The 144,179-nt window shown below is 39.2% G+C and overlaps 1 protein-coding gene across 3 annotated transcripts; it reads left to right on the top strand.

Moving 5' to 3' along the window:
- Positions 1-30,281: 30,281 nt before the first annotated feature.
- Positions 30,282-117,565, top strand: mid2 (midline 2). Of its 3 annotated transcripts, none has more exons than XM_053323465.1 (11): positions 30,282-30,393; positions 51,897-52,774; positions 76,203-76,268; positions 77,911-78,006; positions 88,397-88,504; positions 93,638-93,786; positions 94,789-94,916; positions 95,260-95,403; positions 101,621-101,782; positions 116,533-116,740; positions 117,092-117,565. In XM_053323465.1, the coding sequence occupies exons 2-11, from the start codon at positions 51,953-51,955 to the stop codon at positions 117,510-117,512; spliced, it is 2,304 nt and encodes a 767-aa protein (XP_053179440.1). In that variant the 5' UTR covers positions 30,282-30,393; positions 51,897-51,952; the 3' UTR covers positions 117,513-117,565. The 3 variants fall into 3 exon arrangements, with proteins under 3 accessions (XP_053179440.1, XP_053179439.1, XP_053179441.1); XM_053323464.1 differs by lacking the exon at positions 30,282-30,393 and adding an exon at positions 30,540-30,631; XM_053323466.1 differs by lacking the exons at positions 30,282-30,393; positions 76,203-76,268 and adding an exon at positions 30,540-30,631.
- The last annotated feature ends 26,614 nt before the right edge of the window (positions 117,566-144,179 follow it).

Below are 144,179 nucleotides of genomic sequence, written 5' to 3'. Positions count from 1 at the left end.
GGTCATGGACAGTCAGATCAATAGTTGTCACAAACCAACCCAGACAAAGAGAACCAAGATTAGACCCAGTGATCCAATCATTCTGTCTTTGGGATAGAGCTATCTGTGGTCATAAATAGTGATTAGACATATTTAGAATTGAGTAAATTAATTTAATTCCATCTCAGGTAACACACTGGGATTCAGTGTATACCCCTGATTACAGTAACTTAATTGACAGTAGTTTCATGGCTATAGCAATTGTACCTGCAGAAAAGGTTTACTTTCCCATTGCGTGATGCAGATGCCCGGTGAGGCTCTAAGTGAAACATCTGTATAATGAGGAACAATGGCTTCAACGTTTCCAACATGCTACTGTAGCTTGCTGCATTGGCATGTTAAGATTAACAGCCCACTTTTAGCCATTGCTGTGGAGAAAGCAGGCCCTGTGGGGAAGTGAATTGAAAGAACATGTTTATATATTCTTTCATTCATTTTGTAGCCTATACACAATTTAGTCTTTCACTTTAAGCATTTAACTGAAAGTGGGCAGGCGGTTCTTGTAATATATTCATTTTACATTTAGGCATACAAGACAGCACTTATTCAACCGCAGCAGCTTTTAAATCAAATATTAATTTTGTAAAACTTAGATCTTTGGTACTTTTCATTTATTTGCTACAATTTGGATGGAATTAAAAAGAGACTTTTTATGTTGGATCTGACACATTTTTTGTGGATTTCCGCAAATGCATTTACCAAATTATTGTGCAAATACTTGTGGGCTTGGACATGCATGGGGGTAGCTATCGCTTCAAATGTACCATAGTTGTAGCTGTAGCCTTTTTAAAAGGCCCTTTGATAATGGATGTAAGATCTCCTACTTGGGGTGTTTGGCTGCTCTCTTCATGCTGCTATGAAGGACAGTCCATTTATTCATGGCCGTTCCCAGAGCTCCGGCAGCTCCCCAACGCTCCCTCAGAACATGAACAAAGGGCATATTCTGTCGCAAGAGAGTGGAGGGGAGAAAAAACTGTGTGCGCCTGTGTATGTGTGTGTAAGACAGTACATTAAACTTGGAAGTGTAGAGAGTGTCTGCACATGCATCCAGTTGCGTGGCCTTTGTGTGGGTGTCTTTGTGTCCATCTCTGTGCATGTGTGACATTCCCTGACTCAAGGGGAATACCCACTAGATATTATGCCACTGTTCTTTGTAAAACTTTGTTCTGCACAAAGAACCCGTTTCATGCTTGACTCTTTAGAAGCTTATACATCAAAATTGCGACAGGGTAATGGGTCGCATTGTGTCAGAGTCACTTGGGGCTTTTTGTCCTTGGTTTGACTCATGGGAACCAGGTACTGTTTTGACTTGTGAGTTTCGTGTTTCTGGTTTCAGTCATATCATAGTGTTAATTCCCACATTATGAACAGACAGTGTATGTGTGAAGTCATTGCAGGTGAATTTAGCATCAGTTTTGATGGCTGCAGGTCTCAAAAAGGAGATGATTTGCACCTTTCTATACTCTAATTGTATAGTAGTCAGTCCCTTTCCACTCAGTTGATACTCTTGCATACACTGAGACTACTTTGATGTCTTTTATTGAAATCACTACAGCTTCAAGGGTTGAAGCACTGATGCTACTATATCAAAAAGTAAATGAAATAATGTAATCATGATGGCTTTGGAGTGATAAACTACATGTAGTGTTGCATTGGTGCTATGACAGTAAAAAGAGAAATCCTAAGATGAATTATAAATAAGTTTCTACGCTGGGGCATTTTTTCAACCGGACCGACGGACACTTTTTATACTCCGAGGAATCTGCCTCAGCTTTATATTGCCCCATAAAGTTTTTCTCCATCTATTGTTAATAGAGCAACTCCGGGCCTCACCTCTTGAGGACATCACTGAAAAGAGCTTAAACGCTGCATGTGGACTCTGGAGGGACTTGTTCATGTTCTGAAATGTAAACTGAACTGCAAAATTGTAGTGAAAACATGAATGCTGTCTAAGAGGAGGATTTTATCCTTAAACTTCTATCTAACTTCATACTACCCTGCTGGGATACTAACTCTCCTGGGCCAATTCCAACTGCACTTCTGTCAGTGAACACATTTAAAGAAATGGGGCACTAGTTAAAAATAGCTTGTTCCTACAATTTATGACCATTTCAGAGGCAAAATTACATCGCCACTTTTCAATTTCTCAGTCCATTTATTGTATCTGCTCCTTTTTGCCCCCTTTTTAAAGAAATGTCATTTCGGTAACTGCAAAGAGACAACACACCAGAAATGTCTTATCTTTGCCAGGACGCAATGGAAATTTAAGGTTGTTTCGAATTGATATAACAAATCCTATAACCATGACTCACCACAGCTAATTTTAAAGTACAATACTTTTCAATTACAGAAGTTCAGATTCATAAGTTAGAACAATTACCCAAACCATTCTGCAGCACATTATTGTCTGTGCATGCATGCATGCTTCAGCAAACACAGTCTCTCTTTGTGCCAAGGATTAGCAGTAGCCTTTCCAGAACACTGTCACGACTCCTCTCTGCCTTCATGTCTGTACTGCTTAGCCTTCCTCTTTCGTCCACCACAAGGCTCCACACCTAAGTCTGATCCTTCACAGGCTGTGTGCCCATGGATAACATGAGAAAATTACACTAAAATGAACCTGAAAACATACACAAGCATCCCACTACCCCCGTGTAATCTTCTACCTGCCGTTGTTTGGTACTGTTGCGCCTTTCGTTTTCATCTTTTTTTTATTCCTTGTGTTGTTTTTGCAGTAGCACACTGAGTAAATTTAAATGTGTGCCACTTGTAATTCTGTTTCACACAAGTCGATTTGCTGGAGGTTGAAGGAAGTCATTTGAATAGCTGTCATGTTATGGAAGAAGTGCATAAAATGTTCCCATCAGTTGCTCTACCCGAGCAACTGACTGAAAGTTGGGGAATTTTTCAAGGACACACAGAACAGCATTCATATTCATGCATGGTGATCAAATGTAAACGATTACCCATAGGATTATGGCAGCAGCAACGTTCCCCTCACTCCCAGATTTTAGGCCCCGTTTTTAGAACACTTTTTTCCTGGCTGTGTAGGACAGCAGTTTGAACATCAAAGAGGGAGCGACACTGGGTTTTGGCTCAGTAACGCAACAAGAGCTGATATGATTGTGTAGATTACAGTTCATCTTCCCTGACTCAGAAAACTGTCCTCCAATAATTACTACTGAATTTCTTATTTAATTCATAGTATTTCCAAAAAGTACTTTCAATACAATATACAGAGTGCTGTATGGTATTGCACCTAACTGTAAAAGCAGAATATATTTATGGATTTTTTTATTTTTTTTTATTACACAGTAAATATATAGTACATATCTAATGAGAAATCTGATTTGAGACTGGAATACCAAATACAATAGCATGTACACACAAACTGGAGCAACGTTTGTGTCACTGGTAACAGTATGTAGTGGTGGGACTGCATTGTATTGGGCTTTTTAATGATTGATAAAACATCTGAAGACAAGCTGATGATGCATTATTTATTGATTTGTCTTTGCTCAGTCAGCCTGTCTTGATTGCCTCTTCCTCTGTGATGAAACAGTCAATGCCTTACTTTGCTCCAGCAACAAATCAATGACAGTCTGCCTGATCAAAGAGTGGGACAGATCCCTAACACAACACCAGGCTACATATAAAATATTTAGATGGCGCAGAGGAAGACAGTAGAGCGATAACAGAGCAAAACGGGGGCTGCAGGAAGCACTGCAGGAAGAAGGGAGAGGAATGAGATGACTCCCACTCAGCAACCTTCTTCTCCCGGTTGTGTGTTTGATGTGGGCTTCCACATGATGTTTAAATAGGTTTCTTTTCCTGTGTGTTGCGCTTCACTCTTCCCTATTTCCATCTCCTTATATTTAATCCTCATCTCTCTCACTAATCTTAGACATCTGTCCATCCCATAAGTCATCTTGGCCCACATATGACTCTCATGCTCAGAGTCTGGCGTGATGGCTCACTAATCCAAATTTTCATTCCCTTATTTCCCTTTTTAGGTTATATTTTAAATAGCACATTCACAGTGGAATTATCAAAGGATGAGAAACTAGTGGGGTTTTTTTGTTGCACAAAGTCTGGTTTGCACATCAAAAAAGGAACTCTATTAGATGTTCTTTACAAATAAGAAGCTTATTAATAATGTAGCAGAACTGAGCCAATGTTAGTATGTTGCATTCAGGCTATGCTTTCATCTGTGATGAGATACTGTTCACCAAAGCTGTTTGCTCCAATGCTTGGGAAATAAACAATTAATCAAACTAACACTAAATTCAAGTTGAGTTAAAAGTGTTGATCCTGATTATTATCTGTTTTGTTCAATATGGTTGCATGTGGTAAGTAGAGTTCTGTAAATTAAATCTGATTATGAGGTGATTATGAGGTGGCATTTCATCCACCTGAGCCAGAAGCTACAACGTTTAACAATTGTTGACCCGCAAATAGAAGCATGGATTTATATTGGGATAATCCAGCAGTAAAAGGTGAGCCAGTTTCATGTATTTTGCAAAAGATCGTGTTTGAAAAATGCTCTATGGGGATAACATATTGCTGCAACACAAGGCTGTTGCTCTGCTCTGAATAGTGCCTGACCAGTTGAGCACCAGTTTAATGATTATCCAACACGGCAAAAGAGTAGAAAACAGCTCAGATATGCCAGTCCAGCTGAGTTACCTGCTTAATAAAACAGTGTCTTACCCAGCAAGATAATCAGCTAAAAAAATGTTGCATGGCCAGTAACTCCAAACAGAATTTCAGAAATGCTGGGCTCATAGTCATGTAGTTAAAAGCATAGTGAGGACTGAAGACTGACTGGAGAAGGGGAGAGGTTAAATCTATGGTTTTTAATTTACTTTGAAGTTGACTTTTTTATATGTGGATAATAAACATCCATGTAAGTTGCATGTAAACTTAATGATTATGGTCAAATAGAAATTGCAGACTGCTGACAAAATGTGATTTCAGTAATAGATTGTTTTCAGCTCTTCATGTTACTTAAAATTGCATGAAGTCTTAACACATCAAACCACATGTAAAGAAACTACAGTAGATGTCTTTGTTTTAAAATCACAATTCAGGAATAATACTAACACACCAAAAATGTCATGTTATCAGTTGTCAACAGGAACAACAGTGCATCGGTTTTAGCTGCTAGGGGACTAGCCGTTATCTTAGGAATTGTCTTATACCATATAATTTTTTCTTCATTTCTCTTATCGCTAAGTGGATTTTTTCAATGCATCGGGGCATCAGAAAAAAAATCAAATAATGCATTTGATGGGATTTTATTAAGGAATGACAATTTTGTTTTATTTACTAAAGTAGCTGAACAGGATATTTTTGTGCAATATGTCGTATGACAGTTGAAATTAGTCTAATTTGAGAAGCTTTGTTCAAAAGCTGATGAAAGAAAATATGCTCTGCAATAATGACGCCCCAGTGAGAGTTTCAGCAGGGAGAGAGGAACAGCTGCTTGGTAGAAAGCCATTGTTGCTGTGTGTTTAGGTGAACCACAGAAATAGGTAAAATATGCACATTCTGCAGCAGGGTAAACACAATCTGTTTGTGCAGCCTGATTAGGATCCTGTTTGTCCTGAGGAAGCCTACTGCACATGAATGACGCATCAGATTGTGATAAGATCTGTGAGATTGACCATTTTGTCACCATTAATAGGAGTGTTGGAACTTCATGTTTTGTTTTTCATTATGTATCTGTACAGTAACTTCCAAGAGAGTCCATAATGTAACAACAGTATATTTTAGAGGCTGGTGCCGAGAAATGTATGAATTTTAGAATCAGTTTAGAATTAATGCAGCTCTCCCAACAGTCTTTTCAAGGTCAGTGTGCAGTAAGACAGAATAACAAATATGCCAGAGGCTTTCCTCATCAGTATTGAATATGTTTGCACCAAAATCTAACAATATAATAATAATTCTGCACAAATTTAGGTCAGTACTTGTCATATGTAATATGTATTGGTTGTGTTAAGGCACTCAGCTCCTCATAAAATGAAGACTTACTCAGCAGCAGTGCAGGTTATTAGCAGCCAGGTTGATGATGACACTACCATTAAAGGGTTAATGTAGTTCTGCTGTGTGGCTGAATTCAGCAATGCTAACACATTTTCAAGCCTGACTTTGAGCCAACTCTGTAAAGTTGGAGGTTCTTAGTTAAAAGGCAAGCCCTGTCCTCTGAGTACAGATGCTACAGAGAGCCTTGGAGCAGATAGTTAAAAGCGCATCCGAATGAGGAAAAAAGTCGACAGTCATTAAGGTGTGAGGTTCAGCCTTATTGAGCAGTCTACACAGGGACTAAGATCCGGCCGTGGCTGGCGCCCCATTACAGAGATGGTTGGTTAGGAGCCACAAGTGCACACCACAGTCCAAGTTCATTAAATCACTGAGGCTCTCTCATTAATTTCACAATGCTAAACTTGTAATGTAATTTCGTGCAAAGGTCAAACTGAAGTGCCATGTGCAATTTCATTTCACTCACATGGTGCTATATTTGCAAACATGCACAGGATGAGATGCTAAAGCTGATTGATAGATGTTTCTTTTCTGGTTTATTTTTCATCTTTTTTATAGTATAGTATTTTTTCTTCTTTTTCTGACCTGCATTCTCAGACACTTATGAATGACTATTCACTATTAAAGAAAATAAGTTCTAATCTAATCTCTAAAACATCAGTGTACATAAGAACAATCAGATTTCACAAAATTGCATCATGTAAATATTCCCATAAATTCAGTCACCACTGGTCATGCAAAACAGAGCATTCTGAGTATGTAGACAAGACAGGGTATGTACCTCCACTTTCTGCTTCTCTGGTTTCTGCATTTTCTGTCCAACACAAAGCTTTAAACAGTATTTAATTAAGACCCAATTCTTAGTCAAACCAGCAGTCACTTCAGGCTTATTGCTCATGCTATCTGTGGGTGTAAATATACTGTAGTTTGTAAATATAATCTAGTCTTCAGTCCTAAAATGAAATAAAAGAAATGTAAGAAAAGAAAAATTTGTGCAAGAGAAACTGTTGTAATATTTTAATATAACACATTTAGTGGGGGTGGGGGGGGTCATAACAAAATCAGTTTGCATTGTCATACATTATACTTTCTACTTGTAAAAGACTTGACTTTTTGGACTGTAGTGTTGCTTTCTTTTGACTGGTAGTTCTGCCACCCCTCGCCAGACTCTCCCTCTGGTCCCTGACACAGTCACTGTACAGTAAACCTAGCGTTTTGATTCCACAGTCCAGGATGCTTCCTCTTGAAAAGCTAAGGGAAGCAGCTGTGTGCTGCACTTTATTGGAGGTGGAAGTTAACATTTGTGCTGACAGTTAGCCACACAAAGGTGAAATGTATGCCTTATCAGATGTGAAACACTTTGTTTCGATTTTCCAAGAGCAGGAGCGTTAAGAGGCCACTAGCAGATATATTGTGCTGCCTCTCATATCATTAGCATAAAGGCCACCGAGCAGTCATGGCAGCTTTCCAATGTGCTCTAGATTGAGCTTTGTGGAGAAATCCAGGGCCCTACTGTACTTCAGCTGCTTCTTCAAAACACTTCTGATTACTGATTCATGACATCGTAACAACAAGGCTGCATTTTCTATTCATTCAGTTGGCCTATCATAAATGAATATGATAAGCTACTAATTGATGAAATCTGTAACTTCAGGTCATCAAAATCACTTATTTGACATGTTAAAGCTGACTGATGAGCTGCTCCCATCTGTATAGGACAGAATATTAAACTTTACTCTCAAAATATTATGACTTTATTCTAGTAATATTACAATTTCCTATATTGTTTTCCTGTCAGTGGCCCTAATGCTCCATAATATAAAACAGAAAAGAAAAGAAATTGCCTGAAGAATTGGAAACATAATAATCTACACACTTAGAGCACTTGTCTTTTTCTTTTGAAAGCCATGCACATAGACTGTGTGCTTATAAAGACAAACACAATCACAAACTCAGATTAGTTGTGCTTTAAAAAAAGACCTGTTGTTGCTTGCCCTCACGATGGGAAAAACGCTGACAGTAGACACACAATGTTTGTATTCTGCCGCAAGTGAGGTCATAGCAGAGCAGGAAACGCAGCGAGGATGTGTGAGACTTTCCCTGGCGATACAAAGTGGCTCCTGTGTGTTGTGGTGTAGCTGATAATGAACGCAGATGTGTGTTCGCTGAGCTAATTCTGGAAGAGGTGGCCAACGCCCTGCCCATGCTCGTAAAATGGCCACCCAAAGATTTGTGTCTCTCAAAAAGTTCCCACCAAAACTTACTGAACACTTAACATCATGTCAACAAATACAAAGATGAAGCAAACTGGTTTCTTGTAATGTGTGTAATACAGACACTATCTGATATCAACCACAGTTTAAATTGATGTTGAACTGAAGAAATTGATTTATAAAGTGATTATCTTGATGAAGATTGATACTGTCAGTAGTTTTTGGTCTGTTTAGTTCCATCAAAGCCTTGACACCTAATTTACTCTCTTTGAAAAATGCAAGATGCCCAGCAGAGGTTGAATCTACTGAGCACAGCAGCCTCTCTTGAGGGAGGATAATTGAATATCGTGAACTAGTCAACACTCTTGTCCTTTGTGCTTTATTAGAGCCAAACTATGTCAGCGGTGTTCAAAAATCATTAGCCTGTGTACATTGCACCACTGACATTTATCTGTGCACGATACTCCCTTTTGGCATATTAGTAGTTGATTTGTGACCTAGAAAAAGGAGCTGTATTTTAATTTGATCAAGATGTTAGGGTGTTGGTGGAATATATATTCGTATTTGTCAAGTATTAAATGGATTTGTGACCAGATATTGGCCACCTTCAGCCTTTTGACCAGCTAGAATAATGTGATGAGGTAAAGTGAATGGCAGCTAATTACAAGCGGCATTAGTGTAATTTGTGCTGCTGTTCAGTAGACAGGAGTGTGGTTGAACTGGGCAGTTTCCTCTGGCCAACAGCAGGAAACTGTGTCTGTGAGTACTGGAAGAGAGTTCACTCAACTTTTTATGGATACATGAAGCTAAAAATGAAAATATATCACACTGGAGGGCTATAAATCAATACAAATGTTGACGGTACCAGTGGGCTGGCTGAGACAGTAGTCCTGTTCTTTGTTCTGTTTCCTTTGCCTTTGTATTTCTTATTTATAACATGGTTTTCTTTAGTTTTTATTGACTACTTTCTGCAGATGTAGGTTGGTCCTTTGAGATACATGATGGACTTGAATAAACCTGACTTGACTTGATAGAAATGTTGATATCTGCACAATGTCAGGGTCAGAGAGATCTAATACACAAACACGCTTTTGAAATTTTATGCTAACGTCTTAAACCGGTTTTTGGTCAGAAAGGCCTTTCATCCACATCAAAGGCTTGTTACTGCTCAACACCTGTGGCTCACAGAGGCTTCACTTTATTTTCTCACAATAATCACTGGCTAATGTGAGAAAGAAACATCAATTTTCTGATCATACTTTGGAGTTGTACTTTTGAAGCAGTGCCTGTGCCCGACTGCAATTTCATTTGGAGAATGTCAAGTATAACCCGTGAGAGCACTAAACAAGATGGAGAAGAGGCAAATTATTGTTATCAGCTCAAATATTGCACCATTTAAATTGAATGTAAGGTCACATGAATCCCTTCCCTTTTTCTCTAATACTATGCTTGTAGAACGCTTGTAGGAGCAGAAAACGTGACAGAAGCAAATATATCAACAAGCCAAACTGTGATGTCTGGATTCTAACAGGATGCTCTCATTAAAGAAAAATCACTGTCTGTGAGGCAGGGACCAAATTCCTGAAATATTTATACTCACAGGTTGAATATTTTTCTCCAAGGGGCCTCTCGGTTGCCTTCCGTTTCTGGCTTCCACAGGAAGAGAACTGTGGAGTGATACCATCATTTTTGTCAGTGGTGGATGAAAACTAAATAGGAGGAGGAAGAGAAAGGAAAGAGGAAAAAGGGAGTGGTGAGGGAGAGAGGCAGCCATGCTATGTTGTGTGCTGGTTGATGACAAGCCTGTTTCCAAGTTACACACAGTGTTTCCCTATCAAGCGAGACAGACCTGTTTAGCCTTACCAGGTTTTCATTGCCACACCTGTTTCTATTCTTAGGGCCCAAATGTTCCACTCAGAATTTCCTTTTGTAAAAACATTGTGAAGATTAGATTATAGACTATTCCTGTGTAACGCTATTAGTTGTCATATACAGTAGCTGTCAATACTGCATTCTAAATTATCATATATATTTCACAGTAGAAATGGCATGTAATAAATCATTTAGTCAAATGTATTTAAACTGCAAAATGACCCCAGCATGATCCCAATAAATCTAATAATTAAAGAGACAAAGGACAGAAACTATAGCAGCTGTTAAAATAATAAAAATCAATGAATAAAACAACCACATTAAAAACAACAATGTTCAAATTATGTTGAAAGGCAGCAGACTAGACTACAGTAACTTCGAGGGTAAGCTGTAATTAAGTGTTTCTTTAACAGGTAATTGGAGATTAGGGGAATGGTAGGCAAATAGTCTGATGCCAACTGATTTTTTTGTTGACTGAAGGAATGTCCAGACTGCCAGCATCAAGAGACCATAGAGGGTGTACCGGTGTATATGGTGTAATTAGCTCAGATAGGTAAAGCTGTGCAAGTCCACGCAAGGCCTTATAAATTACAAAAAAATCTGCATTAGCTTTCACTGGTAACCAGTGAAATAATTCCTATCAATATCAGTCAATGGTCAGAAACATTTAATCTGGGTCAAGTATTGAAGTTGCTGTCATGGGAACCTTTAATAAATATGGTGTGCACCTTTTGTTCATCCGGTTTAGTATATTTCTATATCTCCCTAAATTCCTTTACAGATCCTAAATAATGAAAGTTAATTTGTTGCTTTCATCAATAGTTGGTGTGCGGACATGTTGATAGGTTTATATAGTTCCATAGCCATATATATTAGTGACTGTTCTGGTGTTTCAGTGAACACATATTACGTTCCCCTCTCTAAAACACAAAATGTCTTATAACTGGATATCATTCAAGTCTATTGAGGAAGGATTAGAGTTAGGGTTATGGATGGGATAGAGATGATGGCGATCCTTCATATGAGAGTAGCTGCAAATAGGCTGCTCTGCAAAGGTGGCCTCCAAACTTGAGATTCAACAGTTAGGTTTAGATTAAAAGTATTCCAGTAAAAAAATAAATATGACACAATACCACATCAAACATAAGTTGTTGGGAATGTGAAAAATATGTCACTAAACAGCAAATTGTGGTTAGAAATTGAATAACAGAAGAGAACAGCAACGTATCCCGCTGTCCCGGTGGGATGCCGGAGACTTACCAGGGGTGCGAATAGCCTTTGCCTAATTATTACCAATTTACGGATTTTTGCTATAAACCAAATTTTAATATCCCTGAATTTTTCATCTGATTTATATTGCTGTATATTTGAATGCATTTCAGAGGTTTGAGTGCCCTTCGTTCCTAGTCAGATTGTGCTTAGAATTTTTGTTGTGAATTCAGAAGGGTCTGTCTTTGTATTTCTCTCTTGTATGTGATGAAGCTACTTCTTACTTGGCATTCAGAGGAGAAGAAAACTTGTTGCACCACTTTGTAATCCTGTTCTCCTCTTATTGACTCTTATTAGGCCATCATTATGGTGAATCATGGCACATTGATGCGCACCAGTGATTAAGAGAGAGAGATTGTGGACGACAGAGGGAGGCGAGACTGGCACCATGCAGCCTCTTTGTTCATAATTAAGCATGGTTTTGTTAGCACACCTTACTTTGCTGCATGTTAATTAGCTAATATGGAAAATAATTAGCTGTATTGAAAATTAATGAATGCTTTGAGAGTGATTTATAAGCATAATTTATTATTCAGTGTGCAGCAAATAAACATAATTGAAAAATCTGAATAAAGTGATCATATGAAAAGGATCCAGTATAAAAACTCTCATTATTTTGGTGCCAGAGACCATACAATTAATTCAAAACTCAACATAAGATTCAAGAAATCATGAGTCATAAATAACAATAAATCATATATTTTAATAAGGTTACATATTGTGATAAAACTGACTGCTGACTGTATTATAATTTCTCATCAGTATTCAGCCCACTGAGTTGTGTAATAAAAAAAAAAAAAAAAAAAAAACTCGGATGGCATCAACAGTCACCGACATCCAACAGACGTCAAAGCAACAAACAAATGTAAGAGCATCAAAAACCTTGAGCAGAGTGAAAAATGATTTTTTTAAAGTAAAGACTTCTGTATCCCCATTATCCAGGTATAAGATTTGGTGTCTGAATGCATTTTCAATACAGCTGCTCGACACCGTCTGCCTTGCCAAATCCTCCTCTCTGTCAGTCGTGGATGACTCACTGGCATCCCTCCTGAACCGGGTGGGAACAATAGCTTCTTAGGAACCAAATGACAGGCCATGTGCTTCATTTCCTCAGATTAGTTCACACTGATAAAAAAGTAACACTGCACCTGGCTGGCCTTCATGTAAACAATTCACTGATTGTCCATGATGGGATGTCTTCTGTTGACTACCTCTTGTTGCATCTGTTTGAAAGCCTTCTGCTGTTAATATTAAATGAAGCTTTTCTTTGATGCCATATTGTTGTTTATGCGAGAGATTCTGTCAAGTGTGGCTCACCAGAAGCAGTGATTTTTAGTGATTTTCAGTGCTGCAAAATATTCATGTGGTTTTCAATCTGTGTGTGTGTGTGTGTGTGTGTGTGTGTGTGTGTGTATGTATGACTTCCAGTTATCTTTTAGACATGGTGTTTTGAAGGATTCTGTTCTAGCTCTCGACTTAACAATTGGGCAATAACAGATAGCCGAATTATCTGTTTTAGATAAACTATACATTTCTTTTTTTTTCATGTCACCCTTGCAAACAAAGACAAAAAACAAGGAAGCAATTAGCTGTCACAATTAATTTTTCACAACGATTCTCTCCTTTTGATTCTCTCTGTTTTTTTAATAATAACAATGTATGAAATGACAATGTTTAATATCAGAGGAGTTTCAGCTCATTGTTAAGCTGTCCAGCTGCAATTTTACTGTTTTGATTCACTCTCATTGCTCACATAGTGCATTTTTAGATGCAGCAGGCAGCTGTTTTCAGTGAAAAAGCTCTGTGCACTACACGCTCAGCGCCAAGCTGGCATAGTTTACAAATAGCTGGTAAATACAGTGGAGCATTTACTGTCTAAAGAGCAAATTATTTCCCTTAGGAGTTGATAGAGACAAAAAACAGAGGTAATGGAGAGTGAATATTGGATTATATTAGGTGGACAGAAACACAACTCTAAATGAATGATAATATTCTCCTCTAACTGCTGGATGTGTAAGCAACTGTTCATCATCATCAACTTAAAAGGTTACAATATGTCAGTGCTGTGTTCACAACTTGTTTCTGCTGCCCCCAAGTGGCAAAAAATCTGTTAATGCAGGTTTAAATTCAGTTGAAGCAAAACCATGACGTGGGTCATTCCGAATGAATAGTTGTTATTGGTGGCAACAATTTTATTATGGACATGAATGGAAGAAATGTTGTGTATTAGTCGACTTATGAAACTTTACTGCTTGATCCCAGGTGGACTGGAGAGAGCAGGGATACAAGGGTAGAAAATGTATATTGTATTCTATAGCATTGCAGTTGGCTGCTTTTTAGGGGGACATTATGTGCTGCTGTTCATTTTGCACTCAACCTCGCACTTCACTCTTGTGCATTTGGACTGAAAATACCATTAGTAAGCAACATGATATAATGCGTTACTTGCTTTATTTTCTCTATATTAGGCTTAGTTGTTGGAAGGGTGAATCATGGAATCTACACCTACACTAAAACTCAACAAGAGTGTGTATCATTTGTACATTCAGCGTGTGCATCTGTTGTGGACTATTGTTAGTAATTGCTGCCATCCGCAGCCTACTGTGAAATTATTGTCTGTTTTTGACTCAAACACTTGGTTTCATGCTAATCTGACTTGTTTTCTCATTATTTCCCTCTTCAACCCTACCTGCTTCTCTCTCTTTCTGCCCATTATCCGTCTGGTTTTCACCTTATTTTATCCTTATTCTTCTTTCTCCATTTGTCTCTATCCTGCTATCTCTCTCTTCCAGTCTCGCTCTCTCTGTCTCCCTCTCCAGCTCATCGTCGTCCACAGTGGTGCCGCTCATCACTAACTAGGCTGCCTCCAAGCCCACAGGTACGTCCCCTCCCCCTCCTCCTCTTTCCCCTTCCTCCCCTTCCTCCACTTCATGCTCTATTTTTAACTCCACTCTGCAGGATCCTTCCCCATGATTCTCCCTCTCCAACCCCAACTCACATCTCTGTCAGCACCTCTCTGCCGTTCCAGCCAAGTGGATAGATTCTGTAGACCAATACCTCTTTACTCATTTATGCCCATGCTTGCTTTTCAACTTTTTTTTGTTGACGACGTGCTATCTCAAATTGTTTGTCCATCTATGAAAAGTGAGTGGGGTGACATACCATAACAAAATCACTTCAACTGCTGTCCAGAATATACAGTAGATCTGAAATAGATGAAAGGCATGTGTAAAATAACATGAGTGGTAGGGTGATTTGGGGAAAGGAGACTGTGACCGATAGCATGATTAGGTAATGCACATGTAATGCACCAAAACCTGCTGAGAGACACTCTGGCTTACATTATTGGCTAAAGCCGGTGTCTGTTATCAGAGGATACATTAATTCAGGTCTTAAATAGTTTGCTTTGTTAAGCTGCCACCTTGCACTGCACGCAGCCTGGCAGCCATCTCAGCCCCCACACTGAGTGGAAACATAATGCACTTGTTGGACTGTATAGCTAAATTCCAGGGCCCGTCAGCTTTCCTCCTCAGCCTCTTGTCTTTTTAAGACCGCTCGACTGGCTTTTCCCGGTGCATATCCTCCTGACAAGAGCTTACAGCACATAACCTCCTCCAGCGGATAAGTGCTGTGCTCTCCAAGCTCTCTGTGTTTGTATGGAAGAAGAACATTGGCTTTATTTTATACAGGTTGAGAGGGTGTGCAGTTCTCTCATGTAAACAGCTGCTGAGGTTATTTATTCTCCTCTGAGGGTAAAGCATAGATTAAAGCAGACTGTACTGTTACTACAACTTTGGTAGCTGGACTTTTGCTTTTTGTTTTATTTCTGTCTTACTGCAGAGGCTCTTGTACAGAACTTAGAAATTAATTTGCAAAAAATGAGCCAAAAAAAATTACTTTATTCCCACTACAAACAAAATGGCCTCATTAGGATGATGCAGTTTGCAGATGCAGCTCAGTCTGTAATAGTACATTTTCCAGGTGGCACAGGTCTTTGTATTCATGTCTTATCCCATCAGCAGTAATCCTGTAATTGTCATAATGTTAGTTGATTCATGCCACATTGATTTTCAGTGATATACTCTCTATTTATTGGCTGCCACCCTTAAGTTGTGAGGCTTAATGGAGGGCTATAAACAGAAAAAACAATCTATTTTTCTTATGAACCTGGGGTTTGGTTCCCATGGTAACACTGTTTGTCTTTGATGTGGAGCATTTACATTTGATATGGACTTCATCAAGGTTGTCTTTGATACAAAAGGGAGGAGGGACAAAGAGAACAGTATAAAAAAGGCTAGACTGGGGCTCATTTAAAAGTCATTGAAGCCGGGCGTTTGCCTAAGCATTGTTTGCTTTTAATAATGGCCTCTCAGGAACAGATTACACTTTAAATACCTGCTGACTTATAAGACAAATTTCCATTTTCAGTTGTGTGATACAGACACCTGAGAGGTCTGGTCATGTCTGAGGTAAACAACATTTTGTCAGCCTTAACCACATGGTCTGACTCGGTAATGATCCTCATCTGTGTCCCCAGACGTGGCATTTAGGACTAAGGACAGACATGCCTTGCAGCATTTCTGCCTGATTTTCCCATGCAGAACCTACACAGGTAGATGTCTTTTGAGAGAATCCATTTGTCAAGCTCACAGTCCTTCACGGCTTTAGACAGCCACTGTCATTGGGAGGCTTTTGAGTTATTATGTGCCTTACCAAAAGAAGCATGTAGCCTGTTTTTAGAAAGAGGTTTCAGAAGCATTTTACGCATAGGCACTCTAAAATATATACACACAAACCCCCACACACATTAACTTTCCCTCTGCCCCGCCTGCCACCTGTCTCAGTCTTTGCCTCTCAATGAGACACACTCAACAGCAGATGCAATAGGCCAAGTAGTGGCATGCTGAGATAACGTACACAGAGGCGTTGCCAAAGATGTTTCATGCAGCAATGAGTCTTGGCTTTGAATGAACAGTGGACTCCCATACTTTGGAATAGATTTTGTCGCCCTTTAAAAATGTTAAAATCACTCCGTTGAGTATGTGTATGTCATGTGGCCATGATATCCTGGTTTAATAATCCAGTTTAGAATGTGTGTTGCATGTCAACCCTCTGTCTTTTCCTATCCAGTTTCTCAGTGGTCAATAAAAATGCCTTGACTGAAGCAAAACTATCTTTAATGATTCTTGCATTAAGATTTCTGATTTTGTCTAGTGTAGCAATATTTTAGGTGAAAGGAAGAGACCCAAGTAGCTGCATTAGCAGGAGCTTTGTAAATTGGCTTTCCTCTATGAGCCACAAGGGTCTCCGTGTCTCTCATCATTCTGCTCCACTTTTGCTTCCCCATTCCCAGCTCTCCCTCTTTTTCCTCTGATGTCTGTTTCTCACTCATCTTCATTTACTCCCTCATTTTTGAGTCTGGCAAAAGCATTAATAGATTAATATGAGAGAGACATGTTCTTTTCCTTTTTTCCCCGCCCCTTTTCTCCTTCCTGCTCATTGCATTTCATTTCCCTTCCTCTCTTCTTGTCTCCTCCCTCCTCCCTCCTCTGGTGTATGCCGTCTGACAGCCCAGGTACCCTGCAGCCTGCCTTGGCCAGGTATAGCACTAGATGAAAGGTTTGCAGCAGGAGCTCTCTTTCAAAGATGCCTTCTGCTGCCTCCCTGCTCTTCATGGGCACTCACTTGTCCCTGCCAGGCAGATGGAAAGAAAGAGGGCAAGGGAAGGAGTGGTAGGATGGAAGGAAGGAGGGGGGGGGGGAGTCAAGGAAAGATTACTAGAGACAAAAAGCAATAGAAAGTAGTGAAAGAAAAAGCAAGAGCTTGAGGATTGCGGAAGTTGTACCTGGCCTCTGTAGATGATCAAAGGGGCTTGACATCCCGATGAGTACAGCTAAGGCAAGCAATGCGCCCCTTCATTCACTTTGCTCCCAGTTTGAAGCCCCTCTTATATTTCCTTACTGAGGCTGGAGGCCACCATGGGACATGAAGGAGTTTTTGAAAGTGTTGCTGACATGTTTTCATCATCTGATGTCTTGGAGTCATGCTGAGGTATCAGTTCAATTGTCGCAGTAATATCTTGTGCCTTTGACAAAATCCTTCTGTGTGAAACTTCCTTGCTGGCTCCGCTTCAGTTCCCACTGAAGTCAAAATTGAGGCCTCATATGTTAATTCTGGATTTGTTTTTTACTACAATGTAAGCAAGCTCCTTTCTCTCACAGGAACATATGGATCACAAGAAATATTCATCTCTGTGGCTTCAGCTTCTAAACTGTTTTACAAGCCGTTACTAGAACAAAACGAAACCCAGCATCGTGCTTGCAAATCCAAACAGACATTTATTAGCTTATGTCAAAAAGGTAATTACCTTGGAAGTAATGAAAACGTTGAGTGTAAAAGAGATATTGTTTTTTCCCTGTCAGAACGATTTGTGTCTTTAAAATAACCACCCTTGAAAAACATTCCCCACTGCAAATGGAGGGAGGACAGGCTGACTCTGTGGTATGCCTACATAAATTCTGATCTGAAGACAAGCTAGATAATGCACTGTAGGTCTGAGCTGAGAGATTTAGCCTCTGGACGCTACAGTGACAGGTGATACTGAGGGGAGGCAGTGCAGGCAGTAAAACAACTGACAGTTGGTCATTATGACAGACGCAGGTGGGCCAAAAATCAATCACACTGAGACTGGCTTGGACTCTGACAGATGCCCGACGTCTACTTGATGAAGAGCTCTGCTGTTCCTCAGAGTGAGGACAAGGAGAGGGGGATAGAAAGGGGAAAGAGGAATGAGTGGATTAGGATGAGTATGGTGATAGGCAAGAGGCATTTAGGAAGAGCAGTTAAGAAGTGACTGAATCAGCAGGGAAGAAACAGAAGGGTTGATGTATACATGGCCGTAACTACCATTGAGGACACCGAGGTCATTGTGAAGTGAAAATAGCCGACGAGACAATTATCCTTGCATCACGGACCGTCACGTAACACGTACTTGCAGATACCGCTGCCATGTCAAAACGAAAGTAGTCTGCTATAGCCAGCGGCGGAGTGAGGCCTTGAAATACACCGGGATTTTTTTCACTGGCCCCGGCCCCAGTATTCCAGCTGTGTTGCGCTTCCGTCAACAGATTCGTCACAAATTCACAAATATACACAGAATATTACTGGAGATTTTTAAGTCGCAGTTATATAGTGATCACATCCAGAAAAAATATTTGCTGCAGTAAATGTGAACTGCAACTTGAAAATCGCCAGAAATATGTTGTCTACTTTTGTGAATTGGACTTGACCCGATTTTGCAAACTGTTCATTCATTGGATGAGCCCTTTTCTCCCTTTCCCAGCAGGCTGTGCTCCATTCCACATTTTAAGACCAAACAAAGAAAATAATATATTGCTGTTATAATTTTTAAATATACAACCATGGAAGTTGTATAATACTGAAATAGGAGTTGATTTAATTAGCAAAATTAGAAATGATAAGAAAGAACTGGACCACAAGAGTGACCATGACTGAGAAATGCACAGCAAGGAAGCTGTATAAATACATCATGGATTACCTTATACTAATATATAAGTTAAGGTCTTCTTTTTGACCTCAGTATTTGAAAAATCCTGGACATGGCCTTGACTGTATATGTTAATGAACAAAAATGGTGGGGGTCTAGAGGAGAAAAAATGAGGAAGGGCAGGCCAGGACAACAAGGCTCAAAACATTTTTGCCAATACCTGAAGTCAAACTGTTATTTGATGCGGCCGCAGATAACGTAACAGCACTTTAAAATTGCATGCAGGAGCAGGCCGTAGTCCATGTTTTGACAACACCTTTATAGGCTATTTCATGGTGTCTGCACTAACAGTATGAGAAAGTGCTTCAAGTGTGAAATGCCACTGCATTATTGGCCCACACTCAATAACTGGGAGCACTTTATTTAATTTTTTTTTCTAGTAATTTAAAAGATGCACATATCAAGGGAACTTTTCTACTCAGGATAATGTCTGGGTTGTAGATGTGGTTTTAAAGGTCACTCAAAGTCCAATGAGATTCATTTCCAAGCAAGAAACTATATCAGCAAATTAACTGAGAAATAACTGGAATCAAAAAAGGTTTATTTTATTTCATTCATTTGTTTTACCATACTGTACATACAACTTGGCCTGCTTCACATGACTACATTTTGGGTGAAATGAAGGGTAAGCAATTACTAGCGCACACCTGTATTTGCTGTCTTTTTACTATTTCTGAGTCAGTGGGTAGCTCAACATAAAACATGGTCTTGCTTTTCAGTAGTTTAATGAAATGAAATTGCAGTACAAGACAAAAATAGAGGGGAGTGAAGTGTCACAGCAAGCACCGATCCTGAGGCAAATGAGTAAATATATTTGCAAAGCATTCAGAGTACTTATTTATTGTATCAATACCAGCCTGCCATTATATGAGGGAAAAAAACACCATTGTACAAAGCAAACTTAAACACATAAAATGTAATACATTAGCTGTTAATTTACAAATTTATTGATTTTGATAGTCATCTGAATACAATCTTTGTTCACACACATGCTACCTTCAGAGTATCTGCAAGTCACTGCAACATATCCTCCTTTCAAATCAAATTAAGATCAAGTGATAAGAATGACCTAAAGAGGTACCTAGTGTACTATATTAGAACGATATGGAATGTTATTAATGTGAGTTGACTGTTGTCCATGCATGTTGTTAATGATTTGCAATTGAGACTAAAGGTTACACTCTCCTGACCTGCTCTTTATTGGATTTGGGGAATTTTACACTCCAGCAACACCAGCTAGCAGTATCTTCCAGAGATTTTGTGCAACCATTGCATTTGGAACACATCAGTTTGTCAGTATCCTCTAAGCCTTTTCTTTTGAAATGTTAAAATAGAAACATGGTGTTTGAAAGTTGTTTGAGTATGTACACTAAACATCCAATCCGAGACATGTTAGAGCAAAACAAATAGCAAATAAAATAGAAAACACCAATAATAGCACAGATAAGGTCACAAGCAAATAGGAGCTAATGTCAACTGTATTAGCTAGCTAGCTACATAAAAGCTATAGCTAGTCTAGCTATACAAAATTTTACAGCTGTAATTTCAAAATTGATGGTATCATTGCTTCAAGACAAATACCAATTATTCTAAGTAGACTGCATCTTTTGTGATTGTTAAACATGCATGTGTGGCCAGAATGGAAAGTTTGACATGCGCTAAGGGGTCAGGGCTTTGTGAGGTCAAATCTAAGGCTGTGTCCAAAATCATCCACCTTTACTATATAGTGCACTACATGTACCCTCCACCATTTTTATTTGAATGTCCAAATGTTGAGTGTGTAAATATAACCATTCTATAGTGCCCTCAAATATTCTGCAATGGAACAAATAAAGTGTCCATTGCATGTACACTACTTTCTGCCAACAATACCATGATGATATACACATTTCAAGGATGTGAAAACTACCATCACACAACTCTATACAGCTAATGGTGATGACACAAAATAACAACCATTAGGTAGTGTCCAAAATCTTTTGCTGAATTTGCTGAATGGGTGTGAGACTCAGATCCTGTCCAGAGCGAGTGGATGTAATGTTGGCCTCTCACATAACACTCAGGAACACTCAGTACATACAGGGTGATGTACATGTCAACAGAAACTGCCTCAAACCCAGAGATACTTGATATCTCTTTAAAAAGTCATGAAGTCATTTGCTGCGGAAACCAAGAATTATGCAATTTAAAGAAAGTGAGTAGGACATGTAATCAGTGCTTGGTAAATTCAGTATTCAATGAATAATAAATTGAGGGAACATTTGTGGGTGTTTTCAGTTATTCAGTTACTCATCCACATTTTTCTGATTTATCTGTACTACTACTACTACAACAACTACTACTACTACTACTTTGTTATTTTACAGTATCTACATTCTTATTGTTATCTCTCACTGGACTGTTGAGAGATGTACAGACTGGGAGTAAAAAAAAGGTAAAAATTGTTCCATCAGCAGACTTTAGCAAATGAGACATCATTACAAACATTGTTGATTATAGTCTGCTTAAATATACATTGTCATGTCTTACCATGTGTTACCTTACCATTACATCAAAAATCTGTACCATCTGTTTTGCACATCACTCACAAATATTCCCTTATTGTTGCTCATACCCACATGATTAGCATACATAATTTTCAGTGTCATGACCCTCTTATTCAGATATGATGTTATGATATCACATATCATGCAATATGATAAAAGCTTTTCTATATATTTGTTTGAATACTCAACAGATATTACAGTGTTTCTTTAATATTTTCCATCTCTATCTTTATCTTAATGACAATTGTCCCACAGAGCTCTCAGACTTCATTATTCTGTCAAGTCTTATCTGCTCATGTAGAGAATCTCTGTTTATTTCCCCTCTATAGGATACTCAGTCTATGTTTTGGACCTGCTTGCATCTCCTATCCCACCCTCTTACCTCTGTCTCTCTCCTCTACCTCTCTCCTTTCATCTCCTTCTTTAATCAAGCATCTGATCAGAGGCCCAGGAGGATGAGGGATAATGAGATTAGGCCTGTACATGTTTACACATTCTGATTTACACTGAGCTTTCGCTGTCTTTCTCTGTCTGACCCATATTTCTATGTATCCCTACTCCATGTTTTTGCTTTTTATGTCTCCGGTCTCCCTCTCAGGCTTTCTCTCTTCTCCACTTCTGTTGCCTTGCTTTCGCTGCAGCAGCAGCACACGCTTTGTTAACCAATTGTCAGGAATGTTATATACACCACACAAGAAAGGTTTTAATTCTAATTCTTTCAGTACAGTTGATGGTCTCATACATAATCTGTCAATGTTTTATGAAGTATTACAGTTGTGCTGTGGGTTATGTCATGAGCATTTGCAGTGGAATTTTTCATGGTGAAGACAGTGCCATTAGTGAGGTGTGTGAGTGTATCTGTACATGTGCTATGTACAGTGACTGATCACCATGTTGAGCTCTTCTCCTCCAGTCATCTGTTACTGCAACTGTCCTTAGTGTTTGCCTCACCTCATGTCACTGGATAGTCTGAGCACTACAAAACAACACAGTTCTTACTCTGTAGAGCTATCCAAACAAAAAATAAACTTTTATTGAGATTACAACTAATGCAATGTGCAGAATCTCAGATTTTAACAGCATCCCTTGAGAGGAAGGTCTTTGCCATAGGGGAAAAATTATAATGAAATTATATATTACATTATTATTATTATATTAAGTGCTTAGCAGGAGAGCTCTATTGATCCACTGTGGCTAAGTTTTTGTAATACAAAACGACATCCACAGTTCCCAGGGGATGAGGAGTACTCATTTAATATAACTGACCATATTTTCTTTGTCAGTTCTGTCTTCATATAGATGACACGTCTGAGCTTGTTGACCAAATACATTTTGTAATGTTATCTTATTTTGTGTGTTTTAGATGGAAGAATGAATGAAACTAATGGTATGTTGAAGAAAGTCATAATATGTTTTTTTAAATGTATTTATTATTATTTTATTTTCTGTTATACTGTTACAATGTCATATGTCCATCTTAAACATGATCAAGGGTCCAACTTGAGGTGCTCCCTGTAAATCAAAAGCTAGGGGTTCAGCTCTACACACTTTGTTTACTTTTGTTGTACCTTTACTTCCTTGTAATGACATCAGATTGCTGTCCATTCAGTACCCTTTGTTGCTACGGTTGTTACGGGTTGTTCACATATTTCAGATTGGATTTGGGTTTAAATATGAACGGATATGTCTGAGACGTTTACTTTTTGAGTTAAGAAATAAAAAAGAAGTGAAATTGTCTACATAGCCTCCCAAAGTGTTGGAAGATGACCAAGCCACAGCTTCTATAAGCGAACCATTCAGAACAGAGTGGGTTCATTAAGAGGGGGTTCTAAAAAGACAGGAGCTAAAATGAACCATTTCAGACAGAGGCTGAACTGAGGAGCTGCATAAAGGATCAGTACAATTACAATCATTCAACTGTAAATCATGCCCAGAATATAAATATTGGGCTGGAAATGAGCATGATATGTTCCCTTTAAAGTTTGCAGGCTGCCATCAGACCATCTAGTATCATGCCTATCTCATCTGTGAAGACTCATTCAGATGCAGAAACAGTTTTTCATTGGTCTCTTGCTGAACACTACCATTTCTGTAAACATTTTTAAATCCATGTTGCCATTCATAAGGTCACTATAAAAGCACAATACATACTATTAATGGCTTTGTGAAAGGCGCTAGCACCAAAGTAACGTAATAGCAGTGTGGGACCCATTAACTGCTAGAGTAATGTCTATGTGTCCCAGTTAGGCTGTATTGTTTACTAACTGCAACACACACAAATAGTCCTCTTCTAGCCTCTAGCCTGTGCAAACAAACCACTGATACAGTCTGGTGCTACCAGGCCATCAGTATTACGGTAAACCAAACCAACTTGTTGCATCATTAGAGAAGAAAGCAGCTACCGTGATCCTACAGATTCTGACAGCTGACGACGAGCTGAGTGCTCCCAAGCCAGGCATTAACTCAAGCATAAAACACGAACATGACATTATGGAAACAAGTTTTTGTAGCTGGAATGAATTCCAGATTGTTTTTTAAAGGTTTCAGACAGCCAAGTTTATATGAGAGCTTGTCAGATGACATAAGTATAACATTGTTGTCATGAAACATTAGTTTGGCTTGCAAAGAGGATGCTTGTTGGTGGATAGTTTTTCTGTTATGTACGACTACTCTTTTGATTGTTTTTGATTTATGCTTGTTTAATTTTATAACTCATTTTATGCTTGTTTAATTTTATAACTCATTTTATGCTTGTTTCTTTTTATTACTTATTTTACATCAGTTGGCCTTTCCCCCTTTTAGTGCTTGGTTATTAGTTGCTTTTTTCTTTTTTATATTCACTGTAATTATAATGTCATTTGGATGGATTAAGTATTTCTAAGTCAAGATAAAAAAAATATTTGAAATTACTTACGTGTCTAGCCTATAGTATATTTAAGGAGTTGACTATATAATCCACATTAATTTACTCCCAAAATCTGTAATTTAGTCAATGTTTCAGACTCTGGTGTCCATCAGGCTTCAAACTATTTTTGACAAATTGGATGTGCATGTTTTTTCTCTGCTAATCCTAATGAGACCCCCAAATCCACTATAGGCATTTCAATTCTACAGTGTATAATATGATCATTTAGCTTATAAATAATGCTGTGGAAATATTACTGGCTACACAACTATTGAATTTAGGACAAATCCAGGCTCACATTGCAGCTGCAAAAGTCAAATATACTTAGTTGGAACTTTTTGTCTTCATATTTTTCAATCTGTTTAATTGAAATGATTCTCATTGCTATAGATTTCCTGCTGTGGATGACATACACACATTAACCTGGCAACACCATGTCCATCTAAATCCACCCAAATTACAGAAAAGGTGTGAACAATTCATTTTCTTTCTTTTTTGTATTTTTTTCTCTTTCTCTCTCTCTCTGAGGGTCCAAATAAATACAGTACTGTAGTAGTTGGCTCTGTGTCCATGGACAGTTTGTGTTCGGCTCCAGCCTGTCTTGTTGTGGAGCCAGGGTGTGAAGAAGGCAACGTGACCATGATAAGAAAGTCTGGGCATTCCCTCCATCAGCTTAGACGCGTACACACACACACAGTCATTGCCATTCAAAGAACACAGCATTATTTCATTAGACAAGGGTCACCATGTCTTTTGGAGGACAAGAGTTTGGTTTCCAGTGCCAATTTGAATCCAGTCTTCTCAAATTCTGTCTTCTCCTGTTAAACATTTTTGAAAATTGAATTTAGCCTCTCTTAGAAAAGAAACTGCACAAACAAACTGCATTTTTGCTTATTTGTCTATGTGGGTGAAAACAGAATGTCTGCAGCCAGACTATTGGTGAAAGATATCAGATTTGAGGTGGCGAGACTAATAGAAAACTGATGGAGCGATGCCACACCCAGCAACTTGTTTTGTTTATACCTTCTGAGTTTTATTGATCTGTTTATGACAGTATTCATTTTAAAATGGGAAAAGTGTATCCCAGAGGATGTAACCTTAAACTACATTCAAAATGCTTTTATTACCTACCTGCAGCATTTTATTACTCTAAAATAATGTGAAGTATATATATGTTGGAGCTTCCAGGTTGTTATTGTTCTGCTCTGTGAAGCACAATTAGATTGCTGGTACAGTTGTTGCCAAATGAAGGTGAGACAGCTCAAAATGTTCACAGTACGTAATATATCACCTAGCTACCTCACTGGGTTAACAATAGGTGATTATAATCAATTAAATTATCACAATTCAGTAAAATTAGAGTGTCACACTCTCTGAGCAGTGTATTCACCATAATAGGGCATCACAATTGTAAGAGACGCATGCTGGAACAGAATACTAACAACATCAGATCCCTCTCTTGAGGCTTCTGCACTCAGCCAAACATTCCTATGTTCTGAATGGAACAAAGGTTTTTATGTCTCTGCATTGAGTGTTTTTTTCTATCACTTCATATCGGCACAGTGCGTAGACAGACAAGTGCTGTACAATAAGTCCCTGATGAGCTGAGGGCTGGGAGAGGGAAGAGGAAGAGAGGAGCTGATGCATTTCCTTTGGACACACGCTGTTTGGTGGTGTTGGTGCAAGTGTGCACTATTAGTGCATGAGTCTGTGTGTGTGTGTGTGTGTGTGTGTGTGTGTGTGTGTGTGTGTGTGCCCAAAGAAAGTGTGTGTCTCTGTTACACACACACACACATGCCCAGAGACACACATACATGCACATAAACATAATTTAGTACTGGCAATGATGGTCATTTGATATGTAATATGCCTCATGCCTGGGCCACAGTTGACAGTGGCCAGTTTACTGTCAAGCCTCAGTCCTCCAAGTCCAACCCATTGACGTGCTCAAACATACCTAAATTTCATGTCAGCACCTCTAAAAAACAAATTATTATCATTAATTATTATTGTTGTTATTAGTATTTCTTATAACTGAAATCATTTTTAGCCAACTGTTAAATTTGGAAAACCTTCTGGTCATTATGATTGAGTCTTTGCCTCAGGTTTCATTAACTGACTGAGGGTCTTCTCTAAAACAAGTGTATGTGTGAGATAGTTCATGGTATTTTGCAAGGCACTGTATGCATGTTGCATTCTCATTAGGGGCTGAGCCCCCCTAAAGATCTGATCCTTGACCCACCTCTGCCCCAGTCTGTTGTCATCCTGTCACTGGCCCATCATGTTTCATTAAGACTTTTCATGTCTGCTGTTTTCGAAGGCAATCTTCTGTATTTAAATACAAAGCAAATAAATACTGCTTAAATACAATTCTACTGTATGGGCATTATCATATCAGTGAAATCAGGTGATTTCATTTATACTGATATAAAATAATTACCTATTTACAGTACATCTCTGTTTACTGAAAATGTAACATATGTCAAAGTGAATTAATAGTTCAAACAACTTTTTATTAATTTCATACGAGAATCATTTCCAGTGCTGTGACAAATACAGCAAGCAAAACTGAAATTAGAAATTAGTTTTCCACAGAGTTGATGTTTGGGGAGTGTTGAGGCTCTCACCTCATCACTACCCACAAGAAAACATTGTGCTTGGCACAGCAGGGAGTGGAGAGTGGTCGTAATAACTCCCCATTGTGAGGAGAAGGTAGACTCAGAGCCTACGGGAGGATGCTGGTATGGAAGTGGCACTTTCAGATGCTTAATGAATAGCATCAATAATGATGGCAACAGAGGCAGCAAGGAGTATTGCTTTCAGGTGAGCATTGTGGCAGCAAAAGAGTTAACAAAGCACTGACTGAGCACTGAGTTTAAATACACCTCCATAATCATATGAGTGTGTTGGTTATGCAGTAGAAACAGTGTGATGTGAATGTATCAGCAGACTCCAGTTAACTTCGTGAACTAATAATAGCAAGCTACTGCTACAGTAGGAAGTTAATCTAAGGCTAGAGTGAAAGTCTTCAGTGTCAGAAAAAAAATGAAATGGGCTCCTATCAAAATGTCAATAGCATTACTCTCACTAAACACAGCACAGCAGCAAAGAGTTGCTTTGTACACACCCTGAGTAAACATACACCAGAACTGTCCAGCCCACAAATTACTGAGTTCATTTAGAGTGCTGGATGCCGAAGCTGCATTCAGAGCCAGTCACAAAATTCAGATGTCCACGTGGTCAGGGAGGATATCTCAGTGAAGACTGCACTGATGGATGCCTGGGGCAAGATCCAGGCTAAGTCTCTGCAGTCAATCATCCAGCCATACTGTTAGGCTCAAAGGGTAAAAGACCCATTTAAATCCAAAATACCCCCGCTGGGACTTAAAGTTTAATATTCACTTGTAACTTGCTCTAACCATGTGCTCAGGATAAAAAAGTGTGCTATTAATAAAGTGTAATCACACACAGAACCTTTGTGGATTTCACTGTAAAAAGGTTAGATGTGAAATGGGAATTATGCAAAATCTACTGTATTCTATAAAAATAATCTTGCGTTGTTCAACAAAAAATTGCCTTATGAGCTATATTTATAATAGTGAGCACAAAATGAATCTTATGAACCAAATCCATCTGTACCAAAATGCTACTTCCCTTTTTTATCATTAATTAACCCACACTCATGGAGCTGGCTAAGAATTAGTCAAGTGTTATTTCTGTGATCAGACTAAAAATGTCATAATACTCGTTTGTCTGGTAACACCACCATGACTTTACTGCAACAAGATTTTACAGTAGCACAGTGAAAAAACAGCAGATAGATGACAGATACACTCTAGACAGACAGGGAGTCATGTGTTTGGCAAGCAAGTGGCCCACAAACTGTTATCAAAACGACAAAAGATATGGCATCTGTGTTTGTACATATATTAATATAGATACACAGGTAAATATAGTTAATAACAGTAAGCTGAAAGGATTTGACAGGCTCTCAGACGATTTGTGGTGGCACTTGTTGACAGTCACTGGATGCACCTGCTTGTTTGGCCACACCTTGCCTGCCCTTGTTTATCACTCAGCCTACCTGCATGACTAGCTGCAGGTAGGCCGAGTGACTCTAGCTGTATGACAGACCTCAGTCTCAACATTGTTTCTTGATTTATGATGCTACCTCAAAAGTGAACTCAATAGAGGTTGGTTTATTGTAATTATGTACTTTATCTAGGCTACCACTCTTGATAAGGGAGGAAAATGCTTAGTCAGAAATTACCCTTCAAAGCATCCTTTGAACTTGGCTTTTAAACAGTGTTTATCTTAAAAACCCAGTGCCAGTTTGTTGAAATGTCCCATACACCTTTCTAATCTTGTATGAAACGCGTGTAATCTGTTTTTTAAACCCCCCCAAAACATTTGCCTTAAGATTGCATTAGTCTCTTCCTTTCACAGGGGCACTGGTATACTGAGCATTTGTGTGTTATCACGAGACACCCACAGTGCCTGTATCCCTAATGCTGTGAGCAGTATACAGGGAAGAAAAAGTATTACAACCAATGTTAGGTCAGACAGGTGCAGGATGGGCTGGCACAGAGCAGCAGTAACACACCAGAGCGGTCTGCTGGAAAGCTCTGCAAAACCTCTTAACCTTTGCTCTGACCAAAGCAGCAGAACACGCACCTGCATCCAAACACAGCCTGGCAGCACACACACATCTCCTCTGAGGGGAGTTACAGAGATTATGTGATACATTTTTAAGCACTCACAGTATACTTCCAGTATGTTTGATATCCTGTAGCAATATAAAAATGTTACAATCATAACACAATGGGACATATAAACTACAGTTCCATAAGGTAAGGGACAAACTGTGTCATATAGGAATATTTTAATTATGCTTTAATATTTTATAGGGGCCACACACATACATGGACACATTAAACACTGGTAGGCTATTGGTTGGTACATGTAAGCACATGCAGTGATATAATTAATCCAGGAAATTAAAGTGTGATATCGCCATTATTATAAACCACTTTTGCTCACATTTAAAGCTATGAATATTCTAATTGCTGCCTTTGGGCATTTTTTTGCAATTGGACATGATATTACCTCCCTGTTTTACTTATTGATAGTAATGAACAATGTAAGGCTTTTAATATCTCAAGCCTGCTTTATTACTCAGTATTGCATCATTTTCCAGGATAAAAAAATAAAGAGCGAACTGGGTCGTTAATTCATTCGTCATCTAGCCTGGAAAAGTGCGGTCATCTAGACTAATGGCTTCTGTTAATATGAATTAAACCGCTTATGATCTCATTGTCTGACCCTTGTTACAGCAGCGATGGTTGCAACAGTAAGGTTTTAACTTCATTCAATGAAGTCGATAGTTGTTATCACCCGTTTTACGGTCAGATCAAAATGTGATTATCTAATAAACGACATGAATGAGTGTAGACTGCTGCCCCCTCTGTGAATAACTTACACATTAAATTAGTTAAAGGCTGCAGTAACAGTGCGTAACACACCACAGCAGCCTCTGTATCTGCTGCTTTTTGCTTTTATTGTATGGGTAGGAGGAGCCGCTTTCCTGTGATTGTCTGGCTGCTCTCTCTCTCTCTCTCTCCCGCTCTCGCTTTCTCTATCTCAGCGTGTCTCTTTCCTTCTCTCATTTTCCAAAGTTGAATATCCCGCTTGCCTGGGAGCTGTTGCCAGCGGAGCGGTGCAACGCACTGAACGCACCGGGCTGGTATTTGTTCCCCCTCTCTGCGTTGCGCCGCGCTGCGCCGTGTGGAACACACTTTGGGGAGAAGGAGTCCTCCTCTGGGCTACAGTATTCCGACTCGGTTCAGCCACCATCTGTCCACCCCTCCCGTGTTTCTTCTAACTTAATTTGGGGCTACTTTCAAGATGACAGAAGAAAAGAGTGTTCGGCATGTAAAGCTGGTAGGTGTCTGAAACCCCTCCCCTCCGCATACAGAGGTGTCTGGCTTTGGCTTCGGTCAGGTTTGTGGCAGCGCGCAGACATACCGGGGTGAGAAAAGCGTCCGGGAATAGAAACAGGAACCGGTGGTGTTCTTTTTTTATTTTTGGTTTTTTACCTTCCATTGGGATTTTCTTGACGTATTTACCATAAACTCTCGCCTGAATGGATCCAATTCAAACGCGCACGAACATGTCTGAGGTAGGCTGTTGGTATAATGCTCAAACTTGGATACTTGAGGATCTATGATCAGGCTGTCTCATGCGTTTTCATATCTGCGATCCCGTGGGGACGCACTGACCCTATCTGATGTTGTGCCATATATCTGGCATAGGGTTTGTGATGATTGTTGTTGATTTGATAGGGCAACAGCCTCATGTGGAGACACTGATTTTGTCAGAGAAACGTTACTTTAAAACTGCATTTATTTTTCTCATTTGTTATTATATTTATATTATATTTGTTCTGCATTCTGTTATGTGTCGCCTAAGTCCCATAAGACCACAGGGTGTCCCCGGACCCTAGTGTGGGCACCCTTGTCGTACAAAGGATCCAGACTGTTGTTGTTAGAATGATTCAACTGAGAGATTCATGTGTTGCTGCCATGCAAAAGATGTGGAGCAGTTTTAACAAGCACGTGTATGCCTCTGCTTATTTTAGGGTTTTTTACAGGCTTTGTTGGGGGGCTGCAGGCTTTCTGTGCCATGAAACGCCGACTCTTTGGTTATTTGCATTTCATCACATTTTGTTAGGAATGATGAAAACATAAGGGTTCTTATGTAACCTCCAGCTTGATAGATATTCTTCCAATACAAAGCTGTATTTTTAACTGTATTTCATTCAATGATACAAATTCCTGAAATACTTTTACTTTCAATCATTAAGACTATTAATGTATTCATGTGCTATTAATGTGCAATAATATCTTTGTAGCATTAATTAAGTGTTAAGTGTTTTTTCCTTGGATATTTTGTGACATTTTAAGGTTCCTGTTGAGATTCCTTTAGTTATCATATTTTGACAGGAATACATGTGTCAGTTCTTATGAAATTTTTCTAATTTGTTTTCAGCTGATTCAAAGCAACACTGACTTTAAAACCAAAGGCCAATCTACTACTGGGTAGTGACAAAGTATGCAGGTGTCTGAGAATTAGTTGTCAGGAAAGAGTTGAAGTGTCACTACACATAATTCAGCTCCTGCAGAGCTGAATGCCAAACACTGAACTGAACCGTGTTCTGATTATCCAGCTGAGCTCAGCTGACAATATGAGGGAATGTGTTATTTGTCAGGCTGCTTTGAGTACCGCTGTATGCTGAAGTGTTGGGTAGTATTAACAGAGATGGTTATCACTGTTATAAGATGAATGTCTGCCAGGTTGAAGTGGCTCTTGAGTAGTTTTATTTGGGTTTAAACTTTATTTAAAGCTTCTTTGTGCCTCATTACTGAATCTTAAGTCCTATTTTCAGATTAATACACTTTACACAATATACGTTTACCAGCTCCATATTTTTTTCTGTTTTCTTTTCTGTTTTCTTTTCCTTTCTTCTTTTTTTTACTAAAAAGCCCTGGAGTTGCCCTGTCTCATACCATTACTTGACATGACTCATCAGGCCAATTACACATCAGCACACTCATGTGTGCTTCCATCTTTAAACAGAGTCAGTGCTATACAGTAGGCTGCCACTTATATCTGCAAAGGCCATACGTTCTCTTATGTGACAGCCTGTCTATCTTTAGGTGTGTTTTCCTTTGGTCTCTCTCTCTCCTTCCCTCCTTTCCTTCTTTCATTCTGAGTGTCTCTCATTTTTCTCTCTCTTGGTTTGTCCACACATCATCATCTGTATCCTGCCTCTCTCCTTCCATCCAACTCCCTGAGTCTCTGAGTAGCTCTAGAAAGAGAGACTCACAAAAGCACAATGTTCTGGGTGTGTGTGTGTGTGTGTGTGTGTGTGTGTGTGTGTGTGTGTGTGTGTGTGTGTGTGCATGTACCTATACAGGGTTAAGAAGGGTCCTTTACAGAATTACTGAATACTAGAATACTTAAAATTGTGTGACTTTCTGTGCAGTGAGTGCAACAATCTGACCAAAACAAGGTTAATAACACACTCTGCTAAACAGAAGAAAACAACAGCAGATATGTAATTGGCCTCACTTTGTCCCAACTTCACACAGTTCTCATTGTATATAAAAAAATATTACTGATTGCCCTCTGGACATTTTCTCATTAGGTGACTTAAAACACCTCCTGTGTCAAGGTGTCTGCGAGTACTTATTGGATCTTAAATTATATTTTACTCCCTGTCTTTTCAAGTCCTCAAAAGTCCTTGAACACCTTTGTTTAAAATGTAAAGTTCAGTATCCTTTCAGTAACTTAAAATTTTTATTCTGAGAGGACTTGAAAGTCTTAAATTGACCTTTATGAAACTTTTAAACAGACAACCTGACAATCTGAGGTTGGTATTGCTGCAAGTAGTTTACCATCATCTGACCCCCATGACAGGAATAATCTCCAGACCATGAAAAAACTGCTGTGTGTGTGCGCGCGTGTGTGTTTGTGCTCTAAGGTGTCATGAAGCCATGAATTCTCACCCCTGATGTTTTTAAAATCCCTGCCCTCCATTCCACGCCTAACCATTCGTCACAGTGTCCCAGCTTTACAACAAATCCAGACCGCAGAAATTCCACTAATTCTTCTCAGTGGTTCGAATAAATCATCTCAGCGAGCAGACATGGCCCCTTTTAATGAAACGTTTTTACCCTCAGCCAAATTGTTTGTGCACATATGGATAATAAATGAGCTGAGAAAAAGCTTCTGTGTTGCAAATGTTAGACTGATGGTGAAAGAAGATTTGGGTTTGGGACAAAAGTGAGCACAGAAGCAAGCATAATCACAGTAGTGAATGCTCTTCAGGTTGTTGTGAGACACCAAAGCATGTGTATAGATAAAGGCATGTTTTCAAAATACGATATATCTACGTATCAAAGTAAAAAAGTACAAATAACCCACAGAGATCCTTAACAAGCTTTATATTAGTCACTAGAGATGACATAGCAGATAAGAAATCATGGCCAGTAGCTATGTTAAATGGGAAGTGTCAGAACAGGAGGAACACATTCCTGCTCCCTAAACAGCCACTGTTTTAAAAGAGACTGACATTTGCTGTTGCCAATTATTTATGACTATGCGTCACAAATAAAAGGCAATAACTGGCAGCCTGAGTGACAAACAACAGTAAAAAAAATATCTCCTAGCAATTAGGTCATATATATTATAATGTTTTCTCGTTGTTGTACCACAAGTAATCACTGCTTGGATTATGATTTTTTGAATGAATTAAGTATTACAGGCACTTGGTGGGAGAATGAAAAGCAGGATTTTGATGCCAGAGACAAAGGTTTATATCCTGAGTCACATGTGGTTAGGTTTAGGAAACAAAAAGCACATTGGTTAGGGTCAGTGAAAGATTATGGTTTTGGCTAAATGTTAATAAAACATGTTTCTAGTGTTTGAAAGTCATTGCTGACATTTTTATGTATTAAATCAAGACCCTAACCTTTCCCTAACCTTAACTCAACATCTGTATGACTTGTCAGATGCATTTATTAACAACATTTTCACAAATGAAAACAGTAGGAATGAATCATGTAATGTACAAGAACGGAATCAACTATTGTTAGGTCTTGATGGGAGACCTTTCATTAATAGAGGAAATGGTTTCTATGTGATTTTAGAACTTATGTTGGGATTGAATGTGGGTGTTCAGGCTGGCATGGCATGGCTGTATGTGTGTGACAGATTGCCTCCTGTTTTTTGTCTCCAGACTCCTTTGATCTCATCTTTGCACTGAAGGTCCCTGCCAAAGGAGGCATAGTCTGTCACCCAGCAAAGAGTACTCATGCTCAGCACCACACTGCTTAATTTTCTCCTTCTGGCCAAAAGCAATATTAATGTTATTTTATGATTATACTGGTTAGGAATTAAACATATCTCCGTGTCATGGTTAGATAGACAGAGGGCTACACAACTGTTTGAAGTCAGTTTCAGACTGGGACTGAACAGTGGCACCCAGCTGGTCAACTGGCGTGCAACACTATCTGTGCAGAACAGGGCATACAGAAGTAAGGCAAAGCACTTAGTGGGAAATGCTGAAGAAAAGCGTATGTTCTTTGGTAATGCAGCTAAGACAAATGAATGCTTTTGGAATTGCCCTCCAATGCAATGCAAAGGCTTGTATACAAAACTATTAGCCTTCTAAAGCCAGCCTACAGATTTCATTTTGCTTTCTGCAGTCTGGTAAAAATAAATACATATTTGCTCTGACTAGGAGCATCATAGACCGAAATTACTTTGCATTCAATTTGGTCAGTTTTTTACCAGTCATAGCTAACAAAACCAAATGTGGTCCTCATTCCCATCATGGTCTAATCCACTTCCCATAGTCTGCGGATTGCGGATCGGCTTCCGGCTGTTTTGCTCAATCGATCCTTAGCGGATGTCCTCTAGACTAATATAGTAGAGCTAAAACTCAGTCTTCAAGTTTTTGGCTGACCTCTGCAGACAACAGTGTGGTAGGAACAAAAGTGGTTTGTGGGCATATTGGGAAAGAAACATGGTACCAGAAGTTAACACACTTATTGCAATACCACTACAGACCACAAAGAAGATATAGACTTCTGGTTGCTTACTAAAGCAAAGCATATTTTAGGCTAAATGTGATATGTTTTCTTCTGTAACTCAAGCATTGGAGGGCCAGAAATGTATCACATGATATGAACCATTGCTTATTATGACTTTACATGTGTGGAAGGCTAGCTCAGATGACAAGCTGGCAGTGACAGAGAACATGTCATGGTCCAATCACAAAAGGTAAACCAGTGAAAACCGATTAAGAAGCAGAGTTCAGTCTGGGACTCTCTAATCCGAGAAATAGAGTTTGGAGAACAGTAATCTGAAAAACAATAAGCCCACAATAAACATGAAGAGCCATCTCTTTTGTTTTAATTTTTAATTACGTTTTTTGTTTTTACTTATTTCGCTGCTATCTTTTTATTCCTGCCTGTGGCTGCATTGTCTCATCTCAGTGTGTCATCTAGTACAAACCTCTTGAATTGATATTAATGACATCGTATTACCATATACACAAGTGCTGTACACGTGGATAACAGATTACATTTACAATGAATAACTGATGTTGTGGAGCATATATGTGACAAATTAAAAGCTCTACTCCAGAGATGTGTCTCCAAAGATCTGTCACAATAACAGATGACTTGTTTACACATTTTGACTTCATTAAAGATTTATTGGATGTGTTCCCCTGAGACAAAGGCTGGCTGAATGTCCAGAGAGTTTGGATACCAATACAAAGCAACAGTGTGCACAAAGGGAATCCCATGAGGCTAAAAAAAAATCAGTTGCCTGTCATTGCTCCTGCTGCAGCTGAAGTCAATTGGTTTAAAGGCTGTGCCCTTTGAAACTTGATTAGCCAGATAACTCTCTAGATTTAACCTTAATGGAAAGATACATTGACCACAACAATAATCTCTTATTTTAAAGCTGCATTCACATCAGGTACTTTTAAAGGGCTAATTGAAATTCTAGAGAAATTCCTCCACTGTTTCACTGGGTTTTGGGAGGTGTGTAAAATATAACTTGAACTCCGGTGACATTAAATAAATGTACCACAATGCCTCAAGATGTGAGTCTCAGTCAGTTAGCAAGAAGGTTAATTTCAGTGCGCAGGCAATCATCTTGAAGTTTGAACTGAATTAAAAAAGGCTTTATTCAGATGTTTGGTTAGATACTGTATGATATAGGAAATGGGTAAATGAGAAGAGCTTTGAAACTGTGGGAAATTAAAAACTATTGAAAATTAAACTTGTAATTAATTTAATTTTGACAGAGAAATAAATAGTTTAAATTTACCAGGTGATAAAGGGTTTAACCAAAGAAAACTCATTGTAGTTGTGTACTCTTTCTCTGAAGCATGCAAACCACAATATACCTCGAAACAGGAGTCTAAATCCTAAGAACTAACCCAGATGGGAAGAGAGAGGGGTCTTTTCCACCCCACCCTAACAGCAGCTGAGGCTGAGAAGGCCGGCCAACCTCCCACTGTGCTAGTTAACAGCCAGCTGCTTGTGTATACTCCTACAGTATCGCACATGTTTCCCATGATCTAACCTGCTGGCACCAGGAACCTGGGATCAGGCCCAACTCTGCTGTCATGCTGCCCACCCCAGAAAGCTCCCTCCTGGGTGGAGTATTACACCTCCTCTCTCTTGGATACAGGAGCTGTAGAGGTTGTGGAGGTGGGGAGCTCAGCCCAGAGAGGGAGGCTGGGAGTGGTGTGAGCCAGGGGTAAATACATGCATAGTTTAACATCAAAATATTGTGCTGTTTCTCTGGTTTGCAATGGTCACTGAATTTCTGAATTATGAAATTGTTTAGTATATTTCTAAATATTTCATGAGTTATCTGAAGATATATATTAAAGCAGTGTACCAGAAAAAACATCTCAAACTAATTTCACATGCCACTGCATCACAAGATTGTTTTCATAAAGATTTCTCACATCCAACTATAGTGGAAACCTGTTACTAACTCACTCCTTTCCTTTTTGAGCTATTTAACGGGGCCTGTAGCTTGCTGTAATGAACATCTCTACTCACCATGGTAAAGCCAGCACAAGCCGGGATGCAGTTTTGATAAAAATAGAGTGACTGAGCATGGAAAGTGGAGGCAGAGAGAGAGAAATAACTATAAAGAGACAGATTGAGAGGGTAGGTGTAAACAGGAGGAGGCATGAAAAAAATCATTTTGAACTTCAAGGATGTTTGAAAGATTCTGCAGAAGGTTAAATAGCTACACAGAGCACAGACCAAAGACAAAAAGTCATGGGGGTAGAGGATGGAAAACACATTTCTTGATTGACTCATGCACTCACATACATACTTTCATCATACACACTCATCCACCCAGCAGGCATTTCTAAAGATCACCTTCTCTCTAAAAGCAGCTTTTTTTCCCTCTCTGCTCCCTGCTGATTAGCTGGTTATTTACAGAGATTTGTAGAAATCTCTGATATTCTTCTACCTTCTGCTGAATGTTTAGCATCTGTCAGTGCCTGCTCAAGGTTATATTTTATCACTATTAGCTACTTAAATAAATTTTTTCCATTGAAGCTGGCTATTATATCCAGACCCATCATTAGGAGGAGTAGAGGTTCCTGTGAACCTGCCTCCTGTGAGAAAGCCTTTGGACTACGCTCTTGTTTAGTCAGTCATTTCAGCTCAATATTGATGTAGCAGTAGGCATTGTTAACCTTCACAAGTGTTCTCTTTGGTTTTGCAGTGCCCTGGGGACCAGCTATTTTTAAAATGCAGCAATGTTGGGCAGCTATTGTTTAACTAACAACCTATTGATTTGTGTTGGCTTGGGTTGTGGGGCTTACAGCGAGGGAAGAGTCATGTTTTTGTTTTCTCAGCTCACAAACACATTATTCAAAATGTTTTCGATTGTGTGTGTGAGAGCTAACGCCACATCCTAGATCACCTGGAAAATGCTGACTTTTTTCTTGGTTTCCATTAAAATGTCAGATGCATACTATCATACAATTGTATTTTATGTGGTTTTATTTGTTAAAATAGACCATTTGAATTGTACAGTATGTGTGGTAGCACTGACAATTCAGTGATGGGAAAAAGGCAAAGAAATCTTGTGTTCATACCTTTAGTGATTTATTTGAGGTGATTACAGAAAAGAATGCCATTATTACATGACATTCCTAGCATTTTCCTCTTTGTCCGTGAAGTTGTCTGCTGACTCACTTCTTGGAACTGTAAATGAAGAACTGCAAATGACAAATGTGTATGGAAACCTATATGAGACTTTATTAAACCAATAACATAGACGTGAACATATAATTCCACAATAGCATTATACTTTTTAATATAGCAACATAACATTTAAGTTATTTAAATAAAGTACAAATGAAAATGCAATACATGACATTTAATTTTCAAAGTCACACTTGAACAATATTAAAATGTTAATTCATACTTGAAAAATTTAAATGAATATAAACAATGTAATCTGATTTTCCATTTATACAAGCAATAATTAACTCACTATTAAAATTGAAATGCAGTTTTTTAACCATTTGAAAATATCAAATTAAACATTTCATTTTCAAAGACTTAACCTGCTGTACATTGAACAGTACTCAAATGCAACAAGTGAAACAGGATCCCAATGAATTTCCTTAGTTTATATAATGCAGATTTGTAAAGTATTACTTTTATGAGGGTCACAGTCACAGACTGTATAAACTTAGCTTTTCATAATTGTGGTAACAGCGGTGCAGCAGATGTAATGAAGTCAAGGCAGCATGCTGGATGCAAACTAATATTAAGCCTATAGCCTATTCATTATAATGTGGATGGACATAAATTGAGTTCTTGTGCCTTAATAATGATAAAATAATACACTAAAAATGGTCGGATTGGGAACCCATATATGCATAATGTCTCCTCGTTGCATTTAGTGTTGCTTGTTTTACATACAGTTCAACCCCAGAGGTTACATGTGAAAGAAGAAACATTCCAGTTTGCAGTTTGGGGTTTGCACTGATTTGAAGAAAGAGCTTATGGCTTGAGGAACATCATGGGTTATTTTATTTCTTCGTTTAGGGGAGCAGAATATTTGTTGCACAGTTTGAACATGGTATTTTTAGATTAAGCAAAGTACATCTATACAAACTATATGTATTATTAACAACTTAACAGAGGAGAAAAGAAGGTATCGGATTGATATTGGTATCGGCAGATATTCCAAGTTGCAGTATCAGTATCAGACATGAAAAAGTTGTATCGAGCCATCCCTACTTTTGTGTGCCTACTTCTTTATTGTGATTTCTTTTTACTGTATAAAACCCTAAAATGTCTTTTAGTTTGTTGTTAGCATGGCGCTAGCATTGGCTCATTGAGCAGATGCCCTATTACACACCAGCAGCCTACAGTATGTCTGATATCAATATTTCACAAAGGATGGAGAAAAAAAACCCTTTGATCTGTCAAATGATTGTCTGAACTCATCCATTGTGTTATGAAACACCATTTCTTTTCTATACTCATGATAATAAGATTTTGAAAAGGAACAAATGAATGTTTATCGTGATAAATAAGGCTGATCGAAGAAATAGAGCTACAAGCTGCTGACATTTCAACGCATGGAGCCCGCAGAGCCAATCGAACAGCAGCCAAAGAAAACAATGGCTCATACTCTTCCTCCCTCGAAGGAAATGCCAAACATTACAGTGCTGTATAAATAGAAGGCTCTGACTTTGTAGCAAGATAGAGGACAGGAACCCCCTCCCTGGGGTCACACTGGAAGCAAGGTCTCCCACCTCTCCTCCTGTCTCTCTGTCTTTATTGCTCTTTTTGTTTTTCTTTCTCTGTGTGTGATCTATTTTTGAGCTGATTTCTCTTGACCTCCTTGCTTTTCATCTCCTTCGGTTTACTTATGCTTTTTCTTTTTAATCTCCCTCTCTCTGACACCTGGTCAACATGAATAATTGAAAAGCCTAGTAACACTCAGCAATACATACTGCTTTATCACCTTTATTAAATTGAAAATGGCCCTTGGATGTAGATGGAGGCAGATTTTGACCCAAGTTCAGTTTAATTTTATGGTTGCAAAATTTTTCCAACATATCTGGCTAAATGCAGCCTGTGTACAGCTGTGATCCTCCTACCACTTGCAGCATGAGGTGTGGCATTGGGTCTACGCTGAGGACAGTAGCACAGGAATGGAAAATCCATCTACAGTTTAAAATATCAACTTTTTTTCTCTTCCCAACTCTATTGAGAGAGGGATGAAGGGAAGTTGAGTCGTCCCCAAAATGAGGTTAGTTGCTCTGACTGTGTGTAATGGGGTTACGGATGATTCAGCCGAGACAACTCCAACAAGTCTTTCATCTGTACTATCTTTTGTATCAAGCGTATAAATGTATTTTTCTCGGCTGGCAGGATGTGCAGACAGTTTGGAAGATTGAACCCCAGCTGTCGGTGTAGGCAGATTTAGGAAACAGCAGGCACACAAGGTAGCGCACACACATCAACCACCAAGACATTCTTTCTTTAAGTCTTTTCTTCATCTTAATTTTTTCAATACACACAAGCCGAAACTACTGTAGCCACAAGATAGTATAGATTTTTCTCCTCCTGATAGGTTTTGATTTTGTATCTTTAGAAAGAAATTGAAGAGGAAAATACAAATTAATTGCAGCTCACAAAGTATTTTTTTCTTGAATATGTGTCAAATAAACAGGATTGTTAAGATTTTGAAACTTCAAAATCAATAACATCTTATGCTTATACATTTTGGCAGGTTATTGATAAAGTGGCTGGCGCATTACAGGTCAGTTAGTTTACTCATTTAGAGCACAAATACAATGCATTTAAAGGTGTCAGCAATGTTTTCACAGTGACACAACTTTTTAAGAATATGTCATCAATCTTCATACATCAGGTGATTGTTTTCTTGACAGTCTTTCCGGTCTAATATAGGCGTATAGCCGCCGGGAATGCAGTTTCCCTTAAAAAGATCCTCTTTTCCGAAGCTTAGGATGCTGTTTATGTGGTGCCTAGATTGCCTTTTCACACGATCTGCAGGACATTTGCATATTTATAGAAAATTCCAGTAAAAGGTAAGCCATGAATTACACACACACCCAGTCAAATGAAAATATAGAAAAATTGAAGCTGAATTGGCGTCAGCTGTCAATACAAGTAAGTTTGTTTTCTGTAAGGCAAGACAATAGATTTCTCAAGCTCTGCAGTGTGCGCCCTTTCAGTTCATCATCTCATTTTTATGTCATCACAGTTTCATCAGTGCATGCAGGAGAATCATTTCACTCCACAATATTACTGAGTTTAGTCATAGGAAGTAAAACCAAATCAATGCTTCAGCTCTTAGACAAAAGTTCAAGGTGAACTGGCTTTGGAAATGTTAGTCACTTCAGCAACCAAATGGAGGCTTAAAAAGAAATGCAAACTGCAAGGAGCACTAAATCTGAAACAATGAGACAAAACAAGATGTGGAAAGTAAAGAAGAGACTGAGCTACCTTATGAAAAGACATTTTATTGATTTATAATTGGGCTTTCAGTCTGAAAACCGCACAAGGGTATATGGGTGATTGTGTGCTGTGTCAGAGACAATGAAGGACAATTCAGGGTGTCCAGTTGGAGTTACATATCCTTTAGTATGAACTTGTCATGTCGTTCATATAGTTTTGGACCAGCTCTACTTGTCCTGGTCGGTTGTAAACAGTATCTGTAACTGTAGTGGTATCCAAGTTCTGTGAGTATGCCACAGAAAATAAAAATATTTGAAAAGAGGAATTACATGGTATTGCCCATTTTATTTGTACCTGCCATAAGAGTTTGATATTGGAGGTCATCAGTTCACAACCCAAACACTAGCCCGTGAGCTTGAGCCTGCTTCCCGGTTACATTTCTGCCTTTGTTGACAGTTAGCAGTACCTCTGTTCTCCCTCTGTCTTCTTTCTAGCATGCTCAGCCGTGTCTAAATATCTAATAAGCTGTTCTGCCAACTTCTGATCCCGGGTTTGTTCTCACCTGGGCAAATATACATGAATAATGGAAGCAGTGTAAAGTGAGGCAGGGGCATGGTTGCTACACAGTGTTGTGTTGAGCCCCGATAAGGCTCTCCAACGCAGCAAAAAGAGCCTCACAGAGCTGATGAGACGACGTCTGACAGTATTAACTGTATTACCCACAGGCTGCCAAGCTGTAACAGGCAGAAGTATTAAGTGGAAGGTAGAAGTGAGGAGGTGTGTTCTACTGACTGGTACAACTCATTGGAAATCTTATTTAATTCTGCTTTCATGTATAAATGTCTTAAACCAATTAGCAAGTCCGACATGGCCTTGTGCTTAACAAGAATTGATTGTTTTTTTTATTTTCACTGTCTTGCATCAGCAGCAATGTCCTTCACACAATAGAGTCATCATCAGCACTGCTGACAGGCAGTCAAATAAGAGACAAATATGGCTGTGAAAATGACACACAAGGGCACTCAAGCCTGGAAAGTCATATGAGTCCATTTATTGTGAGACGCACCTGAATGAGAAGTCATGCATAAGGCAAACATGACATGTATAAATGACAAAGACATAAGTACAGCTAATTTTATACAGAATTTGGGCATCATGGCAGGATTCAAAATCACATTTAAATATATGTGGGTAGACAAACATGCAGCTTGTATGCATTATAGTGGGTTTTAACCATGGATCATGGTTATTTCCTTTGGTTCAGATCATTTCAACATATTTGATGATGCTAAAATGTAAGCATGACATCGTTTCAGTACCAGTGTATAATGACGTTTCAACGGTGTGAAAGTATTATATCATAAATAATCTTAAAATATCCTGATATTTGTGCTTCCTCTTTGTTTGTGACATATTTTTAGCAGTATCAGTGTTCAGTCATCCTTCAACATACACAGATACAGTATGTAAGGTATATGTAGCGTATACAGTGAACAGTCAATATCAGTATTTCATCAAAATATGAATATATTGAAAGGTGATAAATCATGTCAATGCCAAGCTTCACCTTGAATGACATCTATGATGTCAATAACTAAACCAGAACACCATTTCGGTATACTGTGCCAATACCACTCATGCTAAATTTGTGTAAAATGATAATGGGGGTTTACCACATGATCAATTTGAGGCACAGTGAGGTGAACAGAGGTAATTTGTTCCCCAGAAGAGTCTCAGCAGTTTTCCCATCAAGAGTTAACATTGGGAACCAGGGACTGGAAAAGCAAACTGGTACAGTGAGTGATCTCTGCCTGGTGCCTTTTTCATACTCCACTGATGTGGCGGAAGAGTGCAGGCTGACCTTGAAGACTGTTTGATACTTGCTAGAATTGGAAAAAGTGGATTTTGTAATATGTGTGTGTGTGTGTGTGTGTGTGTGTGTGTGTGTGTGTGTGTGTGTGTGTGTGTGTGTGTGTGTGTGTGTGTGTGTGTGTGTGTGTGAGAGTATTAAATAAATAAATATAATATATATATTATATTAAATGAAATGTTTCCCTTATAGGGAGTCGCAGTGACTGAATGATTTGAAACTACAGTATATAAAATGCATTAATTACTACTACTGTTTGCAAAAGGATGGTAACTACAGAAAACATTTAACTTAAAAACAGCTATCCTGAATTGATAATGGCAAACATGATATATGATATAGGTGATGTAATAACTTCACATATGCAATCTATGATTTTGTTAAAGTTATTTGGTAATAAGAGCTGTCTGCTCCAATACGGCAGTGACAGGGTTAAACTGAAGCCAGTCAGCTCAACTGCACTGAATGCGAAATGGAAACACCGGCTTGGCTGCATTACTGTTTACATTCTATGAATAGGAATCACATGTTTGATGAAACCAGCCTGGTCTGAGGGCTGCTGCAGAGAGAGAAAAAGAAAGAAAATCAGGAAGAGATGACAGAAAGGGACAGGGGGGAAAGATTGGGCAAGTGGAGGCAGGAAGACAAGTGAGACTAGAGGAAGAAAAGAGGAAAAGATGAAGGGAAACAGTGAGAATGTAGGGGAAAGGAATCCAGGCCAGATTCTCATATACTAAAACATTCCTTTTTATCCCATGACGCAGCTGCATGTGGACACATTGCTCCTGTCAAACACTGCACTGAAATGTAACACAACAAGTTTAATGCGCTACTTGATCCCTCTTATATAATCATAAGTACAGTTTTGGTGTGTTCTGGTCAGCTGGAGGATATTTTTGGGGCTGTCCCATTTCCTTTTTCCGAAAGCATAGCGTTGAATAACTGTAGTCTCTCAGTGTTTGTTAAACTCAATAGTGCCTGGTCCTGACATGTGTCTTATGCTTGTGGGTATTGCTCAAATATATTGCCCTCCAAAAATGTCAGAATTCCAATCCACTAATGTAAGTGAATTCTACTGAATCCACTCAAACAATGTCCCATTTCTTTCTGGTTTAAATGCTCAGCTGAGGTGATTAGGGGTAATGCCACGTTTTAGGGCCAGGCTTGAGAGTTATGTATGCGAACACTGTCACTAATGAAAGTATTCATGCAGCAGTGGTACCTTAGGGTGTTTTTGTGAGTACCTTTGATTAGTACTGTTTCCCCACCAAAAAAAAAAAGAAAAAAAAAACAGAAAATGGGTGTGAAAGTGTGATTTACCAACATTGCACAAACAGGCCAGCTATTCTCTGCAAAGACACGTGTTGGCCCCAGGCGTGGTATTTGGTTACCTCATAAAGTAATGAATGAAAGCTCCTTGTTTTAGGAGGAGAGAGAGACAAGAGTGTGATGCAGAGAGAGAAATCCAACCACCATCTTAGCGTGCTATATTTTAACATTTTCCCTATTAAAACATTTCAAGCTATTTGTGGAATGCTCACTGCTCAACAACAGGTCCACAGTAGACTGAGGTCACAGACTACAGCCTGGGCTTGTCAGTTAAATAGTCATCTGGCTTTGTTTAGCCCCAAACTACTGTGGAGAATCAACCTTATGGCTGACATGAATGCAGCTGCCCTCTAAAAGACCTCTAGCAAACAGCTATTGAACTACATAGTGGGTTGACAACATTAAAGTAATGTTTAACCAAATATGATGTTATCGCTATTTTTCTTGCAACAACATATAGCAAAACTATTAGTTCATACTATTCCATTAAAGAAACAGTTAAGAATGTTGAGAATTAAGCGTATTTGCTTTCTTGCTGAGAGAAGATAAATACCACTCTCATGTTTATACAGCAAAAATGTGTTTAAAGCCAGCAGCTGGTTCATTTAGATAGCATAAAGCATGGCAACAGGGTGAAACGAAACAGCTAGACTGGTTCTGTCCAAAGGTAACTAAATCCAGCTCACAGCACCTCTAAAGCTCACTAATTAACAAGTTATATTTTAGTTTGTTAAATCCACACAAAAACAAGTTTGTTGTCACATTGAGGTTTCCAGGCAACCAGAGGGCACCGCAGGAAGTGCAGGTGTTAATTAACTGTATATAAATATGGATGACACATCTCCACTTCCTACTGCTATACAACACTGAGGCCAAATTATGTCTTTTCGAAGAGATTCCATCTCGCTTGTGTGAAATCATTTGGAGCCACAGTCTGTGCAGTAGTCGGGCAGAGGTTTGACAGCAGCTGTCAATCACAACAACACATCCTTATCAGACTTATCTGAAAAATGAGTTCTTAGAAAAAAATCGGTGTGATACGAACTCCCTATTATGACAGAAACCATCTTTTGGATGAACTTATTTGACGTTTTCTTTGATTTTTTAGTTTGGCTCATGTCCCATCTAACATAAAGGGTGATGCTGGTTTTTTATCCTTTAAGATTTGTGTTTGCTGTTTTCCACACTTAATGTCTGTGCGCTAACTGTCTAGAGCTTCATATTTAGCTTACAACAGACATATCCATGGTATGGATCGTTTCATATAACATGTAATGCATGCAGACACTGCTTTGCTTCAGTTTAGTGGTTAAATGGTTGGTAAATTAGTTGTTAGAGTTCTTAATTCCTTCAATCTTCAGGGAAGTTTTGCCTTAATTTGTATTTTTCCATCACCTGCAGTGTATTCAGAGACAATGTAAATGTATGGTAAATTATCTCACTGCCTATGGCTTTAATTAACTATTCTTTAAGCTGTGTGTTTAAGCAAACCTTCTATACCAAAAAGCACTTGACTACAAAAACATATTTCATTCATGACAATATGATTGCATTTTCCCATAATGAGAATACAAATGTATTTGTCCCTGGCTTTAATGTTTCACAGGGATAAACATGGTGATGTATCAGGGCGTGTTTTCCAAAGCCCCAGCAAAAAGAAAACTGCAGACTCCCTGCTGCTGTTGTTTACTGTCGCCTTGCTTTCTAGAGCCTTTAAACCTTAGCTATGTGATTTTCTGCTTTTCTTCCTTTACTGTGATAAACCTGTGATTGACAGCTGAAGATGGATGTATTCCAGGTACACTTAGGGAAGAGAGTTCTGGGAGTGCAGATAGAGAGATTAGGGGTGTTGGGAATGTGGGGTGGCAGATACACTGTAGATGTGACATTAAAAAAAATGAAGTGTTGAAATCTAATCCGTTGCCACTGATGAAGGCTACTGTTGCTGAAGTTGTGGCCAAGGGCTCAAAGTACACTTCCCTATGTAGGTTTACATTTGTCAGATGAATATGTCATCAGCTGGCTCTGTGTTGATGCATTTGTTAGGTTTAGGGATACTTAACCCTAAACCCATAGGGTTTAGATTGTTCAAACCTGTGTAATCTACATTAATTTGCACTGAAGCATAGCCTCTCCTGGAAGTAATCATGTATTCTGCTCTCCTCTCCATGAAGAAGTCTATTTAATAGATTTATAACATCTGGCTCTGGTTGCACCTCAGCGTGTCTCTTTGTATCTTTGATGTTAACGTTCATCAGTGAAATAGGTAGGAGTTATTGCTTGTGGCCTCTTACAGTATGTGTTGTATTTTCAACTTTTTAAAGTTTGAAAAGGCAAAAAAGTGTTTTGTCAGATTATATTAGATTAAAATTAGCTATAGACACCAAAACTGTACTTTGTACCGGGCTGCAAACATGTTTATTTCTGCAGTAATGTTGTGCATTTGAGTCAATTGGGAGCCAGCCTCAAGTGGACATTTGAGGAACTGCAGTTTTTACACTTCTGCGTTGGCTTCATTTTTCTGTCCTGAAGGTTGCATCTTGAGTAATACAGGAACTGAGTCATTGTCCTCTTAACAATACTCCCTTAAGAGGTAAATATAACTGCTGCAGTGAGGACGTGCTTATTTTGACTGTTGCCACCTCATCCCAACATCATCAGGTGTCCATTAAGCTCCAGCTTTGGCTCTCCAGCTGTACTACTGTAAATCGGAGGGGAGCAATTTGGTTTTTACAAGTAGATTGTTTATACAAGGATAATCATCTTTGTTCCACAAATGCCTTTTCTCTCGACTGATGCATGCGTTAACAAAGTGCATTCATACACATCCAACCATAGACTCAGGGGGCAGTGATTGACTTTAAAATAAACAACCTATTTTATTGTTTCTTTAGTGACCAGTGTTTTCTATGTTGGGGCATTCCCCAAGGTCATGTCTGTGTGGTGGAAGGCATTACTATTTCCATATGTATTGCATCTGACTGAAGGATAAAAATACCTCCACAGATACATACTACACATTTCTATTTGGTTCATAATTGCAAATCAGAATTGAGAATAGGGTTTTTAATAAAGCATTTCTATCAGTTTAATTTGGGGCTACAGAAACCACTTTTCCCAATAACTACAAATAATTATGCAGCACACATTTATAGCATAAAATGTTTCCTTTACGGACATTGGCCAGCATCACTTCATGACCGAAATCTTTTGACCTCCATAGTAGAAAAGAGCTGCTTGATTCTCCAATCAGACCCATGACACTTCTTAAAGTAGAAGTGAGAGTTGACCATGCTTGATTGTCTGTCACATGGCATCATCAATAATGTCCTTGTTTTTTTAATAATCTGTTTCACTAAAAGCTCTGAGTGAGACCAAAAAATCTTGCTACAATAATCAGCACAATAGATCAGAGTGAGTATTATACAACTTTTTGTCTGTGTGTATGTGAGTGTGGGTGTATGCCTCTATGCCTCTTTTGTGTGTTTTTTTCCCTTAAGCAACAGCTCAAGCTGTTCTCCTTCCAGATGGGACACTTCACCTTAACAAGAATGGCAGATGAAGAGAGACAATGAGTCAGAAAAAGTTTGTGCTTGGGAATGTGTAGCTCTGGCTGTGTGCGTATGTTTTCTTGTCGGGTTTTTTTGGTGAATGTGTGAATGTGTGAGTCTGTGTGTGCCATCTTGTCTGCATGACACCTTTACCGTGAAGCTAGACATTCGTTCCCTAAGTGTCTCCTATCATAGCCCGTGTTGTTTCCCCAGAGTGACATAGCTAAAGCTTAATGGGCCTGCTGATGGTGTGCTAAAGCTTGGTGTTAATTATAACACCATGCTCCGTTAAACACAGTCACATTAACATCAGCATAAGCAGCACTGTTTGAGCTCTGTCCTAGAGAATAAAGTAAGACTGCTGATTCAGTCAACACTTGAATTGGACAATTGTAAATGTTCAGCAAAAGCACTTATTTCTATTGATTTGATGAGCTTAATAATTGAGTTTTTTTTAGTCTATTTCGGACTCTGATTGTTTTCTTGTGGCGATACAGCTTTCCTGATAGATACAATGTACAATTCCACAGAATATTTGTAGTAATGACACAGGGTTTATTTCTGTAAGTGAGATGGGACCTGTGGGTATTGGGTTATTTCCTTTGTTTTATTTGTCAAATGCTGAAAGAGTAATAAGAAAGTATTGATTGACTAGATTTTTTTGGTATCACTGTTACCTGATTCTAGAGTAAAGTTCATGTGGTCGTGTGATGACCTGATGATCTTGAATCACTCTATGTCAAGAGAAGGTTAATGAATGTGTGCCTTGTTTCCTGATGGTGACATAACTTACTGAAAGAGCAGTCATGTGGAGCTTAACTGTTGCTCTCAGTGAGGATTTCATTCCTTGTGAAAATGTTTAATCATTCATATTATTTCTTTAATTTTACAGATAGGTGTTTTAATAGACAGTGTAGAAAAATGTTGTAGCAATGAAAATGTTATATTATAAATCATACAATAAAATGTTTCATCAGCTTGTCTTGATAAAACAACTGAAGAAATAATTTGTAAAAGGCAAATCAAATGAAAATTAAAAAGCAGTTTTATGCAAAGCAAAGACTAGCGAAGATTTATGTGGAGAATTATGTCATATTTGTACCTTGGGTCTACTAACTTAGGGTGGCAGTTGACCTTTCATGTCATCAAAAGGTTGTAAGGGTTGTCCTTGCCTGCCTTCATTACCTCTTTCCATATCCTGTTTATCTTGTTATCTATTATTATGTTTTTATTTCCATTTGTCTGCCACTGATTATCAACTCTCTGACACAGTGGAGATAAATTAGATGTATTGCTGGTTTGATGAAGTGGAACCACATGCTTCATCGCTTGCCACTGAGCTCTCTCTCTATATCCATAACATAGCCAGGCTCTATAGTAACAACCACATAAAGCATCTGATAAATAGCAGCCAAGGTGAATATTGAAGAAGGACATTATGTGTGTATGTGTGCACAGCCACAGTCACTGCTTTCTCACGGATAAACACCTTTACACTCATATTCACACACGCACACACACACATATTTATTTGCACACTTGAACAATGCCCATTGCCTTTTTATCAGTGTTATATCTGCCTGATTGGCTCCAAGCAGTTATTTATTTCTTTTCCAGATAATGAATTTTATAATGAATCCGCTGCATGCATATAACTGCTCTCTTCAGTCGAGTGCCTTTCCTGAGCACTTAGCTGCTGCTCAAATCATGTTTGCTTTGAACACAGCTCAATGTCAAGGCATGGTTCTGGTGCAGCAGAAGGGAGGAGACTTTTGTTAGTGCAAATGAGTTTGAGCCTTTGAGGTCTGTTTCTGTCTTCATATACAGTAGTCGTCCTGTCTCCAGATGGTCCTTCACTGGTTTCAGAGATTATGTGTTGCAGTGTAACGCTGAGTTCACTATGCAACTGAATGCATAGTGAATGAAGTTAAGATGGTGTCAACACAATAGTTATTGCAAACGGGCTGTGAATGGCAGAGCTAACTTAATATACTTTAATATGAGGAATAAGGTGGAATGTCTCTCGTCACTTTCGCATGATGTTTTACCAACAGCTTCTGAATTTTGTTTTCCATCAAGAATCAGGTTTATCTTATCAAGGCATGGAACATATAATTGGTTTCTTATACTTGCAAGTAGCAAGGCCAAAGTGCAATAATGTTGAAAAAGAAAAAGTGAAATGCACATTTGGACAGTTTTAAGTTGCTTAAGTAGGGTTGTGCGATATGAAGGTGCAATAATAACTTTATGCGTAAAAAGCCAAGAAGGCTGATGTAATCGGACAAAAGATAGACCGACATTGCGAAGGATTGAATGATTAAGAATTTACAAAAAATGGGCTATATTGTCATATTTATCATTATTAGAATTTATATCATAGTGCACACCCCTAATGTTAAGTAATATATTGCACTCTGTGGCCAAAGGTTCAGAGAGGTCACTCACATGAGTAGAGTAAAGACCCAGTCCCAGGAGTGAAAAGTAGTTTTTGATTAGTCATAACCACTAAAACCCAGTCATCAGTAATTCCTGCATGACTGATGCAGAGGGAGACGAGGGCACTCTTTCAGGAAGAACCTTGCTTAATGAAATTGTCACTGTCAGCTATCTGAGGTCGTCTGGTTTAATACTATAGTTTCACGGTGTCTGCTTTATGTCTTTAAAAGGATAGAGAGCAACTGTGAGCTGCGCTCTTTTGCCACTGAATCAGCAGGGAAAGGAGGGGGGGTTATTGGTGATTTCTCATGTCAGTGGTTTTAAGGCCTCCCAGTAGAGACAGCTTGATATGCAGCTTGCAAGATACTGAGATTTGGAGGGTTTTGAGAAAGAGGAGGAGGATCTCAAATCAATTTTCTTGTTTTGCTCATACATTGTTTTCACTGTCCCACTTGAAATTGTTTTTTGGGACAATGTCTCAAAAGTTGAGCTGCTCATGTTGCAAAGTTATTGGTGATCCAGAGATAGAAAATGGAAAGGAAATGGAAGGAAACTGGATTAGGAAGAATGAATAGCTTTAAATCTGAGGAATAAGAGGGTGTTACAGAAAAGCAGAGGTCCTCTACAAGTTTTCTGCAGGTTCCTCTAAATCCTTCTCTGCTGGTGTTCATCTGTCTCTCCTTTTATCTATCATTCTCTTCACTTTGACATTTTTTACCATATGACCCACCGTAATCATGTGTTAAAGGGTTAGGGTTAGTGATGTTTCAGATGAATTTGTACAAGCGAGCCCTTCTTACCTAGCTAATATCTCATGAGTGATTCATTTAAAATCTAACATGGGTGAATGGATAGATTAATGATGTGTATATTTTCTACCGAACAAAAAAAAATACAGTAAATTGAAATTCCTATTTGAATATTTACTGTAAATACTCATACCTATCTTTTCCTTCTTGTCCCCACCGTAATCATGTGTTAAAGGGTTAGGGTTAGTGATGTTTCAGATGAATTTGTACAAGCGAGCCCTTCTTACCTAGCTAATATCTCATGAGTGATTCATTTAAAATCTAACATGGGTGAATGGACAGATTAATGATGTGTATATTTTCTACCGAACAAAAAAAATACAGTAAATTCCAATTCCTATTTAAATATTTACTGTAAATACTCATACCTATCTTTTCCTTCTTGTCGCAGGTAACTGGCCAGCTTCCGTGGGATTTGATGTCACCTTTAGATTGGTTCAATTGAAAATGGAAACACTGGAGTCTGAGCTGACCTGCCCGATCTGTCTGGAGTTGTTTGAAGATCCCCTGCTCTTGCCCTGTGCCCACAGCCTGTGCTTTAATTGCGCCCACCGTATCCTGGTTTCTCACTGCTCCACCAGCAAGCCCCTCGAGTCCATCTCGGCCTTTCAGTGCCCCACGTGCCGTTACGTCATCACGCTGAATCACCGCGGCCTGGAGGGCCTTAAGCGCAATGTGACGCTGCAGAACATCATTGACCGCTTTCAAAAGGCCTCCCTTAGTGGCCCCAACTCCCCCACAGAGAGCCGGCGCCTGCAGCCGCAGCGGCCCTACACCGCCACCATTAGCGGAACAATAGCTGGAACAATTGGCGGCGGTGGTGGCACAAGTGGAAGTAGTGCCCGCAGCAGTCCGGCCACTTCCAGCCACTCCCATCCGCACGCCAACCACACCAATCACTCCAATCACACCAACGCCAACCACAGCCCAGCTGTCGTGGCTAAGATGGATCTGCGTATCAGCTGCCAGTTCTGTGAGCAGGATCCACCGCGTGAGGCTGTTAAAACATGTGTGACGTGTGAGGTATCGTACTGCGACCGCTGCTTGCGCGCAACACACCCAAATAAGAAACCCTTCACCAGCCACCGCCTGGTGGAGCCGGTACCAGACACTCACATTCGCGGCCTCACCTGCCTGGAGCATGAGAATGAGAAGGTCAACATGTATTGTTTGGTGGATGACCAGCTCATTTGTGCCCTCTGCAAGCTCGTGGGGCGCCACCGAGAGCACCAGGTGTCCTCACTCACTGAACGTTTTGACAAGCTCAAGGTTAGTCCTCCATGTCCCCTTCAGTTTACAAAGCATGCGATAAGATTATCAGCAACATTGTCATTGTGCTGCCCCTATTTTTCTTGTCTGACTTCTGTGTTTGTGCAGCAAGGTAAGTCACACCTGGAACAGGATTGGATTGAAAAATTATGATTATTTTCTCTTGAGCCTTGAAGCTACTGCCATTCTCATAATGAGGTTCTAATTTTTAGCTTGTAACATTCATTTTTAGATCTTGTTTGCAGTTTGCCAAACAGCTAAATCTTGCATCCATCCATGCCTACCATGGGGATATCCATTTTGTGCCTTTCTGTTGACTGTGAACTTTTAGTGCTGCCACAATTGCATTGTACACATTCACACCAGCCTTTGTTCAGCAAGAAGGACAGAAAGACAGATCGCAAAGAGAGAGAGACAATTGGGATGGTGTGCTGGTGAGAAGGGCAGAGAGAGACGGAGAGCAATAGGGAAGCAGTCATTATAATAGTCGATGAGCTGGCATTCCCTGTGGCCGCTGAGCTTTCAGAGGCTCTGCGTAAAGACCAGGACTGCTGAATCAGGGTGAAAAACAACAGAGAGAGAGGCACTAGCTGGAGCTAATTCCACCTCTAAAGACCTAAAGCAGCCTGCCGGCATCAGCTGGCCTAAAAACTTTTACCATGAGTCTGTGTTGAGCATGTGTACATATAATCATGAGCGTCTCACTTTGTGTGTATCTATATACCTCTTTAGGCATTCCTTTCCCAGAAAAAAAAGGAAGAATAAAAGTCAGACAAAAATATGTAGTGTAAGGGCGCTTTCACACCAACAGCAGTTGGTGCACACTAAACAGTTCATTCGGACCAAAAGCTCTTAGTTCGGTTCGTTTTCGTTGGTGTGAAAGCATCAATCGCACTCGGGTGCGCACTAAATCAAGCGACCCGCTTGACTCCGCTCCAAATGCCGACCTACCGCAGCCTGTATGCTACATAGTAACACTTTTACTGCCTGGTGCAGACCAAATAATCGAACTAGTGGTGTGAAAGCACCCTAACTGACTGAAAACAAGCATTTTTTTTAAATTAGTACCTTACAGAAAAGAAATTATTCTATGTTTGTTATCTGTTTCTGTCTTTGTTTACTGGCATAGAGGAACCAGTTATTACTGTACTCTGGCTTAGTCCCTGTGCCAGTTCAGCTGTTTTCATGCACCCTGTGATAGTCTGTGAATGAATCCTTATTAGTGCAATAAACCAATTAATAGAATAATTCTGTGTACTAAAGGTGGTACCGCTACTGAACAGTGCCTTAGCAAAATTAGCATACTGGGGGATAATAGAACAGTGACTTTGCTTTGATGCTTTGTATTAATGTGTAAAACAGTAAAAACAGTAAACTTAAAGCTTATCTGTACATGTTAATGTAGCAAGTGAAATTCACATTATGCCCAGATATTAATTTTTGATGGAGAGATGCAGGCTCAGGTATTTTCCCTGTAGTCTGTTAGAGTTAACTTGTATGTCACTATCTGAAAGCATAATGTGTAAGGGGTGAAAATTGAAGGGGTTCTGTGTTTTCACTGACACTGCATTGTGAGAAAGAAGCACTACATACTATAAACTACTTGACATTGACATATCATTATGTAGATTAACTTCCTTTTTAAAGATTAAATCCTCTATTTGAAGACATGATCCTTTGTACTTACTACTGTAAATCTACAAAGTCAGTGTGATTAAGGAAATTCTATGGATGTTTTCTGTCCCCAGGGCGAATAGGTTTGACTGTGTCAGACAATGAAAGAAATGCACATGTTTTTTTAGGGGGGGTCACTTCATGCTATAAGTGTTGGTGCAAGACTATATTTTAAGAAATGTTTTCCACATGCAACAAAAATCCATCTCATTGGGTCTCACACAACAGCAGTGATGTTCTTAGCTGCAACATCAGTTTGATTTTAGAGAAAATGCAATCCCACATTCTGTATCATTGGTGATTTAGGTTAGAGATTCTTCTCATTGTCAGTTTTGTCAGCAAAACATGTCATCAAAATTCCACCTGCTCAGCACCTCTCATCAACTTCACCCACAGGAGCAAAGGGTTTATTTTCACTAGCATTTACATATTTTTTGTACCACCCCCTCCTCATTGTCTGCCGACTGTGGGAGAGTTTAATGTAAGTAGCTAGCGCTCCCCCTCCTTTCCTCTCCACTTCATGGCTGGCTGTGGTTCTTTTGAACGTTCCCCAGCCAAGGCTTTGAACTTGCTTGACTTTGAAATCCCCAATCTACTTCAAATCTGGGAGAAGACCAGCCACAGTCCAAGCTCCAGCTCAGCTCACCAGTGGCAGCTAATTTATAATCTGCTTCTCACTCATGGCAAGGCAGAGGAGAGGAAGTCCTATTTGTGCATAGCTAATCATGGAAGATATAGGTCAAGAAGTGGTGTGTGCCTTCATCTGAATTCTCTTTTTCCTCTATTTCTTTTTCTGTCTGAGACAAAGTTTGATTGAAAGACTCTTTATTACATTTCAGTCATATACCAGTATTGATTCATATTTTGTAATTCCCAAATAAGCTATTCTCATTGGCCGGTAGTCAATATTGCTCGGTTGCCTCTGACTGCATTTGATCTTTGACTTCTGTATTACCCTGCACTTTATTTCCTCTGTCTGCTGTGTACTCTCAGAGCAGCACTGTCACAAGATGACATATGAGGGGAAGGTAAGCTTCCCTTAGGCAAGGAGGGTGGATATTTCAGGAGAGACAATGCCAACAAGTGCCAGACAAAATGTGGCACAGCTGAAACTGCAAGGAAGTGAGTTAATTCCCCAGGCAGCTGTTCAGCAGAGCTCTTTGCTCAGATGCAAAAAGGCATTTGTGTCTTATAATTGGCAAACCTCAGTAATAGTTTTCTTACTTTGATATGTTTAAAAGACTGCAGCTCAAAGGTACTGCTTGTTAGATTTTTTTTATTTGTTTTCACACAATCAGATTCATGGAAACCACTTGCTTTCTGTTGTAACAGTGAATGTCTCATCAGTGTCAGGATCATTAGAGTGTAATTTTAGTACATTTTGTGGCAGCCGAACAGCCCCTTCAGAGGCTGGGGAGACACATTTAGGAAGCTGAAGTTTGTGTTGTGTGCACTTAGTACGAGACACCTGCAATGTAACACTAAGAACTGTAACACAATAGATGAAATGTCTACCATATGGTTTACAATTTAAGAATACAGAGAATGCAAAGTAGATGTAAGTATTGTACGTGTTATTTTTAGAGGTAAGAAAGTGTTAAAGTCAGACAGTTAAGAAATAATGGGCTTGCCCTAATACAGTACACATGCTAAAGCTACAAGAGGTGAGAAATGTGTACTTGCTGTGTTGAAGTATTGAGACAGGTGGGTTTTGTAAGGAGGACAAGTACAGTTGCCAGACCTGCAGAATGTATTCATGACTGACCAGTGTTTTTTCTCCTCCTTTCCACAAGAATTCCTTTGTTGGTCACATTTATGTTGGCATCTTTGTTATTTCTTAGCCTAGCTTGGCTACTATTTCTTGGCAAGACGCAGGTGCCAGCTAACCAGCAGTGTCCAAACAATGCTCCAACACATAACCCACTGTAAAACAATAAATTGTCATTTGTATGCATCAGGCTCGTTGTTTTCTCATTTCCAGCCTTTATACTAATTTTCTGACTCTAGCAACATTTTTACCTTACATCTAATGCTCAGTAAGGAAGCTTTTCCCAAAACTATTTCAACTATTCCTTTAATAATAAACTGTTGAAGGGCAGACACTCGGACATCCGGACTAAAGTGGCATTAGCCAGAAACATAAATTATAATCTTATCACAGGCTTTCAGCATATATGTGTTTAAGTCACTGGCTCTCTAAGGTTTACTAAGTAGTTGTTTGATGAAAGAAAGATACCTGAATTCAAATAAATGGTAAGGGAGAAGTTGAAAGAAAGAAACAGCAAAGAGCAGATGAGGAAGAAACAGGTCAAAGACCGAAGGAAACCGAGAAATGTAGAGACATGTATCTCAAGAATAAGTAGACTTCTTTCTCTTCTCCTCTGCATTGCTGCCAGTTAATTTACTGACTCTCTGGCTCTTGAGGGTTTGAAGTGTGTGTGCTTAGCATCAAGTCCTAAAGAGCTGACATGGTGGCAAAGCCTAGCAGAACTGCTGACATTTGTGACACTCGGAGCGACACTTGAACTAAGCAGCAGATAAACTCCGGATCTTTAACTCTTGGTGCCGTCACATGTGTACTAACCCTACAGCAGTGGGATTTGCCATCGCCTCTGTGTGTGTGTCTCCGAGGTCTTGACAGGTCTCATGCATACTTGTACCAGATGATAGCCTCTTATGTACATGAGAAGAATGAAGAAATATGCAAAACATTTCCAAGCGATTATTGGATTAATTCCTATTTTGGAAGAAGCAAGTCATAGCATACTGACACCACCATCCTCTCCTCTCCTCTGCTCTTCTCACCTCTCCACCCTTTTCCTCTCCAACTCCCTCTCTCCATTCTCTTCACTTCCTTCAGTCCCTCCAGTCCTCCATCTTTCCCCTCATCCCCAGAGTTTTCTTGCTCGACCGCCCCACCCTTAATATCTTCTGCTTTCCCCATCTAAGCTCCTTAAGGCACTGTCTAACTCTCTTTCTGTGCAATGTGTGCATCACGTCTGCTCCTGCTGCTGACTCCACTCCAGCTTTGCCAAATCCAGAGGCAAGCTTGTGCATGTATAAGCACCCAAATTCATATGCATTTAATCACATCCACACCCACTAATGCACTTTCTCACTCTCTGTTCACACAGACAGATAAAAGCAAATACACAAAATACAATTCAGCTCATCTAATCTGATTGTACGCCAAACACTGACAGTAATGATTTCAAGAGGAAATTAAAAGGCTGTAATGTCAAGCACTCAACCAAACTGTAATCTTCTTGCAGTCTCAACTCTTTATCTCTGGTATACTTACAATTCTTCCATTTATACACAGACTCCCATTGTGTCACCATATTCCCCTCACTTCCTCTGTTTTGCATGTAGGCACACAAACATCATTCTTCCCACCTGCTTTCTGTCATGTTTCACCCTCTCTCTTCTCTCTCTTCTCTCTCTGTCTCTCCATCCCTGTCTCTCCCTGATTTGGCCCCTGGCCAATCTGTCTTGTTTTAGGTAACACCACTCCTCTCCGCCCCCAGTCACCCACAAACCTACATACACTGCAGCAGCATATTGCTGGTGAGACGGAGACTCACAGCCCTCTAGTGTGTTTGTATGTAGGAGGGTATATGATCACCTTCAACTGTAAGCTGGTGTACAGTATTTACAGGTGTGAGTGTGCCTGCAAGCACATGTGGGTGTGCATGTGTGTTGAAGCAGATGCTATTAGGTCTGACATTTGTGGAGTGATTGGGAGCTGAGTGTGCGATGCCAGGGGAAATCATGGTTCTATCTGGAGAACAGTGTGAGATGGAGCACACTTAGTCATGCTGACGGAACGGCCGAGGATGTAGTAGAAAGCTTTTAGTGTCTATGTGCGCCACTTCTCAGCCTACATGCTTTAACGTGCCTATCAAGAAGTGTGCACAAATGTATGTGTGTGTGCATACTTCACTATGCATACAACCATGCCCTGTCAATGCATCATGCATGTGTTGTGAAAATATGTCACGCCAGCCCATCATAAAATTTAGTGGGTCATGGAAAAAAAAACCTTATCAAATCACTCCCAGCCACTGCATCATGCATATGCACAATTTATGCAGAAAGAAAATGGAAAGCTTTTAAGAGCTGTGGTGTTAGCAGTGATACAGTGTTATGCAGAAAGAGGAATATAAATGACATTACTCATCTCTGAGTTTTGTGTGTGTATATGAGAGTGAAGTACAGATTTATCCATTCCCATTTATTCATTATCCATTGATGCCTCTCCTCACTTTTCCTCCATGAAATGAGAAGAGGTTTCACTTGTCTAGCTGCATCCTTGTTATACAGGCGACTATAGCGTGATGCTGGTATTCACTGCGATAACGTGGTTCATGTGGTCTACAGAAATAGATCCGCTATAATACATTCACATTCAATGGGACCTCCTGGCAAATATGTTTTCATCATTACAACTGAGGCTCATTTCTTACTACAGGTACAAATGAAAATGTTCTGAAAAGCCTGCAAAGAAATTGTATTTCTTTGCATATTTCTTTATATTTATTAAACTACTTGTTCAGTAAAATGTATTGTTCCTTAATATTGTTCAGGGTCTCCCTTATTTAAGAAGCTGCAAGCCTAAAGAATGAGCTAAATATTGTTCTAGGGGACTTTTCACACTCCCAAGGGTAAAATTCCTGCCAACGTTTGGATATTTTGAGAATGGTCAAGACATTTAATATCAGCAAAAAAAATGTAGGGTCATGAGCCTCAGTCTAATTTGCATTTGTTACTTGCTTTCGAAATCAATGCTGATTGAACCCTGTTTGAGTTTTCCTTATTTTTTTCTTTTCTTCATTTGCTTTTTGCGTTTTTACAAGGCTTAAAACTGGAAGTCAGGCATTTGAAGGCTTGTGCTATGTGTATTTTAGGGTAAAGCTGTAAGAATCTGACACCATAGCTAAGCTTAGCTAAGCCTCTGATACTTTTGGCATTCAAGGAGAATCATTTTAACTAAGCAGCTGATAAATACAAACTTCATAAATACTCTTGTACCATACAAATATATGTACATATACCTAACATGCATTCATACATGTTGCAAAGGGTTTTGTGCATGTTGTGTCTGTTTTATAAATGTGTGATAACTTATTTTGTTACAGTAGCTGTATTTGTACTGTATATGTGCAACATGGTTTGTCATGATGCATGACAGATGATAAACTCATTACTATGTATGTATTTCAGTCAGATGGCTGGCAGCGAGACACCACAGTGTAAAAAGATATACAGGTTAATTACCAGTGAAAACTCATCTACCTCTGCTGATGTTATTTTTCAATTGCTTCCAAGCATTTTGAATCTTACCTTTCATATCACATTATTTGCCTGTGATATCTGATGAGTAAGCATTTCCTAGTATTAATCTGCAACAATCCGTGGCACAGATCATATTTATATGAGGGGAAGGGAGGAGCTCTGTTCGAGGAAACTGATGACACATGCAGTCTATGAACACTGCTATGAGGCTCGATTTAGAAATTACATTTCAGCGTCTGTGGGGATTTGGTAAATTGTGAAGGCTTGATGAAATCGACTAATTTTAATTACACAAAAGCTTTTTCAGGCAAAGGATAAATCACAGGTGCCTGGAAATTCCAGAAGCTATTTGGCTTGTGGTTGTGGGACAGTGGACAACAAAGTATAACAGAAATATTTATACTGATACTGGAATGTCAGTCTGCATTCAATTTCTGAATTTATTGACCCAATACACACACATAGTGAAATGTGATATTTGTGCATAGACATGTATACAAAGGCCAACAGTACATTGAGTGGCTCTCTGCTTTCGCATATGTTTTGGCTTCTATGCACACACTTCCGCTTTATGTGTGCTGTGTGCGTGATAAACTCTGCGTCCTGTTGTGAGACTGCCAGGCAGGAACAGTGTGTTACTGCTGGGAAGATAGTTAGCTTGAACTAATGACACCAGTGTGAGATGAGCAGCACGTCTTCACTGGCCTGGGGACAACAGGAACCTCTGATTTATCCTCAGACTTAAAATAGCCCACCGGTTCTCTGAGCTGCACCCAGGGAACAATAATCATAGATTAATAAGAGTTTTGACAGTTAAATCATCTGTATTATCTAAATGTTCAGTGAATTTCAAACAACACTAGTGGATATTCAGTCTAAGAGCAAATGTAAGTGCCTCTCATCAGAATGTATTAATTAACAACTGATGAAATTAAAATTAAAAATGTAAAATTAGAACTGGGACACCCACAGTTATTGCATGACTATGTAGTTCCCCTCAAGACACTAAAAGCTTGTTCTATGTGTCTTTAGTGTGTCTTTTAGTGTCTTTAGTGTGTCTTTTAGTGTCTTTAGTGTTTTTGTTTTGGCTTTAGTAAGCAGTAAGTGGAGATACGCAACTGTTTGCTAACATGTTTGCCGTTACGACTTCATAAGGTTGTGATGGTAATGGTAACACCAGAAGATGGCTAATTCTTTATCTACATTACAAAAATCTGCCATCATTGATAGAAGCGTGTAGCAACCTTTCCCTAAAAAATAAGTCTAATCAAATAGTTACTGTACATGGTCTAGTAGGCTGAGAGCCTCAGCTCAACCCAGAATCCCCGTATACCAGGCAGCTACAGAGGATGACTGCTTCCATCCTGCAAGATGGCTCGCACCAACTACATGGAATTTCAGCCCCTACCATCAGGCCGCAGATAAAAACTCCCAGCCTGCAAAACAAAGCGATATAAAAACAGCTTTGTCCCATCAGCCATTAGAGAGATAAATAAAACTTAAGTAATGACCATTTGTATTTATTTATTTATTTTGGTTTGTTTTTAAATTCAGTATGAAGTATTACAATGGTTTTAAATGATCTTTTGTTTTGATCCAGCACTTTGAAAGGACGCACTGATGGCACTTTTTTTTGTTTGTTTTGTGAGGATGAAGCCAAAATCACTTACCTTACCTTACCTTACCTTACCTTACCTTACCATATCCAACAATACTGAGCCACATTTGCCTCATTCATCACACAGCGTTTACTGGTTCTCATGAGGGAGTCTTTTCCATTTTTTGGAAAGCAATTGCTGAGGTAACTGCAGCTTTGGCTCCAAGACAGCTGGTTTCCTTTTTAGTAGCTTTACTGTAACAACTGTCTGAACTATAAAATGCCCATCATCTTGAATAGAAAGCTGACAAATTTAATGTATGTTGGCCATAATACTCACTTACGAAAGTCAGCGAAAAATGAATACAGATGTGCATAGATGTGCATTATCTCATAGTTACTTTTACTTTTGAATCACTGAGGCAGAATTTTGCATCTTTCCACAAGTATACATTTCAGACAGCTCAACTAATCAAAACAGTGCCAGAAAAAATGTCTTCTGTGTGAACGCTAGTCAGTGAGGGATCAGTTGACAGTTTGTGCAAAATCATGAATTAGGGAAGAGAAACAAGTGAAATATGGGATAAGAGTTGAATACAGGCAGGTAAACTAATGAATTGTCATCAGCCGTTTCAAAATGTGATTATCTTCCAGTTCTATGACAGCAGCAGGAAGATGGATGAAAAGTTAAAACAAAGAAACAAATCTGTCAACATAGTTTTCACTGTGTATTGAGTGGATGAGCATTTGTGAATAAAGGTCATTCTGTAACAGTGTCTTTAGGACTGTAAGATGGAAATGTACATGCTGGAAAGCAAACTGATTGTTTAGCTTAACCACTTTACAACCTCTCTTAAACTCGCTTAAGCACCTTTTCACTGATAGGTGATGGTGTGTGAGCATGAGTCATCTTCAGGGGAAAGCCAAGCATGTGTGTTGTTTTGGCTCTCTGTGTCAGTCTCCTCTATTATCCCACACATTCTCATCCAGCTCACACGGTCTCAGACACAGCTGCCTTGGACAGAAATATTTCTCAGAGCATTCCTTTCCCATGAAGCTCTTGCTTTTTAAAACATGCACTCTTAAAACACATACACACACACAACCATGAGCTCTATTATCTAACACAGTGACAATAACATAGTTTAGAAGGCAGAGAAGTGCTTTTTATAAAATACAAGCAGCCCTCAAACCATATCACTGACAATCATAACACTATGTGTTAAAACGACAAAGGTTGTATTCATAGTGCTCTGACAGTATGTGTCATTTGTAGTGTAAAACAAGTTTTATAGTAAACATGTTTTGAATTGTGGATTTAAGCAGTTAGATCTGTATTGCTTGAATCATTAAGGCATAAGAAACAGCAGAAAGGTTTATTTTTCCTGAATTTCTCACCGATTCTAATTACACATCTACCATGATTATTATGCACCATAAATGTCCATATCAGAGTTAAACCAGAAAAAGTCAATCAGTCTAGAAAATGTAGCTATTGTTTATGGATACAAGATAAAAAATGGTTGTGTGTTTAGATTAAACATTTTAACTATAGTGGCTGGTTCTCTGTATTCAGCATTTGGGAGCTGTACTTTACTGCTGCATTAACTCAAGCCCACAAGTGAAATTGGGTCTCCTGTGAGGAGAACCAGACACCTAGCAGTCAGCCAGAGTTGGATAGTTAGTCCAATATGTACGATTTATTCCGGCGGCTTACAAGGATTTGGACAGATTCTGCCACAAAAGCTCAAAGGAAAGGAGTGGCAGCACTGACTATATGAATGTGAATTGACTTTGCAAATCTGAGTGAGTGTGTTCATTTCAAGTGACAGAGAGATTGAGAACACAGGTTAACAGCACTGTGCACTGATGAAAAATGGGGGCGCTGATGCATACTTAATAGCATGCTGGTCTTCTTTTATGGGTTCTAAAACGGGACCTGTCCTCTCTGCCAAGCATGGTGGTGACAGCAGCAGCTAGCACCTTGCCCACTAAAGCTCCAACCGTGTGTGTGTGTGTGTGTGTGTGTGTGTGTGTGTGTGTGTGTGTGTGTGTGTGTGTGTGTGTGTGTGTGTGGTCATGCATACAATACAAACATGGAGTTGCCATCTATATATCCTAAATCCTATTCTAGGTAGAATCTATAACATAAAGATCCACTTTCTCATGTTGTTACATGAAATGCGCACACACACACCTACACTAGAGATTTCAGCCTGTGCCTTAAAAAAGACATTTCTCTCACAAAAACCCTTCTCTGTAGCAGATAGAAGTTGTAAAAGCGATCAGACCAATGCAATATTTTTTTATAACGCATTATAAAATGCTACATCCTGTAGCCTGAGAAAGATATCAGGGAGAAAACATCTATTATTTGGTTTTATTTCTTCAGTTCCAAAAGTAGCAGCTTAATGTCAGTGATGTCTAAACTTATCATCTTTAAGTTTGGTTTTTGTCAAAACTGTGACAGCATTGCTTTTACAAAACCTTCTAATTCTTGTAGAAAATACATAGATGATTATACTCAAATACAAATAAATATGAATGTAGGTGGTGGTCCAATTCTAATTTACTGTGTGTGTACTGGACTTCATCCTCACAATTTTGACATCACCAATCTGCAAGAATCTCCCTGGAAGCTTTTGGTTAGCTCAGGTTTCGAAAAGGAAGTTCAGCTCCCCAGGGAGTCATATGAAGAGGAATGTCTGCTCTAGATATCGACGCCAGAGCCAACCATGCAGAATTGCAGGAACGCAGGGAATGTGTCTCCTCTATTTGCAAGCAGCCCTGTTACCATTGCACACACTGTCCAGAGTGGTTCCCTGCACTATAACTCTGGTGTCTGGCTAAATCAGGAATGCACAGCAGTGAAGCGGAGCCACAGCCAGAGTTATGTGAGTTTGCAATCATGCTGTCATCTCTTAAGATTTTTCATTTCCATAAGTAAGCTGGAGCTTGGATTCTCTTCTTATCAATCCACAGTGTTGTAACATGTCACAGTCAGAGTCTTAGTGATACATCTAAGGATGACAGAGTCCATATGTTTATGATTATAATCACATCTTCTCATCATGGTGCCATTGTCTCTTTCTTCCACATCTCCTCTGCTTCTCCTTTCACTCCTCTTGTCGCTCTGTCCATCTCATTTCTTGGGCATCCTGCCAGCAACTGGCATGGTAACAGGTGTCATATATAGATGTTATGTAGCTGCCATCAACTCTAGAGTTACCTGACCTCATCTATAAATACATGATAGTGACATGATTTACTAGCCTGCTTCCTGAGCCTGGTCGGTCCAATTAGATAAGGCAATGTACAGTAGAGATAGAGTAAATCACTTTCCCTACCTTGGAGGACGCAAAACCATCTGTTAGGGTGGACAGAGCCGCTTTGATACTAATAGAGCCACTTTGTCTTGTCAGTGACCACTGCCACTGTATGTGAAAGGGAGGGGAGGGACTGTGTGAAAGCCGAAACAAGCCCTCCTTATTGTGCATTTGTGTACAAGTGTGGATGTGTTTTTTTTTTGGACTTGTGTGAATGTTGCCTGCTGCAGTCCAGGAAGATGATTGTCGGGGTCTTTTTCTGTTCTACATCTGAATGCCTGCAGGGCCCAGTGGGAAGTCACACTGTGGTGGGCAAGATAAAACGCTCAGGGTGGAAATCTCACTGTTTCTCTCAAACAGGTCTCAGGATGGCATTATCTACTATCACATTCAATACCACTAAAACAGCAGCAAAAATATAACTGCTGTTTCCCTTTAAGCTCCAATTCTTGTGTTGTTTTCCTCCCTATATGTACCTGCACATATTTTTATTCCACCAGAGTACAGAGCTCAGGGAAGCCATTCAATAAGTTATACGGCTATCAAATCACTGCTTTTTTTTATCTGAAGGCATGCTGAGATCTGTCAAGATTAGCAAAAACCTTAGAGAGGAATTTTTGGGTGTTGGCAGAAGCTCAGTTTGAGACAGCATTAAAAGAAATTTTGAATCACAGTTGCTTTACACTGGAGCCTGTCTCTTTTTTTCTCATAAATCATGAGTCATTATGATACATTATTTTGCATCAAGATGCACTTGAGCAGGCGACAGCACCTCAAGTTAAATGTCGCCATGCACCACGATGCAAACTCCTCATGAATGTTTGTAAGAACATGTGAGCATGAGTGTGTTTACCTCCTGTTGGTAGCACCAGTCTCATGTGCTCACAGAAACGAGGCGTTCAGTGCCTCTGAACCCTCTCACCCACGAGAAATCAACTGTGCTGCTCATAACCTTATCACGCTCCGGCAGAACCAACCCCTGATTTGTGTGGTCCGTGAGCTTAGATGAACTTTTCTCAGGGTTTTACTAGAAGCTGACAAGTGGAAAGTGGAAAGTGTCAATCACACTAGATTATTGTTCCTGTTGCGTGGTTGAAGGTTTAAAAAATAGATGACGTGCACAGAAGCATTAGGCTCAGAGATGACCAAAAATGGAGTAGATTAATTTGTAGAACTTCAATTATTAAAAGATCCGTTATTAGTTTCACTTATGCTGCTATTTGCTGTTCTAGCTAAAGCTGTTCTGTTGCGTAGTGCTCTGTTTCTTTAGGCAGCTGTCCCAGTAAATCAATTTGAATTTAAACTGTGAGGAAGATAGCACTAAGTCTTCGAGACAGGACTCCTGCTGTCAAAGTTATTTAGCTTTTACAGTTTAAAAAGGGTAGAATTAAAAAGTGGAGAACAAGAAGATGAAGGCCAGGGTTAAGGGAGAAATGAGGGAAGGCCGACATTTGACATTGTAGAAGAGGAGAGGATAAGAGATCAGAATTGGCAGGCAAGACAAAGAAAAATCACGCTATAGTGTTGGGACTCCATGATGTAGACATTCAGCATGATTCAGTCATCACTGCTTGAGATTTGAATGACAAGCCTTGCATCCACCCATCCAGCCTCCAGCAAACCCACAGGTGAGGCTTCAGCTGTCAACACAGGAAATACTATTGTATGACTTCATATTGGAAAAATACATTATGAGAAAGTTTCCCTGTTGACATTTAGTATTTATTTTGCAGAGGTAAAAAAAACCCCACTTTGAATAAATTACTATATGTTACACATTTTTACTTAACACTTGACTGACTGATGACTGAGGCAATCAATATTGAGACAAGTAACAGAGGAGTAGAGGTAATATAATTCAGTTAATTATCAGTGTCAAATGTTTGGGAGGATTATGGGCTATAACCACTGTGAAATTAGTCTCAAAAGACCCATAACAAGTAAAGTTCATTCTAATTAAATTGCAGTACAGGCGAGGAGAGGGAAAAATCAGAAAGAGAGAGGCATTGATAATCCTACTGTACATGTTGATGCATGCATCCAGATGCACAGAAATACATATTATGATGGTAAGGGGACACAAAAATAGAAGATTATGATAATGATAGTGATACAATTCCTAGAAAATTACTTCTGCCTGCAGCTTGAATCACGTGCCTCTGCCAAGCAGCCCCATCTCAGAAGGAGGAAAAATAGGTTTCTGGTGTTCAGACCAGCTTAGCCAGAGAGCCCAACATTTTCAGTTACTGTGAAGTGCACATGAATTTTCCACAAGCGCAAGGGTGCTGCGTTCCATGTGTCACAAGTGAGATTATTTGGTGTGTCACTTTGCTATGAGTGATATGGTAAAACACCGTCAAGGACTCTCAAAGCTGTGAGGCCATGATGAAAACTTCACAACTGTCATGTCAGTAATTCATTGCATTTTCACAGGCAGAGTGTAACAGTTCTGAATCAATTATATATCCCAAAGGGACTAAAAAGCTAATTGTTCTCAATAGTTCCCAAAAGGCTTGATGTTTTCTTTAAAGATAAAAGAGCCTGAAAGCATCAATGCAGAGGTGACAAAGCTAGATGTTAGATCAGAGGTGAAACAAAATATTAAAACAGCCTTGGAGACTAATTACAACTAAAGATTACTATATTGCTTTGATATCAAATCAACATTTATTTTGTGTCAAAATGTCTGTTGTGAACTTCTATCAGGTCACATCTTTTAATTCAACAGATCTAAATAAAAGCGACTTTTCCCCACAACTCTATTTCTCTTCCTGTGGCACTTAAAGGCTTTAAGGGGAGGTTTAGTAAGTACAAAAACCTTGGTTTCAGCACAGTTTTCTTTTTCAATTGGCTAACCAGGCACCACTGACGGCTCAACTTATCTCACTTCTGTGGCAACATTTCATGCGATGCTAGGTGTAGTTGACCCTCATATCAAAGCTGATTATGTAACTTAATCATGTTTTTCTTTGCAAACATCCTCTGCAGCCGCCACATGTTTCTGTGTGTCAGCTGCGGTTCTCATTATGTTGTTATATTTGTGAGGATATACATGGCACGTCTCTGAGACCCCCTGTGGGTGCTGCCCTCTTTGCATTCCTACTGAAATAGAAACTGTTTTCACTTTTCGGACTCATCACACAGTCAATCTAGATTTGTATGTCACAAAAATCCAATAAAATGGGTTCATTTACTCCGCAGATACAGTAATTCCACACATTTTGCTAGTTGCTAATATTCATATTACTATTTAATAATAAGATTTGTTCTCACACATCTCATTTCATTTGAATTAGTTTTGTGTTCTTAACATGTGTCAAAGTAACACTTAACACCAGGGAAAGGTTTTAAATGAAAGTGTAAAAATCCAAGAAAGACTCCACTCTTTAGGGGACTAAATCTGTGGATTTTGTAGCTGTGGTTTGTTGAAAATATGTCGGTCTTTTATTGAACATTTTTCATCGTAGCAATGAGTCAGAGAGTTTTGGAATCACTGAGCCAAGCGGCCTCTGGGTTTCCATCAGTCAGAGTGACTCAGACCCAACACACTGGTCTCACTGTTATTGCATTTTTGAAAATAAGGCTAAATGAATAACCGTGTCATATGAATATACCAACGAGCCGGCAGCTAGATAATTGTGTTACAGCCAATGAAATGTGGCTGCGTGCTGACTGTCTGGCTGTGTGGCTCTCTCTTGCTGTTCGGCACTCTTTCCTTCCGTGTCTCTTTCTGTACCTTGTCTGGTTTTTTCGTGCAGAAGCTAAGCAGGCGTTTTGGTCAAATTAATGTGCAATTTTAACATCCATTTGCAATAGAAACCAATCTTGAGGAGAAGGGGACCGTGAAGCTCATCATGCTGCAGGCTGCAACTCAGAGCTGGTGCTGTGGGAGGTGAAAGGAGAGGAAAGGGGGCTAGTAACAAGCCATGAACATCCTGCCTAATGAGCTGGGCTGAGTTCTTAACATTGCATATGGCAACTGTTACAACACCAAATACTGTATTTCCAAAGTGTTTACACTAACTGGCTTATGTATTAATTGCTCAGTGAGAAAAGGTATATTAGAATATCACAAAAATGTGTGTCAACTTTCATACAAGATTTGTTTTCACACTGGCCAGATGTTACAAACAGTAAAGTGAAGACAGGATTATCCACTGATATTATTCTGTTGTGTACTGTTGAACCAATTTGCCAGACATGTAGATAATGATGTGGGAGGTAAACTGTTTCCAGCATGCAAGTGGTGACAATACTGTTGGTATTTTTGTTGTATAAATAAAATAAATTGCTCTCCCAGTTTCACAGAGATCACAGGAGTGTATTCCTTCCCTGCCAGAAACAAACTTTTCACTTTATAAGGAGAAAGGTTTCACATCATAGCATGCTAGGTTTCATGTTATAATATTATACTAATCCTTTTTTCTTTTTCTTACGTGGCAGCACTATATTTCTGTAGAGGTCAGAGGTAATAAGAAGAAGAAGAAGAAGAATTATACATTTTATTTACTGTATAGAGCGCTTTTAGCAATAATCAAAGATGCTTTACAGGAGCAGGATCAATTTAAAAACAATAAAACCATACAGAATAAATGAAAACACAAAAAAGAGAGTCATTGTCTGCTGCAGGGATCTACTATGTTCCTGAATGATGAGATACTAATTGACTCAAGAGATTGAACCTTGATAATCTGGTTGAATTCGGGCACTCTGCTGCCAACATTTTAAGATGTGAAACATATTGTACTGTGGATCTGTAATGAATTTTCCAATATTTTTAGAAAGTAATTTATTTACCATCTTACCAAGAGGTAGAAAAGGAGATCAATATTAATTTCATATCTGTGCGCTCAACACAGAGAAAGCCGTGTGACTTGTTAAGCCTAGCTTAGCACAAAGAACAGAAGCAGGGGGGCTGGAGATATCTGCTGTCTATATATATTCTTCTTCTTCTTCTTCTTTTCTGCTTCTTCCTTGGGTTTTGTTAACATCTGTCACATTTTGTTGCCATTTTCTGTTGTGAATCCAGACATGATTATGATTATTGAGGCATGGCCTCTGGATATGGACACAGATTATCTGCTCGGCTAAGAGCTGCTGCATTGTACCTGTGCTGCAAATACCATGATTTGATTCACCGTTGTCATTGTTTGGACAGTTATCTGTGTGTAGCAACAAATATTAGATGTAGGGTGCATCCTGAGCAGTGTTGTTTGAGCCAGTGTTCATTTTCCTCCTATCCTGCAATCTAAGCCCTTCTCAAAGCTTTGGACTGTGTACATGAGATGGCAGTCAGAGATTAACAGAAACACATTTATGGGCTGAACTCTCCACTTCTCTGGAGTCTACGACTATAAATATTGCTTATAATTTATAAATCACCTTAAATATTGATGTTTTAATTCCAAATCATGTCTCCACAAAGTAGCCAAGTCAAGCCACCATGATGATAAGTTCAGTTCAGTTCAGTTGCTTTTATTGTCCCCTAAGGGAAGCTTGATTTGCAGATAGGTTGAAACTATTAATGCCTGTAGTCAAGAGTCACAGCAGTTGGTTACAGTTCGAATCTTGAGGACAAGATTCTTTCATATCTAGCCTCCAGTTACTAGCAGCAACCTAATGATATCATCTATTGTGGATAAGGCTGGATGTAGATAACAAGGATTTTGTCATGAGCTGCACAGCATACAACTCAGATGATGAAACTATTTAAAGACCCACTCTTACCTGCTGGTTTATAATATACTGTGCAATCTGGTGTCTGTGGGATGGGAGTGGCTCACAAATCAATGAAAGAATGATGATTGCACAATGAGGCTTTGCTCAGAAAAGAGTTGAAATAGCTTCAGACAGGTAAGAATTGCATAAAAAGAAAGACTATACTTTATTACTAATATATCAGTCGGATTTCAACTTAGACCTTAACTGTTCGACTGTAAATTCCTTATCTATCAAATATACAGGCTACGTCGTTGCATGTCTGACAAACCGTTGATATATTCTCTAAATTCCATCTTCAATCACAATCCCAACATGTAGATTTAATTTATTCAGAGGTCTTAAATGTTCTTGCTTAACCATTAGCTCTTCTATGTTTACTGTAACAAGAGACATAAACACATTACCTTTGAGACAATCGTTTAATCACAGTATGAAATTAGATCATGGCTACATTTTAAACATTTTAAGCATAATTAGCCCAAGTCTTCTGACTCTCTGTGAGAGGTTGTCATATAAAATGAATTCTACTTGTATGGCCACCATGTCATTTCACTTATAAATGAATAGATTTTAATGTAGCATTCAATGGGTGAATTATTCTTTCACAAGAATACAGCCATCATGCTCTTCATGTCCTAAATATTTGAGAAATTGTCCAATTTTTCCAGACTTTTTTGATCGCCTATCAATGTGTAGTAAAGTTTTAATAACAATATGCTCAACAGACTTTAAAGACAGTGATAAACACAGCATGGATTGCTGTTGCGGTAATTTGCAAAGATTCATAAATACTCTGGGGGACTTGCACTGTACTCATCCAGTATCAAACAGAAATATATTTTTTCTTTTTTGACTGTTCGTTTCCACTGTGTTTTCTGAATCTAGTTGCTCTCCTTATCAAGTGATTGGCAAATAATTGTGTGATATTATTGGAGCAACACAACACCTATGGCATCCAGTGTGACTGTGTGTGTCAAAAGGAAACAGAAAGAAAGGTGTCACATTTGTCAGATGCTCATGATTAAAATCACATACACCAAACTAGTGACTTGGTGCTGTATATTAATGTTAACAGAAGTGACATTTGCAGCACTGATGTTTCTGAGTCATACAAATTAATTTATTTCAAGGAACTTTTTCTCCTCATTTTTAAGTCCTAATTTTGTTCATTGGTCGACAGTTTCTATACGTGTATTTGTTATATTCAGATGGCATTCAACATGATTATTGTATTATAGTTACCTCAAAACACAGGTGCAGAGGTATTGATTGTATTGAACACCAGCCAAGCCACTTCTAGATGTGTTATTTTCCATTCTCAGTAGTAATCCATGAAACTGAATTGCACTGTTCCACCAAGACCTCAGAGTAGGCAGATTGAAATGAAACAGAGAGATCCTTTAAGCCCATTCAACCATATCACTGTTTTTCTCCTAACACCACTTCATCTCAGTCCTGGATCCCCTAATCCACAGCATTAAATTCCCATCTCTTTGTGTTCAAATATCACAGTATCTTCAGCCTGTAATCTGATATGAAATTGTCTAATAAAGACCCCTAGGAGTTTGGGAAATGGTCAGGGATATAGGTTTGATAAATGCAGCATCTATTTTCTGTGTTTGCTTGTATTTTGAGGTATTTGAGGCTTTGTTTTGTTTTTTTGTTTTTTCGTTCTTATTCTTTCTGTTCTTTTTTGTTTTTTAGCCCTCGGTTATTCTGTCCCTGACCCAAACAGATAATTGGGAAGTTAAAGCACAGACAGGCTCATGGGATGTCCAAGAGTCTTATAAACAAAACCAAATGCCAGCTTGTGACTGCTGCTCAGTCGTCATGACGATTCATTATTCCGTTTGAAACCTACAGAGAAATTTCTTGATCCTAATCCCCTCATGTAGTTAAAAACTTGAATTACTATTGGATGTGTGTTCATTTAAGATGCCTTTTTCTCATAATAAGCCTTGAGAGGAAATAAGCAGTTGGGATCTATAGGCAGAGTCAGTGGACTTGTCCTTTCGTACCCTTCCCTGCTTTCCTTCTCCTGCAAGTCCATTTAAATTCCTTTGCAAGACTCATAAATGAAAGTAAGCATCTTCTCGCTTTCTGCTTCTATTAATCATTGCACCCCCGCTGTTTCAAGATTCCTTGAATCTTGATGCAGTTGCTTATTGCTTGAAGGACACAGGAGTTAATTCAGAGTTGAAACTAGAAAGGTTTTTACTCAATGGTGTCTTATTCAGAGCTACACAGTAACACTATAAAAGTAGACATCTTACATTCATTGTTAAACGTGAACATTTTTCATGTTGCCTTGAATGAACTCAATGCCCAAAGCCAGAGCATAAAGTTGGATAGCCTTTTTAAGTGAGATACAAACAAAAGCTGTTAACATTTTGGTTACTTTTAAGCATCCCTATTGGTCTCATTAATTGGGTATCAGCCAGCGGGTTATAAGACAAGCATGACTCCCCGTTTGTTATACTCGACTACAATTCACTGGTCTCAAGAGTTCTGCCCTATGGAATATTATCCTCAGACAAAAACCCTGTTTCCCAGAAGGCTTGTGTTACTGACACATCCAAACTCTGAAAAGCCTCTTGTTAACAACAGCTGTAAAGTGAGCTGGTTCTATTCTATTGCTCTTTCTCAAGTTTAATCTCTCTCTCTCTCTCTCTCTCTCTCTCTCTCTCTCTCTCTCTCTCTCTCTCTCTCTCTCTCTCTCTCTCTCTCTCTCTCTCTCTCTCTCTCTCTCTCTCTCTCTCTCTCTCTCTCTCTCTCTCTCTCTCTCTCTCTCTCTCTCTCTCTCTCTCTCTCTCTCTCTCTCTCTCTCTCTCTCTCTCTCACTTCCTCTCTCTCTCCGTTGTTTCTCAAAGGGGAGGATCCTGAATTAATTAAAAGAGTAAAAGACTTTGAAGTTGGACACTTAGCCTTGGGGCATTCTGTTGCATTTTTTGTTGTCATAGAAACCCAGAAACTCTGCTACTGAACAGTGTCATTTTTTTAGGCAGAATAACAGTTTTTATAATGTCTTCCCCAAGTGCCAAGCACTTTTTAATCCTTAGAGGACCGTCTTCTCCTGCTTGTGTCTTCTTTTGCTGCCTCTTGCTTTTCTGATTACTTTCTTGAACTTGAATTTGACCTTTGGTGAAATTCATTTAATGGTCTTCTATCACAATGTAACAATGTGCTGAGTCCATGTCTCAGGTTGGGAGTAAAACATTACACTGTAATTGGATTACCAATATATGAATTCAGAAAGAGACAACTGCTAATTTGTCACAGTTGCTATAGAGGCACAATAATCAAGGTGCTGAAATGTTGATGAAATAAGTTGGTGGCTTGTTGGATTGCTCAAACTATTCTATTTCTGTATTTAGAGCACAATGGTGTAATTCTGTGTATTTTCATTAAGCAGTCATGTAAATGGAGTTGACGTTGCACAAATATACTGTGACACCAGTCTCAAACATGGGTTGAATTGGTGCTTAGTATGTGAGTCTCCTGAATGAAAGGTAAAAGGTAAAAGGTCATTCTGTTCTTCCACAAACCCTCCCTCCGGTCTCAGTATCTACTGTAATATAAATAGGGATCTGTCCTTTTTTGTTTCAAAGAGAAATGTGATCATCTGTAGAAGTATAGTATGAGACCCATAAGCCCTTCAACACAATGAAGTCATATGAGGGGGTGGTGATCTAACCTGAGATGATGGGCTGTCAGCAGCTGCAGTTGTAACTGTGCCGAGACAGACAGAATAAGGACTGAAGTAGTGAAACACAGAGCGAAGGAAGAGACAGAAAGTCAGGTTCGAGGGAGAGGAGACTCAATGCAAAAAAGAGAGAGAGAGGTAGAGGGTGACAGATAACAAAGGGGAAAGAGAGCCACAAAAGAGACAAGAGACTGACATAGAGGGCAGACAGATTGGAGCTACTCTGCCAAGCTGCCCCTCTCAGCATGGGACTTGTGCCTATTTCCATCCCATCAACCACCTCCATCTCTGTCACAATCTTTCTGCTCAATTTCATGACATGCTACGTCCAATGCTGAATCAGTGAATGAATGATATTACTTTATGCTAATACCCCTGCCTACCCTAGCAAGCATCATCAAGCACCTCAAGCAACTGAAATTCATCACTCATTTCTGCTTGGCTTTTGTTTTCTCCTCTCTCCATTCAAACATGTCTCCCATTGCTCCTCCATTTTTTAATCCACCCTTCCTTTACTCAGTCTCCCTCCATCTGTTTTAACAACATTGCCCATAGAAATCAAGTTGATTGTAAATATCTCTCAGGAGCCGGTTACACCAGCTCTTTGTAAGTTTAAATCAGCCTGGTTAAGTGTTAGCTAGGTTTCATGCATATCTAAATGAAAACAGGTTGCACCACACAAATTGCTTCCCGTCTGTAAGCATTTAAAGACTCACCTGTACTACATCACTTCTCAGGTTCATAATTACTACAGTCCCAAGATGGGGAGGACAGGCTCAGGTTGGGAGTTAAATGTAATATATGACTTTGCATTATAACATTATGTTACAGCTCATAATGCTGCAGTGACTTTTCTGCAGTGACTTACACAGTACATTGCTTTTGATTGGGTGCGCTACCGATATCTCCTAGTAACCAACACATTGCTATAAGTTTTAATGGTGCGCTCCAATTTAGTAAATCAGTTTGAAAGTAGCAAGTAGTTACTCAGAACTTAAGAATAAATTAGCTGATGCTGAATAGCTGGTGCATATTTATTTGTTTATATCTATATTTAGATATTTATGTCTTTTCAAGTTCTTAACAATTTCAAAAACTAACTGAAAAAGACATTGTGTCATATTACAAAAAATGTTATCCTCATATGACATGTCATTTTGCCACCTCCTCTGTCACTATCCAACACTGCTGGCACCTTCTCTCACCCATCACACCCTTATCTGCCTCCATTCCTCCCTTTATCCACATTTTTCTCTGCTTCCTCTTTCTATCTCTTTCTGTCTCTTAGTGGTTCTCACCGTCTTTGATGTCTGTTGAGTGTTTTAATGAGTTTGTTGTTGACGGTTGCTCTGCTTCCCGTTCTCTCTCTGCCATTCGTCCTGCCTGCTGGGTTTAAGTCACAGGAGTACCAACACAAGTCAGACACAGCCCTATCTACACACACTCACACTCACGCACACATACACACAAACACAGACAGTACAGGTATATGCAAAGACTTTGTGTGGTCACTCATACAGGGAATACACACTTTCACATGCAAACAGGTTTAGTGCCTTTATTAGCTGATGTCATCTACACACACACGTCTCTGTAAGCAAGTATGCTCAAATGTGTAGTAGATGTATATGCAGATATACCTACTGAGTCACACACATGAAGGCACAGATAGAAACACACACACATGCATGTATGTAGAGGACAGAGGAGTTTGTTACACTGCAGCCTCATGGGAGGCAGCTGTGTTCTGATGTATTAATCATCTTCGTCTCCAGCTTGCTAATTAATGACCCATCTGTCCCCTCTCACTGATGTTCAACTTCAAACTCCTTCATACACAAACAAACACACACACAAGGGTGCAACACAACACCCAAATGCTCGTTCCACTGATGTAACTCCTGCACTAGTTTCAGGCAAACAAATATTAACAGACAGTGTGAGCCACACAGTCCCATCCACATCCACGATTATGAAAATTATTTTTGTGTCAAGGGAGGAGTTCTCGTGTTAAGGTCACAGACGCTGTGTGATCAGACCAGTAAGGCTTGTCTGTGTGTGTGTGTGTGTTTATGTGTGCACTTATGTGAGTGTATGTGTGTGTGTTCATAGGCTTATCAGGTGAGCCCGGGCAGAGTGTCAGATGCGGTAATGGAGGCTTCAAAGACAAGCGCTGCGGTGAGTTCCCTGGCTGCCTTTTACCAACCCCCACCCCCTCCCCCCACACACACACATACACCCCACCCTCCTACCCCTCATCCCCTATCCCTGCTGCTGGGACCTAGAGAGGCAAGCAGAGTCAAACAGACAACAGGCAGACAGAGTAAATCAGGTTGAGTGACAGGCAAAGGAGATATTGGAAAGCAGGGAATCAGTCTGAAAAGACAGACAGACAGAGACACAGTGGTGCAGTCAGACAGTCAGTGTTGTGGCCAGGTGCTTGTCCAGCACACCTCCCTTTCACTTGCATGATTAGAGAGCTACTTCAAACACCCGCCGCTTGTCTGCTGCTTTGCTTTGCTGTTCTCTTTGCAGCTGTGGTTGTTGTTCTTGTTGTTCTTGTTTTGATGCCCATCGTCGCCGCCACCATCGTTGATTTGCTTTCTTTGAACGGCAGTTCTATTTCTGGCTCACTGTTTGCTTGTTTCCATTTTCATCTTTTATACATGTGTGAATTGATTTGTATGTGTGTGTGTGCGGGTGTGTCTTTTGTTTGCATTTAGCAACAGTCACAGCTAAGGGATAGTAATTGAGTGTTTGTTCATTAACATCATCAGTGTAGGTAGATTGGTTTCATTTTACATGTGGTTGTTTTCATAGCTTTAAAGTTCAGTATGACTAGGACAGGTAATAAAATAACAACCTTACACATGATGCAGGTCTCTAAGCATAAAAAATAATATTTGGTTTCAAAAGCTGATTTCGATGTATTTAGGTGTCACCCTAACCGTTATATTGTTATAAATTTTGCCTTGATTTCAGTGATACAATTAAAGAAACAAAGAGCCTTGTACACTAACAGAGTGCCGTGCTTTGATCTAAATAAATTCTCACCAAGAGTTTTGCTTTGGTTTTTTAATAAAATATGTGTCAGTGTACAAAAAATGTCCTTTTGTATTTCAACCTGCTTTCATTATATATGGGCAGATATTAAGCTCATTGTGCCATTACCTGTGTGGTTCAGTGAAAACCCTCCATCCTGCAACCATCCTGTTTTTATAATGACCACTGTAACCTTTTCTGTGTCATAAGCTTTCATAGCATTTGGATGCATTTATTGAACTCTGATCTGAAATGATTGTTTGCCTAAACAACAGCAGCAGTCATGGTTGAATACCTTTAACAATTAGTTTTTATTTGTAAAAACTAAAGTCAGATCATCAAAGTACAGTGTTATAAAGTATTATGTGTATATTTTCTGTAGTTTATCCCATCATGGTAGTCTTTTTTCAGTATAACTGTAAATACTTGAATGATGTGCCTTACCCAGTATGTTTTGGGTATTATGTTGATGAAAGAGCAATGATATGATGGACTTCACCAAAAATGTCCTCCCAAAAGCATCTTGTAACTACAGCAGATTTTTTTTTTTTTTACAGAATTTACTTTATATGCTAAGGTTGCCAGATTAATTGAATTGACAACAATTACAAGTGTTTCAGAAATAACAAAAAATGTCTTTATGCATGTATAATCTGACCTGTCTTGTCCATTGTCTTCTTGTTCCTGGTCTTCCTATTTTGCCCTTTGTCCCTCCTCCTCCTCCTCCTCCTCCCCCTTCACCTCCTCTCTGCTCCTTCCTCCTCCTCTGTCTCAACAGCAAACCTTGGAGAATAACCTGACCAACCTGGTGAAGAGAAACAGTGAACTGGAGAACCAAATGGCCAAGCTCATCCAGATCTGTCAACAGGTTGAGGTATGCTATATGCTTCTCAGTGTGACACTAACAAAAAACCATAGTGAGATTCTCCATTGATCCCCATAGCATGACTGGAAACCCAGTCAGTTGGTTGAAAGATTGTCATTTGACATAACATAGCCTACCTGCCACACCACTAAAGCTACCCTGGATTTTAGTTTAATCCGATGTACTTCCTCATCCAACACAATCAATGTGTCAAGCTTCAAAAACAATCACATAAGAAGCATAAGGCTTCAGTTCTTGGTTCCTGGTCTATGAATAACTTAGTAACACACAAGAAAGACAATTTTGAGGGCTGAGGGCCTTTTTTATTCTCACTCTCTCCATCTCACTCTCTTTCCAGAGAAACCATGAACACCCAAGTCTGTCACTGCTATAGATTGTGTACAGCTTACTGTGTCTGCCACTGGCGAGCACTCTGACACCACGCTCCTTACACTTTGTCTCTCACACTGGAACACTTGTGATTGAAGAAGTACAATGGTTAAAAAAGAAAAAAAGCCTCCTTCTCTTAATTTTTTCCTAACCTCTCTCCCTACTTCTGTAGTCTATTGTGGTTGAGCTTGTAATAAAATCAGCACTCCATTCTTTCAGTTCCTTTCACCAGCTACAGATCAAATATTGATTAGACTCAACACACAAACCGAATTTCTTTTCCTTATATCAGGTTCATAAATGGTCAGCATGGCAATGTAGTTTGTTTTTGTTTTTTTTTACACATTTTACATTTATGTATTGTTACTTGAAAGCTAAAAACAAGAATAAACTATACCAGTGAAAGAGGACATATACATTAACAATAACTTGGTTATTAGTTCTTTACAATTACTAAAATTTATTTTTGTAGCATAATCTTGTTATCAGTGGCTGCTGCAGTGCACTGCATTCAAATTGAAAACACAAGATACCAGGTTCTCAGTGACCTTTTGTATTTTGCCAGTGGTAGCACCTCAGACAATCTGAGTCAAACCATGACTCAAAAACAAAAGATGAACTGGAGTAGCTTTCAGCAGTCCTCCAGCCTCAAATAGTTTAAAGGGGTGTTTATGTAATTCAGACAACTTCAAACATTGAAATGACCACTTTAGTGTGGGCAAAGCTACAACCACAAGCTCTCATATTACTTACAGTTCTTTTGAGGTGCTAACAGCTTAATGTCATTATTTTACTGTGTCATAAACTCAGATTTAGTGCCAATTCAAGATCATTTATAACTTGTAATACAGTTACTTTCTGCTTTCAACTTTCTCATGCATCTCACTGTGTTGAATATGATTTTTAGGATGAATTACTGTCACAACACTCACTTAATTCCAACAACCATACAAGAAATTTATGATCCCAAGTCAAAGCAGATAAGATTATCTGTCAAATGGCATATATCTTAGTAGTGGAAACTTTATTTGACTTGTCACAAGCCAATAATGTTTCACAGCTCACCCACTTCAATTTAGCAACAACCTTGGAGGAGTATTTGTGCACTCGTGTCCTGGCGTGAACCCATACCTGTCTGCAGAAAATTATACCTCAGCTACTCTTGTCACTATTGACCTCCTCCATTTGCGCTCATGCTGTGATTTAATGAAGGGACTGTGTGAAGCCAGCCAGAGAGTACTAATGCTTAGCCATCATGTGTTGACTGCAGCGCATCACTAACATGCACGTACACAAACACACACACACACACACACACACATGCTTTCTGTCTTAGCGCACTCACTCTTAATATACACCATAATTTTCTCTTTGAGATTTGACATTAATGGCTTCAAAGGACAAATGCAATTTGGTGCAGCCATCAGTCTGTGCACAATTCATTTCTTATTAGCTAGACCTGACTATTTTCTCAGAGTCACTCTGAGGTCCATGAATAACAACTCATGCAGCTGCTCACCCAATCAAAATTAAATGATCGCTGTGTGATTCATTAAGTACAGACAAACTGTTTCAGCAACAGCGCATGGAGAAAAGAAAAAACTCTGTCTTCTTTTGTCTCTGTCTGCATACCAATGTTGTACTACTGCCAACAACAACAACAAAATCTCATCACTTATTCATCAAGAAGAAATGAGGAACAATATCATGCAGGAGAACATGCTCCATTGACTCATAAGAAAATTATTAAAAGAAACTATATGTTTTCCCTGTTTGTACCTACTCTGAGCTATTCTCCTATGTGAAGTGAATGTCAAAGGGCTAGTTTAATTTTTAATGGAAGGGAAGAGGGAGGATAATGTTTTCAGGGGAGTTCACATTAATGTGCAGTGGTTCCGGAAGAGGAGAGGAGGACAAATGAGAAAAAGACGAGGAAAAATGTAAGTGCTTGGAAAGTACAGGGAGGGGAGCAGCAAAGTAAAAAGAAAGGAAGTGATAAAAGGCAGGGCGCATGGGGCAAACAGAGGAAGAAGAAAAAGGATGTACGTGTTAGCATGGTTACGAATGATCTTTTTGACCCAAACAGATACAGGCACTGTGCTGAAGAAAACGCTCAGCAATAATGCAATACAACACACACAGGTTTTTTTTTTATTTTATAGAGATTTGGTGGAGTGAGAGATGTGCGTGCAAAGTAAGAAATCCCTGAAGGGCTTTGAATGTGACCTGGATTCCTCTCCTCCTTGTTTGCATCATACTCTATTGGTGCCGAAGATATGATCAAACACAGTGTGAATCAGCTTCCAATGTTTCAGCTCACACAGCAGCAATGCAGCCCAGTTCTCCCAAGGTTCTCTTCAGGGAGTTATCTCATCAGTTTGAGAAAAGATGCATTGACTTGATGTTGTGTTGGATGTCTCTTTCTTAGGAGGCTGCTTCCCTTATCACAATATTTGGTGTGGGATTTTTAAATCTCTTGTGCATAATGACTTGTCAGAATTAGGGTAGATGGCATGATTTGTGAGGCTTTGCAATGACTGTTGTTGGACTAAAATCTACTCAATGCCATGTAGCTGGCTGGATGTTGTTAGACAGCGGAGAAGAGACACTTAATGAGACCACTTAGTGAAGAACATTCCCCAGAAACCATTTAGGTATTGACTAGACATTGATGCAATGAAACTGAAATGTTGAGCCACAGTGAAAGCTGAGACAATACTCAGTAGTGAAAATATGTTACCTAATACCTCAAAATTGTTTATCTCAATAACAAAATATATTTTATTATTTTAACATGCCAAAATATTATATTAAACTCATGATGTAACATTTGGCACTTCTTGGTCATCACTGTCTACGAAAACGTTCCCACATTTTCTTTCTTTCCTTTCTTACAAACATCTAGCCCTAAATTATGTGTTAGCAGCAAAAAAGCAAAAAAAACTGCTATGTGTTGTTAAGTTTTTTAGTGAGTCCCAATTTAAGTCCAGCCACCACTGCAGCATTAGGTTTTCTCCTCAACTTCAAATGGCCATCTCAAAGGATACATACTGTTTTTTTTGTTATTTCCATTATAAAAGTTTTGAACAGATTTCCATTTAATTCCCATGGAACATCCTCTTTCAGAATTACATAATACCTCCTTTAAGGCCTGGACACATGAGACGTTGAAGTAGTAACTTTGACAATGTGGTGAAGTTCTTGATTTAGCTGTAATAACCCTCAGCAGCTTGACAGCTGATCAGATTTTCTGTCTCTCCGTCTACCTCCGTCTCACTATGCCTCACTCTTTCTCTCTATGTTCAGCTAACCCTCCTGAAACAGAGATTGTGTTGTGAGGCGTGCTTGTTGGTAGCTTTTTAATGTGGGTGCCGACTAATAAGGCGTAGGCTGCCTCGCCCAGATACTGTATTTTACATTAGGGAACACACCATCCAGACACAGCAGATGTGGAGAAAGCATTGTTTTAGGAAGCAGTCAGTGCAGCAGCCAGCGTTTCAAACCTCTGGATATGTGTTTCCAAGTGGGAGGAAACTAAATGAACTCACTGTTAAGGTTGTAAGCGTGTGTGTGTGTGTATTAGGATTTATGGAAAAAGGACAGACTCAGATCAAACAGAATCATACTGGGGTTTAGTGCTCAGACATGTATGTCTGCTGATTGAACAATGAGCTGTAAGAACCAGCCATACCTGTCTACAGTAGGTTTATGTACGTTCAACTTGATTCTACTGTGTACAGAATGTGAATCAGCTGTGTGGAGATGGCTGTAATGCTGCCTAATCTTTTGTATCAGGTCTCATCTCACCTCTCTTTGCCTTTAGTGCCATCAGTGAGGTCAAAAAGTCCCCTGATGTTGTTTGCCTTTGCTATATTTCTAAAGCCATTTGCAGTGCTGCTCCTAGTGATGCATTATTTATTGTCACTTTTCAGCCATAGATAGGGACACCAACATAGTTTGATAATGAAATATGACAAAATAAAAGTTGTGTTAATATACAGTCACCCCTGGACATCTTTTAATTGTGAATGTATATATTTCTTAGTTTCAAGCAACACAAGTGACATGGCTCTAATGTTGGTCGGTTAGAGACCCGGTTATTTGATGAATTGTCATGACATTAACGGTGCTCAGAGAATCAGTTTGTTGATCCAATAACTCTTCATTTATGACCACCAGCAGGTCAACATTTTCAATTATCCATTAAAATAAATCAACATCTACCAAATTAGTTGGCACACACGTTTCTACAGAAATTCAGCATTCCTTCATAATGTGTCCTTATGACTTTGGTGGTCTGAGTTCTCAAGCAACTAGGCTGACATATTTCTTTTTGGGTGAAATAGCTTGGATATGAAATCGATTGTTTTAGTGTCATATTGGTTATCATAATTAAAAATTTCAGAGTTGTGCATAGCATTCACACTAACTTCCAAGTGGAAATTAGACATTTGTCTGAAAGCTCTTACATATCTGATTTGCCGCTTCATAATTTGAAGCCCAGACTGAAAATCAGGCAAACATGGATGCTTCATATCTGCTAAAGTCTCGTTCATAGTGACTAAATCGAATTATGATAAATTTGTAATTGATGTTATGTGTGGAGTTTCTCTCTTGAAAAGTAAAGGGGACAAAAGGTTAAAAGTTTACCTTCATAAAAGAAAAAAGTTAATCTGGGTAGCACATAAAAGCTCAAACAAATGCTTTTTTTTAAGCCTGTTTTAAAATTCATTGCCACTCAAGCCGTTCTAATTATCACATCTTCTTGACATAACACTCATGATATATGTCTAGCAGTTGCATTTTCTTTCACTCTATTGTATCCATAAAGCCATTCTTCCTTGTTTTAAAGCCAGGTGCCACTTGGCATCATAAATCTCTGGGAACCTTTCCAGAATCTGTGGACAGCATCAGAGATAAAGCTGTCAGACTGAGTCCTTGCATCTCTTTGAGCAGATCATGTCTCAGTGAAGGAGGTGAATGGAGGGGGAGCAGTGAGAAAGAAATTAAAGTGCTCAGTGAGAAGTAGACAGAATGGGGACCAGTCAAACAAAGGTAGAATGGAAAAAAAGAGGAAAACAGTAAAGTGGAACAGGAGACAGGAGAAGCTGTTGGGAGTGGAATGAGCACAAAATTGATTCAAGATGTGAGGGGTGTAGTGTCAGCAAGAGGTTAGAAGCTTTTCTGAACCTGAACTAGTCCTCACTTACTTTGAATGGGATTCAGTTAGGCTTGAATGGGTCATTGAGGGAGCATTTTACAATTGTCAGCAATTGTTCCCCCAGACGTCCACGATTTGGAATTGGAAAGTGCAACCCAGTGGTAGACGGTTTAGTTGCACTCAATATTTCAGTATTAATCAAGATATTTTTTCAATATATAATATATATCAGTGTATCAAATGTTTACATGATCATTTCTGAAGTAATGAAATGGAATCATTTATTTGGGACAGTCATTTTTTTAATAACGATAGAATAATGTGATCATATCACCACAACATAATTGTACTGAAAGTCAGTAGAGGGCTAATCTTGAATTATCTCCCAGTCCTGGTGTGACTATAGAGTGGATTTAGCAAATTAACAAAAAAAAAGATCTGTGGTGATATCACTTGTCTAATTTGTATAGAAGCAAAATGTACCAATGTCATTCCATTTTGGGAGCATGATAAAACATGATACTTTTAAAAAATACAGATCTGATTTTAGTCATACTTTTGGAACTGATACCACAACTGAGAGGTTGTCACATCTTGTGGGAGACCTGTGTGACTGACCAGAGTGATTTGCCATAATATGTTGGATATGACATTGCCAGGCTGTCACATTGTTTTTTTAAATGTGAAGAACTCATTAACCTCTTAAGTCATTCTTCCCCATCAAATCTCCATTAGATAAACATTTCATGCTGGATGAACTTTTTACATTTTTATATTCTGTATCTATCTGTTCCAACACTCATTGAAACTATATAAAGCATGCACTTAATAGAATAATAAAATCCAAGACACAGTGTTTGAACCATTATATCAAATCTAATTCAAGAAGTCGTACAGTGTGCATACAGTAGCTGGTATATTTTGTGATATCCATAAGAACATAAACTAAAGTTGTAACAGTGCTTGTGAACACAACATGAGTCTGTAAAGATGTGCAGTTTAAGAAGAGAAATTAGGATTTGTTATGTCAGGGTGGGTGGGTACAGTAATTAGCAGCGTTTGCCAGGGTCTGTGATGTTATTTTATTGCTGCAGCTTGACAGTTTTTGTGACACGTGCATATGGTATTATAAAGACGGAATGAGCATTGCAACATCATTAAAATCCACATATACAATTTAGTACATTTATCTCAAGTCAGCAGATTTTATAACATAATAAGAGATTATATTTTTGAATTACAGTATCAGGCGAATTTAAGAGACAAAGATTTGCCTCCTCATTTTGAGCCTAGTTCAACTCTGAGTGATTGCCAACATCTGAATGACTGGCACTCCACGCCATCCACTGCTTGGCCACATGCCTCAGTCATTTCATTATTGACTGAAACAGCGCAGAGTGGGTGGTGAATGGAGACTGTCAGTCATTTGAAGCTATTAAATATGCAGCTGCATACTGTAGCTGTTTGTTTTATTTTTAGCTCATGAGTAATACAGTACTCGTTTTCACCAGATACAAATATGAGTGTATAAACTTAATCTTGATATAATCCCAGAGCTAAATTCAGCCTAATGATATATGAGAGCATACCATATTTTCCCAGTGTAATCTCTGATGTAACAGAACCAGAGAAGGAGAATAATCTTTCAAGTTTAAGTTGGTATTTGACAGCTGTTTCTTTTAATTTAATGAGTCTGCTGTTAGATTTGTGTGCTTTGTGTGCTACATTTGGATCATAAAGGACTACAGTAGATTTTTCTGTTTAAATACAGTTGCTAAGTATGGCTGCATTTTATCTTCTTACCCAATAGTGTAGTCATGATGGCTGATGTCAACACGTGGTTGTGATATTTGTAAGCATTACTTTAAGCTTCATGAGGTAATGACTAGATGGGACTTAATGGGGTTCACTTACAGTAAATGTCAGCGGCATTATATCAAGATAATTGTGCAGTCATGTAAATATAAAGAGTCTGGCCTCCCAAGGAAAGCAACACAATAGGTCATAATGTCACCAAAAATGACCTATAGTTACATTTGAGTGACACCATCTAGTGGGTGTAGTAATTATGACCTGGCGAAGTGGCACCGTTCATATGACGTCTGTATAAAGTGACAAATTTCCATATTCAGAGGTGGTTTGATAGTTGGTTGGATTCTAACTTGCAAGTGCACTTCCTAACTTGGAGTGCATGGTCAAATGACCTGGTCTGGTTCTTTGACTTCGAGGACACGCAAATGCAACATGAAAATAGACATGCATTAACAGGATGAATAAAGAAAATTGTTGTAAAGTTGTAAGGGATTTTTACAGCTGCTTTCATAGCAGGTGCAACTGGGAAGTCTTTGACAATGAAAGTGTTTCAGTCTTCAGTCTTGCTGTGGTTGTTCTTTACATATTCCAGTAATACATCTCACTTTAACAAGGATTTGGCACTGCAATTCCAGTGCACCTGCAGAGGAGACTCATGAATCGGGGGATGTTCAGTAGGTGACAATAGGTGTTTGCGTAGCTGGGTGTGAATAATAATGTCAGGAGTGGGAAGAGGAGGAGGAGGAGGAGGAGGAAGAGGGGGTTTTGAGTGAGGTGACAGAGGAGGACGGAGATGACGATTGTGTCCATAACTCTAAGCTGCCAAGTAGCTTGGTTGTAATTCACCATGATCCTGGACGCCTGCATTTATCCTGCTTAATTACTAACCTGGAGTCATACGATGGCTCTTTGCAGAATTAGTGTGTGTGTGTGTGTGTGTGTGTGTGTGTGTGTGTGTGTGTGTGTGTGTGTGTGTGTGTGAGTGAGAGAGACAGAGTGTGAATAATGAGGCTTAAGTGGTTCGGTGTTTTGTAATGAGCTTTGTGGAGTGATGAGTAGAACTTAGTTGTTGGGTAAGTAGTTTTATAGTCTGCAGCATGACAGAAAGTCACAACCTTGTAAAAAAAAAATTAGGGATGAGGATCAAAAGGAGATTAACCTCTCAGTGTATGTATAGTGTCATACTATAAGCAGTAGAAGAATGCATTTAAGCGTAACATCTTACAGATATTTATGTATGTGTGTTATTTTGTTAACATGTAAGCTATCCACATGAGGTAAGACCTTAAAGCACAAAGCCTGCTGACTTCTGTTCACATAGAAAAGGTCTCTGCTCACAGTACGTTCTCTGGCATATGGTGAGATCAACTTCCTTCCACAGTTGGTGAACTACAGAAAACACTCACCAGTTCTTGTGTGTCTATAAAGGCTCCAGCACCCAGTCAACCTGTTACAGAAGCAGTGCTGTTTGTGAATATTTGTGGCTATAAAGGCCATCCTTTTTGGCAAACTTCTCTTTGATGTGTTAGTGGAATTCCTCCTCTCCAGTGTGCCTTTTCCGGATACTTCTGAAGTGAAAGCTTCCAGCAGTCGCCACACTGGGGTTTCTCTCTTCAAGTATATTCTGAAGTGAATCTGTAATTTTTCTGTTTTTTGTCAGATGTGAACTGGTTTCTGCAGACAAACTTGTGGTGACTCCTGTCATCAGCTAAAACGAACAGTACAGCTCTGAGTGTAACTTTGTGGCTACTTATTTGTGAATTTTTAACTTAGATGGTACGTGGATTATTTTTCTGCAGGTTTATGTCAGTGAGCATTTTCTAACTCATTAGAAAACCATGAGTGAATCCTCATTGTGTCAAGTCAAACATCTCTGGATGAAGAAAACACTTGCAGAGAATGCTTACGTGTGTATGGTTGAGTTTTCTGTGTTCTTCAGTGCCTCAGCAGTGAAGTTGGAGAAGTTCCTCTGAACATTTTTTTATTGAACTCCTGCCTCAGCTGTTATAGAACCTTTTGGTCCAATTATTCTACAGTTGGCAGACCTGTTGTTAGCGGTTTAGTGTGACAACTCAGCAAACACCCTCAGTGTTTCAGTAACACCCATCCACACATGTTTGAAGTTGGCTGTTCATTTGGTGTTGGCATGAGATGGTGAACCGTAGAGGAGTTGCCTGGGCAACTTTGGTCCTAAAATAATCACAGAACATATTAAATTGGATCGGTGTAAGCAAATTCTGTCAGTGAATTAATGAATGTCTGCACAAGCCCTTTTTTGGGTGCTTTGTTAATGAGGAGTTGGAAAAAATTCCAACTACTCTCAACCTACTTCTTGTTCCTAATGAGTGAAATAAACATATTTTAGAAAGAAGTGTAACCCTTTGAATATCATACAGCATTTCTCAGCATATTATGATCTTTCCTGTATAATAAGATATTAGTGTTGTGCACAAAAACAAGAAGAGGTTGTTTAAATTCAGCAGCAATGTTCTCATTTTTATGAGCTGTGATAGGCTTCCCCTCCAGGAAGGAACAGGACATTTCAAACAAATGAAAAATGAAAATCTTCATCTGGCTTTGTGTTGTGCTTTTCACACTACTACTACTACTACTACTAGTACTACAATGCCGACTCAATGAAGGAAAGGAGACCAATACAGTTTTATCTGGTGTATGAGTTCCTTTTTCCTGGATCAATGTATGCTTTGTAATCAATACATTCATGTTTTTTCCAGTGACATAATTAACAACTTTGAAGTCACTTATCTCTGTTTTGTTCATTATGCATTGATTCTAATACAGGTTCACATCTTGCTGGAGGCGGCTCTTCCTAGTGTGCAGAATGCTCATTGAAATGCAAAATAAATGATGTGCTCTGTATGCAAAGACAGAATACATTGTAACAGATGATGACATGATTTATGGTGTATTTGTTCAGATGCATGAAAGCAAGCTTGAGATAGCTCACTGCAGAACATCCATATAGTGGGGTTTCTCAGTTTATTTGCTCATGTTTGTATGTGCTTCTCTCTCTAGGTAAACACAGCCATGCATGAAGCCAAGCTAGTGGAGGAGTGTGATGAGCTGGTGGAGATCATCCGCCAGAGAAAACAGGTCATTGCTGTGAAAATCAAGGAGTCCAAGGTAAAGTAGTCCCAGTATATCCCTATACACTACTTTCAGTCATAAGTATGACATTGAAATTGCTGTAACATCCAACATACATGTAACAGCATTATGATCCTGGTGCAGTTGTGCTTCTGGTCACCTAATGAATCTAATATTCACTGACCTTTTACTGATTCTCAAGTTTTGTCCCCACCTTCGCCTGAGATAACATCGAGGTCATTAGCTCCTTTTCATTACCAGCTAGTTGCTAATTTTGTCTGCTGTTTGGAGCTGTGCTGGTAATCAGTTTGGCTAAGCTTTTGCACTGGGAAGTCCTGCCTGCTGCTGGTAACAGTGTTGAGTTAAAAATGGCTACAGTTCAACAGAGCTGCAGAGATGAAGGATAATCCTCTGTGGGTTTGTCATTATGATCAATTACACATCATGTAAAATCATTTGATTCTGTGTTCATATACAAAACACTTATTGATGCAGCTTTTGGCTGAGAGCCGATAGGTGTAACGTTTTTTGAATTCACATTGTTTCATTTGTAATATATAGATTTGGTATTTCAAATGATTTTGTCTCATTGCCATTTGGAGCAGCCAGATTGCCAATTGCATCTCTCACAAACACATCTGGGTCAGGGTCCACTTGCAGAAAAACAGTGTTTTTTTCTACAAGATGATGAATAGGTGAGCAGTAGAGCATTGAACAGAATATATTTGTCCAGGTCTCTCCTTGTTGTAATGCTAGATGTTTTTAAGCTGCCTCTGCACCAGCTTGTTTACCCAAATAAACATCATATGAATACTTCTGGAGACATGAAAAAGAAAAGGCAGGAAAAATAGCAGCCAACCTGAATGTGCGTGGAATGATTTTGTGATGGCAGTTATGGTTATAAGGACAGTCCAGGACTTACTGTACATACATCTGTGTGTGTGTGTGTGTGTGTGTGTGTGTGTGTGTGTGTGTGTGTGTGTGTGTGTGTGTGTGTGTGTGTGTGTGTGTGTGTGTGTGTGTGTAACAATGCGTATGTGGGTGGTTTGTCCTGTGAACGCCTGGGGTTTCGGGACAGAGGCAAACTCTAAATCTCACCCTCCCAGAGGTGAAGTTTTAAGTGCTTGTGGAAGATCCTCTGAGGCAGCAAAAGAGCTTTGTCAAGAGATGAAAGATTTCCAAATACTAAACACAAGGACTGAAGTAGCTATGTGCGTGTGTGTGTGTGTGTGTGTGTGTGTGTGTGTCAGAGTGGGTCTGCAGTGATTGCAGACAAAGAGTAAGGCTTGTTCTCCTGAGAGTCTGGCTCTGTAAAACGCTGCTGAGCAGAGGGTAGAGGGGTAAAATGTAGGAGACAGAGGCAAGAGGGAAGCACAGAAAAACACTGCAGGAGTGCTAGATTGATGTCAGCTTGATGCAGGTGTTGTGTTAATGTTTGAGGCTGTTTAAGGGTCAAAGAAGAAAGGAATGAAATGCACCTTAAGTAATTCCAATAGTCACGGTGTGTTAAAATGGATATGAGAGGAGAGGAGAGGAGAGGAGAGGAGAGGAGAGGAGAGGAGAGGAGAGGAGAGGAGAGGAGAGGAGAGGAAAGGAAATATTGCCTGATCTGCGGGCACTAAAACTAATTGGTTAAGGTCAGGGAAAAAATGCGATCATGGTTTTTTTTTTAAACCTCATAGGAAATAGTATATGAATGATAATCTGCTGTCATTCACATGCTTTGTAAACATGCTAATGCTGCCATTTTTCTGGCGAGGACAGTCTTCTAAAGGGAAGTGTTCAGAGGTGACTGTGCCACAGAATAACAGGATTATGCAGGCTTGATCATGACGAGCAGAGCTGTGCAAGGTGCTCCCATTCTCTCTCTCTCTCTCTCACCTCCTCTCAATGAGCTCTGTCTCTCTCTAAGGAGATTGAGCGCTCATGCTTAATCTCTCCCTTTCCCAAACAAAACACAGACTATTCCCATGTCCTGATGTGTGTGAGCGTCTTCATGATATGACTCTGCTTGCTTTTAATCCTCGTCTGCCTGAAAACTATTTTAACTGCTCCTTGAGCATGACAACATTTTCACATTATTGGGCCTCATTCTCAAAGATTAGACAATTTGGTATTTTCCTGACCTTGAAATTGACTTTGCCTGTCTGTGTGGTATTTTGGTGCCCAGTGCAGAGGGCAAGGTCTGTGCAAGTGCAGCATCTGCGGTTCAATTCCAGTAGCAGACCGTTGTTGCATGTCATTCCCTGTCTCTATCTCCCCTTGTTTCCTGTCATAGCTCAACAGTCACTATCTAGAAATGCCATAAAAATGCCCCCAAAAAGCAATAAATGTACATTTAATGTCCAAATGAAGAACTTCGCTAAAGCAGTGTGTGTTTTTCTATAAATGAATACAGGTGATTGTTACAGTATCTGTAGTCCATAGCTGCTTTTTTTTTTAAACGTTCTGTAGCCACCTTAAGGCAGCAGGACCACTGTTAGTGATATTTACTGTGATTAAATTGTATGCAAATAATAACCAAGCTGCTCCAAACAAACCCCAAACACCTCTACTGTACATACATCAGACTGGTTGGTATTCTGCCTGATTATGCAATGGACGTACTTGGATTACTCATTAATCCTGTGTATTACTGCCTCCTTTCCAACTGTTTTTAAAGCAAACTGGCTTGTCATATTTTAATCTTGAAACAATGCGATGTGATCACTTACACATGGAGGGATTATAAAAGGCCCGCGCCCCCCCCCCCCCCCCCTGTTGCACAGGAAAAGGAAAATTCACAACTTCACAGAGTACTGAAAAACAAACTACAACACTGGCAGGCTGGCACTACAATATTTTAGTTGTGATTAAATAGACATTTCCATTTCAGTTTTAGATGCAGTTTTTTACACAAAGTCAGACACTCACATGCACACACACACACACACACAGGCAGTGCCACATTGTCCATTATTGCAAGAGAGAGGCAGTAATCATCTCTGAAATTGTTGTTTGCGGCATATGTTGCCAAATAATAACCCATCCATTAAACCCGTCTCACTTCTTCTCGCTGCGGTCAACAACCTGCTCAAATATCGTTTATAGTGACAACAGATTATGGTGGACTTAGTGGAAGAGCAGCAAAGACGTCAATTGAAAACTCCATTAAGTAACCAGCTTAGAGAGGCTTCTAAGCAGAGCGACTTTTCCAGCAGTAGAAAAGTGAGTGCACATTAGATACTCTTTTAATTCTTTGAGAGCTTTTGATGACAAGCTCTTAACCGATTGCCACCCAGTGGGTTTTTTCCCCCTGAATTCTTATTTGCATAATTCAAGCCCCGCAAGCAAAAATATATCGCTGGAAATACAAATGACTAATCCTTTACAGGCACCCATAATTTTGAATGTTGTTTCTGCTCTTTTAGATTGATTTGGTGTTTAGAGATTCAAATTGTCAGCTGTTAATGAATATATTCTGTTTACAGAGAATCAAGCAATTTTTCTTTACCCTTTGCCATTCAAAGGTTCACTAAGGTTTCATTTAATCATCACCGCTGAAATGCTTTGCTTCATGTTAAAGCCGGTATTTTACTCCACTGTTCACCTTCTGTTGACAGTCTCAAGCCTCACAGGCAGCTTGTGTTATTTCCTGTGGAGAGTTTCATCAAAATAAGTTCATTTGTGGAATCAGGATATGAGCCCTAATGAAGATAAATAGATTACTTTGGTTTCGTATGAGCAGTGAATTACTTCCTTGTGTTCATTTGGAAACTATATTACAATACACCCATTGACATATTACAGTCAAATGGGACCACATCATGAAAAGCCTGTGTGTATCTGCATATGAGGAGTCCGAACCCTGACCGAACTGACTGGCCTGCTTTTCTGATGAACACAGTACGACTGTTTGTGGTAGAGATTGAGTGGGTTAATTGATAAATGCTATTATATTTCACTCTTGTGTAGCCATCTTGTACTCTTATAGATGTCAGTTCTGGGACATCTGAAACATTTATTTAGCTGCACGCCAAGTGGGAGCCGACAGATAGGCATATGGAAGGCCATCGGTCTTATGATTTATTTGGGGAGGGCAAGAACAGTGCATCCTGCAGAATACAGTTTCTAGTCTATCTTTCTCTCTAGAGAACATGGACACATATAAGTTAACCATAGAATGGATCCTCTTGTTTAGACTGTCACCTTATCAGATAACAATGCATGATGCTGAACTCCTCTGCCCCGCTATTATACAACATGTTCATAAGAATGATGAGACAATCAGACTCACTTCAACTCTAACCCCATAACCTGGCCTCTGTCCCCTCTGCTGCATTCTTTGTGTCTTCCTGTTTCTGTGTTTTCCTGTCTCTGTCTGTCCATGTGACCGTGTTTGCTAACGTCACTGAGTGTGTGAGTCTGTGTGAATGTGCTTCTACTGTACATGGAATATACACGTTTTTTGTGTTGTTGTGTTTTTTTAGCATGATAGCATTTTGGGCTATAAAATAGGATCCTAATGCAGATTTTTTTTAATCCTTTTACATTTTGTGGTTATGTCTTCCTCTCACTGTTTCTATTTAATTAATTACACATACTTCAAAGATTCTGCTGACAGTATAGTCTTTGATCACTATCCAAATACATCCGATATCCGTCCAAGATTCCCACAGAGGGTTTGTGTTTGTTTGTGCTTTCTTAATAAAGCTTCAGCCACCATTAGTCTGCAATATGGCAACATGTCAGTTTCACCTTGCAAGCACCATCTCATGGGGTGCAGACTTTGTATCAGTATTTTGGAGCAATTTGGCAGCAGATTGCAATTATAATTTTTTGGAAGTGTTGAACATATTTGACTGTCACAGTGATGAATACCTCACATTGGAATCATTGGACCATATTTGGGATGGATTTGTAGGTATTGGGAATTCTGAGGTGAGCATAAAAAAGATGAATAACACCGGAGAGCTATTATTGTCTGGGTTTTGGAAGTGGTGATTAAGGACAGTTTACAGCTAAATGTTACTGCACAGCACAAGAATGATGTGGTAGCATTTCTGAAAAGGTTAAAAGATAAACTTTTTACACAAAGTATTGTTGTTCTCCTAACAGATAATCTTCAAGGTTCAGATTGAGAAATTAACATAAATCAGAAACAACATCCTGTGTTTGTGTTTCTTCCAGGTGATGAAGCTGCGTAAGTTGGCCCAGCAGATTGCAAACTGTCGTCAGTGTCTGGAGCGCTCCAGTGCCCTTATCACCCAGGCTGAGCAGAGCCTGAAGGAGAACGACCACGCCCGCTTCCTCCAGACTGCCCGAAATGTAGCTGAAAGGTATGTGGTTGACAGTTTTCACACCTTCAAGTGTAATACGCATTGAGACTCAGCCTTTTCCTTTGACTTCTACTGTAGAAATGCAGACAAGAAGAGAGTATGTGAGACTGCCTTATTGAAGTTTTACCCTTTTGCAGGCTGCACAATAAACCTTTTTTTATGTACAATATTTGAACATACAAATTTGTTTTTGTTGTTTTTTTTCAACCCTTGCCCTTCAGCATATTTTGAACTTTTTTCCTCCGTTGATCCAATCTTGGAGTAAGGCTGCTTGTGAAATCAGCCCTCTCTCAGTGGCAGGCTTCTGTTTAAAATCACTTATCATTTAAGGGCCAGATCTGCAATTTGTTTTTCCACCTGCATACTTCCTCAATCCCTTCTTTCCACGACAGGCCGGCAGCTCCCCCACTCTGTCTCTTCTGCAGCTATAGTGTAGCATCTTTTCTTTGGCCCAGACTTCGCCTTTTTCCAGCACCTGGCCGGGCTATTTATTGACAGGCTTGTTTCTCTTCACTGAGGAACAAAACTCCTGCACTGCTCTGTAACCCTGCCAGTGCTGTGGTTCAGGCTGGCCTCTGCCACAGACTGCTCACTGATCCACAAAGCAGAAGTAGGCATAATTTTCCACAAAGCTGTACAAGCTATGGAGTCAGTGTTTGTCTGCTTTGTCTGTGTTGTGATGGGTTTCTTGGTTAACAGAAAACTGCGAGACATTGATAGTTCATAAAAGGCCAGGGTGAGGGATTTTTAAATTTATATTCCAGTTTTCTATGGTGACTCTCTCTTTCTCTCTCTTTGTCTCTCTCTCTCGTTGACCTTTTTCTTGCCTCGCTGCCTTCTCTTGTTATCTCACATCCCTCACTCCTACATCTCTGCAACACCTCTTATCTTTTTTACATCCTGCCTTTCCCTCTCATCACCTCACCTGACCTCACGCCCCTCCTCCCCTCCCTCACCTCTCTACCCTTCCTGTGACATTTCTCTTTCCTGACCGCTCTCCAGGGTTGCCATGGCGACAGCCTCCTCCCAGGTACTCATCCCTGATGTCAACCTGAACGAGGCGTTTGACAACTTTGCCCTGGACTTTTCCCGAGAGAAGAAGATCCTAGAAGGACTAGATTACCTAACAGGTATACGTTGTTTCCGGTTCATCGTAGACATATATATCATAAGACACATCAAAAAAAAAAACATTTTAATGTTAATTTACAATAGTCCTTTCTGGGTTGCAAAAATATATTGAATTCAATTTGATTTCAGAAATGTATACCAGCCATCAATATAAACACTGTGTTGCCGTTAAGGAGACATTTGACAGTCATATCTTGCTAATTCATCATCAGGGTTCTGTCGCACTTAAAGATGCACTTAATATCTTTCTGTAACAAATGACTTCTGTTCTAAATCACACAGGTTCATGATTACCATTTGTACATTTAGTTTACATTATGTTGCTCTTTCTTCTACATTCAGCTCCCAATCCACCATCCATAAGAGACGAGCTGTGCACCGCCTCACATGACACCATCACTGTTCACTGGACGTCAGAGGACGAATTCAGCGTCACCTCCTACGAACTGCAGTACACCATCTACACTGGCCAAACAAACTTCATCAGTGAGTCACATTCACACACAAACAGACATTCACAGGTATAGACATCACGAACACTAAACACATGATCTAAGAATCAATCATTATCTGAGATCTATTGATAATGAATGTTCTAACAATTTAGAATTAATTTTTGTGCCTAAGGACTTTCAAACATACACAAATCAGTTTTAATGCATAATAAGAATTGGTGTTTTTGGGTGGACCAAGTGGAGGTACACGCATAATACTGTATCAAGAATCAAAACAGTTTTAACCATCATTTGTGTTTTTAACAAACTTTGTCACATGTTAAATGATTTAGCATGTGCATACTCTAAGTGTGAGCGGCTTTATTAGTTGTATTCACCATTATAACAATTCACCGGTCTCCATCACACAAAAATACATATCTATACATACACACACACACAAAATCATTCTCACTGACCTTTATGCAGTTACAAAGATTTAAAAAACTGGAGCACTACAATACTTCCAATATTGCTCAGTCTTATTTTCATATGTTCAATGTTTTATACAAACTGTGTTGCATAACCTAGATTTGTTATCTTCCATACTTGTATTTACATAGAGACAGAGCTGACTTATCAAGATACTTGGTATAAAAATAGGACATACAGTACATATCACGAGGGCATGCTTTTTGTATTTGTTTTTTGTTGAAACAGTGTGAAACAAAACTCCTCAGAAACAAGGAATGAGAATTTAAAATCATTTCTGCCTTCTTTCAACCTCATCCATTTCTCCCTATACCATAAAAAACATGATTTATATTTTGGATATTTTGTAAGCTTCTTGGATCTGCTTGTAAAGCAAAACCGAAGTTGTTCGTACAGTGTCTCTTTTTTAGCAGTTGCACCATACAGAATTGTAATTATATCACAAATTTAAGAAGCAAGTAATTCATATTTGACTCAGATTTGGATACAATATTGCCACCATGTGCCACCATTTTCAAACTGTTTTTAATCGCTAGATTTAATTCGATGTTACATAGACTTGTGTTACATATAATATTTGGAAGGACCCCAAAAACATATTTAAAAAAATCTGTCCTAATGTACTGTGCTATACAGTAATTGGTTGACAAACAAAATACCATAAAATACCACTGAACATTAGATCTGTGTTTCACAACGTAATGGCTTTTTGTCTATGGTTGGGATTTCAGCAGCTTTAATCATTTAAACATAACTGAGTAGAAATGAGTCTCTTTAATGTTTTCAAATTTGAACTATGATAAATATCTGATATTCACAGACAGGATTAAGCTTGGCTACTTACTAAAACTCTGGCCCCCATCAGCTAATCAGCTTATTGACCATCACTCTGTGGATGAAGAGATAGAAAGGCTGCTGTGGAGGAGGAGAGGAATGGTAGGACAGGTGAAAATCAGAGTGGATAATGGTTACGTAGGGGAGATGAAAATTTCCACTCACTGAAGACGATATAATTAATGTACATAATCGTACACACTCAAACATGTACACACGAACACCTGTGGCCCTCTACTCTTTTCCTCCCACTTTTATCCTTTCATCATCTCTTCTCTACTCCGTGTAGCCTGACATTTCTCCATTTAACCATGCAACTCAAGTGCTGCAGCCATTTGAAACATCAGGATACATTTCAGCTGTGATAGACTGAGTGACTCAGATATTCAGCAGTGTGCTGCCACAGAGTCCTCAGAGATTCACAGGAGAAACTGAGAAAGAGAGAAACCCATTTAGCTTGCCACGCCACTTGAGTTTTTACCATCACATTTTTCACAAACTTTCCAAGTGGCTAAATGCTCCCACTTGAGCGCCATCCTGTCTCTCTCTTTTTCTCTCTTTCCTGGCCTCATCCTCAGCCTTGCCCTCCAAGGAGAAGGAGAAAGGGGGTTGCGGGGTCTTGTGAACCCTGCCTGGCAGTATCATCCAAGCACAGCAGCACAAAATAGAGTCAGCAAGTGAAACCAAATGCCATGGAGAAATATAAGCAGTGTCAAATAGCAAAATAACATCACAAATAAAGATGTCTTGCACTGTAATTGTGTTGCTTCTACCACTGGGCCTTTGGAAGTTGCGTAATAGTGTATAGTGCTGCTGACCTGCTTGTTTATCTGCCAACCAACACACACCTCTGTCCTGTTATACATGCACTTCTACATCAATATTTTTCACTCTGTCTGCCTTTCTGACCAGATGTCACAGTTAATCTTCTCTCCTCTGTTTTCCACACACAGTCACACATATTGTAGTCTGCCAGCTTTGGTTTTATGATGTTGATGCCTGCAATAAAGGCAGAAAAAGACATCAGGGATACACAAAACAACAGAAATTAAAACAGAATAGTCAAGTGTAATGGCTGATAAATCAATATAGAAATAAAAATGTTACTATGTGACTTCCATGTGATCTATCATTGTTGATTTACACCCTCTTGAGGTTGTGCTCTTATTCCAGACAGTAATGCTGATGTAGTACAGTATGTCCATCTAAGTTAATCATTTAATCGATAACATGTCACTAAGAGAAAAAGATATGTGGAAATGTTATGTCTCTTTTTGGTGATACAGATTCAATTGATCAAAGTGTAACTTAACAACATGCAGTATACTTTTAGAGATTTTAATTGTCTTATTATACATTCAAAATACATTTAATATGTATCATTTTAAAGCGTAAGTTCCACATTTCAGAAAGTGCACTTACATGCTGGAGTTTCAAGTTGCTTCACAAGCTTGCAGTGATGACAAGATTTCAAGAAGTCACTTTTTGTTCATACACTTTGATTTTTGTTAATTAGTGAGCTTTAGAAGTGCTGGAAGACAGGGTTTACTGCCTTTAGGATGAAACCAGGATAGCTGTTTCAACTTCTTTTCAGTCTCTATGCAAAGCTGACCTGACAGTCTTCTAACATATGTTGAAATGTTGAAATATGAAAGACAAACATAAGTTAATAATTGTAGTTCTTTAGTCCTATCTCACTTTACCATAGTGACTTAACTGCAAGGTTTAGAAAATAGTCTACTAATAGTCTAACATTTACTAATGTCATGATCATCATCAGTTCATCAGAAAACAAACAATTCATTGATTGTCAATAACCCCATTTACCATCATGTCTGCATTGCTCAGTTGAATCACTTTTACTTACTGTACTGTGCTGTGCCTTCAACACCTCCACATGACTTCATCCATTTTTCCTCAGTTTTTATTGCCAATCTGTACTTTTTTTCTGGGAATCTTGAATGTTAACCAAGCTACGAAAACTCTACTTGCTGACCCTCCCTACCATCTGTCTTTCATGTATATTCATAGGCACTGGCCTGTGGTGAAGAACTAACATGATTATCACAGGTGAAACGCAAAATCACAGTGTGCACTAGGGCAGCCCTGGTTAAATCTCTCTCTCTCTCTCTCTCTCTCTCTCTCTCTCTCTCTCTCTCTCTCTCTCTCTCTCTCTCTCTCCCTCTCTCTCTCTCTCTCTCTCCTTCACTGTCTCTTTCAGTCATTGCAGAAAGGTTATCAGACAGCAGTAGATTCAGTAAAGTTAGTTCTGCACCAAAAGATAGATTGAGGTGAACTTGCTGTACTATATTTCTTTTATTGATGTACAGTTGCTCTCTCGCACACGCACAGTCTGTTCCTCCAGGAGAAATTAATACTTACTTACACACACACACACACACACACACACACACACACACACACACACACACACACACACACACACACACACACACACACACACACACACAATCACCATTAACTCTATATTGCATCATCAAAGACAAACCCTCATCCATTCCCAAGATACTTTCTGTTTCTGTGCCCCTCTCATCTGAGTGACACACAAAGACACAAACAGACACACGTGCTGTACACACACATGATATGTCTGGATGCAAGACAGAAGCCGATCTATTTCCTCTCTGTTTCCCTTTTCTTTTTCTTTTTGCTGTGGTACATTGGCTCAGTGTTCCACCTCACTTTGAAGTCACAATGCTCTCCAAAGCAGCACAGCTCGTGTCAGAAAGCCCCATTTCAGTGGCAAAAGTAGTGATAGCATATTGCTGTGTACTGACCTAATTTGATTTAGCAAAAAGAGAGAGGTGCTACAGAGATCAAAAGCTTTAAAAAAGGAGAGCAGCAAGAAGTCCTTCGCCCTCGTCTTTCTCCTTTATCTCTTCTTAAAAGCACATATAACATCGCAGCCTCCCTAATTTCTACAAGATGCGGCTAAAACGACAGGTGGGTGGCAGCTGTCACAGTAGAATAACATCCTTACCATTTGTGAGGAAAACAGCAATAGGATTTCAATGTTGACACTGGATGTATATATGTAAGACCAGACTGAAATAAAATGCAGTTTAATCTACCAGCAAGGTCTGTGTACAAGACAGATTGTGGCCATGCGCTGTGTAAAGAAGGTCCCTTACTCACTTTTTCTTTTCCTCTCATCTTAAAGGAAGATGAAAGCACTCACTACATGTTTTTCTTTGTCTGAGAAAAGCTTGTGGAATTTGCCAAATACGTAAAGACGCAGCCTTCACTCTAACTTTAAGAGTTCCCTCCCTTCATCCATTCTTAAAGCCTCACTTTTAAAGGCCTTATTTGCGTCCCGTGAAGTATTTATATTTACAAGCAGACTTTCAGCTATTACTTATGCATGCTGTTGCCATCTTGCTCAATAATTCACAACGCATCCTTAACAGAGGGTATGAGCAAGGCATGGCTCTGAGAGCTCTCTTCCTTTCAGGATTTTTATTTCCCTGCAAATCTGCAGAGGGAGGAATGATGAGACAATGAAAAGATTTTCTATTCTACTTTCAACTCTAAAGACTATTAACCTCGGGTGTGGTGCCACTGAACAAGTTGCTCTGTTTGTTTTGGCAACCGAGGATTTGAATGTGTTCAGCATATTTTAGGCAGGTGATCTGAATCCAAAGAGAAACTTAAAGCCTGGTAGTCAGCCTGTGTTTGTGAAAGCTGCCTCACAAATATTTTCTAATAACATCATTTCTGTTTGGTTTTCTGTTGGCACATCATGACAGTATTACTCACCCTGTTAGTGAAGTTCAAGATTTAACTAACACATAGATTTACTATGGTTTGAGATGCTCTGAAGTCTGAAATGTTGATCAATCTCTCAAGTCAGTCCCGTCCTAGATGACTATGCCAATAACATCTGTGCAAAGCACAGTCAGTGCACTGGAAGTGCAATATTTCACACCATGTTTGTTTTTTGACACATCCAAATTAAGCATACGTGCAGTAGCACCACACTTAGCTAAATGTCAAGTTTGCAAGATCTGATTGAAATAAACAGCAGTCCTCCACACAACCTTTCACAACAAAGCCTCCATCTTTGATGCACACCACTCACCCCATGTCAAAAGGTATGTGCTTGAAAATCAGTTTCTAAATTAGAAAAATACAAAACCCATTTCATCACCATTATTTCACACAACACTTGACATAAAAAAAAGCCCCCTTGGACACATTCCTCTCCACAGCCCTGAGCTCAGATTTCCTTTTTATCCTTCACAGTCTGCTGCAGCTGAGGGGCTGGAAAGACTGTTTAGAAGCAGGTGACTGCAGTGCTAACCCAGCCATTACTAACCCTCTACTGCAAGTCACTTTGAATCAAAGCGCCCACCAATTGGGGTCATGTTAGCATTGCCCAAGTTTCCATACATTCCAGCATTAAAGGCTATCACACTCTTTTGCCCTCAGGCACTTTACTACAGTCATTCCCGTGTCATATTGTGTAAGTGCCTTGTTGTTATGGAGTATAGATTCAGCATCATGAGCACACAATATCCCCTCTGGGGAGCATGCCATGATAAACCTGATGGAGAGGTAATGGAATGGATCAGTATGTACACATAAATGTTGCATAACATCTAGGAGTATATGGTCTCTGAGATTTGTACAGTCTGATGACTCACTTGATGTTTTCAGAAAAATATAACACACTGGTCCAGTTGAATTTTGGGTAGAATTGTTTTTGCTGTTTAGAACATCACTGAAAAGATTCCCAGTAGGGTTCACCATAACACTGCTTACACTGAGAGCATTAGCAGGACTTGGTTACTGATACTGGTGTGTGTGTGTGTGTGTGTGTGTGTGTGTGTGTGTGTGTGTGTGTGTGTGTGTGTGTGTGTGTGTGTGTGTGTGTGTGTGTGTGTGTGTGTTTCTGTGTTTCTGTGTTTCTGTGGATCTGCCAGGTTTGTACAACTCGGCCGACAGCTGGATGATCGTACCTAACATCAAGCAGAACCACTACACGGTGCATGGCTTGCAGAGTGGCACCCGTTATATCTTCTTTGTCAAGGCTATCAACCAGGCAGGAAGCCGCAACAGTGAGCCAGCCCGCCTCAAAACCAATAGTAAGTGAAGGCACATGTGACACTTACGCCTGCTTTCCTATGAATATTTACAAGCAATGTTAATTTTGTTTTTGATATTTGATGTAATTTAAAGACATGTTTTCCTCTGCACACTATTGCACAGACTGTCACTGCCTAAAGCTTTTCCTGGGGGATTATCTTTTATTTATGAATGAGTAGAGTAATAAGTAGCAGATTTAGATCGAATTTAGATTTGATTTTGATTAGGAGCAGAATAATAACATAGCTTTTGGTTTCCATCTTACTTGTTCAATTTTCTGTCCAGAAGTCAGCAAGAGGTGTATGAAAACACGACATCTTTCAGGTTTCTTTCACAAACATCCAAAACATTTAATCACATGTTTTATAACAGCTTCCCTGAATGAGTTTAATCTATACATAAATAAATACCTTTTAGAGGGATCATAAAGAACTATTTGTTTTTAGTCATGTCATGCTTTCCAGAAGGTGAGGTGTCATCTTCCCCTGCATGATGTATTGATGTATCAGGATGCTGCTGATTTCACAGCTGCATCTAGAAAGAGAAGTAAATATGTGGATATAAACACAATAATTTAGCTCTCAAGCTTTCTGTGTGTTACTATGGCCAACAATAAGGTCTCATGTCAAGTAGTCTTAATGACTTCATATATTGAATAGTGACTTTTTGCATGTATATAGTATGTATGCATGCTCCATTTACAAAAAAGGTCTCAACAAAGTTTGGTAGCAGGACTTTCATCAAGTTCTGTGGTTTGGCTTGAATCCTGTGATCTGAGTTAGAAAATGTCATTACTGTTTCTTTTCATTCAAGATGTGCTAGTTGCAGAATTCCGTAACGGTGCACATGAGAGCTTTTCCTTTATCTATTTCCCCTCCTCCGCATCTGTCACGTTGTGTTAAGATGTGCAAAATCTTTACTTTTAGACTCGTACTGCCGTGCAGATTGCATGGATTAAACATGCGTCTCTCTAAACACCAGAACCTCTGTTGCAGCATTTTGGCTTTTAGATAACTCTAGGCTGTTTGCCTCAGACTGAAAGAAATAGCTTCTGTGGAATGTTGCACAAATTCAGCAAAAGGTTTTTTTATTTTTTTTATTTTAATAGGTAGCGCCTCTGTTTCTGTTATTCAGCTCATTTTTTACTCAATGTTTTTCAGTTTCTTTTGCAGTGAGAAGTGAGAGTCACTGAGGGAGCTGTCTTTTTGACATCTTTTCTGCTTCTGTATTGTTCCTGGCACATTTACTGTAGTTTATTCTCTTACAAGGTGAATGCAGTTTTTTTGCACTCAGAAGATGTTTAATTGACACTTTCTCTACCTGTTTCAAGCTGTTTCTTTGTTTGTTATTTCCCCTCACACTGAAGTGAAGTTGAATTTTAGGCTGCAAAAGTTTGTTCTGCCCTTGAACTGTTTTTCTTCTGTGTGCTTATATGTCCCTGTAACAGCACTCAGTAAATAAGAATATAGAAAGAAAGCAAAACAAAGCAAATGTGGACAAGATGTTGATGCTGGGTAGGACATCTTATATGGACTCAATATAATGTTATAAAAATGTTTACCACAACATGCTCTGCTAAAATGTGCTAAACAAAGGCACAGTATAACAAATATATAAATACTATTTCTAGTAAAAGATGAGGCATTTAATGTACATTTTTAAAAGAAGGAAGAATGATAAAATGGCAGAAAGTCCAGCAACCCTTCAGGCATCTAAAATATTCTTGACCACGGATCTTAGGCTCAGCTTTGGCACATATGGGGTTACAACCTAGTGGTATAGCTAATTTAGGATATGCCTCAAGGGTGCTCAATAAAATTTTAAATCAGTCTTAAATTGCAGCACTAGTTCAGTGAAGCTAAAGTGGAGATGATATGCCAGTTCCTCTTAGCTCCTGTCAGGAGTCTTGCTGTGGCATTTAGGATTAACTGTAATCTGGATACACTCTGCTGGGAAAAATAGGTGTGTGGGAAACTGCAGTAGTTGAGGGATGATTTTCCTCTCTCTCTCTCTCTCTCTCTCTCTCTCTCTCTCTCTCTCTCTCTCTCTCTCTCTCTCTCGCTCTCTCGCTCTCTTTCTACACTTTCACTCACTCCCTCTCTAAATGGACCTGAGAGCAGGGTCAGCTCCCTGCTAGAAACTGATGGGCCAGACCTACTAGAAAACAGCTGAAATTGTTTGGTAATATGCTTGTTAGCTGGTATTTTTAGAGGAAAGGGGGATGGCCAACCCAGGACTCACTCACACTAGGATCCCTTATCATGACTCCGTTATTTATGTGACTTCTTCACCAAAATCTTGCTTTAAAAGCCTTTAGTTTGTCTGGCATGTTTAATGGCATCCATGTCTCATAGACAATCATCATCTGAACATTTCTGCACCAGCTTCAAGACTAATAACCAAGCACATACCAAAAGAAATACAACTAACTACAAGAGTAAAGCCCAGAATATACTGGCAAGGCAAGCGGATGCGCACATTGGCTGATACGGACAGCTGCAGACACCACAGACACATAGTAGCTCTGTTTATACTACTTTCTGAAATCCAGTTGGAGGATTAGCATTTGTTGATTGTAGCTTAGTGGCCACATCATAACAAATATGAAGTACATGGATGTTGCACCACATGGACCCTCATGTACTTGAAGACATGTAATGTATAACACTCGCTTTAGCCTGCTTGACTTCTGTATGAATACTACTGTAACAATTGATGCTACATTAGAATCAACAATTGTCTGAACACATACAAGTGTGACAAATTAGAAGAGAAACTCTGCTTTTGCTTGAAGGAGCACCTTTGCTTGCAAACTAGCAAGTAGCTTGCTTGTTTGTAGACAGGGAATAAAAAGCGACATTCTCCAATCATTTCTATTAATTTTTGCCAAGCAGCACTTCATTTTCCATTGTATCCGTAATTATGGAGGCAAGGTACATACAAAAGAGAGACTGTAGGAGTTGATCTTATCCTCCACAGATTTTTATCAACAGCAGGTAAAGACTAAACTTCTTGGTATGAAGTCAAAATGTTACAATTTATTGCAGATTAAGTTTTTAATTTCACTGGTCAGCTCTGCATCACCTGGAGTCTCACAATGCCTTGTGATGCAAATGCACTCCACTATGTAAAGGGGTTTGTAGTGTCAAAGACTAACAACAAGATTATTTTCTGGTGGATGTTATAAATTCCTGTGAGGCAAACACATTGTTACAAGCTAATTGGACACATGAGTATACTTTGCATTCTGTCCTTTTTTATGTTCATTTTACCAATTACATATATTTTATTGTAATTAGTCAACAGAGGCCGCTAAAAAGAGTTCTGCCTCCTCTCTGCCGTGTACACCTGTCCTGCCCCTGTGTGTAAGGCAGCCATCTGCCACTTTAAAGTGCAGCGAACACATTTTAAGCCATTATATATCACCAACCTCTCTGATCTGAATCTGTGCCCCCAACATCCCTTCACATTCAAAGTCTTCCAGACTTCCATGGAGCGTGTTAGTACTTAAACTCTTTTTTTATATGGTATTAGAGTGGATTACTGTTTCAGTGTGATGTGCGCTTGACATGTAGCCGGGGAGTGTTTAGAGGTGAAGAGCAGGGTATGTGGAGCTCACTGTCACTGATGCTTATGGCTCTCTGTCTTACTGGGCAGATTATGAATAACACTCAATTGAGGTTAAATTTATGATGTCCTCCCTGGATGCACTTGATACACTGAAGGCTTCAGTCTCACTTTTGTGTGTCTGTCTCACTGACTTCTCTCTGTCAATTAATTTCAGCTCTGTGACATTTGGATCAAAAAGATGTTGCCAACCAGACTGAAGGAATAAATAGAAAAGTTAAAACCAAGTGCATAAAATTAAGACAAGCAATTACATATACTCCTTCTAGTTTTGCCATATTATAGGTCAATTCAATTATTTTAAATAAGCCTCCCACTTCATGAAAAGAAATGACTCCTCATCAGTTCATCAGTAATTTTTTTAGCATGGGATATAGATACCTTTGCACCATCAAAGCATGTAGAGGAAGATTATTGGCGATTATAATCGATTATGAACATTGGACAAGACATATATCTTATGTACCCTTTTCCATCTCATACCATATCTTTTTTAGTGTACATCTTGTACAAATACATGAATGCCAGAAGAAACTTCATATGTTAAAAATTCAATTAATGATATTCAGCCTCACTCTATGTCAACCCAATTTACTATTTGTTATGTAAAGATATAATGAATGGCAACCTGAGCAAAGAATTAAGCAACACTTCCTCTGTGTGTGGTGTTATCTGAGCTTCTCTGTTCTGGCTATGCTTATTTCCAAGATGGTCACAAGCTTTCTCAAAGTACAGCTAAACAGTACACTAACATTTGTTTGTGAAAACATTTGAGATAAGAAATAGGCAAGGCAGTGACAGAAATCTTGATCTATATTTGTTCAGCAGTTTGATCAGAGTTTTGGGAGCTGCTGGTTTCTATTTTTTCCAATTTAATTGAGTAAATGACATGCACATTTGTTTTTCTCTATAGTATTGTGACTTTAACATGAAGGCAAATTTTAAAACAATATTGTATAAGTGGCAATGAACTAGAGTTTTAGAAAAAAGTTACCCTAACATGTAAAACAACACCATACATATGCCTTATATTACCATCCATCCATAACACATTAAAGTTTAGAATATTCAGTAGTAGTTTAAAACAATATTGAGAGATAATGTCCCTCTGTCCTCCTCTCTGGCAGCCTGTTCTACAAGGGGGAAATACTTGTCCACCCACTGCAAAGTTTGGTTGAGATTTTGAGCTTGTGATTGGCAACAAGCGTTTCTTTCTACTGTAATGGTTCAGACAAGCCTTCAAAACAACACAAAGCATTGAATATTTTTAGCCATGATTGAGGTTGTGTGGTGTTCATTGTGGCACCTGCACCATGTGTGTTTGTGCACATGTCTGTCAGTCTGTTCACATATTCTCTCTTTGTCTTTGTTCCTCATTCATTCTTTTTCTTATCTCCCACTCTCTCCTCCCTCTTTCTCTCTGAGGAATTGCTATTCAGATTAAAGTGCCTCTCTCATCTATTCTGGTGAAGCCATGCAGAGTGTTTTCAGATTAAAATGGGTCACAACAAAACTGATCACAAATATCTCACTATGACAGGCTTATTGGGTTTCTCTCCAGACTCTGCTGCTGTACTAGCTATAGTGACGAGCTTTTGAGCTCAGAACCACAAGTTCTTTGCTTGCACTTGAAGTCTCTCTTTCTGTCTGTGGCTAGATTGGAGGGTTTAGCTGTCATATTTTTAAGATGAGAGGCTCTGGGGGTTTTTAGCCTAAGCTCATCATATTTCAGGCAGCGGCTTGCAAAGTAAAGAACACAGTGACAAGTAGCACAGATACTGGAGAAGTCATGCATCACAACCCTGTCTGTTCAAAAGAGTATCTCCTAAGTGCACCCCAAATGCTGCACTACATATGTGTTAAACTAATCTGAATGTAGGAAACTATGTCAACATGACACCATACCAGTAAGCACAGGTGCATTGCTCCTAGTTTTCCAACTTTATAAAGTACATTGCTGCACTGAAACTTGTGAACATACAAAGATTGATACTATTGATACAATTTTTAGTTTTGTCTGAAATCACAGGTGTTGCTAGAATAGAAGTCAACAAATATCTGTAGTTTGAGCTCAAAGGATACAGCATTTAATTAAAAAACAGGTACGAATGGTGGAATAAAGTGGAGGAAATAAATTAGGGATTTTGATGCAGGCTTGTTTTTTTCTTATGCAATGTCTTGTCTTGGCCTCAAACTCTCCATGTTCATCCAGTATGTCCCTCTAACCCCTCACTTGGCATACTGTCCTCTGTTACCCCTGGCTATGGCATATGATGTCCTCTTCTGGTGCCACTTTCTCTCACCCTCCCTTTGTTCTGTAAGGGAAAACACACATACAACACATATGATCAGAAAATCATAAGTTATTTGAAAATCTCTAATTGCACGTCTGCTTAAACAGTACATTGTCATTGTTTAATTTGCACTGTGTTTGATTGTTCTGAATTTTAATTATGTACTCTTTAACTGAGAGAGCTTCTGCTGTTAAAGATGTATTAGTCACTGAGATTGTGAACAAAGAATAATTGAATCAGAAAAGCCAAGGCTAAAGGTGTAGATAATAAAATGTGATAAGGTGTCCAGTCTGCCTCTCCCAGTAGATATAAAATGTATCAAAGGCCTCTCAGCGGATGCAAGAAGCTTCCTAGGAAAGAGAAACATGATATGTTACAGACCATGGACTAGCTGTAGTTTTTAATTACTTCTGAGAGTGATGAAATGCTTTGTGGCTTTTGTGTTTCACTCTGTCTCTTCGCTCTTTGTCTAACACAAATGCTGAGCCTGTGTGCACACTTTTAAAGTGTGACAATATTGTAAGAGATCCTTGTCTCTTTCCTCTTCGTCAGAGTGGAAATGCAAAATTGCCATGACAGTGCCATCTATCAATTCATCCCAGAGGTAAAGCTTTTCATTTCAAGATGTCAAAACTCTCCTCACGGCGAGGAGAGGGTATGACAGGTCAGGCATACTTACTGTAGTCTCATACAGATGTACACGAGCTGAGGGTTTGTTTCCACATTTGTACACAAACCATGTAAATGTGTGCATGTGTGTGTGTTTATCTGATAGAAAGGCAGAGAGACAGGAAAAGGACAAACAATACAGTGTTTTGTTGCTACAGCTTCTGCTTTCAAGGACCCCTCTTAGCATAAGTATGGAGACACCTGGAAGAACTTTTGTTTGAAGCTGCCTGGCCAAACATATGAGCAAGGCCAAATGCAGTTACACTTCTGTGAACTGTATTTTACAGCAGCAGAGGTGATGGAATAGTATATCATGGTTACCAGGAATATTAAATGACAGGGCCACAATTTTTCAAGTCTGTCGTAAAACAACAATCCCATCTGGTGACCATCTGATAACTGAAACATGTTATGCTGGCATCCTTCTTGTTCATACTGACCATTAGAAAATCCCCTCCAAATGCGCTTACAATGTTGAGGAGAAAAATCCACAGTCCTCATTTTGACCAAAAGTGTACTTAAAAGCTTATCTGAAGATAATATGAGGCTTCAGCTGTCTGAGTTTATCAAATAAAGTGGATATCTCCCACAGTTAGTCTTTTAGTTAAAAGAAAAATCTCTTTGTTTCTCACCGGACAGTGTTTTCCTGTTTTTTCTGCAGTGGAAGGATTGAAACAAAAACAGGGAGTTTGGCACTAAAAAGAGAGCAACTTTGAAAGATATGGATTCAACAAATGAGACAGAGTGCTTGAGAAAAACATTCAAACCCTGCTTTCTTTCTCACCTCAACACAGTAGCAAATCACTGCATGAAGTGAGTCTTTATGTCAGGTTTTCCATTTTGGAAAGTTATAGAAATGGTCGAAAAGGTTTCCAAAGTCATTTTACCATCCAACAAGCACTTCTGATGGAGCATACTGGCGCCTTAATGGTTTCACACATCGACAGCAGTCCTGTCTCGTGCAGTTGAGTTGGCTTGATTGAAACAACATTTTAAATCATGTTGTGATGTCTTAAGGCTTTTACAGACTTTTTAGGTCACGCTAAGCTCACTCCAGTGAAACCACTCATTGAACCCGGAGTTGCTCAAAGTGATCGGTGACACGAATACCGCACACCACTGTTAGAAGTATCACTGTGCTGTTAGACGCTAAAGTGTGAAATAAGTCACAGCTTCTTGAAACACGCATGAATTACGTATGATGAAGAAGAAGGGGGTTAAATTGAGTGTTTGTGACCTCTTACTGCTGCTACCATACTTCTACATTTACATCAGAGCGAACTGTGACCAGGTTTTCTACATATCTGTCTTCTAAAGTGATGGGAGAAACCTACAAACAGACAGAGAGAGTGAAAGAGTATTAAAGTGGATGAAAGGAGACAGGTTGAGAGTGAGAGAGGGAGAGTGTCGAGCGAATTGAAGACACCAAATAGCTCTTTGCAGGGATGAGTGTCTGCAGACATGAGTGCCCTCAATCCACTGCTTTTTACCCATTAATACAGTCCAGGCTTCAGTGATGCACACAGATGGACGAAATTACATAGTGCAGTCCAGTTACAGTTTATAAATCTATCTTTTAAGGCACAGGGGAAGAAGCTGCCTTTATGCAGGCAAATAATAATCGTATTATTCCAATACAGAATAAAGTTTTTTGTTTTCTATTCATAAAGCTAATGCTTTTCAGGTTTCACCCAGGTTTGGTTTAGGTCCGTCAATGACTTTAAATTTCCATCCTCCTTATTTAATAGTCAATGTAAAAATAAATGCCTTGATTTTATGGTATGAAAAAAAAATAATGAGGCCTTCTCTTATTAATTTCAATGCAAGTATGTATCCAATCATTTTGACATTAGAAAGTCAAAACCGACATATTCAGGCTGACAACATAACAATTGTTATATTTGTATGTGAAGTACTATTTTTTTACGCATTCATAATTGTGAAATTGAATTAACTTTGCATCCAAGCTTCATCACAACTTATTAAAATGGAGGCTGACAATACAAGAACCCCCATTAAGGTATACAGCTTTTATTAGAATATGCCCTGTTTATGCTTTCTAATTGGCTGTCTGTCTCAGTAATGAATTCACATCAACAATAAACAAAGTTGCACTGGAGAGGCAAGTTATTTGTTCATTTAGGACAGAGAAAAGACTAATTTGAACTACAGTTAATGGAGGCTGTCCATTCTTACAGTATATTGTGCAATGTGTTTTTAGCATCTGTGTGTTTCCTCTGCTTAAAATGAAAAGATTTTAATATTATATGCATTTCTCCTGGTTGCATTCATGTGTGCACGGATATTTGCTTTCCTCAAGGAATGTAAACCATGATTAATCACCCAGATTTCCCAAATATGTCACATTATCTTAAAAAGGGCCAAATCAGGATACACTTTGTTGTCTTGCAAAAAAATCTTCACACCCAGTACTGGTCTGATGTGTAATTATGTGCTTATACAACCCCTGATGCCCTGCAGTGAGATTCTAGCATCCCGCTTTGGCATTTGCAGCTGTCCAACAGTACAAAGCCTCCAAATATAAACATCTACTTTTTTTATTTTGTAGTATAAGGGCTGTGGGATGGTGTGAATTAGGAGGACTACCAAGATAAATCCAGGCTCAGATATGTCTTTTCATAGAAGTTATGTTGTTTGCATGTGAAGACTAGGCTGTTGAGTTTTATTTGAGTGTTCATATTGTTTGTGTCCAAACAAAAATCTGAAAAGCTAAACAGCTAATCTGAATGCATAGTAGCATTCCTTCAGGTAGCAACTGTGCTGACAGTCAAACACTGTGCTGTTGACTTTATCATGTTCACTATTCTGTTGGTAAACTATTGTAGGTGTCGATATTGTGTGTAAGAAGCAGGGACTCTGCAAATACCCCTGTGTGTGTGTGTGTGTGTGTGTGTGTGTGTGTGTGTGCGTGCGTGTGTATTTCTCAGATCACATACCACACATATCTCTTTACTCTTTACTTCCTGTTAAAGGACCTGCAATAATATTTACCCGGTATGTATCTCTGGTGGCAGGTCTAAAGGTACCACACAGTCCCTAAAGTAAACAGTAGGAGGTAGAGAGGAAACGAGGGAAGAGGACATCATGATTATGAGATGACAAAGGAGGAGTGAAGAGCAAAAGAAGAGAAGGGGAGGACAGAACATAAGAGCAGAGAGATAAAGGCAAAGATGGATGTTATAATGAGTAGGACAGAAAAAAATTGAATCAGAATGAAGGAACATTAAGTAATCTTAATAATTCAGGAACTTCTATCCAAATCGAACAGCAGGCATTAGAAATTTCACATCATTTTCTGAGCATTGCTTAAATAGAGTTAAAGCTTTCAGGCACCATGCCTGATTTCAGGCATAGAGCATATAATACTTAATTCAGTGCATTGTAGACATTTCCTCCTGGACAATTTTTCAGGCTCACAAATCTTTTCTTGCTTTAATCCCTGTTAAAGCTTAGAGGAATAGTTTCATATTTTGGTATGTGTACTTATTTGCTTTCCAGTTGAGTTTGATAAGGTGATCACTACCACTCACAGAACTGTCTAGTTAATATGAGGCTAAAACCAAGTGACAGTTAGCTTAGCTCAAAGACTGGAAGCAGAGGGAAACAGCACCTATGAAGCTCACTGAATACATACGAAAACTGAAGTGTAAAAGCGATGTGTTTTTATGGTTAGTTGCTGGATGGTTTCTTGGCCAGGTACAGGCATTTCCTTGAGTGTTGTCATCACTATGAAGTTGCTAGGCACTGTCATGACAGCAAAGACGGATAGTATCTAATGTTGCATTTGGTACATTGTCTCAGATTTTTATTTCTGATATCTACAGTCTCATAGAACAAAGGGCATTGAACTCCTAGGTGACCTAACTGTACCATAAACTTTAAAAACATAACTATTAACCAGGATAGGAACCTGTTCAGCTCTCATCTGTCAATGAAGCAGCTCCAGACAGTTTTAACTTTCATTACAGTATTTTTAATAAATATTACATCATTCAGGTGGTTTATACAGTACATTAATAAGCCTATATCAATTAAAAAACACAATTTCTCATCTTTTAGGTGGACTGCCTGGAAAATGTTTACTAAGCTAATTAGAGCTGCTGAGATTTAACAAATGCAGTATTCCACTGTGCAACATCATACAAGGATACTGCTTTTTCATTTGGCTTTTGGGTATTTATGTGATGTGTTTGCTCAATCAAAGCATGATCCACCATTCACTAAGCAAGTGAGGGTGCCAGCAGGTGGAAAGAAAGATTGGGAGTAAGTTAAGATGCCAGTTGGTTTGCAGTTTGTTTTTGTTTTTCCTCGTGACTAATTTTGAGCTCTAAAAAGCCGAAAGCTCCACACCCCACCAAGGAATCAGACACATTTAGGGGTGGGGGGTTCTGCAATAAAGTTAGTATATTTACATCTTTATTGATTGTTACTTTTGATAAAGGGGGGGGGGGGGGGGGTTACATGTCTTTACAAAAATGTTCTTACCAAAGATGTTTCTTTTAATTGCATAGGATGTCTGAACAGACCTAAAAGCCTTTTTCCCAGTTGTTTTCTATGAAGATTCTACCAAGTTCGTGAAAGGGTGAAGTTGGGGAAGATCAGGGATTTCCTTTTGTCTTTGCTTTTTACTACACAAGGACATTCTCAAATGTTTGCATTAAAAGCCAAAAAATGGAACAGTACGGTGTACGTGATGAGAAGAAAGATGTGATACATGTACTTTCCCAGAACTCATACTGTGCACCTCCATGACGTCCCCAGCCATGTGACATGATTGATGCATTTTTAATCACACTAGTGTAAATCTGTGTTCTGGCCAGTAATGTGCATTGCTGGATTACATATCACATTAGGTATACATCAGTCAATTAGAAGCCAAGTGGCATGCAGCCATGCATTTTAATCATATGCAATTATCTGCAAGTTCAACAGGGACATAGAAACTTGTGAAAAAATAGAAGGTTGTGTTAGATCACTGATGTGTCAAGAGTGCACTCTGTGTCCCTCATGCTGCTGTTTCTACTGCAGTAATTGTTTAGTTATGCAAGAAAATTGATCTTTTTTTCCCCATCTCCCTCATTTCAGAGGCAGCTCAATCTACTCCTCAGCTAGAACGTGAGCCAGGAGAAAAAAAATTAAGTGTGAGAGAAATTGATTGAATTGAAATAAAGTCAATTACCAAGATGATATCCCACTGCAAGTCTTTCACCAAGGACACAGCAGAATGAAGTTGGAATGAAATTGCTTTTTATAAATACTCCCCCAACAGTAGCTCCCTTTTATTTCTCCCCTCTTTTTTTCTTGATAGGGTTTCTTTTTTGTGTTTTACAAGTTTCTATTGAAGCCTTCCCAGTCTGTAACAATGCACTGCTTCAAGGCAGTCTAACAGAGAGTGGTTATCACCTCAGCAGACAGTTGGAAACATCTCTAATTACTACCGTATTACAGCAGAGTGGAAAGCAGGGTGGAAAGCAGACTAATCGCACACGCTGCTAAGAAATCCAGTAGTGTGACAGGCTGTTCCATTATCCTGTCCTGTCTTTATTTCATGTGGTGTAGTTGCTGAAAACACCGGCGTGTGTATTTGTGTATGTGTGTGGAAGTATTAATGTGTGTGACACAGAGATTGATAGTGTCATCACAGTTTTTTGGCTGAGTGTAATTTGTATGTGTGTGTTTTCTACAGGCACCTAATGTAATATATTGTTATTTTCAATTGGTTTTCTTGCTGATATATTACACTATGAGCAACCTCAAGCAAATGTTAACATCTTTATCTACTGGATATTTTGACTTATAGTGGTAATATAAATGGAGTGAAGCAGAAGTTTAAGATAGAATACATTTTAAAGTGCAAGTACCTCAATTTTTTGTCTTTTTACATTGCGAGTACGTCAACATACAATACTACTACAATACAACATACAAGTATTAAGTAAATGTACCTTGCTATGTTCCACCACTGATGAGTTTAGAAATCATTCTGGGAGTGGACACAGCTTGCACGTTCCTCAAAACAGGAAGTAGAAAAGGTTGCTCATCTAAATATACAGTTTGCAGCATCACGTGACAGTGCTTAGCAGCTGCAGACGGTAATGCACTGGAGGTTGTGTGGAGAAAAAGAGGTTCACTTTGCCATTCAGCCCAGATTGTGGCAAATATGCCATTGTTCTTTTCTGCGGTGAACGTGCATTTTGCCTTTCCTACCACACCAAATGGTTCTTCTGGCAATTGTTCAAAACATTTCCACTCAGCCACTTACCATACATCTGCTTGTGTGTAGGCCAGAGTTGATGCTCTGTGTGTGTGTGTCTGCTTGTCCTCTACCGTCACGTGTGTCTCCCCTCCCCCAACCTAGGGCCCAGCCCAGGCTCTCAGGAGTCATCCCCTGGAAAGGCATGACAGAGCCCCAGTGTTTGGAAATGGCTGCGCTGGCAGCGATAAGCAGTTCAAAGAAGAGAGCGCATTAATGTAATTGGCTGCCAGCAGCACATTGGCCTCGTCGTCTCATATCCACAAGCGGGAACACACACTCACCACGCGGATTATTGGAGGGGAGTGTGTGAGAGAGGGGAAAGGATAGAGAGGATGAGAATGAGAGGATGGAGGAAGAGAGATGAAGGGAAGGACAGATAGAGAGAGAGAGAGAGAGAGGAGGAGGAGGAGGAGTTGAGGCCCTCATTGTGGTGCTCATTAAGCCGTGAGAGGCTCAGGGAGGCTGAGAGATGAGATGAGAGGTGTCACAGTTAAATGTCAGGTCTGGAAGGGACATGGCTGACCTCCAAGAAGCCTACACACACATGGAGAGGGAGAGAGAGATACTGTGCAGAATCTTCAGCCTCATATTATCCCCTTAACTTCCCCTCTCCTCCTCATTTCTTAACTCCTCTCTTCCTTTCTCTTTGTCACTCACCCAGTTTTACCCTCTCAATTTTCCACCCATTACACCCAAATTACTGGTGTCACTGCAAATTGAATTGTTGCAACCGGACAGCAGCATTTCAACAAAATAGCCCCGACCATACCTTCTCCAGTGGAAGTGAAGGCTATTTCCTTCAGCTAATTTCCAAGTCTGTGTGATGGGAGGCACGGCGGAGAATGCTGGGTGGCTTCTGAAATGTTTTTACCAAAGGCTGTGAGAGGCTTTGAAGTTTAGACTCTCTCACCCTTGTATTTCAAACATTCTCCTCTTCTGTCTCTCCTTGAGTTCACTGTGAGCGCTTTCACCCCACTTTCTATTTATTTTTCCTCTTTTGCTGCTGCTCCGAGTGAATATAATCTCTTTTTTTTACTCTTAGCTTCTTCACATTCTGATCTTGTATTGTCCTCTGCCCTTTTACACTTGAAAAAATAGACAAGACAGTACATAAAATGAAATTGACACAGGTGACACAAGTTTAGCAACTTTCGTCAATGTCATTTTAATCTACTACCTTGGAATAGTAACTGGAAACAAATTACACTGTGGTTAGGGTAGTTTCTTAAAGCCACAGTTATCAATATTTCAGTAGCAATGAAGAATCTGTAAAGTGTAATGTGAAATGAGTCATTCACCCAGAGTTATCACCAAACTCTGCACCTTACCTCAGCTCTACACGAGCGTAAACAAGCGTTTTAATGTTAATGTTAAGCTCATTGTTTTGGTTCGGTCTCACTGCTATCATCAGACCTTTTTTCAGTTGTAGCATGCAGCTGTTTTGACTATGCACCACACAGTAGGCAAAGTTAGTGACTAGCTGTAGAATTTAGCTAATAAGAGCAAATATTGGACTTACATTTACTGGGTATCCAGAGGCATGACTCCACATGAATACAAATGTTGCTCTGTCTTTTAAAATTGTAAATAACTAACTGTTTGCTAACAAGTACACCATATCAACTTCATAAATTGATTTTTTTCATGTTTTTCGTATCGTGTTTACAGCTTTTTAAATTCTAAATTTAAATTAAGACTACATTCACCATAACCCTTTGCTTTCTCTGGGCTAGGGGGTATATAAAAGTCCAATACCAGCATGATTGCAAAATAATGATGATGGTAATGATAGTGATTCTGTTGGTGATAATGATGAGCATCAGTAAATGACAGAACACAGTAACAGATCTCTAATAAAACATCAAATTCTGTATCTTCACAGGCCAGCCCTTCAAGTTGGACCCAAAAACAGCCCATAAGAAGCTGCGTCTTTCCAACGACTGTCTGACCATGGAGAAGGACGAAAGCTCGCTGAAGAAGAGCCACACCCCAGAGCGTTTCAGCGGCACAGGCTCCTATGGTGCTGCTGGTAATGTCTTCATTGACAGCGGGTGCCACTACTGGGAGGTACTGCTGGGAGCATCCACATGGTGAGAAACACACACACATATACACACACGTGAGTGAATTATATAAGCCTGCAAGGAGGCTTGGTAAACTGAAATATCTTTCTTTAGGGAGTTTAAATCTAGGCTGTTATGCAAACCCAACACACACACACAAGCATGCAACAAACACACACTCACCACACACAGTGTATACTCTTATCCTAATTATATTTTTTTCACTAACTGGTTCTTAAGTAGACCTCTTCATGCAAGAAAGACCCAAAAGGTCCGTGCCTATCTTATGTGTCCTCAACACGAGGTCGTTTTACTCTGCATTAAGGAGGACATTAGTTTCAGATCACTAATGTATTCCAAAATGTTCCTTCCCTGCAGGTATGCCATCGGCGTGGCTTACAAATCAGCTCCAAAAAATGAATGGAGTGGCAAGAACTCATCCTCATGGGTGTTCTCACGCTGCAACAACAACTTCATGATGCGCCATGATGGCAAGGAGATGTTGGTGGAGGCAAGCCTGCAGCTGAGGCGGCTGGGTGTCCTGCTGGACTATGACAACAATTCATTGTCCTTCTATGATGCCATGAACTCCCAGCACATTCACACCTTTGAAATCTCCTTCCTCCTGCCCGTTGTACCCACTTTCATGATTTGGAATAAGTCAGTCATGATACTCTCAGGGCTACCCGTCCCCGATTTTGTCGACGGCATGGCTCCAGATCATCAAGAGCAGCAGCAGCAGATGGGCCTGTGCCGACAAGAGTCGCCATACTTGACCGGGATGAAGTCCTGTCACTGAGAAAAGGCTTAGTGTGGCCTAGCAGAGTCCACTCAGGCCCAGTGACTCAAAGACTGATTCAGTGTGACTGAATTCTGCTCCTCTGAATTAAGAGTGGACTAGTTACTTTCTTATGGATTTAGAAAGTGTTGGAAATATGCACACCAGTCTGGAAAATGTCAGTTCTATTAGTTTGTAGCCACCCAGTGCTTTGCTAATCAGCGAATGGGAACAAACGTCAGTAGACTCCAAATTCATCTGACACCCTGGAGTCACTGAGGAAGAAGGCTTTGGTCTGTCATTGGGCAGGGATGGAGTTGTGGTTTTCTCGACCATTTAAGGTTTTCTTTTTTGATTTATTTTCCTCCTGATTTGACACTAGGCAGAAGACCAAGAAGGGAATGTTCTCATCAGCCATTTATAGTATGAAGATACAACACATGAATAGTGAGATTACTTAATATCTGGCCTGCATTCAATTAAAAAAGTATCCTTCATATATGTTAATTGAATTCTAGACATCTATATTTCTGTCAGATCCAGGTTGAGTGATATGTCAGGTGAACTTAATTTGACACACTTAACATCTGATGAGAAATGGCAGTTAAATGCAGATGTGCCATCTTGGAGTTCACTGTGTGAGCGAGATGCTGTACCTTGCAATGGCAAACTGCTAAATGCAAACATTTTGTGTTATAATATGGCGCATTACAAGCCTTGTCCTGATGTCACTTTTCATATGTTGTACCCTCAGTGGCTGTAGTTAGCAGTCTTTTCCTTGATCGTCCTTCTAGATTTGACCCAACAGTCCTGTTTGTATCGGGTGGGTTGCAGCTTCCAGGTTTCAGGAAGTGTTAATGTCGCTCCCAGATATTAGTGAGATCACAGGGGGAAGATTTGCATCATGTGACTACTCAACTTGTATAATAAGAGGTTTATTGAATATTAGATGAAAAAAGTGTTATTTATGATGAAAAAGATGGTTTACTTTTCTTATTAATCTCAACATATTCATGATGCACTTTTTAATGAACACTATTTTCCCTCTATGAGTATAAAGTCGATGGAGCTGAGTGGCAGGGCTGCAATGGGGAGGGGAGGTTACAACTGGCACTTCTGCTGGTTTGGTTCACCCAACAGAAAACTAGCTATTTTTCCCACTTACATTAACAAAATAATTGATGGTCAATAATTAATGATGGATGTTGGTTATTAACTAGCCTGGCTAACACCAGACCGCATCTCAATCTCATGTGAGATTGAGGTAGGGTCTGGCGAGGAACCGTTCATTTCCTCGTATTTGAGGCGGGATCAACAAATGTCGATCAAATGCTTCTGTACACAACTGGACAAACTTACAGCCAATCATATCAACGATAGACGATGACGTATTCAAAGCCTTTAAGGAGCAGCGTGAACACCTCCTTTTTATGAAGGAAAAATTCAGCGCAAGTTTTTGTTCTATTTTCAAAGTGAGCTTGCCTTCCAATTTATTTAGCACACAATCTACTACTGCTTCAAACGGTTGCTGCACCTCTGTGGCCGCCATGCTGGATGTAAACAGAGTCGCTCTGTGGTCGTCATCGCCTTGATCCCGCCTCCCTGTTCTGTGATTGGTTCCCTATCTCAGGCGAAAATTTTGTCTTGGTGGCCATGCTAACTTTCTGAGCGAAGTGGAATCTCACTGGAATGAGATGAGATGAGCATGGGTTTACCCAGGCTAGTTATTAACTACTTTTGCAATAAAATACCAGTGATTTTTTTTTTTGCTGTGCACTTTTCTTTCAGCACAACCAGTGACTTTCCCTTCCCATTGCTCTTTTCGATAGCATAGAGTAAATTTATCTTGTTTAGAAAAGGGATATGATTATGATGTTTATGCGTTTTTTATCATGATAAAATGATGATAAACTAATAGCTGTTTTTTAAAAAGCTTCACTCTGTTTTCAACTATTCAGGGAAGGAGGGGGTTAACACTTTAACTTGCTGTCTGTCGCAATGTCATGGCATGATTGTGTTTTCCCTTGTAATTTGTTAACACGTGCGCACATACACACACATACACGCCAACACGCACGTCATGTTTCATTTAGGTTGGCCTTGTCGTGATAAATGCATGAAACATTGTAGGATCCCACATAGGTTCACTGGGTAATTTAAGTTGCTCTATCAACAAATCTTGTTTCCATCAGATACTGACTCACCGACGCATTCGCTTACAACAGTCTTGACCTCAAACTCTTTTTCTTTTTTGTCATCCATCACAATTCGAGTAACAGCTGGATCCAATGTTTGCTTTTTTTTCTTGTGGGAAAAGGATTTGAAGGCCTTGTGTGGGTGACAGTGTCTCTCTGGCTTGATGTTCAGGCAGCCGCTCTGATTCCGACAATCAAACATGTATAAAAGTTTATGCAGATTTAAGAAGTTGTATAGAAGGAAACAGCGAGGAACAATAGTAAGAAAATTACACTGGAAGTTTTTTTGAAAAAAGATGCATTTTACGTTCCACGTTGTAGGATTTGACATGAAAAACCTTCATGGTCATTTTCACTCTTTTTACACATCACGCAGCAGGTATGTACTATATGTTGAATGTCATGTAATATTTGTATTCTGCCAGATTATGATTTGCTTGACGTGAAAAAACACAAACACACAGATTTCGATAAGTTGCTAGTAACCTTAGTTACTTATTGATGAGTCAAAGCAAAGATGCAACAATGCAAAACTCTCAGCTGTAGAAAAGTAGTGAAAATCTGACATGTTGTGGCCTACCAGTGTACCTTTCAACCAGCAGTGTTCATGTAGAGCAACTGTGTGATACTGTCTGTCATGATTATTTGATTGAGAGTGTTACTGGCACCAGAGATAATCCACTGATCAAAACTAACACAGTGGGAGCTCCAGTATCGGTAGGGGGTGGGGTATTTTATCTGTCAGGGAGATCAGTGAATGTTACCTGACTGCCAGATATCCACCCATCTTGTTGAATAATGTCGGTCACAGACTCAAAACGGCCATGTGTTGATTTGTGATCCAGACTGACAATCTCAACTCATCCGTGCAAGCGTGCTTTGGCTGGGTCACTGCATGATTATGTGACCTTGCTGCAGGTTCATAAATCTTTCCTTATCTTTACGATGAGGTTTCTTATCTCGTGTCAAGCATAATCTTTTTTTCTTTTTCTTTTTTTTGCAAAAAAAAGAATAAACCATGACAAGAACACTCAGACATGAAATGTTCATTGCCATGCATATCAGATAGTTTGCAGTGCTCTTTCTTTCTTTGTGTCATGAGTCAATACAGTAAAATATATACGGTGAATGATTTTCAATAGCTACCAACTCCCTATAGTGCAGTGTAATACCCTAGAGACAATGCAATAGATTCTCCTTTTTGCTTTTCTTTGTGTAACTTGGGAAATTATTTTTTACAACTCAAGAGAAACATGCTCCTCTCCTTTTTGGCATTTGGACTTTGATAAACAGCACAAAAGGAGCAGCTTTGCATTCATGCAGGGCTTTCTGTTTCCATAGATATAACAGAGATAATTTTAGCCAGAGAGGAATGTAAATCATAGGGGGAAATATATATTATATAAAATTGTATAATATACAAAATATATATGAACCAATGTTATTTATGTGAATTTAAGTCCAATTAAAAGTCTGATCCCAAACTGTGTTGGAGTTAGTATTCTTTACTTAAGTTGTCTTGCCTTGAAAACTCTGGCCAATGTGATTGGCTTTCATGTCATTAACTTGTACTTAATGGTTACTGAAAAAATATGTTTGATCTTTTAACCACTATAAACTTGTAACATGGGTCATGAAAAAAGAAAAATCTGTACTGTACTCCTCAGGGGCATGTTATACACAAACATTGCTTCAGAACTATTGTGTGTAATTTGGACACCGATTTAAAATACAGCCTAAAGCTTTCAAAAGGGCTGAGCTTTGGAATAAGGCTGCCAGGCTGGCAGGTCATTTAGAGCTCAGGGTGAGGTTAGTAGGGCTATACCCTCTTAGCCCTCATCTGTCGTGACTGGCACGAGTGCCTCATTACTACAATATAGAACCACAGTGCATGGGTCCCAACACTGCCTCCGAGCATGGCACTCACGCACTGACCCTGAAACAATGAACAATATGCTCAGTTATTTCCTGTGAGGCAAGACTGTGCTCACAATGTAATGAAAGAACCATGGGAATGTCAGTCACTAAAACCAGTGAGAATATGTATTGATTACCATTCAGAGGTGTTTCAAATGATGAGTGTGTGTGTGCATGCTTGTGTGTAAAAACAAATATAATATAATAATCTGGTGGTATAATGCAGATTATTAAACCCTTAATTACCATCTGTCTCTGCCCAAAAATATCCTAAAGCAATACACTGAAATCACAAGGTCACTGTTGTGAACATGACCCTGCACTGCTACCCCTGCTGAAAAGATAAATTATCTACCTCAGGGATCAATATGGTGTCACAAACATACATCATACCTATGACCTTGGATAGTTCAGGCCAAATCCTTGGCTTTTCCCCCTCCTGTGAGCGGAGTTCTGGCCGGCTTTTGGTGTTGAAGAAAGTAGTTCCGGCTAGTTTCTGGGGTCACAAAGATAAAGCGTTTTGCTTCGATAAACAATATGTGTACAAAAGAGTGATACATTTTTGCATCACAAAATCGTTGTCCGTAAAAAAGTCAGACCTCACAATCAACCGGGACTATTTTCCCTCCCTTCGTATCACTGTGCGCTGCCGCCTGTTGACAGCTGGGCACCTTTCCATCAGCTCTTTCAGGGTGTTTACATGCGCCGATATGCAAGAGAGCTAACGTGAGAACTAGAGAGAGGTAAAAATATTTTTAGACAAGAAAATATATAAAAAATGGTGCAGATTTGCGATTATGCAGACAGCAGCTGGTACCCTGGCCTCCTCATCAGAGATCTTGCATCTGTTGCATGACAAGTTCCCATTCGTGGCAGCAGTAGCTCTCCACCTCTGTTGGCATTAATTGACACTTTGAACAAGTGCACCACCATTTATCGCTCACTCTGTCTCTCATCACAGCTACAGCTGCAGGTCCAACTTCAGCTTGGACCACTGTCTCTCTCCTCTCTGCCCGTTCTAACTCCATTTGACGAAGCTTGGTATCTGTATATTCAGGTTCATAAAGGTATCCCTTTGGCTCTGTGGTAAAAGTTCATCACTCGTTTCATAGTCAGACATATTTATGTTTACTATCTGAGCATGTAAACACCGTGAAACAGCTGATGGAAAAGTGCCCAGCTGTCAACAGACAGCATCGCGCAGTGATACGAAGGGAGGGAAAATAGTCCCAGGTGATTGTGAGGTCTGACTTTTTTACAGACAACGATTTTGTGATGTATTACTCTTTTGAACACATATTGTTTTTCCAAGCAAAACTCTTTATCTTTGTGACCCCAGAAACTAGCTGGAACTACTTTCTTCAACACCAAAAGCCGGCCTCTGCTCACAGGACGCAGTGGGGGAAAAGCCACTGCTGATGCACGATACTGATGATGAGGATGTCATACAACTTCATGTCAAAAAACCCAAACTATCCCTTTAAAGGGCTATGTTGTTGTGTATATGTATTGATGTGTTAAAGGATAAGGCAGTTGATTTTCTTTATTGTTCCTATTGTCAACAAATCTCATGTACAGAACCAACCCAAACATGCCTGATCTTACTCCTCTCAAAAACTACTGAAAATACTTCAGTGAGCCCCAATGCTGCACTGGGTGACATGTTTCTTCCAAGTGGCAGCTACCACAGCGAGTCTGAGTCTGAAGCCAATGTGGGAGTCACTTAAAGTGCAATGCCAAAGGCCGCTGGATGCTGGATCAAGAAAATCCCGGGTTCCAAGTGACTCCTATTCAAAAAGCATTAATTTCTCTAAGTCGTTTGGAAATTATTGCTGTGTTAATAAGATTAGAAGATGAATAGTAGCTTTGATGTCTGCCATGTGGCTGTTGATTGACAGCTGTAAATGACAGTTCCCTCACCTGCTGCTCTCCCTGCCTCCAGGACTCACTCAGACTATTGTCACAATAATTAGATATGTTTAATTTCAGTTGATAACTTTACCAGTTATCTTAGCAGAATTGAACTAAATTATCTAATGTTAGCCAAAGTGTGCATCAGTGTTTCCAGAGCGTGAAAGGCAATACCCTGCACTTATTTGGCTCCAAACAGACAAAATGGAGTTAACTGTCAAGCTGAAATACTGGGTTTCAAACTGGCAATGCAATGCAAACCAAATGTAAATTACTCTTATATTGGTCTGTTCATCAGGTGACTGTTTCCCACAAGCCTTTATGTTTCTTGTTCCCTGAGATAACCGCTTCCTGTATCTTTTATTTTGCTAGTTGGAAAAAAAAAGAAAAGTTTTGTGTATTTTATTTTGAAGCCGTTCTGGCAAAACAGGAAGTAGATAAGAATGTCTGAGAGCCAGTAACTTGACTTCACCTGAAAGAAGTTGGATAATTGACGGTGTGTATAGAAGGAAAATGTTTTCACGACATTCCTCTGAAATATAAGGGTCACATCATGATTAAGCACCTAGCTGGAATTGGAACAAGGTACTGTGTGTTTTATTGTTCTTTATTACCATGTTCAGTGACATTTGATCTTAATTATCCTGATGATTGAATGTAGTGTCGTCACAGGATACTAATGTTAGCTTAAAGGTAATGGTTAAATTAATAGGTTGTAATGTTATGCTCATGCAGCTTTATAGCTTTTCGTGTGCTATTGATAGGGGACATAGGCTATATGAGAAAATGTTTTGCTTAATGTCCACATGTATAGTTAAATGGCATTTAATTAATATGTAAGGCTGTGAAGGAGAGGAAAGTACATTTGTGTTTAAAATAAGGCTGGTGGGCCGTGGTGGCTGAACATGAATGAATGCTTCATGAAACACACTAGCTGGGTTTTGCTACACCAAAAGGTAACATCACCTTGCTACATCCATCTTTATATACAATAGTATACACAGGTGTTTGCTGAGAAAAAAAGCACCAAGGACCAATAACAGTGATCAGGTTTTCAGTGTCAGTAGAGTAGTTCTGTGTAAGGCTGATGCCACTGAGCACATACTGCTAGCTTCTTGACTTTATACTAAGGTTTAATATAGTACACAGTAAGGCTGACAGACTGTAACGGAGGTCTTCATAGAGGAATATGATATATCAGGCTTTGGATGCAATAGCAATACTTGTACTGTAAGAAGGAGCAATCCATTAGCTCTGGACATGAGATTTGTTGGCATTTGTTAACTACACGCTTTGACTTTTTGCAGAGTCTGGAAACTTTGCTGTTACTTTCAGCAGTGACATCATTATTAAGGAGGCGGGTGTTGCTCTGATGGCAGCAATCTCTCTCTCATCTTGGCATTGTTGGGAGAAATGGTGACATAGTGAAAGCTATTCTGCTCATTAAAGTCTGTGTAGACTACCAAGACATCTAAAAGGCCATGAAAGGATTATCTTACTTTTTTAGTGTTAAATAATACCTAAATATGTTTTTTTACTCATGAATATTTAATATTGTAGAGAGATGAGAAGATATGAAGCCATGTTTTCAGAACTGAGCTTCATCTACTGTTTTTCCCAGATACTGAATCCATATTCATTGTCATTCATTGAATAGTGGACACCGAGGGAAATGTATATCTAGTCTAATTTGACTGTCAGGTAGCCACAACACCAACACATTTCCTTGACCCTTAAGCTGTGCAAACAATATGAATTACATTTTTCTTAGCCTTGTACATTGGGTTGACTCACACTACACATTTTATTAATCATCTCTGCAATGACAGAACCTAAATTACTTTGTGCAATTATAGCACGAACAAAAAGTAAGATGAAAAAAAGAAAAATATGGAGTCACATGTGACAGGAAAATTCAGACAATTGGTCAATGCTGGTCTGACATGTGAACACAAGATGGTTATAAGGTATAATCACTCGACAACAGTCTGACTCCATAAGGTTAATATTGTAATTATTTCTAAAAAAAAAACTAATCACAACTCATTAATACCCTCTGGTCTTTACACTTACACTTGTGCAGCTGAGGATAGCAGTAGTTTTATAACTGAGAGTAGGGTAATTTGGGCTTGTTTTAACAAAATCTGAGGGAGTGTTTTGTGATTTTCTTTATCCAGTAATGTATCCATCCAATACACTCCACAAGTTTAAGCAGTTAGGCTGTGATTGCAGGTCTATCTACCTTTCCATGTGTGACAGATTAGCTGCCCGTATAATGTGATGCTCACTCTGTCTCTGCTCCCTCATACTGCTAGCCAGCTAGCAAGCAAGTCGTTGGTGCAACCCATAATTACATTTCTAATTGCAGAATAATTAGGACTCCCTGTGTAGCTCGTTAAGTCATTTGTCACAGAAGACTCTAATGTGGCGTACAACAACTCACTAATTACACTGAATGAAAAGTCTACATGGTGGGGTGCATTTCAGTACTTACCAAGGCCTGTTTTTCAACTTATATTGCAGATTAAAAGCATTTCAAATACAGATCATTATTATTATTATCATTATTGTAATTATTATTAGCTAAACTGAACAGGTCATAACTTTGAACACTGGAGACTTGTAGCAGCATAGTTTGAATTATACACATCAAAATACTGTAAACGGTCCATGTATCATCTGATCATTCAATTATTCCATTTAATCTGGCAAACGAAAAAACTAGTCAATATTTCATTTTTCTGTATGCACCAAACATTGAAAACTGGTGTTTGTTTTCCTATTTTGAGCTCAAAATGGAAAATATAATAAACAAGGAAACCAAAACGTTGTCCCGTTATTGCTCGCTTTGCGTATGCGCAATGTATAGTCGCTCAGTTTCCATGGTCTGAACGCCAAAAGTCCCACGGTCCAGTCCATTGATTGTGTACAGTCTATGATCCAGTCCCAGTAGACCACTGGAGTCCCACGTTCTAATGGCCTCACTTGAGTCAAACATGTCTCTATTTAATGATATGTTTATGAATGCAGTGACATATCATGAGATCTCAGAAGAGTTGAGAGAAATGGGAGTCCAGCAGACAAGCTCTGAAATCAGTATCCGGAGAACTGGGGTGAAGTCAGTTTTAAGTCGGATATTCGACAGACATTCGCTCCTCTGTACCACCCAGTGCGACTCCGACAGACATTCGCTCCAACATTTCAAGTGCACCAGTATTGCAGACTTTACAGTAACGCATGGAGACAGAAAACGGCTACAGCATGTACCGACTTCCTGTTTTCAAAATAAAAATGCTGGATATTTAAAGCAGAGATACAGTGTTTAAAGGCAATAAAAAGAGAAGTATCAATATGTTCCAACACTAGTTGTGATTCATTATATCACCTAATAGATATTCAGCTAAAATGCTAATCTTTTCATATAAAAATTATGAATGATTTGATAATGTAGAAAAAAAACAGGTGTATCTCATGCACCCTGTGTAGTAACATGGTTTAAGTCAATTGATTCCATGACCTGGAAGCTATTGAGCTAAAATTCTAATATTTACATATAAAAATACATAAAAATTATGAACAGATTTAAAATGTAAAAACAAGAGGTGTATCTCATGCAGCCAGTGACGTATTATGATCCAACTCTAGTAGGGGCTGCAATTACTTGATTTTATTGTTTGATAAGGAAAATATATTTCACAAAATATAAAAGATAACATGTATTGTATGTATGTATTTGAGTACCAAAGGCGGTGCGAGGACCTATTGTATCTGAAGAATTATTCTTTCTTACTCCATAAACATTTTTTGGCACCTTGAACATGCCACAAAAAACTAAAAATTTGAATGTCCTTCCACATGTCCGCCAGTAGGTGGTGCTATCCGTAACATAAACACGTGTATGTTATGTATGTAATGAATAAATGCAAATACGAATAAATTGACTTATTTCATTGTGATGGCCATTTAATAGTTTGAAATTATTGTTGTTCTTTCTGCTGCTGCAGGATCTCATGCATAGTTAATAGAAAATTATAGACTGAGATGGTTCATTCAAAGCAGTAAACTTGACAGCTCTATAAACAGTATAGCAGTTTATGAATCAGTACACTTCTGTCCTCTAAATAGTCCTTATTTCCACAGTATTAAACTTAATATCATCAATAATGCAATAAATTAGGCAAACAATTATTGGCAAGGTGATATACAACCACTGTTATGTGCTTTATATTAGCATATTTTATTACTTCAGCACTTTTGATACATAACCGCTTAAGTTGTAAAGAAGCTGGATCAAATCTACGCCTGGGACCGATTACAGAAGCATTTGTCTTTACAACAAGCCAGGGTTTTCTCTCCACCATTTAAATGTTTCATTACTATTCACTTCACAGTACTACTAGCCCCTTTGCAAAACCCAGCCAGATTTGTCATCAGCTGTGGACGGCCATCTGTGTGTGTCAGGGAGGTGTTGTTGCAGTTTATGTCTGCCAGAGCTGCAAATGCACAGCTGGATGTAATGAACTGCAAATCTGCATCAAGCCCCTGGCCATGTTTCACCAACACACACCTGCTCCAACTGCACCTACCTGCCCAGACTGTAGTGATATTCAAAATTTAAAAAAAAAAAAAAGTATTTTACTATGTGCTCTGGAAGAAGACAGACAGTATGTGAAGCATAAAAACAACAACAAAAATCTGTCAATCAGCACAACAAATCAAAGATAAGAAAAAAAACCGAGCAGGGATCAAAGTGAAGTAGTAAAAATGAGATGCCATGGGACCTGTTAAGGCAGATGGAGGTAGCCTTTACCTTTCCTAAGTGAGGATGAATTAGACCACCGTGGAGGAGAGAGCAAAGGCTTGGCTCCTTGCCTGCGGGTTGATAGAAGAGAGCTATGAACTCTGGGAAATGAGGATCTAAACAGGCTGTAGATCACTGAGCCCACCGGCTCTGTCTCTATCAGACACTGTCTGTCTCTCTCTCTCCAATTCAGACACCCAGAGACACACTAACACTCACACTGCACGCAGTCAATATCTAGATTAATCTCTGAGGGTGGAATCAATCAACTGGGCTGGTGGCGTCTCAGAGAGCTCTGGAGGCTTGATGGTCCTGCTGAAAGAGAGCGATATGTCCAGGTGCTTTAGCGAGATCTCAGCCAAAATCTCTACTTTCCCATCTTTCCCTATGGAGATGACAGGGTGTTAGTTTTATAGAGATATTGTTACCATCACTGACATTGATGAACACTTTGGGGAGAAAATCTCAGAGTTGGTGTGAGAAGGATGTGTGTTAGCGGGTTTTACTCTCTTTTCTCTTGGCAGTTTGCTAAACCGCTTTGCCTGAAAAGCAATCATCCAATCATAGCTTCTTTTCTGTCTTTCCATGACCACAAATACAAGAGAAAAGGTGTAAGGAATTCCATAAATAGTGTTTTGATGCTTCAGTCATTAACATGAACTAGTTTCCTTCTTATTTGTAATCAAGTGTTACTTCTTAGCCAAGAGTATCATTTACTAACTACATTAGTTTGTGGGGCTACAGATCACATTTAAGAAAGCTATTTTCAAGACTAGCACATTCACTTTGTAGTATTGTAAGTGACTCCAACAATCCCAGCACACATCGGTTAGTCAATTTTTCCTTACATTTTTTACATTGAAGTAGCTCTCCACTGCAATACAAGTACAAAGCAGGTTTTTATGTGTCCCATCAGCTAATAAGGAGATGTATTTGTCAGGGACATGTGGCTTTAGCCTGATCTGTAGCATGTAGCCATCAAGTGCATATTAAGAACACCTTTTACAAGATTTGCCCTAAACATTTAAAAGACAGCCAGAACCAGAGTTTTCAACCAACTCATGGAGCTAAATTTAGCTTAATTAGCTCAGTCTAAATTGGCTAAATCAATGATTGCTGGTTATAACCCAAAAATGAAGTTTGGGAGGTAAATCCGTTATCCTTGTAAACTGTTCATATGGTGGGCAAGACAGAAAAGCTATTCAGTATTTACTAATAGAGCAGTGGGTTCCTACATTATTGGTTTTTTTTTTACTAATGTCAGTATCTCATTGATCAGCTGTAACCTCTGTTGTCTAAAAAAAACCTCCTGTCCAACTATTACAGACATGCCTAAATTTGCCGCACCCACTCAACCCATGAACTTGCTTTTTTTGTTGAGCTGTGATGTTCATGCATATCGGAGTTAGCGTAATTACAGGTTTGTGACTTGTAAATAGCATTTACATCAACCTCCGGGTTATAAATGCCACTACTGCACTGTCTGAAGTGTCTGAAAACCAAGCTAACAAGGATGCCTGACATCCGCTCAAGTTGAATAAAACTAAACCTAAATTTCATGAATATAATGTTATCCTGCTGATGCACAGTATTGTAAACCTTTATATTACCAACTCCGTTATCTTACTGTATCTGTAAACACCCACAAGTCCTGAAAGTGGGAATCTTTGCAATCCTTCCCATCCACCGGACTTAACATGAATGCAGCATTAACCTTCAATAGACTAGGGTTTATGGGAACTTGTGTTTGTTAAGCCAGCTAAAAAAACATAAATATAGAATAAACAATTATACCAGGTGTTTTGTAATTCTATATGGTGTGAACCACTAGCCTGGGTATACCCATGTTCTCATTCCAGCGAGATTCTACTTCGCTCTGAAAGTTAGCATGACCACCAAGGTCAAAATTTTCGCCTGAGATAGGGAACCAATCACAGAATGGGGAGGTGGGCTCAAGGTGATGACAACCGTAGAGCGACTCTGTTTACATCCAGCATGGTGGCCATGGAGCAGCAACCGTTTGAAGCAGCAGTAGATTGTTTGCTAAATAAATTGGAAGGCAAGCTCACTTTGAAAATAGAACAAAAACTTGCGCTGAATGATTTTTCCTTTATAAAAAGGATGTGTTCACGCTGCTCCCTACAGGCTCTGAATACGTCATCGTCTATCGTTGATATGATTGGCTGTAAGTTTGTCCAGTAGTGTACAGAAGCATTTGATCGACATTCGTTGATCCCGCCTTAAATACGTGGAAATAAACGGTTCCTCACCAGACCCTACCTCAATCTCACATGAGATTGAGACACGATCTGGTGTTTGCCAGTCTAGTGAACCACATGACATACTATTGAATAAGTTCATGTTCCAAGGCTTAATTTTTAGGTTTTTGTATTTTTACAAATTCAAATTTTTTTAAGGTTTTCTTTCTGGAACAAACTCTCCATTTTCACATATCTACCTCTTTTTATATTTAATTCATCCCTCCATTTGTCCTTCTGTCTCATTTCTGAGTATCAAAACATTGAATTCTTATAGATGTCATACACCTCACTGAATTTTATTGGCTCCACTAGTTTATATGCAATGTCTAGAGAGGATAAAATGATTCAGGTATCCATTCCACATCATTTTGACAGCTCTGTTCCATAAAAGTGTATCTAAAGCACTTACATGTGACCCATGCTTGCAGTCAGTGTGCCGCATCGCTTTTAACCAAGCTGTCCTTAAGATTGAGTACTTCTATTTGAAATGAAACAATCCAGAAGAGATTTTGGTGTAGCTGGAGGGGTGAGTCTCATAGTAGAGCTTTTCATCATTCCCTACAGCCACTTTCACAGGTTAATGGGTTAAGAAAATGCACTCAGGACTTTCCTACTGACACATTGGGCGTTGCATTTTATAGTGCACTTTAAATTTGATGGATAAAGATGAAGACATCAGTGAAGTTAGGATTTGTACATATATGTTTCTATACGTCATTGCAAATGGAAAATTGCAGAAAAAAACATTTATACACACACTAAAGGAAAATGTTAGAAGATCTGGAAAAACTGTGAACAAATCTCTTTCTGAAGAATAAATTCCTGTTAAGCCTCTGTGGCGTTGAGAGTAAATGTAGACTGACATCAGATGCTTCGTGCTGAAACAGTGCGCTTTGAAGCATTGTCTACAGCTGTATAACTATAAGCAATGAAAAGTAGGTGCCTCAAGTTGGGCCTGTGTTTGATTATCTAGACTCTTAACATAACTCATTCTCTAAAGAGAGATTATACTAATCAAACATATACGCAGCTTGATAGTTGTGTTAAGTGAACCATGATGACTCCTTGATCCATGCATGTCTGATCTGTGCACCATAAACCGCCATCTCCATCCAAATGATCCTCTCTATTATCATTAATATTAGGCTGTCTCCTCTCTTGTCCGTCCTCGCCTTTGATATTTATCAAGCCATCTTTCATGCTGATGGAAGCCCATTAGCTGCAGACAGTTTCAGGATGACATGTTGACTTAATTGGAAACAGCTCATGATATAAATAACTGTCCTTGACCTGTACATGTCTGCCTCATCTGGGTTAGAGGTGCTTTCTAATAAGAATGTGATGCAAGGGCAGAGGGGGATAATAAAACATTACAGGCGTACAGTTGCCAACATATTGAACACCTTCTAATGACAGACCCCCATAGTTTAATCAAATTTAAAATCCAGATATTGAACACTTGCAACGCCATAGTCTAGAACCATGGTTCCCAACCTGGAAACCTTTATTGATGCCGCTGCAATCTGCCTATGACATGCGGAATAATAATAATTATAATAATAATGATAATAATAATAATAATAATCTCCTTTACATGAGATGAGGGCCACACATAAAATGGGATAATTTATATAACAGATGTAAAATACCACAAACGTGAATCATCGAGCACGACCAAAAACTCCCCACAAAATGGACAAGCTTACAGGCAATAATAAGGCATACTGTGGTCAGAGGTCTAAATACTCAGAAATCGTTTGTGTTTTATTTTAGCACCTTATGGGCTTCAGACAACATCAAAAACATATTCAGGAAAAGTCATGGGCTGAAAAGCTTGAGTTATTAAAATTTATTATTATAAAAACACAAATGGTCTGTCAGACCGTTGCAGCAGTTCCAGTGTTAGACTACTTTTCCCCTACACAGATGGATTTTTTTTTATTGATCTTTAATGTGCTCTTGCCTTGATGGTGACATCTGGTCTCAGAATATGAGAAAACGGGTCCTTTTTTGACTCAGTCAAACCATTTTTAAATTCCAGCTCATCCCTTTTTGACCAGGAAAAAGAAAAACAGCTCATACTTTAATCTTTTGTATTTTAGAACGAAAATCAGTTTTTTGTTTTTCAATACTCTTTCCTAAAAAGAATAGCGAGTGACCAAAAGATGCATGGACCTTAAAGGTAAGTTTAATGTTTAGCTCTTAGGAAACAGAAGGAAAGAAAACGGTATAGATGCTAATATATCAGACAATGAATCACTTTCTTTTGTAATTGACCTACTCTGTTTGGTTGTTAAAGGGAAAAAGGTAAGATCATTTTTGAAATTTAAATAGCTCAGAATAGCTCAGCAACAGATATTTTAATGTCCTTGCAGTTCTTTTTTTGTATGTGTGTGTGATGATGACAGAACAAGGAGGAAAGAAAAACATGTATCCATATAAACCGTAAAACAAAGAGAATAGGAACAAAAACCTACAACTGCTATTTTTCCCCTTTTTTTTGGAAAAAAAAGTTCATAATTAATCACTTTATTCTTTTGGTGCAAACTAGAAACTGAAACTTCCAGTAGCTTTGTTTGATCCGTGACATTGTATCTTTTATTTGGAAACTTGTCACGCGAGGGGAAAATGCCTCATACAGTGTTGCAACATTCAAATCTGACGTGCAAGATGTTTTGATAGGATTCAAACAACAACAGTCTATTTTTATAGACATCTGTTTTACATTTACAGAGGAAGGAATTTCAGCAGATGAAAAATTTGACCAGCTGCTTCCTTCCAAACACTGAGGATTGTCTCCAAGATTCAGTTGCATTTTCTCAAAAAAGGTAAACATATGACGGTAACATTCACACATTAACACATAGTCTAACAGTACTTGTGAAAGGATTGTAGAGTGTGAATCAGTAATCACAATCATGCCTGTCAGAGGGTGAATAGAGAATGAGACTGTTGTCCTTCTGTTTCTTTTCACTCCATTTCTTCCAAGATGTGAACAGAAGGAGGCAATGTTGTTATCCTCAGGCTGCAGTGCCCCACACAATCTCACATCAATACCCCCCCCCATACTCTACCCCCATCTACCTTTGATGTCCTATAAATAAAGCCGCCTCTCTTCATAATGAACCTGGTCTTGATGATTATCCCCCTGCCTGCTGCATTTCTGACTATTGATTCTGAGTTAAATAGAGCTGACTAAAGTCTTCTCACTGCTGTGTACAGTCGCTTGTTGACAGCTACAGTATTTCACCTTCTCAGCTCCTTACAAAGTGCCACTGCGATGATATAATAGTACAGTGTAATGAACACTTGGTGTGGCAAAAAGGCCAACAGGTCACATATGGTTCAGTTGGCTTTGAACCACCTCTGAATCCCCTCTTCTCTCTATTTGTAAATCTGTCCACAGGGTAGAAGAAACAGGCCCCTTTCATCAGTAAGCTGACATTTCACTGCAGCCAACATTAAAATGTCGCCGTAGGAGGCATGTAAATGTGTTGTGTATCTAATAACACTCTTAGCATGGAAAAACTGTACACACTGTCAGATCAGTCCTTTACATGTGTTCTGTGATGAAAGGAGGGAAATAAATGTGGATTGACTCTGAATATTACAGGAGTGTCTTACTGCCTTATAAATCGATACTTCTAGTAAACTCTGTGTTGGAGGAGGGAGGATTGGATAGAGACATGGACGAATGTACGAGCAAGATGCTACATTTTACTACTGTAGCTCTCTTTGATCAGACCATTCAGTGACGTCTGAATGATATTTTCAGGGTCTGATATGTCCATGTAGTGTGTGGCTGAGTGTTAAAGTCAACCAGATAGCCTGATGCCTGGTTCAGACTGGATGCAGAAGCACCGCGCTCGGAAATTCTTGCGCGTGCCACAGCCCTTCAGTTCACACCAGACGCACATTTCTCCGCGCCAGTCAGCAAGCGGCACTGCAACTCGGCTCCTCTGTTGTCACACTCTGAGCTGTGTTTTCTCACTGTCTCTGTGTGTGTTTGACACCCCACTCCCACTCCTTATAGTCAGCCCACTCTGTGTCCCCCTCTCTCTTTTGTGTGTGTGTGTGTGTGTTCATCCCGTGCTCTGATTAGACACACAACACATCGCATTCATCAAACGGGGTGTTTAATTATTGAAAATAGTTTTATTTTGAAATGCCTTATTTTGAAAATCGGCCGGACTCTCTCGTTGTTGCTTTGTTTGACTTCCTGCCCGGCTTAACACATCCGGCCGAGGCACACGCAGACCAGACGCCGAAACGATCGCTGCACGGCATGTGCCATGGGGCTTCCTATGTGAACTATACCATTGGTTAGCATGGGCGCCGAAACGAAAATGCCTCTGCTCCTCGGCGCTTCGCAGCTAATTGCGGCGCTTCCACACCCGGTCTGTACCAGGCCTGAGAGTGTGTGAAAGAGTCAGATAAAGTGACTCAACAAAAAGCAAAAGTTGTGATGCTAAACCAAGGACATGAAAGGTTTGGTTATCCTCTCTTTATTGAGGACATTTTAACTTCCAGGTGGTGCACAAATAGCCTTTGAATCATTTTGTACGAATACCGTCACTTTGGCTATGTGACATCTACCTGTCATCTTGTTCTGCGTAAAGCCATCTCAAAGGATCACCTCCACAAAACTGGGAACCAAGACAAGGACAACAGGCAGGAAATAAAGTTTAGGGTCTAAAACTCACACACTTAACTCTGAGTCCATGCTGGCAAAAAAAAAGAAGAAGAATCATGCTGTCCTCATCATCAACCCTGCAACCCCACACCATGACCATCACCAGTCAAAACATTGCATGAAGGACTTTGACTTTTTTGTTTGTCTTCGATATCCCCAAACTGGTGCTGTTCTGCCAACTCGGGGCTGTTAAGCACAGCTGCCTCCCACCAGTATGCTTTGCTGTTTGCTTGTCTTGTCAGACCAGCACTCTAAAGCTCTTATGTTCCCCTTTGTTACAACCATATTGCAGATGGCTGATTGGCAATTCTGTATCTGATGCTGTCTGATTGTCCACAGCAGCTGGCATTGGAGGAGCTGGACAAAGTGCATTAACTGCAGAAGAACAATAGGAAAATACAGCATGTTGCAAACAGTCAAAGCTGAGTCTCATTTGCAAGCATGTATAAACAGGTTAAATTCAGTGTGGAAACAAAAGAACCAATTACAGTATATTGGAAATTTGATTAAAGTTGAAATGAAAGGTTAAGGGATTAAAGGCTGTTCACCACTGACACAGTACATTTATTTTATACATACTCAGATATCAGTATTATGTTAATCTTATTGTGACATAATTATTTGTAGATACTTTCACTGGGACTGTCTAATATAGTTTTTCTCTACTTCAACATGGTGCACATAAAATAATATTTCAAGAACAAAGACATTAGCCATCTAGAGGCTTATAAAAGTTTAAAGCGGTACTGTCCTCATTGTGTTTTGTTATACATTTGCTCCATAGAAGAAGGTGACATTGATTGGGAATCCTGTGGGATCCACTTGTTGTAGGCAAGTTTTTGTTTTATTTTCAAAGTGAACTTGCCTTCCAATTTATTTAGCACACAATCTACTACTGCTTTGAACGGTTGCTGCACCTCTGTGGCCGCCATGCTGGATGTAAACAGAGTCGCTCTACGGTCGTCATCGTCTTGAGCTCGCCTCCCCTTTATGTGATTGGTTCCCTATCTCAGGCAAACATTTTGTCTTGGTGGCCATGCTAACTTTCTGAATGAAGTGGAATGTCGCTGGAAAGAGAGCATGGGTTTACCCAGGCTACTGTTAAAAAGGATCAAGAGGAAAAATTACAGGGGTTGGATGAGACATTTTCTTCTTGTTTGCATTTATGTGGCAGGTTTGCTTTGTCTCCAGCTGCCCATTTGTAAGATAAGTAGGGTTGTCTGTCATTTGACTTGAACATTACTTTTTTGGGGGATTGTTGTGGCAGTATTTTGTCATAGCGTCAGATGGGAACGTATACTCATTTGATTTTGGTCCCTTTTAGTATGGTGCGAATTCACTAAGTGAGTGAGTCACTGGATGATGAGTGAGTAACTCAGATTGTGAATATGCCTGCATGCAGAGCATGTGAGCAGAGCAGATTGAGTGAAAATTTCCACTCATCGCTCACAGACATGTCAATTTGTGTTGCTCGTCAGCTCTGTCTGGTTCTGCGCATTCTGCGCTCCATCATAAATTTTATGCCGCTCAACTCGCTCACCTCTCTGCTCAAAAAAAAAAAAACCTGCATTGTATAACCCTCACCTGCAATCTTCTATTCACAAATAAAACATGAGCTTGGACGTTTTTTCCGCAGGCTACGTATTTCTCAACTAAGACATAAGAGTAATGTTCCGTTTTTAAGCCGACAAAAACAGTGAGACCATAAGTTATTAATTTAATTTTTTTTATTTTTAAACCAAGAGGATTAGGGTTAGATGAATCAATAGGCATTGTTAATTGAAATGAATACAAAATGCAAATTATATGCCTATTGCTTGTACCATGCGTAATTGTGCATATGGGTGGTTTTATAAACTTAACCGGAGTGAAATTGGAGCGAGAGATAAGGCTCCGCTCCACCTTCTAAAAAAATGGCCGCTCGTCGCTCAACACCGAATACTTCCACTCTCCACTCCGCTCATATGCTCTGCCTGTATGCACGTTTTGTTCTTAAGTGCATTCACGTGTGCATGAGTACAACTTTCTGTGTCATTGTCACATTTGCAGTCCTTAAGGAAAAGTGACAGTTATATAATACACACTGACTATTTCCCTGTTAACAGCCTTTTTATAACCTGATTTACACAATGTATGTTTTTGTACATTTCATCCATAGAGTTTCCACATAACTGAGCAAAAACACTCTCTATGTAGCTATCTGTGCGCTGTGAGCATCAATCAAGTCCCCCAGGATGCTATGGCTATTTTAAGGAAGGTCAGGTTAAAGGCAAGTCACCAAGGACACGCATTGCATTTAATGATATAGGAAGATCACGCATACATGAAATGCAAAGAGGGGGAAGAAAACCACTGCTGTCCTCTATGAGAAAATGAAGCTTTTGATACACGTGGTCTAGGAAAGACTGTCATCACATCATATTTATTTTTAAGTTCAAGTTCAGTTTTGAGTTAGTTGTTATTTATTACAAACGAAGAAACAATCTGTGAAAGGGGGTGTAAAACTTTCCCATAGACTCTTTAACCCAAAAGTTTACTTCTCTTTAACTGCAACTGACAGCAGACATCAATCTCATTTCTGAAAAGACACCAACCAGTAAAACCATACATTTTATTTTATAGCTGGATGTACGTAGACTATATTAAGATGGACCTAACCAGGTGTGACATGAGACATTGGTTTGCATTGGAGCCGAAGTGAAACCCACAGTTCCTGTATATCGTTGGCACCATCTTTTCTGATTGAAAATGGGATCTTCCAACTAGGGATTACAAAGTGTTGCCTTTCATGATCTGGAAACATGCCATGCTACCATGGACTAAAGCAAACGCTAGCTTACTGGGAACACTGAGCGCTGCACACTGGCTTAAATTTTGCTAAATTGTGAAGAAGGTAGCATAATCAAGCAAAATAAAACTTAACAAGACACTGCAACAACAGTCAAACTCAGTGCAAGTCGTTTATTCTATCAATCACGTACAACTAAGATGATGCCGACTCTTAATTTCTGTCAATTGAGAATGTTAGCAAATGGTATGCATCCAACTTGCACATGCACTTAAATTGCCTTTTTTTGTTGGTGTTCTACTTCTGTCCATTGTAGCTCCTGACCATTGTGCATACGATGAAGTGAAGGTCTTTTTGTTCTTTCTGTTTACAGAGTGGACTCATTAATTGTCAGTTAAGATAAAGAAGATGCCATAAGATTTGGAGTAGTTTTGGTTGAACTATTCCTTGTTGTAGGGTAATTTTCATCGCTTTGCCTGATAGTTAATTTTATAATAATATAAAATTTTGTTCCATAACGTGTGCATATTATTATTCATTTCACTCTGTATATTTCATTTATACTTGTGTCAAAACCACTCCCTAGAATTTACAAGGAGCACTTGAACGCAGCATATAATCCCACCCTGCAACCACAATGTGGGTTGCAATGGCATAGTGGCACTATCCATATTTATGCTAGTTAACGCTGCAGAAAGTACAGAGTGCAGAAGAAGTAACCAAGCCAAAATGTTGGTTATTTGTGTCTTGTTATATTTGTGGTTAATGAAACTTGCCAGACCGTTTGCTGTTTGAGCTGATGTTCATCTTGTGGCCTTCAGTAACTGTGCCTGACATTTTGTTTTGACTTGCACTTGTACTAAGTGGTCATATTCATAACCTAATTCATGCACAGCTGGCAGTTTTTGGGCCAGTTTGAGTTCATGTGGCTGACTGATATATTTTTGTGGGTCAAGTGATGCACATTACGTTACATTTTGTTTGTTTTCCTAATGCAGATACCGACATATTACTGTGTATCCCGGTAAAATGTCAGGAAGGTAAAATAGATACAGCCAAAGCCTATTCTTTATACACTTTCTAATTTGCCAACAATATAGGAGCAGGTCTGAAAATGAGCAATTCTGTGATTTAACCCTCTACTAAGAAACAGTGCCTGTGCCTGTTCTAATCAGATGCCCTGTTGCGATTCAACCCTCCACATCAGCATAGCTAGTATCTTTGAGCTATTTTTTGCTGTGCCCTTTTCAGAAAAATAACTACAAACACTGGTTTAGATTCATCTTCTTGGCAGAATTATTCACGTTACTGTAGCTCCTGACCGGTCGAGGAACATTAGCTCTAATATTGCATTTATGAAGGCAACATTTGCTTTTAGCACCGCAGAGAAAATGGCTCAGGGTGAGGTCATTTTTAATGCACTGACTTCCAGCCCCAGAGGTCAGGTTTGTTTAGTGTCATTAGTGTGTGTATTCATGTATGAATGTGTGCATGTACCTGTTTAATTAACAACCCAATAATCTAACAAGATGTTATCCTATGTACAAGCCTGAGGACAGTGCCCTATTTTAAGTCACTATACATATAGTAAGATCTTATCCTGTTTCCCAGCTGCTAACACCTGCATGCATCACATTCAAAATGCATGTGTAGAATTTCAAGGCTGTGATAGGATTTGCGAACCAAAGCATCTAGGCCACAGTCCAGTCTGACACATCTACCTTATACGCTGCTATATCTTTGGGTTCAGCTCCCTGTTCCCTCCGGCAGCTAGGTCCAAGGTGGACTCTCCATCCTTTGTCAGGAGACCTCTAGCTGTAGTCTTTTTAATGCCAGAAAAAGAAAAGAAAAACTCTCCAATGACCTCTTCCTGTCTTTCTTCTGTAGAGCATATAGTATTCGATTTTCTAAACTTCACACGTACACAAACAAATATCCGAATATGATCAACTAAATTGTTATTTGGACATTTAGTCTAACATTATCTTACAGTTTTTTCTGTTAAATATTATATAAAGTAGGGCTGGGCGATATGGCCTTTTACTAATATCCCGATATTTTTAAGCCATGTCACGATACACGATATATATCTCGATATTTTGCCTTAGCCTTGAATTAACACTTTGATGCATACAATTATGCCAGTGTGATGATTCTACATTAAAACATTGTTCATACTACATTAATATATGCTGATATTAAACATTCATGCCAAAAGCGTAAATCACAACTAAACAAATTCATCAAAACTGTATTTATTAAACAGCTATTAAGCAGTGGCACAAACATGTCATTTCAAAACAAATAAAGTGTCTTTTATGCATGATGTAACTAATATGACATATCAAAATAACACTAAATTAAAGTGCACATTTTGTGCATAATGCCACTAGGATATAAAGGTAGAGCTGTCTCTGCTAGGTAGATTATATCTTGGATCAAGTGTGTCGATGATCTTTCTGAATCCGGGTTTTTAACCACACTCACTGGGTGACGCTTTTATGACATACTTTACATATTACGGTTTGTTGTTCAACGTCCTCCCTCTTGTACTCAAACCACCGCCAGATGATGGATCATGAATTGTTTTTTTGGGAATTAAATCTCCCTCCTCCACTTGTCCATATCACCTGCTGCTCGCGCGACCTGAGATCGCTGCTACATGCTACCGGGCATATGACGTTGCACGCACAACATAATGTGATGTACGTAACTAGGTGCGCTTGTTTTATCTCTCTGTGCGGAGAGATGAGAGAGTGAGAGAAACCTGTAGTTCAACGGGCCGCGACTAAAAACAAACTGTGTGTAAATTGAATGTATACTCGAATATTCACGATATAGTAATTTTCTACATCCCACAGAGAACAAGCCGCGATACATCGAGTATACTCGATATATCGCCCAGCCCTAATATAAAGTGTCAGGTATTTTGACCATATTCAATATTACCTCTTTTAATCTTCAATCATGTTCAATGAGTCAGATACGCTATTATCAAGCTAACGTTAGTTTTGTCAATTTTTTCTCCTTTGTGTTTTTAAGTCTGTGGTTCTCTATCCTGTATTTACTGATTCCTAGACATGGATGGTAGAGTCCTATCTTGTCACATCTGACTCAGTTTTTACGTTCCATGTTGATTGACACCAGACCGCGTCTCAGTCTCATGTGAGATTGAGGTAGGGTCTGGTGAGGGGCCGTTCATTTCCTCGTATTTAAGGCGGGATCAACGAATGTCGATCAAATGCTTCTGTACGCTACTGGACAAACTTACAGCCAATCATATCAACAATAGATGATGACGTATTCAGAGCCTTTAGGGAGCAGCGTGAACACATCCTTTTTATGAAGGAAAAATTCAGCGCAAGTTTTTGTTTTATTTTCAAAGTGAGCTTGCCTTCCAATTTATTTAGCACACAATCTACTGCTGCTTTGAATGGTTGCTGCTCCATGGCCGCCATGCTGGATGTAAACAGAGTTGCTCTATGATCGTTATCGTCTTGAGCCCGCCTCCCCGTTCTGTGATTGGTTCCCTATCTCAGGTGAAGATTTTGTCTTGGTGGCTTTCAGAGCGAAGTGGAATGAGAGCATGGGTTTACCCAGGCTAGATTGACATTGATTTGAATTACCTGTCTTACACACTGTTACTCAGATAATTAGCAGTTTTTATCCCAAAGAGAGCAAGTGTTGATTCATAGAAAAGAAAATTAAAAGATTGATGGGTGGAGTTATGAGGTCTCTTCTTCATCTGGCTTTTGCAAAGTAACCACAGATTTTACTCTGGATTTAGATGAACAGCAAAATATCTAAAACCTTTGTTTACACTTCAATCCGTGTGGGTGTGTGATCCATTAAAGGGATAGTGTTAGGCACTTGATGCCATTCTGTTTTGTTGATTAAATATGATCATTACATTTTTAAGAGACAGAATTTAAAAAGATTGGTGATGAGAAATTATATTCTTTGACATTTTAAATTATGTAATTCAGTTTAAACTTGTAAGTGCACCCTACAGAAAATATTTAGCAATTCAAGAGAACCAAACTATGCAGACTTTACAGACAGGTTGTTGATAATAAACTTAGATGAAAATGCTATACTTCTCCTGGTGTGTATCATTCTACGTTCTCATATCTTGTGAGTAACTCCACCAATATGGGACAAACTCTTTCCCACAACCTTGGCCTTGACCCACCTGTGGGCAAAATAAAAAAAAAAAGGATCATACTGATAAATGAGTCTGGCAAACACAGATACCATGCAACATTAGCTTGGAGCATTAAGTGTTTACTTTGCCCCAAAAGCCTCAAATAATGATTTATTGAAACACACTGTTGATGTCTGCAAGCATGGCTAAAGACCCGGGATAACGGTGATTCTTTAGTCTGATTCAGACTAAATTATTTACCATCATTTTATGATTTTTTTTTTTCATACAGTCAAGCAATTATCATGCCCCATAATAAGCTACAAACACTTGTTATGAGTATTTACTGAAGTTATTTGGATAATTTATGAGGCAATTTCCAAAGTATTCCTTCCACAAACCGTGTAATAGCTTGTGTGTCTGCGTGTGCGTGTGCGTGTGTGTGTGTGGACTGATGTGTGTCCATGCCCTGGATCTTTCTTCACTCTTCCTTGCCTCTGACTTGCATTTGTCAACTGGGAAAAGCCTGTTTCTAACCACTGCTGTCAGACTGTGAAATCTGCCACAGGCCAGAGGATGCATCTCCAGTGAGCTAACACTGATGATTAATGCAGTTCAAGGACATATTATGGCATAATGTGAAAAACGTGTCATATAAAAGAGGGTACAACGATGATGAAGGCATGTTACAAACGTTAGTGGAGGTCTGGAGTATCTAAGCAAAAAGCATGGAAATATTGAGTATGAGAGGGAGAGATTAACATTTTTTTAAATCACTTTGAGGCAAACATTTTTCCAAGCAAGGAGAGACAGAAAAATGATTGAAATTCAAGAACCAAGGAAATAATGACACACTGTGCTATGGAGATTGAAAAATCAGAGGTAATATTCTCAAACTGAAGATACAGATAAGGTCTATAAGTTCTATCAGTTGAGTCAAGAGCAACTTGTTACAGATTCTTGAATATTTTCAAGGATATGGATAAATTGCATATTAAAATACATTTCCATTTTATGCCTTCGATAATGTTTACTCTGTCATGGTGAGAGAAATGTGCTCAGATGACTTTTAAAGGTCATGTTGTTTGCTTTTCTTTTCTCTTGCCATAATGTAGTTCTCCTCTTATCCAACTCTCCCATTTTTGAAATCACACACGTAGACAGACAGAAGACTCATTAGAAAGTCAGCCTGCCTCATAGTCATGGCACCCTCAAGAAAATAAGCTCAGTGCGTATTGTTTTTCAGTATAATAAGAAAAGTGTCTGTAGGTTCATTATTAGGAGCGACGCCTTTGACATTATCTTATTTGATATATTGTCTTTATAAATAATACTGATTATAGTCACTTACAAAATATACAGTACCAGTCAAAAGTTTGGGCACAGCCTTCCAAACATTTATACTTGTATGCTGTAGAAATATATATTGCAACTATAGACTAATTTCTGTTTCCCACCAGCATCACTCTCCTGTTCAGTTATAGACACAAAGACAAGGTTTAACAGGTGTTTAGATGTTGGTTTATAACATGTATTTGTTACTGAAAGGAAAATGGCTTCATCATTTAAAAGATGAAATGTTGTGTGATGTTCATAGCAAAGTTATTTTTATGGTGCTGTTAAAAAGGTTTATCTGACACAAGGTCAACAGATAATAAACTTTCAGCAATGTTGCTTCATCACTCAAGTTGGGCTTCAGACAGAAAGAGCGTCTTAAGAACCAGATAGTGAGTTCATCACCTGGGGTGCAGCCATAAAGGCTTGTGAAAGAACTTTGTGCAGAAAGCCTTCGATCCATCCTGTTTACTGGAAGGTCGTTACCCTGAGCCAGTGGGAACATCCCTGATGGACTAAACAGACTTTATATTGCTTTATCTCTTTAGCCCGTTTCATTGGGTTTGATAAATGCCCTCGAAAGTTTTTGTAGGTTGTGTAGCCACACAAAAACACACACACACACACACACAGCACATTGTAC

The sequence above is a fragment of the Scomber japonicus genome, chromosome 8 (genome assembly GCF_027409825.1).
Source record: "Scomber japonicus isolate fScoJap1 chromosome 8, fScoJap1.pri, whole genome shotgun sequence".
NCBI lineage: Eukaryota > Metazoa > Chordata > Actinopteri > Scombriformes > Scombridae > Scomber > Scomber japonicus.
Note: the sequence above shows the minus strand (reverse complement) of the source record. Positions and strands in the feature narration are given on the sequence as shown.

Coding starts and splice junctions, on each gene's coding strand:
- mid2 (XM_053323465.1), top strand. CDS start 51,953: ATGGAAACACTGGAGTCTGAGCTGACCTGCCCGATCTGTCTGGAGTTG. Junction 88,505..93,637: donor TGAAAATCAAGGAGTCCAAG/GTAAAGTAGTCC, acceptor TGTTTCTTCCAG/GTGATGAAGCTGCGTAAGTT. Junction 93,787..94,788: donor GCCCGAAATGTAGCTGAAAG/GTATGTGGTTGA, acceptor ACCGCTCTCCAG/GGTTGCCATGGCGACAGCCT.